At 35.8% G+C, this 127,196-nt stretch overlaps 4 protein-coding genes across 4 annotated transcripts; 2 read left to right on the top strand and 2 right to left on the bottom strand.

Moving 5' to 3' along the window:
* Window positions 1–7,883: 7,883 nt before the first annotated feature.
* LOC121427356 (lipoma-preferred partner homolog) lies at window positions 7,884–63,776 on the bottom strand. The gene is made up of 10 exons (XM_041623707.1): window positions 63,601–63,776; window positions 56,796–57,050; window positions 42,062–42,124; window positions 39,959–40,021; window positions 23,099–23,300; window positions 15,951–16,135; window positions 12,772–12,992; window positions 11,856–11,986; window positions 9,397–9,517; window positions 7,884–8,705 (listed from the first exon to the last, which is right to left on the bottom strand). Exons 2-10 carry the CDS (start codon window positions 57,007–57,009, stop codon window positions 8,598–8,600), a joined length of 1,308 nt encoding a protein of 435 aa, XP_041479641.1. The 5' UTR covers window positions 57,010–57,050; window positions 63,601–63,776; the 3' UTR covers window positions 7,884–8,597.
* A 4,942-nt stretch (window positions 63,777–68,718) lies between these two features.
* LOC121428075 (dnaJ homolog subfamily C member 11-like) lies at window positions 68,719–91,021 on the top strand. The gene is made up of 15 exons (XM_041624653.1): window positions 68,719–68,812; window positions 73,696–73,825; window positions 75,264–75,436; window positions 75,990–76,060; window positions 76,864–77,038; window positions 78,060–78,127; window positions 80,142–80,209; window positions 82,733–82,857; window positions 83,564–83,646; window positions 85,165–85,281; window positions 85,726–85,881; window positions 86,960–87,029; window positions 88,887–89,096; window positions 89,748–89,877; window positions 90,800–91,021. The coding sequence occupies exons 1-15, from the start codon at window positions 68,738–68,740 to the stop codon at window positions 90,820–90,822; spliced, it is 1,674 nt and encodes a 557-aa protein (XP_041480587.1). The 5' UTR covers window positions 68,719–68,737; the 3' UTR covers window positions 90,823–91,021.
* Window positions 91,022–94,537: 3,516 nt separating this feature from the next.
* LOC121428074 (39S ribosomal protein L51, mitochondrial-like) lies at window positions 94,538–98,194 on the bottom strand. The gene is made up of 2 exons (XM_041624652.1): window positions 98,038–98,194; window positions 94,538–95,730 (listed from the first exon to the last, which is right to left on the bottom strand). The coding sequence occupies exons 1-2, from the start codon at window positions 98,120–98,122 to the stop codon at window positions 95,372–95,374; spliced, it is 444 nt and encodes a 147-aa protein (XP_041480586.1). The 5' UTR covers window positions 98,123–98,194; the 3' UTR covers window positions 94,538–95,371.
* Window positions 98,195–98,230: 36 nt separating this feature from the next.
* Window positions 98,231–123,387, top strand: LOC121428073 (WD repeat-containing protein WRAP73-like). Its single transcript, XM_041624651.1, has 13 exons — window positions 98,231–98,350; window positions 108,117–108,212; window positions 108,745–108,801; window positions 110,796–110,985; window positions 111,673–111,776; window positions 114,095–114,181; window positions 115,584–115,718; window positions 116,201–116,278; window positions 117,725–117,821; window positions 118,483–118,608; window positions 119,871–119,954; window positions 121,563–121,670; window positions 122,688–123,387. Exons 1-13 carry the CDS (start codon window positions 98,282–98,284, stop codon window positions 122,810–122,812), a joined length of 1,356 nt encoding a protein of 451 aa, XP_041480585.1. The 5' UTR covers window positions 98,231–98,281; the 3' UTR covers window positions 122,813–123,387.
* Window positions 123,388–127,196: the final 3,809 nt, after the last annotated feature.

Raw genomic sequence — 127,196 nt, 5'->3', positions numbered from 1 at the left:
CCAAATGAGCTATTTTGTTAAAAATGTCATAACTTATTTGACATCCGATTTTGAGGAATTTTTCAGCATAATGCTTGTGTGATTTTTCTCTATGGATTCAAATCAACATTTTTCTGAGGTGGACTTGACCTTTAAAGAATTAGGAAAGAGCACAGTAAACATAAGAAACTTACCATTTGAACAAAGTTTGACATGTTTTGGCTTCCCATAATTTTAGCACAGTTTTATGCCATGGTCTAAGTTAAACCCTAGTTAATAATACGGGCCATTGGGTTTCTGGCTTTCCATAGTTGTGATTTGTCGGATCAATGGCAACTCTTTGTAAGACTCGGCCCTGGAGCTAATCTTACTCAGTCATCAATCTCAAATTGTGACAATACTGGCTTCATGTGTTTGTATTCGCTTTTTTTTCAAAGAAACGGTGAACTTTTGTAATACGCTCATTACTGTTGCATGTACTGTCATTTCAATGTACACTGTATCTGTAGGACTTCGATTCATAATCATCAATTTTTTCGAAGTTGGCCAGTTTAGAAAAGATGGTGCCAGATTTATTTATTTCAAATGTTTTCTCTAAAGCAAAAAGTCTATGCCAAATTGCCTGAATGTTTCTATGTTTGTATTTGAACAATGTAAGATTTTTTCTTTTTAGATGTACTGTACAACTTAGATCTTGTAATTGATGTATATGTTATGTTTTTTTTGTACAACTTAGACCTTGTAATTGATTTATATGTTATGGAAACATGAAGAATTGAGAAATTATCAGTTAAAATGGAAGATGAATTCTAAAGATTTATATAGATTTATATGATAAAGACTTTGGATTGTATTTTGTTACATATATAAGTAAAAATTCCTTTTTAGTCCTGAAGTCATTCAATATTATTTTTCATATTTTTTATATGTACCCATTTAGTAAACATAGCTATTATATAGATAGAAATTAATATGACGTATGATGTCTTCCCCTGTAATATTAGCAACATGGCTTTTTATTTCAGTGCCCATTACATGATTGTTTTTCTTTTTGTTACTTCAGTTTTACCGTGATCCCTGGTTTATGTTGAACCATATGACCAAACCAATCCCTCTGGGAAAGGTGTCATGAATCATCTTGTGAAAATTTTCACTGAACGTTTTCATTACAACCAATCAGATGCAGGGATTTCAGTAACTTAAAACTGTTTCTTGTGAAAACTCATTGCGATGGTTATTGCTTTGTGTAACTCTCCCCCATTCCACCAATTGAATGCTCGTTTATGTGAATAACTGAATATTTGATGGAAATGATTTCCATATATGTATGTTGCTTGTACTACCAAGAATGCATGTCTACTTAGATTGGATATAGAAGAAAATAATGTGCAATATCTTTATACATTTATGTTTATGCTTTCAGAAAAAGTAATATTAAAGTTCATTTAAAAGAAAAATATTGTCTTAATTTTGTATTTATATGGACTGGTAGATGTAACACATATCTACATAATTCCCATGCTTGTGAAATTCAGAAAAAAGGTGTAAATCATACAAGATGAGGAATGGGAGAGAGAGAGAGCAAGCATTTAGATAGGGAAAAAATTGAAAAAGACTGATAAAAAGAGGAAAGGGAAAGCATTATTTCTTGAAAATGGTTGAAATCCTGGAAGTACTGTAACCCAGGTGGTTGTTTCATAAAGATGAAGAGCGACTTTATGAATGACTGATGATCCTTTCTTATGCACTACATAATCACGACATTTTGTTTGACTTTTAAAAAAATTGAGCTAGGTCACACTTGTCACCTGTATCTGTGATATGTTACAAAAATGAAGCCCAGAAAAAATTGTGTTCGAAAATATTTATTTAGTGCTTCAAAAAATGAAGTATAAAGTGACCGGAAACACCATCTCAAGTTCATCCCATACACTTATGTGTACTATTTAGGCGTCTATAAGATGCCTATTTACAAAATCAAGGTTTGCCTTGTAGTTTTAGCTTTTCATTCTCAATAATGGTTGTTTTCAGGGTTTATTAGTTCTAATACATGCACTTGTACACATGTTTCATCTTGGTTTGAGAATTTTATAAATCTGCTGCTCACAAAGTTAAACAATACCTTTAATGGTGAATATCATTGACCACAAGAAAGAATCACCAATCCGTTTCTCTCTCTCACTCTTTCTTTTTTTCTCTCTTGCTCTAACTTTCTAATGTCCATCTATTTCTTTATCTTTCCATCTGTTGCTGTTCGTCCACCTCTCTCTCTTTCTCTCCCTCACTCACTTTTAGACATCAAACTATCATGTGAAACATTCACCCACAAACCACAAACTGCTGATGTATAAAGTAATTGAAAAATGCTTTTAATGACAAAGCAATATCTTAAATATAAAATCATCTTTAATGTGAGATACATCCAAGCAAAAAGAAATGGCGATACATGTCGAGCAATTCATTTTAGTCATCAACAAGATATTTAACATAAAAGAAATGAATAGAAACAAAACGCTCAGTATAATATTGATACAACTTCGCACTCTACACTCTAATGTAACATTAGACTATATTGTCATAAAAGGCTACTTCTTTGTTATTGATTGATACATATACATGTACATTTAGAATAGAAAAACAAATCAACATGTAGATATTTTGTATTGCTATCTCATAGTATAATACACTGTGAGTGTTTCTGCAAATATAGCAGCGGCCCTACATGTATGTTTACAGGTAAGGTATTAAAAATATAATGTAATTGCTTGCTTAAGGCATGGTCACACCACTCGAGTGTTGTTGGAGTGTTCGTGGAGCGGAGAGAAAAAACCACCACTGCTCGCTACCATTCACCATTTTCAATTTTGATTGGTTTTTTTTGTTTTCGATTTTTATTTGCGATTTCCCCCCCCCCCCAATTTTGTGAGAGAAATTCGACCCCCTCTCCCTACCGCTCCAACAACGCTGGGGTGGTGTGACCAGGCCTTTATGATTAAAGAACAAACAAATACTGGCTGTATACTGTACAAAAAAGGAAACTCAACTTTCATATTTTTCTACAATATCAAATCAGAGACAATATTATATCACTCAAAGAAAACCCACTGCGATTTTGAACAGGTGTTATTAAAGTGATCCAAGGTCTAAAGTACATCATCAATGTATTATTCAAATGATATTTCATACTTTCAAGTAATATCTTTTTTTCTTACTGACTTAATGCTTTCCTGTATAAAGGTTCGAAAATTGGATTTACTCCTGTTTTTTCAATACTCTGTATAACTTCTGAAAGGAGTAACTTTACACTTAATGGCAGATATGTGTGATGTTTTGAAAAGCATCCTATAAGAATACAGTATTACTTTACCCATCTATGATGCACATTACAGAGGGTATACAGTCCACTAAATAAGAAATTGATGATCATAGAAACAGATATATCTCTGAAATAATACATTACATTGGTGCATCATATGAAGAAAAAATTATATCTACATCTTAGAGAAGACATAATACATGTAGATATGAAATAAGAATATCAAAATGCCAATGACAATGAAGCATAATGATTTGTTTTGTCATTTTTTTTTTCAATGAATGGTTAACTGAACTATGTAGATGGCATTGAATTCCCACGTCCAATATGGCAAATTGTTAAATATTCTTCATTCTATAAAATTGTTAGTTATTGTATTATCCTGTTATGATAACCTACTTTGTCAGCCAAAATAAATGAATGCTTCACAAGTAATGGGAAATACCTAACATTAAAATCACGAAGTTCAATGCCTTATGACAAGTTTTGTCTATCTGTGCTGTAAACCAAAGAAACTTGAGAGGTTTGGAAAGTTTGAGGAATCAACAGAACTACAGACCCTCTCAACATAATATTCAATGGCCCGTATTCTGAAGTCGGGTTTAACATAGACCATGGTCTACATGTAACTCTGTTAAAATTATGGGAAGTCTTAAATTTTTATTAAGTTGTATGTTTCTTATGTTTACTGTGCTCATTCCTGATTCATCGATGGTGAGGACAATCATCTATTTATACTTCCTACACAATTATGAATGATTTGAGAGCCAAAATAGGTGAAATATCATATCTCTACTGTTAGTGATTTATGCAACAATTGGCTATCCATACTTAAACCACAACTTTAAAGGAGAATGAAACTATTGGAACAAGATAGCTTGTGTGAAAACAGAAAAATCAAAGAAACAGATCAACAAAAGTTTGAGAAAAATCTGACAAATAATGAGAAAGTTATGAGCATTTGAATATTGCGATCACTAATGCTATGGAGATAGCAAATTGGCAATGCGACAAAGATGTGTGATGTCACTTATGAACAACTCTCCCCATTACTTTAGTATATATTTCACTTGAATTGCCTCTTTTATCACATCTATCCATAAATCATGTGTTCTTTCTACATGAGGGCATGTAATACATATTTTTTAAGAATACATCATGGATAAAGAGTTTGTATCATCATAAGAAAAAGCAAAAAGAGACATTTTGAGGGTATTTTATAGTCCACCAAAGGGAAAGTTGTTCATCAGTGACATCACACATCCTTGTCGCATTGCCAATGGGAGGATCTCCATAGTATTAGTGATTGAAATATTCAAATGCTCATAACTTTCTCACTATTTGTCCGATTTTTCTCAAACTTTCTTTATTCTTATTCTTTGATTTTTTTGTTTCTACACAAGCCTATTAGTTCCAAAGGTTTCATTCCCCTTCAAACCCAAGTTTAAGTTAAACCCGACTTCAGAATACGGGCCAATGGGTTAAATAACAGTCAATGCAACAACAGGATCCTGTAGCACAAACCTTGTGATTGATCACAAAATAGATTTTTACGATCAATTGTAAATTGTGGTCGATGCGATCAATAGCAAAAATGTGTGCTACGATCATTGCTAAGCTCTGCGCTACAGGGCCCCTGGACTATGAAATAAATACTAATGTACAATTGCATTGTCAAATACGTAACTTTAAGAATATATGTATACAACCAATAATTACATGTATACATACAGCTACATGTATTATCATTATTACCAATCAGAAGCCTATCTTACAGAGAGTTGTGATTGATCTGATCAATCGCAACTATGGAAAGCCAGCCACATCAACATCTGAAAAACATGTTTGTTCAAAATATTTTTATATGAATGACCATAATTCATATATTGACTGTTTTCTTGACAGTTCAGTACGCTTCTCTTTGTTTTCAAAGGACATTGTGCAAGTTTCCTAAAGAAAAAAATATGACATTGATGGATTTCCATAAACTTGAGATGATTGGATCAATTGTAACTCTTTGTAAGACAGGGACCTGATATACTCAGTGTTTGTAATAAGCTTTATTCATGATTTGGTTCTCACACGAATTCATCAATCGCATTAAAAAAATCCACATTGTTGCGATGGTCAACTCGCAAAAATAAAACCTCAGTGAAAATTCAGCTGAAGAATATACAGTATTCATAGAGGCATGGAAGCACGTAATAGGACAATATAGAGTGAAGGGAAAAATATACAGTCATCATATCTAATACCACAAAGTCATGTTGATTTGAAAAATAATTCAATCAAAAAAATCAAAATAAAAAGAAAAAAATGGGGAAGGGTGTAATAAGAACAAAATATCATAAAGTACATACCTGTAACCTTTTAATCAATTTACACAATTGGATGATTCTATTTTTCGAGTTGATTTCATATATGGTATAGTTTATGGTATGAAGAACCTTATAACATTCTTATTCCTCCAATTCACAAACTTATCATCTCACGAAACATCGACAAGCACAAAAATATGGCAACCATATCACTAAATCAATATAATAAATTATTATAATCAATATATGCTACCCTCTACCTAGAATTTATATTATGAAGCCCTTTATTTATTTCATTCAAATGTTAGATATGAATTAGATATGAAATAAATAAACCTGTGTAGCTTATATGAGACAATTATTTTAGATTTAAATGCAGTACTATAATGCATATTGTAGTACCCATTTCTTCCATATTAAATCTAGTACCACCTCAAGAATAAGGAATAATTATTAATTTCTCACATAACAATCTCTGGGCAAGTCCAATGTATTTTGTCCATTATTTTCTAAAATCTTACCTGACTCTTTAATACAACCCTTCTACATGTGTTGCATTTACATGTATATTCACATATTTACCTTAACGAGATATCAAAATTGCCAGTGTTTTTTATTAATGCATTTTACAACATAGCGCCTATCATTATGTTAATGGGGAAGGACTCGGATATGTATTCTAGTTACAATAAGATATATATTATTTCAACAGACAGTGCGATACCAGAAGTGTTTGCATGCATAAAAAGGAAAGAAATGTGTGCCAACTCATTTTTTCTGGTAGGAAATAAGTAATAACTGAGAGAGTAAAGCAAAATAAGACTGGTAGTTTGTAAAGTAGGCAGATCTTCTTCTTTTTTTAAAGTAATAAGGCATAGAGTCCATACCCACATAGGCATAACTGTGTCAGTGACTTTGAGAATGCTCATTTAGATTGCATTACTTGACAGTTTTTGGTTATGCCAGAACTTCATGGCCTGAATTGAAGATGTAATTACAATGCATTAGAGTGCAATTAAAAAGTAGAATACCATTCTCATGATTCAAATAAATCCCTTTGTGAGGCAAATGACATATTAACAAATGCTTACTTTCGAGCATCTCTCAATAAAGCAATAAATATCAAGGTTAATAAACGCACCCTGGCAGTGTTGCCTGCATTGTGCAACTTGTTGTGGCAGCATTACAGCGATTGACAACAAATTAATGCTTATCTTGATTTTGTGACGTGAAATAGTATCACATCATTAGAAAATACATTTCAATCACCATGAACAAGTTTCATGAATTTTAACTTAACCTGCAGTACATATTTCAAATGACAACACCATCGTTACCGTTCGAAAAATGGTGCTTGTGTTTCCCATGTGCCGTGCAATTGAGATAGAAATGGGATTTATTTGAGCAATTCATATGTTATAATTTATTTACATTTGTACTAGAGGTAAATCTTCTTGGCAGCAACTTACTTCTTTAAATTGGCAATGATTTGGGTATTTGACTAAGCTAGTTTTTAATGATTTAAACGTTATAAGCCATACTCAAAGATTTATAATATTCTGAAATATCATCCCAGATATGCCAATACATAATGCTTGGATGTTATGCATGTTTAGGCACACTCTTGTTAGACTGTGCCCATTCAGGTTGGAAATTTAAGAAACTTGATGAACAAAGTCATAACTATACTTGAAGCTAGCCACATCCCTCCTTGGTTACTCTTTTGACAAGACCAAACATGAATCTTCTTAAGCTTGTACCTAGGAACAGAGGCCCGTATTCTGAAGTCGGGTTTAACTTAAACTTAGGTTGAAAGTTGTGGTTTAAGTATGGGAAGCCAAAAGTATCAATTTTATTAAGTTATATGGTTATGTTTACTGTGCTCTTTCTTTATTCATCGATGGTGAAGACAATCATCTATTTATACTTCCCAGACAATTATGAATGATTTGAGAGCAAAATGAGCTGAAATATATCTCTACCGTTAGTGATTTATGTAACAATTGGTTATCCATACTTAACCACAACTTAAAAACCTGAGGTTAAAGTTAAACCTGCTATCAGAATATGGCCCACAGTGGCTGAACACACTAAAGGGTTGATAACATTGAAGAAATGAACTGGACATAGTATCTCCTGTACTTTGGTATGTAAGTTAAGAATTAATAGAGTGCTTCTGCTTTTGGAAAATAACTGTGCTTACTGTGTATTAACATGCCTATGAGTAAATATGCTCCCAGTGTCTTGAAATGCATTTTTTTTCATGAGTACTTGTCAAAGAGACTTGGCACATCTCCTTTTGTTTAGTTATTATGCTGGGTGTCTTGACAGGCCAAGTTTGGACGATTACTGCTCTTATGGTGGTTTCAGACTGCCTCAACATTTGTTAGTTCCAGGTATTTTCTGATCGGGATATTTGCCCTACCTGCCCCGATCAGAAAGTACAAGGTCATTTTGGTAGTGTGAAAGCAAGAACGCATAATATTCCCCATAAGAAAATACCCGCTGAATAGTAGGTACCTGCCAAACTTACGAGAATTTTTGCAGGGATTGTTCCAAGGTCGTCTGAACTAGCAAAATCCATGCAGTTAACCCCTCTGAAGGTTGAAACCTTATACTAATGCGGCGCAGGGTGGGTTATGTCTGTGGCAAGTAAATAGTTCAGACCGACTACACACCACCTTGTTGGGTTGGTAAGAAAAATTTGACATGCCTCTCCAGGATGGCTACTATGCTTACAGTGACCAGACAAATATCTTTTGGGTCAGTGGCTTTTCTTTGATTGACCGGACATGCCCCGTTGTTGTGGTAAATATTCTTTAGTGATTAGTAACACCTCCTTCGGACTGGTAAATATTCTTAGAGCAATTGGACACGCCTCCTTCAGACAGCTAGTATGCTTTAGAGTAATTGGACATGCCTCCTGAAGATGGTTACGATGCTTAGAGCGATTAGACATGCCTCCTGAAGAAGGTTACGATGCTTTAGAGCGATTGGACACGCTTTCCGTTGCATTCTCTACAGAGGATATGGTCATCTAGAGGATAGCAGCCTCTTCCATCGGCTTCAGATGACAGCAACACTCCACAATCCTGCCAAGACAATAAAATAGGTTGGATTTATCAAACATGCAGAAATAATCATAGAGTCAACTAATCCTATGCCTATTCTCTTGTTTCTATGGGAATCTCGTCAGCTTGGGAAATTAAATGATGCAAGACTGATGTAATCATGAAAAAAAACACAAAATGGATCCTTGACTGCATGTTACTTGCTGCCTAAGTTCACTTGCAAGCTAAAGGTGATGTCACAAAGGAAACAAAACTAGTCATTTTGAACACAGGCTAAATTCTCAAGTGGAAACTGATTACCGGTAAGCAGCAATATTCAATGTTGTGTTTGTGGCCATGCAATGGCACATTCTAGAGGATAAATGTCTGATGGTACAAATGTTGACGGAATTTGCAGTGTCAGTGCAAGTACGCCCTATGTAAAACAAATTTCCGCATCGCTGCAGAAATGCCCTTATGCAATACACTCAAAGAACTCCTTGAAAAAATCCAAATAAATTCAGTACACATCCGACTTCATGCACTGTTGCCAAAAATGTATGGGATAGCCACACCAGGCGTTTGTACATCAGCCATCCAGATCCACTTTATACTAAGGTTTTTTTTTGCAAATGTGTGGAATTAAGGGCATTCTTGCACTGACACAACAAATGTATCTCCCATGTAGGCTCCCATACAACAAACTGAGTAGGCGTTGTTCGGTGATACTAACCTCGCACTTGTAACAGTGGACGTGGAAGCTGCGGTCCATGGCTACAATACGAACCGTCTCCTCCTGCCCATCCTCGGGCATGATGGGGTTAAGGCACACTGAGCAACGAGGAGCAAATTTCCTGTTTAAAAAAAACAAACAATGCAGATTAAAGACTTGTATTAGCAACACAATAATGATAACGCAGTTCTTGTATAGCGCATATTGCATTATCTCATAACGTCCCTATGCCCTTCCCAAGGACTTGGATATTATTACCCTGGCCTTAGCCCCGCAGCCTTTTACAGCGCGGTGGCATTACGAGGAATAAATTCCTGCCAGGTACCCATTCACCTCACCTGGGTTGAGTAAAGCACAATGTGGATGAATTTTCTTGCTGAAGGAAATTACGCAATGGCTGGGATTCAAACTCGCGACCCTCTGTTTCAAAGTCAGAAGACTAATCCACTGGGCCCCAATGCTCCACACTCCAATGCAAACAGTAGCATCTCTAGAAACACTAATAAGTAGAACTACAAGTGCAGTGTGACCTCCTTAATCTGGCTATTTCAGAGAAGGGGGACAGGCTAAAATTTAAATTTTCAGTTTTGGGTGGCTACCTGTCATAACCTACTGCCTACATGTATCTGCAACATTGAATATACTTTAAAGGGGAATGAAACCTTTGGAACAAATAGGCTTGTGTAGAAACAGAAAAATCAAAGAATAAGAATAAAAAAGTTTGAGAATAATCGGACAAATAATGAGAAAGTTGTGAGCATTTCATTGCAATCACTAATGCTATGGAGATCCTCCCATTGGCAATGCGACAAGGATGTGTGATGTCACTGATGAACAACTTTCCCTTTGGTGGACTATAAAATACCCTTAAAATGTCTCTTTTTGCTTTTTCTTATGATGATGCAAACTCTTTATCCATGATGTATTCTTAAAAAAATATGTATTACATGCCCTCATGTAGAAAGAACACATGATCTATGGATATAGATGTGATAAAAGAGGCAATTCAAGTGAAATAAATACTAAAGTAATGGGGAGAGTTGTTCACCAGTGACATCACACATCTTTGTCGCATTGCCAATTTGCTATCTCCATAGCAATAGTGATCGCAATATTCAAATGCTCATAACTTTCTCATTATTTGTCCGATTTTTCTCAAACTTTTGTTGATCTGTTTCTTTGATTTTTCTGTTTTCACACAAGCTATCTTGTTCCAATGGTTTCATTCTCCTTTAAACATTACAGTGAATGGGGATTTTCTGGGGTTTCTTGTATTATTTTCCAGGGGGGGGGGTTGAGTAATTTTAATCCCAGACAGGAGTCTATCGAAATAACTGATACGTCCATATACATGTATTAGAATAATCTGGAAAGCTGGGTCACCCATTTCTTTAGGGTAGAACTTGGTAAAATATATATTTCTTTGGCGGTGTTAAAAAGATAAGACTGTTTTTAGGAGTTGAAAATATATTGAAAGCAAACAAATATTTCCCCACAATGAGGATTTGGTTGAATTGCATGAACCAGTGCCGCAGGTTGAAGGATTGCCCATTTTCAATTACAGTATCTATACCAATATCAAAAGTACTGTATGAATGACTCTGTATATTATTTTCGGTATCTTAAAACATGTTCCATTAATGAAAATGACAGTAGAGATATAATATTTCACCTCATTTAGCTCTCAAATCATTCATAATTGTGTAGGAAGTATAAATAGATGATTGTCTTCACCATCGATGAATCAGGAAAGATCACAGTAAACATAACAAAATACAACTTAATAAAAATTGTGACACTTTTGGCTTCCCATAATTTTACCACAGAGTTAGACCATGGTCTAAGATAAACCTGACTTCAGAATACGGGCCTCCGATTACTTTTTAAGTGTTTCCGGTGGTATATAAAAGAAGGGTGTTGGTGCTTTATCCAGGTTTCTTTATATCAATGGTTCGATCCCCTATATACAAGGTATGGGCCCTTGATCCCTACAGTGATTTTCCTATTGTCTAGCTCTTTTCAAAATTTGTTATGATCTCAAATTATCACAGATTTATCAATTCACCAGGTAAAGTGAAAAATAGAGGGGTGTATGGGTACAAAGGACTGATAATTTTATGAAATTGCTAGGAAGAGACTGGTAAATAATAATAATCATATGCAATTTATATAGCGCTTAATACAAATGTTTCTAAGCGCTGCATACCATTTCCCTGGCTAAAGCCAGGGAAATAGTATGCAACGCTATCCCGATCGGACGCTAAAGCATTCAGGGCATTTCTTCCTACCGGGTACCAATTTTTTACACCTTGGAGGAGAGTGGCAAATGAGTTAAATGCCTTGCCCAAGGACGTGAATGCTGCGGGTGGAATTTGAACCCCGGACATTGTGGTGCAAAGTCATGAGACTTATCTACTGAGCCACAACACCTCAACATAATGAATAATGATATCTTTTACCTGTGGAAGTCCTCTATGCAGTGAATTTGGTTGGTAGCATCGACAGTAAAAGGGACCCCATCCAAGCTCTTGCCACACACAACACACGTAAAGCAATCGGGGTGATAGGGCTTACCGGTGGCTCGCAAAATCTGTGAAAATGAAATAAAAGATGAATAGAAGCCAATGAAAATAATAAGTGCTTGAAATATTCAATATTCAAATTGAATAATCCTGCAATAGGAGATTTTAAGATTAATTTAATCATTCAAACTTATTTTCCTACAGTACTAAATGGTGGTCTGGGTTACAAATGGGCATTGCAATGGAATATATAGGTCTGAACTCCTATATAGGACGTTCCCCAAACTATTTATTCAAATGAAAAAAAATTGCTCGGAAATTAACATTTGGGCAGTTCATGAAGTAAAAGTAAGAATAGAGAATAATCGTGATCAGGCATACAAAAAGGTAAATTATTTTATGGAATCGCCCACATGCAGATTTACAATATAAGTGTCAGTGATGAGAGCTTTCCCTTAAAGAAAATATCATAATTTTGTTATTTAGAACACAAAGTATTATGAAACAAGATCTACATGTACATACTCAAATCAGCTTCAGAGATGCATTTGACATAGAAACAAAGTTGCAACATTAATACATGAGAATTCAAAATAGGAATGATTTCCATTGGTGATGATTTAATCCAGATTGGATGTTGAGGTTTGGAAGCTCTCTTTCTTGAAACTAACCAAGAGAACCTCCAGACTAAAAATCCCTAACCCAATGCCATCCCGCTCATCTCCCATCTGCATCAGATGAGGGAGTTGGCACTGGAATTAGGAGTCTGGATCAGGCCCTCTATGCTAGTTTTAGGGAAAAGAGCTTCCAAAGATCAACGTCCAATCTGGACCAGTAATGATGAGGCTCTTACTCTGTCCGTGATGTGTTTTGAGCAGGTTGAGCATCTTTCCAGCGTGTTGAAATAACAGTGCTCACAGAAGGCCTTGCCTTCCAAGGCATAGAAGGGTTGCCCGCGCAGCTTGATACCGCAGTTGTTCTCGCACGTGAAGCAGTCGACGTGGTAAACCTGTTCCATGGCAGTGCAACCGTTGTTCTCGCCCTCGACGTTGGTACCGCAACGTGCACAGATACCTGGTCAGGCAAAAAAAAAAACTATATTTTGGGGGACTACTTTTAACAACCTACTGCATAAATTTGCAACTTTGGATAAGTTTTAGCATCGCAGTGAATTGAGATTTTCCAGGGCTCTTTTAAGCATTTCAGAGGTAAAATTGCTGTAATAATAAATATAATTACTTAATGAATTTCTATTTTCCAATTCAACAATAAAAAAACATGATAAACATAAACAGGAACTGATTGAAGTTGGTTAATGAATTAAACAAAACTTAAAATACAAAAAAATCAAACTAGATTAACAATCAAAGAAAGCAAACATAGGAGAATTGGAGGGATAATCAACGGCCAAAGATAAGTGCAATCTGAGGATATAATCATTAGCTCATAGAAGATGAGATAGAGAGACAGACAATGAGATAGACAGATACATGTAGATAGTTCAATAGAGAGACAGACAGACAAATAGACAGACAGACAGAAACAGAGAGATGTGATAATAGTAACTAGAAATACAGTAAAGACAATGAATAACCCCCAACACAAGCCCTGTGAGTGCCCTATAGAACATTGCTCGGAATCCGAAGACCTACCTAACTTCTCCTTTACAATTGTTACAAGGTGCAGGTTAACAAAATTTATAACATGTCTTGCACATCTTTATCCCCAGGATAATATGTTAGCAAAATTTTGTCAATTATCAAGAACTGCATACGAAAGTGAAGTGGCTGCAAGGCTTCTCATGCATAATATACTCAACCAACCAAATTTGGATTCTAGAATATCCCTCTAAACTTTTTTTGGGGGGAAGAGGGGTGGGGAGATTTATTTTTTCAAATGGGTGTGTATGAAACCTTTCCTTTATCACATGAAGGAATCATATTACCCATCAGCCCTCAGCAATTTGCTGCCATGCCCAATAACTGGCCAGAACTTCCCTCTCAAATTCAAGCCAATTAGTGGCGTAGTGCCCCGCATGCATATTTTCCAAGATCATTCCAGAAAGGGATCATTAAATATGATCTTTGAAATATAAACCTTTAAAAAAACAAAACCGCAACTGATAGCGAGGACTCACTCGGCTCCACAACATGAAAGAGGTAGCTAGCAAAGATCGAGGCAGGACATCGTCACACACCCAGTCTCTTTGCCGCGCAGGCTCACGCAGTGCGAGGAACTTCTCTGGCAGACACCACAGCACAGCCAAGCGCCCGCATATCCACAAACTAATGGCAGAAGAAGTCTTCTTTCGAATTTATTCCATAGACGATCACGAGTGATTAAACAAACAAAGCAATTAAAATAAATTATATCTGATATCTGGAGTCTCTTTGTCGGCCTCTATTTTAACAAAGGAGCTAGCTTTACAAAATATATTTAACTGGTATAAATCACAGCAATATCCTAATAAATAACATAGAGCGTATGAGTGATTGTAATATTTCAATTCCAAGCTACACTGTACCCCGTCCCCATACGTATTCTGCCAGGAAATTCCGTTTACAGATAAACCCGTATTGATTCAAGCTTTATCTGGTTGAACCCTACCCCAAAGCAAACAAAGGTGAGATAGTGAAAAAAGAAAAGTAAAGAACCCTTAGGAAGAACAGAATGAGGTTAGAGGAATCAAGTAACTTTGACTTAAAGGTCAAGTCCACCTCAGAAAAATGTTGACTTGAATCAATAGAGAAAAATCAGACAAGCACAATGCTGAAAAATCAAAATCGAATGTAAAATAAGAAAGTTATGACAATTCAAAGTTTCGCTTATTTTTAACAAAATAGTTATATGAACGAGCCAGTTACATCCAAATGAGAGAGTCGATGATGTCACTCACTCACTATTTCTTTTGTTTTTTGTTTGAATTATACAATATTTCAATTTTTACGAATTTGATGATTAGGACCTCCTTGCCTGATGCACAAAATGTTAAAATAATGGAATTCCATGTGTTCAGGGAGGAATGAAACTTCATTTCACATGACAATGACGAGAAAATCAAAATATTTCATATTTCAAACAATAAAAAACAAAAGAAATAGTGATTGAGTGACATCATCAACTCTCTCATTTGGATGTAACTGGCTCGTTCATATAACTGTTTTGTTAAAAATAAGCGAAACTTTAAAATGTCATAACTTTCTTATTTTACATCCGATTTTGATGAAATTTTGAGTGTTATGCTCGTTGAATTTTTCTCTTTTTATTCAAATCAAGTTTTTGTTGGGGTGGACTTGTCCTTTAAATGTCAGAGCTTCCGTGCTTCACACAGGAGGGAAGGGAATCCACCCAAAGTGAGTGAACTTCGCATATTAAACACACTTTTTACTATAGTATTGTGTTAACCATTCATGTGGTCTTTGCAGATTTCACTTCGACTTCAGTGCCACTTTCAGTAGATTTTGTGCCCCCCTCAAAAAAGTGGCCTGGACCCCAAATTTATGAAGTTCAAGGCCTGACACAGATTCTTGGATGGTATTCTGTTCCAAGCTTGATTCAAGATTGTTACCACAGCTGAAACTTAAATAAAAAGGTAGGCTATTACATGTTTTCACTGGGAATACGACACTGTTTGGGTATGAATCACCTAAGGTAGAATAAGAATTATATCTATGAGCAAACGTTATGTAATGTCACTGGACATTGATTGCCTAAGGTAAAGCCATCATCTCACTTTCCCCGGGCTCTCAGCAGCCCGAGGCGAAGAAGGCTTGGCCGAAGAAGTTCTCCCTAGGTGGTTTCAGACCTCCTCAAAGTTTGTAAGTTCTAGGTATTATGGCAGTGTGAAAGCAAATAACGCGAAATATCCCTGAAAGAAAACACCAGCTAAATAGTAGGTGCTTGTCAAAATCACAAGAACTGTTGCAGGGATTTTTCCAAGGTCCCAGGTATTTTGGCAGAGTGAAAGCTACATGTACATGTAATTACGGGAACTTAGCCCTATTTCCGATCCCGTAGAGCATTCATTCTTACCAAAGAACTCTCCCTTAGGCTCCGAAGACGTCCCCATGTTGGCCACCAAGAGGTTTGTGAGTGCATCGATCTCCGCCTCAGCGCCGGACTTGGCTGGTGCACTGATAGGCTGGTCGGTAGGCTGTGGAACATGGTAGGATGGCTTCGCTGCTGGGGTAGGCCCAGGGGTAGGAGCGGCTGGCTGCCTGCAGATAGCAAGAAAAAGAACAGAGAATTCAACACATCATTACAATGCTCATAATGAGGAACATGGTAGGAAGGCTTCGTTGCTGGGGTAGGCCCAGGGGTAGGAGCGGCTGGCTGTCTGCAGATTGCATGGAAAAGAAGAACAGAGAATTCAACACATTTTTGATGAGGAGGGAAATGGTAGGATGGCTTCGCTGCTGGGGTAGGCCCAGGGGTAGGAGCGGCTGGTTGCCTGCAGATTGCATGGAAAAGAAGAACAGAGAATTCAACGCATTATAATACTGATGAGGAGGAACGTGATAGGATGGCTTCGCTGCTGAGGTAGGCCTGGGGGATCTACAGGCTTGCTGCCTGTAGATTGCATGAAAAAGCACAAAGAATTTAATACATTAAAATAATGCTGATAAGTGGTAGGATGGCTTTGATGCTGGGGTAGGACTGGCTGGCTGCATAAAGTTGTAAGAGTAAAATTAAGAACAAAACGGGCTCATGATTAGGAACAAGATGGAATACATGTAGAATGCTGGGGTAGGCTCATGGGTGGGACTGGCTGGCTGCCTGAATGTTGCCTGAATAAAATTGAGAATGAGACCCTTAGAATAGTTGAATTCATATAAAAGAGGGAAAAAAATCAAAGAAACAGGCCAATGAAAGTGTGAGGATTGAATGAATAACAAGAATGTTTATAATAAAACATTAATCTTTAAAAAGACAGTTTGTACTTTGTAAAAATAATTTTGTGTCTCAGTCTATAGAATGTTGTGGCAAATCACTGTTTATAATAATTTTGTTTCGAGTTGCATATATTTGTACGTTTATTGTCTCAATGCAAAAATGTTTCGAAATCAAATTCTATTCGAAGAAAATACCATCATGGAGAAAGATTTACATCACTGTTGCAATTTTACTCTCTTTTTTATAGTCTGGCAAATTTAGCTCTCATATAGTGGCATTTCTGCACAAGTTCAACGTTCTATGCCAGGATGTATAGGAACTCACACAGGAACAATTAATCAACTCAGAATTAAGTTTTGACACTATGACTTCTCAAGCAGCAATGACAGAGTAGATTACTGCCAGAGATCAACGACTACCCTGGGTCCTCCTCCAGCTCCGTAGCAATAAAAGAATTCAAGATGGAGCAGATAGCACATCATTTGAATCACACAGACGGCACAGCAGTATACTTGTGTCCAGCAAAGCAAGAACTTATATTGTGGATTATCTTATTTTATTTTGATATTGAGATGATACTCTACATGTATGTAAGAAATGAAAGAAATTCACAAAACATATAAATATTGTACACACAACAAACTAGGTCATGACACATGAATCATATAGGGTAGCAGTATTCCATGACATTTGCTCTGGCGACGATTGCTCTGATGTAAAATCTCCACGTTAGGCCAAACACAGACCTAACCTCTAAAACTAAATAAACCATAAGACTTGTCTTTACATGATTCTGAACTAAAAACTCTTTTACATTCCCAACTCTAACTCTACAGTATGCCCTTTTAGATATTAAGACCAGAGCAATTTTTGCAGGAGCAAATTTTGTGTCACTAGTCATGGGGACCGTAACATGAAGCTTCTGCAGTCATCATAGAACATTACTTTACAATTGATTGTACAGAGTACAATGTACAATTCATCGTGAAAATCAAGGGCATGATTAATCGCTATTACCCTTGTGTTACGGGACCCAGCACATTATTGATGAAAGTGTCAAGTGAAAGGAGCACAATTTAAGATTCATTAACTTGTTCTAAAGAAAATGCTACTACCAGAGATAACTCCAGGGTCCTCCTAGAGCTCCGTAGGAATTAAGGAATTCAAGATGGAGAAGATTACACATCCTTTGAATCACAGACAGACATTTTAATTGCCCGAAATTGACAAAAGTTAGCAAGTGACATTGAAAAATTAAGTTCTTAATATAAATGCACTTATACATTGATTGCTTGACAATGTTTCCCTCTTCCAGGGAAAATTTCAAAGGAAAACACTGATGCTGCTATGTATGGCTGGTATGCACTTTCTTTTAAAAATTAATGGATGCATCCATCATTATGATTTATGCTCTATTTCAAAGTTAAAATGCTAAATATTTTTTCTTTATCACTAAAAAGGAATTACTCCTCACTTCCTCAGATTATTTGATGAAACTTAGAATAGTGTAATGTATGCTATCAAAGTTACATTATGACAAAGACATAAAATGCCTCCTACATCACACCGACCACTAGTACACGTAGAATTCACTCTCCTAACTTTCAAAAAATTTTGCCCATTAAGTAACACTTGAGGTAACGATCACATTACTTGCACGGAAGTTCCTCATGCACTTGAATGATTTATTGCTTAATTATGACTAAAGCTTTTCAAACCCACTTCAACAACTTTCTATTGCGATCAGTCAATGATCACTTCATATACTAAATGGCTTCTTGTATTGCATTGACTATCAAACTTGCTGAACTACATTGTTTCCAATTTTCCTATAGTATCTTATATGTGAATCCACCCTACAGTGAATTTTTACAAAAGAAAGGGGAAATAAGTATTAGCAAGGAAAACTTCTGATACAACTCAATAAAAACATACATGTATCTACAGAAAGAGACCAATGCCTACAAGCTGTTCCAAAAATAGAAATCTTCAGCTCTCCACCGACAACAAAATCTTTCTTTCATTCTGTAAAATAATTCCTGCTTCACAAATACACTAGGTGGTTTCAAACCGCCTCGATCACAAGAATCCCCGTTAAATTATGGGAATTGTTTTCGGCTAAAAAATACCCATTAATTATTCCTGCATTCACACCGCCCAGAAACATACCCTTCGGGATTTATAAGTTCCTGAAGTTACGAGCATGCGCATAGTATGGTCTGATAAGCAGACAAGGCGCGAGATTCAAAATCACTAGCCCAGCAGCCACCCACAGCTCCCACACCCAACGACACGCTGGGGTAAAAGTTCCCGTAATTTGCTTTCACATCGCCAAAATACCTGCGACCTTGGAAAAATCCCCGCGAAAGTTCTCGTAATTTCGCCAAGTACCTACTATTTAGCGGGTATTTTCTTTCGGGGAGATTACGCGTAGTTTGCTTTCACATTAACAAAATCCCAGGTATTTTCTGATCGGGGTAAATTTCCCGATCAGAGAATACCTGGAACTGACGAACTTCGAGGCAGTCTGAGCTGACATCAATGGATCAAAAAACAGTTCATCCAAATGATTGGCTACCAATACCATCCTACCACATGGCTGAGAACCCCTAAACTTATGGATCTTGTCACAAAAGGGTTTCGGATCAATAGAAATTTTGAACTTTGATCTGTATTGGCTGATATTAGGGAATTTCTACAGGAAATTTGCATAATCTCCTTTAAAGTATACATATAGAATCACACTGAATCTTCAAGAGAATGATGAATTTGTGAATAAAATCAATGAATATCATATTAAGAAAATATTCTGAACACATTTGAATTTTAGATGACGTTGCTGGCTGTCCATAGTTGTGATTGATCGGATCAATCACAACTCTTTGCAAGACAGGGCCCTGGTTTAACAAAACCACTTTTGGAGTACTTCAAGGCAGTGACAACTTACCTAACAATAAGCTTCTCCATCTTTGTGTAATAATATCCTTAAAAATCCTTCCAATTTAAAGAAAAAAATCACTCTGGTTCACAGCTTTATATCGCACTTCCCATCGAGCAAAAACAGTTATATCCAGGATGGTGCACACTATCTGTGGCCGGACAAATTTATAACCAAGACAGTATCTGGCCAAGAACTTGCTTCAAACTGAGTCTATTACGACTGTCAAGTGTATATATCTGTCCTATATTACGGGGACAGGATGTGAGTAATACTAGAAGATATCTTCAAAATCCACTTTCGGAATCAAACAGGTCCGTCTAATTCAGCATCTAGTCGTTGAGAAAATTGAATTATAATTGATGTGTGATGTGAAAAGATAATTATAGATCTAAACTGCCACTTGAAAAATGCTTGGAGTGTTCTCAAAAGAGAAAAATCAATGACAAGGTCCTTAACATGATTACAATTGGCCTACAGTGTATTTTAAAAAGGACATTTTTTATGATCCTTTTTAGGAAAAATCACACTTTTTACAATTTTGTATTTTTGACTAAATCCTTTGCAAATATGAAATGAGATTTGCCTTGATAAGCTGGGTTAATATTCCCTTGAGTACCTAATTGGTTGCTTCCTATATAAATTCAATATTATCAATGAACTTATCATTGTAATTGTCATGATCATCACTATCCTTATCATCATCATCCGCATCCTCTCCATCCTCATGGTCTTTGTCATCATCTCCATCACCATCACAATCATCATTATTATCATCATCATCACCACCATCATCATCATCATCACCACCACCACCATCACAATCATCATCTTCATGATCATCATCATCATCATCACCACCATCACAATCACAATCATCATCACCATCATCATCAAAATCATCATCATCAAAATCATCATCATCACCATCATCATCACCACCATCACCATCACAATCATCAAAATCATCATCATCATCATCACCATCATCATCATCATCATCACCACCACCATCACAATCTTCATCATCACCATCATCACCACAATCATCATCATCTAAATCATCATCATCACCATCATCATCACCATCATCACAATCATCAAAATCATCATCATCATTATCATCGTCATCATCATCTTCATCATTATCATCATCATCATCACAATCATCATCATCAAAATCATCATCAAAATCATCATCATCATTATCATCATCATTATCACCACTATCACCATCACAATCATCATCATCATCATCATCAACATAATCATCATTGCCGCCGTTGTCATCTTCATCACCACCACCATTGTTGTCATCGTCATCCTCTCATTTATAGATTGATGATATAATAAAAATTTATAGTCCGATATTAACATCTCCTTTTATGTAAATTAGTTGAATCTCAAAGACACAGACCACCCAAGACCTACAATTACCCTTCCTCATCGCAATTCGTGTATGACTCAGATAAAATTCCTTTTCATCAAATTTTTGGCAGTTTCTTCTGTACAGCAGAAGGGGGAAAGATGATATGGATTAGTTTGTAATTTGATCATGATCTGTTTGATATCAAGAACAGGTGCAAACCTACACAACATACTGTACATAAGGGTGGGGTCTTGAGAATATTACGCCTTGTTATGATGACAAGCTTTGACAAGATTTAAATGTTTCCATGGGATTTACACAAACTATAAACAAAGATTAATGATGATGATTGGATATGGAATGGCTATCATTATAGGCCTAACATTCAACATACTGTATATGACAGTAAAGAGTGACCAAAATTTTCACTCAAATCTACTGAGGAAAACTAGAAAACCCGGGGGGGTCTCAAAAAGCACCCTAAACACGTATTTTCCATATTCTGAAAATGCACCCCTTAACAAGTATTGGCGTGTGAAACCCTACCCTTAACAAGTATTGGAAACAAAACGATACTTTTGGCAAATATTCCCTGAAATGAACCCCTAAACAAGTACAGGAATGTTTTGTTGTTTGGTCGTCGGCTTTACCCTATTTGGTTTAGTACGACCCCAACGTCTACACCTCGCGCAAATCGGACTAGGCCTAAACACGAAGTGTTGGGGCAAAAACGACATCCTTTATAAAACATTTTAATTTTGTTTTATCATCCCCGCAAATTCGACCCTAAACACGTAATTTTCCTAGCGAAATAGATACCCTTTTTTCATTATTTTTGTGTTTTTGACACCCTTATCACGTTACGTACGTAACGTGCCCTATCGTGAAAAAGACATCCTTTTTACGTGTTTTTTGGTCGCGCATGGTATCCACTCGTCAATGTAAGTGGCCCCCCGGGGTCCATGAACAAAGTGCTCAAAACCCTTGCATCTACATGAGAGCATTAACTAGGTCTTGACACAGGTCTATGATATGCATTCAGTACAGTTCAGATCTTTACGAAAGATGCTACCATCCATCCATGATTGAAATCTTCATCAGCTTTTACTGCTCATGAATAAGGAATGCACAGCATTAAAGGTAAATGCCAGTTGTGGTAACGATATCAAAATGAGTTCGTACAGAATCCAAGGAAATGACCACTAAAGTGTCTGTTTGTATGAATAAAACATACATGTATGTGCCAAAGGATTCTGGAAGAAATTGTGTAATTGCTGAGAAATCAGCAAATAAGCACAGGATTCAGGTCAAGCGTCGGGCCGACATTCAAAGCAACAATAATACACTGTCCCACGTGCGCTTATCTGTGTTGGTGATCTTCAGTGTGAACAATTTTTAGCGTAGATTTCAAGATTTCACAAAGTTTAGTTTATGTAACTGTACCAGATCTAGATCCTCGATGATATACTGACAATTAAGCCTGGTTGTACAGACTTTTTCATGAAATCAGTGTTTACTGCAACTACTGGCATTTCTCTTTAAGACAACTCACAGCTGTCTTAAAGTTACAGGGCTAAATTCTTAGCCATGTTGTATTTATGAAATACAGAATCTGCAGTTTTAAGAAAAGTTACTTAGCCATTCATCCTATATCTGTCTTAATTGCGCATAACCTCTGAGCCAAATTCTAAGACAAAATTCTTAGCCAATTCTTTATGGAATACGCGTTTTGGCTAAGAGTTTTATCTTAGACAGAAAAATAAGACAAAATGCTTAGATTTTTTACTTAAGCATGCTTATCTCGTTTAAGGAATACGGGCCCTGATCTTTACAAAGGATGCTATCATCCATCCATGATTGAAATCTTCATCAGCTTTTACTGCTCATGAATGAGGAATGCACAACATTAAACAAGAGTTGATTGCATGATTGTTCTGGTGCTCATTAATCATATCATTATTTTTCAAAGATATACTGTACCTGTAAGATGGTTGCCTGTATCCTGGTTGGACTGCTGGGTGAGGCTCGTTGTACGTCTGCATGGTAGGAGAAGGCTTGGCTGGGGGGCTGGATCCCATCAGCTCTGGGGGAGGGGGAGGGAGAGGGGCATCGTCCCTACCCCCATAGGCTTGGTCGGGGGATGGTGGAGGGGGTAGATCGACTGGAGCGTAAGATGGTAGTCCTGCAAAATACAATAGATGAATGATATTTAATTTCTGTATTGGTACATCCAAGGTGCAATACTGAACAACTACATGTAACATCCACTGCATTTACGTACATGTACATACTGAATATGAGGAAACTGAATGATATGATTATTCTGTATTTAAAAAAAGGAGATATATTTTGAAGAAATGGAGAATTATACATTTACCAAGGAAAGGAATATCATTGGACTTTGTGAGGTATCTGTGAGCTATCTATGTGGAATATATGAAAAGTATAGTGCAAAGTGCAAACCTTTATATATTATAACCATACATGTGCATATCCAATTCAGACCTCCCCCCTTCCCATCCCCACCTCCCCACTCCTCTCCACCTCCCCCCCCCCCCCTCTCTCTCTCTCTCTCACACACACATTATATATATATATCTCTCTATTTCTGCCTCCCATCCTTTTATTTTCAAGGATTTCTTGGCATTTTACTCTGCTGAAACATGTCTCGTGGGTGTCTCATGGTATTTTTTAATCTACATACTTGGCAATGTTGTACGGTATGGGGTAAGTCGATTACATTCTCTCGCACTCATCACCCGATCATGTTTCGTGTAAGGGCACGAGGTGAAGATGAAATATCTATCACATGATTTACTATGGGTGGGACTGTACATGAATTGCTGCAGGAAAATATACCAGTCCGCAGATAATAGAGAATGAACAGAGCCGCTTAAACAAACTGGTGTTGAAAAACAAGAATTGGTTATGTAAATACAATGCCACAACTACATTATTTTTCAATGGGTCGTGCTTTCATGTCCTTTTCTAAATTACCAATTTACTTGGCATAGGGGGTACAGCCATAAGTCAAAAGTGACCAATATATTTTGCTAATTTTTAGTAATTGATTCTGGAAGATTGGATGCATATTTATAAGTTTTAAATTAATATTCTGTGTTGATTACATAAACTGCATTTAAATTCTAAGTTGATATCTGGGGCTCCCACAAGATCTACTAACCCTGTAATTCATAATCAATAGAAAAAAGATGGGTTTACACGACAAGATATTCCAATTATTTGTGATATTGATACTGGATAAATATCTGCTGAAATGTTTATTTCTTTGGAACTATGGTACTCATGGTTAAGTTTACTTTCATTTTATTTCTATCACCATATTAAGACAGTGAATTGGAGTCTTTTTGGAGGATTGATAGTTCAGTGAGTCTCTCGAGATGACAAACAAGAAAAGAATCAGATACACCTACTTCTGTTTCTGTTTGTGGTATCTCCCGTAGGAACTTGGCAGAACAGTATTTTGCTGGTAAACGCCAAGCTGGTATATATCCAATTACTTATGAAACATTTTACGTCTAGGTTAATCAGTCATAGTGGCTGACGTTATAGACAACAGATATCACTCTCGGGCCTTTTTATCAAAGTGGAGACAATGGCAGAGTTGGGATTCGAACTCACAACCTTACGATTATGAGTCCAATGCTCTAACCACTGGACCAAACGACCCGTACTTAGTTCCCTTCTACCTCTCTCCCCTCCATTGTTGCCCATTCCTCTCCCTCCTCTTCCCTCCATCCTCAACCGCTCCCCTCCTCTTGCCTGAAGTTCCTCCCTCTCCATTCTTCCATTCCCTCCCCCTCCTTCTTGCTTCCCCTCTTCTTCCTCCTCTCACTCCCTCCCTCTCACCTCCCCTGCACTCCCTCCTCTATTCCCCCCCTTAATTCCTCCCTCCTTCTTACCCCCACCCCTCCCTCCCCTCCTTCCTGCTTCCCCTCCCCTCTTCTTCCTCCTCTCACTCCCTCCCCCTCATCTCCCCTACCCTTCATCTAGATCCCTCCCTCCTCTATTCTCAACCCTTACTTACTCACTCCTTCTTACTCCCCCCCCCCTCCATCTCCCATCCCTCCTCCCCCTCCTTGCTTCCCCTCCTTCTCACTCCCTCACCTCCCCTGCCCTCCCTCATCTCAATCCCTCCTTCATCTACCCCTCCTTAATTTCTCCCTCCCTCCCTCCCTCACACACAAAGTACAGCAGGCTTTTATTTTAAATGTGAAGACAAAGGCTATGTACACCTACATGATATTGTATCTTTACTGAAAAGAGACATGAGTTTTTTGGTAAAACTGCTAAAACTCATTTGCTGTTTCAAAAGCTTTAATACCGAGGGTTAGAAATCTAAGGACATCCAAGTCCATGGCAATGGGATGCTATCCTACCTGAACAAGATGCCCCACCCATTGGTCTGGGAGAATTACATGTTCTGTCTCCCCCCCCCTCATCATTTCTGCTGTAATATGGAAATTTTACCTTTGGAAATGTTACCAGGGGACCGTTTCATAAAGCTGTTCATAAGTTAAGAGCAACTTTAAGAACGACGGGTGATTGCTTTAGCAATCCTCAGATTGCTAGAGCTCCTGTGAGTTATGTACTGACTGGGTTTACCTCTTAAATTGTCAGTGAACAGGGCAGCTAGAGGGCACTGGGTTCCGCATGATGATGGGCTGATGGATGGGTTGGGGTGAATGAAGCAGATGTGAAATTATTATTCTTACATTGTACTTGTCCATGGTTCTTGTGTAGTATTTAAATAAATTTCTATAAAATCAAATTTTTACATTGTAAAAGAGAACTGTTGCTCGGTTAGCGCCATGAGCGTCTACTGATATACTAGTACACTATTATTATCCTTTCGTACGTGCTAAACCATCGCCAATAAATATACCATTTACAACACGACGGGATCACCAGTCTATGAACAGCTTTATGAAACACCCACCGGGTCCTAAGAATAAAAAACTAAACTAAAATAAAGTACATGTATGTAGCCCTACATTGTAAACCATGTCACAGTTTTGTAAATCTTAATTTCTTATTGTAAATACAATACTCTGCATTCCATATTTCAGTGAAAATAATTTTATCATTAAACATACTTGAAGGTTTGTGTCAACTCCTAAAGGAATTCACCTGGACTTCCCCTTTAAGGTCACTACATCTTGATATACCAAGTGCATCCTTCTATAAAATAACACACCTAATGCAATCATTGCCAGTGTCCTTACAAAGCACATTACAACCAAGTGCATCTCCAGGTCACAAACAAGCCCTCAAGGACAGGGATTAAGGGCATGTACTTGGTCGAACACTTGCGCTCATTGATGATGAATTTATCATCGTCCGCTTGGCTGCTAGTCACACCTCGCCGAGCAATGGATGTCTGATCCAATATAGAGCGAAGGAGCGGCACAGCCTTTATGCGCTACCGAACATACGCCCCGCGGGCGAGGGTGGACGTAATTGCATTGAAATGTCGGGGAGGATTTGTACTCGGATCTCCAGCGATAAACGGTAGTAAATTTTGCTTCAGGGGGGTGTAATAAAATTTGTGTACATGGATGGATGGAGGAATGCAGTAAAAATATGGACATATCATCTCTCCCCAGAGAACCTGACATTTATGGACATTGTGGTGATACCGCATATCATCACCACACAAAGGGATAGATGACATGATTAATTGGAAATGTTGATCTTATTTCAAATTGAAAAAGAGTTTGATGTTCAATTTTACTACAGAAAATTCCCTGATAACAAAATAATTGAAAATTCTAAGGAAATGTTTCCATACTATCCTAAATGAATCCCATCCTCATGGCGATACTACACATTATCATTATCATGAGACGCCACAAGAAGCTAGATGTTTTTTTTTTTCAATTTAAGTTTACACGGCTGGAATACTAAAATTTAAAAAACAGAAACATTTTGATGTGAAGGATAGGAATTTTCCTAACAAAATAACGATTGAAAAGTAAAACAAAAATATTCCAAACTATGATAGTTGTGAGACCCTTCATCTATTTCAACATCAAATATTGCCTAGTTAGTAGTCATACAGTAGTAGAAATGATGTGTAGGCCTACTGTTTTCCTAAAGTTTGATCATCCTTTTAAAACCTCCATGGTTCAACTGAATATTTCAAATACAAAACATTGAAATTTTGACGGAGGTGAGCATCAATGGTACGGAATTACAATAGCAGAGGTATATAAAGATAGGCATTAGCATGTATAGGCCTATATCATGTGCTGCAGTATCATATATTTTGTATGATCAGAATACTGAGGGAAGTATTTCATGAGGCAAACTTTCACCAACTAGCCTGTTCTCAGCCAATCAGGAGGAATTTCAGTAGCTTGTAACGGGTGTCAGTGAAAATCACCGATGATTTCAGTCTACCGTGACTTCATCTCATAGAGAATGCCAGGGATGTTGTGTGGGTGGAGATGGGTCGTATTTAGAAATGTCATCTCTGTTTAGTAGCGGATGGTTTAGTCTCTGAAATCACATTGCTTATTGTTAAGATTGCAGATCGGCAATGTCTTGAAGTGATTCGACTTGATGGCATGGCAGTAAACATCCATCAGGAGATGAAGGCATATCCCTCTACCCCCTCCCCCCCCCTGCACTCTATGAACTGAGTGTGCTATTGTTGTTGTTGTTGTTCTATAGGGAAACCTAATATCCAACATCAAAATTTCTTCATATGTTTTAAATATTGCACACACAAAAAAAATCATTTGAGGAGCAACATTTTTATACAGGACTCACGGGACACAGTTGAGAATTTTTCTCTTGTGACCATAAGAGCAAATCAAATTTGATAAAACAAAATATTCTGTTGTACCAAATATTGTACTAACCTATAGACCAATATTTTGAAAAACCTTTCAAAAACATTATCAATCACTTCTTCAAAGCATGGCTTGTTTTTCATATGTAAGGTTATGACGCAGAATGGGGATTGAAGACTGCTGATAATTAATGAGTTAGATGCTACTACATACTTGAATATCTACATTACAATTTTACAGTTGAGAGGAAAAGTATTTTAATATCTTGGAACAAACTTTCTTCAGCCATCTTGAATAAAAAATGGATTTAGAAGCCAAAGATATAATTCATTTAAATGTTGGACCAGCCCAACCACCATACTAAAAGCCAAGCTGTAAAGCTTTAGCAGGTTTCATTTCTGGCAGACGCTATAAATGCAACATGTACATTTTGGAACTCTTGCACTGTTATCATTATTATTCCCCCAAAATTCAAAGATTATGCATAATAACCAAATTGATATATTACTGAAATGAAATTGGAAAATAAAATCCTTGAAATGTGCCAGAATTCTAAAGTCCAATTACCACCCAACAGAGCAATCTAATGAGGCATACATTTTAAGAATAATTCATCATCCCTCATAATCAAAATCTGTGTTTTTATGGTTCAGGCTTTCAGATTACCAAATGCCTTTATGAACAGAAATATGGAAATGGTTTATTGAAAATTCATTCGCAGCCAAAGGCTGAATTGCAGGACCTTTACAATACAAGTACCAGAATATCAATTGCATAGTGACACAATACTTAATTAAAATATTCTACTAGTTTTGATGTGCTAAAGTATAAGCTTACCCAATTGGCTATACATTTCCAAAATGCTAAACTTTGTGGGACACAGTTTAATTGGAAATTTTATAGTGTACAGGCCTACAGGGATCTAATTTGTGGATGATTTCAAGTTATTGATACTGTCATTTTGTTTACACGACATGAAAATAAAATGAATTTAAGGAAATAATTGTTTGGGGCTCTTTTGTACATGTACATGGATACTATAGAGACAAAACCACGGTAATATGGCCAGTTAAAAAAGCGGGAAAAATAAGGCTGGAAAAACTAGGTCGGTATGTACAGTACATAAAAATTACCAATCCTATAATCACAGTAATCATATTAAGAGAGGGCATGTACAATGTACAGTCAGTCAGGTTTTAAATTTGGTTTAGTCCAAAACTAAGGGGGGGGGGGGGTCGGCCAGATTCACCTTGCACTCACAGAAATCACAGTCACCCCCTCCCTCCACTTCTCTGTATTCGGTGCATCCTCCTCTCTCAACCCAACCCTCCTACTCTCCTACACCACTTGCTTCTTCCATGTCTTCTTCGGTCACCCCTTCCGCTCTGACCATCCACCTCAAACTCAATCGTCCTTCTAAAACGTGATCAACATCTCTCCTCAACAAATGCCCATACATGTACATGTACCTCCATACTCCATTTGCCTTACAAATATTATGTAATTGATACAAACTTCATTTACCAACCCTACAACCACAGTCAGTCAGTCCTCCAAGTTTTAAATCTGGTTTAGTCCCCAACTGTTTTCTTTTAAAAAGGAAGGATGCTCGTCTGTAAAATTGTATCTGATTTATATTACTTTGTATTGTTTTGAATGGAAATAGAATAAAGAATTGAGTGGAACTATGGAGAGGGGGGGAGGGGTGGGTCACCCGAATTCACCTTGCGCTCACAGAGATCATCCTCACCCACTCCCTCCAACATACTCTATTTGTACTATCTCCTCCTTACAAATATTATGTAAGTTGATACAGACTTCATCCTTTAAAGGTATCGTTTAAGTTTGTGAGCAGCCGATTTAAAAAATTCTCAAACCAAGATGAAACATGTGTACAAGTGCATGTATTAGAACTAATAAACCCTGAAAACAACCATTATTGAGAATGAAAAGCTAAAACTACAAGGCAAACCCTGATTTTGTATAGGCGTCTTCGAGACGCCTAAATAGTACACATAAGTGTATGGGATGAAATTAAGATGGTGTTTCCGGTCACTTTATGTTTCAATTTTTGAAGCACTGAATAATTATTTTTGAACGCAATTTTTTCTGGGCTTCATTTTTGTAACATATCACAGACACAGTTGACAAGTGTGACCTTCTAGCTCAGATTTTTAAAAGTCAAACCAATGTTAACCAATCACTTTAAACCAGAGCCCAGCAATAGGTAGTCAACCTGAAAATGTCACCGAGTGTTGATGGTGTAATAAATGAGAGAGGAGTTCAGGACCAGACCTTCTAAACATCCCAAGTATTCTGGCACAGAAGGCCGACCTAGCTACACAAGGGTATCCAATCATTACAGAAGGGGAATCGGCTCATTATACTTGAAACAGACATTACAAGGGGCATCAGCTCATTATATTTTATGACAGAAATTTAGAAGGGGCATCACCTTCTACACTTAAAAACAGACATTAAAAGGGTCACTAGCTCATTATCTTTTATGACGGATATCAAGAAGTGGCATCAACTTGTTATACTTCAAAACAGACATTACAAGGGGCATCTGCTCATTATACTCTATAACTGCAATTTAGAAAGACATCAACAGAATTTACAAGGGGCACCCAGTCACATTTTTTAAACATTCACGAGAAATGGAATCAGCTCAAAATAAGATTACTGGGTTCACATATATCGTTGCCGAATCGACAAAGTGGCACGAGCAACCGCTGATCTATGAAATCACTTTTTGAGTTAAACACGAATGAAGATTTTCACAATTTCAACTGCCCGTTGCTATATGATTATGAAGTTTAATAGAATGAAGAAGGCACATACCAAGAGCCAGGTATCTACTTCTGCCTTCTATGTTAGTAATTTATCAAATGAACATCAAATCTTGACATAGCAGTGATTCAAACACAAGCATGACAAGTGTCGTTTTGTGGAAAATCTTACTGCAGCGTGCATAGAAATGGGGTGCACCTGCCTGCCTTTTCATGGATTATTTTACAAAGGGTTTTGAGGCTGGTGTCGTTTTTTTATACTTCAATTATCTCATTAGTTAGTGCGTATTGGGTTCTGAATTTTGGTGAAATGATAGACCATATACATTGTAGCTAGAGAATACTGAAACTGGAAGAAACTCAAAATTGACTGCTAAAACTGAAAGATACTGTACTTAACATTGACTTTTCATGTGATTTTGGGACGTTGTGGAACTTCATGGATTCAGCGACCATATTATAATCAATCACATGGCAGAAGAATGTGAACGTTTCTCCATGAAATCTGTTTATGAGGTTTTAAGGAAAGTTTCCAAAACAATAGGAATAATAATGAGTAAACTTAAAGACATTTTACCACAAAATATTCTTCTTACATTGTATAATTCACTGATTTTACCTTACATATCTTATTGCAATATTGTTTGGGGATCCTGCAAGCAACACTTACTGAACCGCATCTTTCTTCTTCAAAAGAGAGCAGTTCGTATAATATGCCATAAACCCTTTCTAAGTCATAGCAGACCTCTTTTCTTGAATTTAAATATACTCCCAATTTCATTACTACATGATTTTCAATTATCTGTTTTTATGTATTCCTATTATAACAAGCTTTTGCCTAATAATTTTGAGAACATTTTCCAAACCAGTAGAGATATACATACATATAATACTAGAAACTCAGCTGATACTCGTGCAATATATGGCCATTATTCTTTCTCAAACAACATATTTTTATGTAGGGGTCCCATTATTTGGAATAAGATCCCTCAAAATATCAAGCAGTGCAAAACCCTTCAAAGCTTTAAAAGACATCTAAAAATACATTTCATGCAGAAAGTCTAAAACTAATAGTAATACTGATATAGATACAATTGTATACTTTTGTTATGTTTGTTGTTTTGTATTTCCTTACTGCATTTGTTTTTTAATTGTGTTGTTTTGTGTTAATTCCAGGATCATTAACTTATAAGTTCCTTGTAACTTTTTAGTGATCCTTCCACTATTCTTAAATATACTCACTTTTGTTATTATGTATTTTATTGAAATATTTATACTTTTTGATTTGTATGTTTTTTATGAAGATTGTGGTAAATAAAGTTTCAATTTCAATTTCAACTTTTTGTTGGGGTGGACTTGTCCTTTAAAACACACATTAAACAGACACAACATTTCAGAAGGGGATTCGGCTCATTATTAGAGAGGCACTGGCTTGTTATACCCTGGAACAGATGTTGTGGTTTAGCATAAATTTATTTAACATTATTACATGGCAAAAATGTGTGAGACATGAATGGTCTCAGTAGCGGAGCATATCAAGTCCTTTTACGTCTTTTGGACCCCTTGTGCGCGCCAATGCTCAGCGGCGCACGCAAAGTCACACAAGCGCAGCCCGGCTAGCGCTAGGGCTATACCGGGCTATACGCTAGGGCACGGCGGCCGTGGCCCCTGCCTGCTGCACTGCATATTAGGTACAGTACGCGCCCGGCCCGAATATGACAACTTTTGCCATTGGCTTGTGGTCTGACACATGTTTATTTAAAGCTAAAACGCGAACGCGAAGTTTGACCAATGAACATCATTCTTACATCATCGTAAAGCTTAGAGAAAACTGCACAATGACTCATGGGAACTAAGCTGTAAGATACCATCAAGCGAAATTGGATCGAGTGGGAAATCGTTTGTGGTGACATAAAGTAGAATTTTACGTTGAGTTTCATCCTATTTTTGATATGAAAGGGATGTTTTTGACCCCAAAACGCGAATGTAATTAACATCTTTGCAAAAATTTCAATTATTTAATGGAAATAATATGATATCATCAGCATTATATCATTGGAACTACGGATAAAAGTGGGAACTTTTTTCAGGAATGACAAAATTGTTAACAAAACATGAAATTTCCAATGGTATTTCCATAGAGTGGTAGACACGCGCGGAAAGCACGTGCAGTTAGTGTCCCATAGGATTCGATATGTTACGAAGTTGCAATCAATCTCAAGTCAATTTGAGTGAACTAATTGTGCTTCTTGCAAATTAATAAGTATAAATTGGTTTGCTTTAGATAAAATTGATATATCTTCTGTAAATTTGCAATCGCAAATTTTTTCTCGCAACATTCTTTAAGTCTGAGAGGAGAGGTTTACTTTACAGTGTGAATGAAGCTTCATGAACACTGGTTAAAAGGAAATGTTTGTTACATAATTTATAAACAATAAATAAACACCAATGTTAAACTGTACTAGATTAACTGTGTTGCACAAATCAAGTTTGTTGTGAAGGCCAACATTGTAGATATTTAAGGCTGGCCTAGCAAGCCTACATACTCAACATCATTTGAAGGTTAATGTATACCAAGGTTTTTTACCTGACTGCTATGAAAGCACGAATGCCTATGAGCAAGCAACCAGGGGACCAACAGCTTAAGGTCCTCTTTGAGGGACCTGGTAATGAGGATAAATGCCTTACCAAAGGACAATAGCGCACCACTTGGGAATCGAACCCGGGTCACCGGAATCCGAAACCCCCGCTCTACCCACTGATTAATGTGAACGGGGCTATACTTTACACTGAACAGGTTTACTGCCATGATAGGCATGCTCACAATTTGCTCTGTAATCCCAATGGTTCATTCCTCCAGATTTAACTGGATGAAAAAATATGTCAGGCAAGACATCAGAGCATACCACAGCCAGTGACATATGTTCAGGGATTACAGGAGATATTGCTTTGATATACAGTATGTCTAGGAATGTTATTTGCGATATGTTTATGAACATGACCATTCAAAGCTTCCCCCATCCTTTCTTTCTTCAGAGAACATTAGTTGGTAATGAAAGCTATCCGCACATTGTAAAAATGTGCCACGTTAATTTTTTGTCTCTCAAAGCATACAGGGATATTTTTTCTATATTATTATTGTATTTTACTATATTTTTCATATTTCATCATAGCTCAAATAAACTGTGAATATATTCTAATGCAATAATTCAAAATTGTATTATGGACTCAATTTCATTCCAGCCACCAGTATACATAAACCAAAGCACCATACCATGTAGTACTATACACAATTTCCTCTTTTACAATGTTGAAATATTTTCCTAAGGTACTTCGGTCTGATTTTGGTATAAAAAGTACTTCCAATGGAGAAATATAATGAGGTGCTTGCCAAAAATGACTTATTTTGGTATTCATCAAAGTTGACCTCAATTTCAAAGGCATCCTCACCTCCACAACAAACCTGGTGGTCTAAGCCTGAATTCTACTGGTAGTATTGAAAAACTTTCCTCCAAGGCATGCTTCTATCATAATAAAACAAAGTAGATGATCATATATATTTTAGATTCCATATATTTCAGACTCACATCATTGGGGAGGCGTGGATAAGATCCCCCATCCCCACCCCCTGGTTTAAATAAATCTAGAGCTGTGTTTTGTGATTTACCCTTTTTTCCTTGTTATTCATTTTCTTGAAGTGCCCCCCCCCCCGCCAGTAAATCCTGGATTTTCAACTATTTTCATATGCCCCATTAAGGCACTCCCATGACAGCCCCCCCCCCCCCCCCCCCCGGTAATCCTATCTTTGTGCTTTTCTGAATTCATCTTCCTTTCTCAATATCTTCTAAGTATGCTCTAGGTGTACATATATATGAATGCCAGATTACTCAAATCACGATCCACAAATTGGATTTCAAATTAAGTAGAGGCCCAGAGGAAAGAGACAATTCACACATGACCGACTTTTATTTGTCATTCCCACACTTCTTTATCAAGTCAATAGATTCCAGTTAAATTAACCTACAAGTTAATGGGCATGTCTTTGCATGACTCATCTCCTGGCGCCCCCACCAACGTAAGGCTACCATTCTAAACATGGATGTCTCCGAGAAGTCCTAATGATGCTTCATCGATTGTGATCCTATTAGCATCTCGGTCTGTCCCTGATGACGATTGATGACATCATCACCTCTATCTATAGGAATGCCCCCATTTCCCATGAAAGCTATGATATGTCGGCGTGCCAGAAGAATAGAGGACATACATATGGGACTCTTTATTCAACCATAAGATGTTATTAAATTATATTCCTGATTTATAATACCCTTTATTAAAATCTTCTCACATCCAATTTTACCTTCTAAGGCAACTCTTCAAATTATTGAGGTGCACTTGTTGTCTGAATCATTTCTCATGACTACAGATAAATCTTCCCAGCTACATGTATGCCCAATTCATTAAACCTGCCAATTCTTTAATTCCCTTTCATTCTTTTTTGTTGCATCTTGTATTTATCTTACTGGGCAAGGTGGCTCAGTGGTAGAGCGCCCGCCTCATGAACAGAAGGTCATGGGTTCAATCCCCAGCCAAGTCATACCAAGGACTAGATTCTGCTTTCTTGTCAGGCAGTCAATATTTAACAATGGTGCAGGGCAATATGTGATACGGGGTCCAGTGGGAGAATAGGTTCAACATGTATAACTGGGCCCTGCTGCATAAAAGAATACCATTGCGGCAACTTTGCCACCCAGTGGTAACTTCCCTGAAATCCTTGATTCTGATTGGCTGTTGATCATCGTTACCATGGAAGTTACCATTGGATGGCAAAGTTACCATAATGGTAACTTTTATGCAACAAGCCCCTGGAGAGGCTACCCGGATATAAAAAAAAGTTATTATAATTATTTAGTCCTCTCTATTCATATTGACAGCGGGGGGGGGTCTACTCTTGTTTTTCTCCTTGTCTCATACAGATAGTACAATGGGGGTCAAAAATTTTCCAAATTGGTGACGCCTCAAAATTGCTGATGAGCACCTTTCTTGGTCGACATGACCCCATTCTGGTTTCAAACAGACAAAGTTTGTTCCTTTGTTTGCGGGTGTCATCATCCTTCGTCATCATCACGATATCGCTATCAGGGGTGACAACTGATGACATCATCGTCCTTGCGGGATATACCAATTCATGGCAAGGAATATCTTTGGAGCCAACGATGGAGTTTACAGAGAAATTAAATATTACATCGTGGGATTCCCTTGTATATCATTTAAAAGGAGATATATGCAATGGGTGATAATGGTGATAATGATTGCATGGGAGATGCCTAGTAAGTATACCTGCATACTGATGATTACAAAATAAGTTCTAATTCAGAGGTTTAAAAGATGACCACAAAATTATCATTTATCAATTGATTATCTCCTATAATTAATAAATTTACAGTAAATATGAAAATAAGCAAGCCATTTGGAATCAGCAGAATATGAACCTATATGTACCCTAATACTTGACAAGCAGTGGCTCTATTAGCAAGACATTTCTTCATATCACTGCGGAATGATTTTGTAAACAAATACATCAGCCTTATTTCATTCCCCACAGGTACCTCTGCTATAGAATGTATATCAGACTATAATGAATATGTATGTAGACCTGTATTATAATTGCCCACTTTTCAAAATGAAAACTCTTGCTTGAAACAAAAACAAAATATAATTTGGGGAAAATTACATGTACACAATACTGCACATACTTTTAAAAAGCTCCCTTTTCCATTTATTTTGCCATTTTGAACCCCCCCAAAAAAAATCTAACTAATAACCTGATAAAATCTTACTGGTTGGCTGGTATGCTATGCATATCGACCTTTATGAAATTCAGATGTTTAAATTATTCCTTACATATGTAATACGATCCCAACTGCTTAAAATGGAGCTTTCCATCTATTTGAAGTTGTTCATTATTATGCGGTTGAATGGTTTTGCTGATTAGTCATACTGCTGTGGTGTGAAATGACACATCAATGTTTCTGGTCTATTGGTATGACAGTATGTCTGTTAAATTGAGCATCTTTCTCATCCGAACAAGCTTTCCAGCCCCATTCACACTGGACTTAATATCTGACTCACTCAAAAACACCATTTTATGTTAATAAAGTTAACATTTTTAAACAACACATTTTTACTATAAAGTTTGTGAATGGAAACAAAGTATCCTTATGTACATTACCAGGCTTGAAAACACACATTGCCTATTTACAGGCTTACATTAAAGTAGAAGTATACTTTGATAAACATTCCTGTCAAATCAAGGTTTACATTGTCTCGTGTGAATTTAATCTACAATCCTATATCTAATTAGCTGTACTTATACTAGTCAACATTATTCTGGGGCCCACTTCAGAAAGACAATGTCTTTCGTGGAATCCTTGCTTTTGACAGGCTGTCGAGCACTCTTATCATGACACACTGTACATGGCTAAGTTATCATAATCAGAATACGGAATGGGACCCGCATCAAATTATACAAGGATCATAGTTATACATTCACATCCAGCATGAATCTAGCTCTACACTCAAGCTTTGCTCGCCTATATTTATTCATGGGTGCATGTGTTTGATATAGACACATTCTCCTTCTGTTTGAATTATAAGTGCGAGGGTTTTCTCCCGGATGAATGGGGCCCCAACAAACCCAACTGTGCCAGACTAATTATACCACTCCATTTTACACTCATTGAGATACAAGTATAAGGGTAGAATGATGCCTGCTCTGATGAAGCCAGGTGTTGGAATGTACTATAATAGGTGTAGATTTCAAAGAGGATAAAATATACAAGAACATTACTCCTGCCCCCATTTGCTATGCTCCCAATTCTATGTGAATATGATGACAAGTATATGTAATGCAGAGCCCGCAGTGATAGAATTTTATCACCTCAAGTAGCTGCCCTTTTGAATTTAAAATGAAATGAAAAGATAAATAAATGAATAAATAAATAAATGAATGAATGAATAAATAAATTAATTAAATAAATAGATAAATAAATAAAAATATATAAATATATACTAATAAGTAAATAAAACAATAAATAGATAATCATTCAATATATGAATTGAAAAAAACAAAAATATCCAATCTGTTAACATCGCCAGGATTGAGCATTCCAACAATTCACAGGGGTGCACCAAGTACACTCACTCCATATGGGGGAAGAGGTCGGATATAAAGCTACATGTATGGATATATGTAAAACCTATATGATAGGTCAATAAATAGCTCTTGTAATGATGAATATTAAAAAGTTTCAGGTGTTTGAAAGAAACGTTATAGACGTGGTGAGGATGGGGAAATATGCTGTACATGTGCAGTATGTAGCCATAAAATAATGTACATGTATGTTCATATGAATAAAAAAGGCAGAATAATTATGGAGTAATGTACTTGTTCTGTACATGACATGAAAGCAATAACTATTCAGAATATATACGCATGGCCGATACATGCTGTACATGTAGTATCTATATAGACCATTATCACGACCTACCTTGTTTTAAACGTGCTGAAATATAGAATCATTATAAAAATAATGTAACTTTAATAAGACTCATGCAAGTTATACAAGAACCAATGGCAATTCTGTCAAAACCATAAAAGCCAACTATTACTTTAGTACCTTGGCATTAAATGCTAACATTAAACAAATATAATTATGTGTTAGAAAAAAAATGAAAGTTTCATGCAAAACTTCATACAAATTCACTATGAAGTCTGCAATGTACCACAAAATAATTATTCAAAATAAAATATCATGAAATGAAAATCACATGCATACAATAAATACAATAAATTAATGTCAAATCAGCAGTACAGGAAATGTATGCAAAGAGTGCTTTAAATACCGTACATGAATTATGGATAACAACATGCAGAATATTGTATGAACACAGTGTTAAGAAAGCAAATTGAAATTAGAAGAAAGCAAAATGTTGAAAAAATGTAAATAATGACAGAAGAAATTAATGGTCTTCAGTTCTAAGATTTTTTATTTTTGACTGTACATGTAAATGGGGCTTTGCAAGAAACTTTATACATATACATTCAATTCCAAAACAACCCAAAGTCAAATAATCTCTTTCAATAAATGCAAATATTTAGTTGATTTACATTCAATTGCAAAATACAATGTCCCTTTACGTTCGATTTTGGAACTCGCAATTAATTAACAATTTAACGGAAGTTTCTTGCATTGCCTTGTAAGACAAATTAACACTCAACTACATAAAGTATCAACAGAAAGTGTATACATGTACTGTTTGCAAATGAAGAAGTCCTCCCTTTTTTGTTCGTAAACTATGTATTGAATTTGAGTGATATATAAAAGAAATATAAAGAAATTTAAAACTGAGGGTATACATTCACATAAAAGACAAAAACACATGTCTCTATAGACCTAATCAAAAGCTCTAAAAAGTAACATTTCACATCAGAAGCTGTAGTATGTTCATTTGACTGTTTTCATTTTTAAAAATGCTGTGAATTATACCAGGTCCAGGAAAAGAGGTTTTACAAAAAAAAAATCTTTTTAACAATCAATATAGACACTTTTTTATTTCAATGTTAAGATATAACTAATTTGAAATTTGCAATGTGACACTGTAATGGATTTTTTTTTAATGAGGAATATGATTTCGATATTTTACCACTTTATAGACTCATAATCTTCTTCCAAATTGATCATTAAAGTACCTATTAGATCTCAGTCAGTTTTTGCAGATTAGATCAATTCTTGAGTATCCCCAACCTGATAAAAAGGTTCTAAAAATTCAATGAGAATTATGAATTGGAACATTAGAAAACAAAACAGAAAATTACTATGTTTAATAGAATGCTATTCATGGACATACTATCCTAAAGAATATTAAATTAACTAATAGTAATAGAGGTATACTGTATACATTTTACACCACATGAGCATGTTCTACATGTAACTAGTACAAAAATATATCCTTTTCGATACAAAATATAAAAACAAGAACTATGTCAATGACTACATGTAAAAATAGGAGATTTAGAAGTTTATCTCTGAAAAAAATCTAAGTGCACTCAGAAATAAAATATGAAAGAGTGAAGCGAAAATTAGCCCACAAAATACAGATACCAGCAAGAAAAAAAAACCAACACAAGTTTTAGTAGACATAGAAAAGCATTATTAAAAAGCGCGCTCTACCTCTAACATAGCTGAGCTCGTGGTGGCGCTGTGATGTTTTAGGTGGCGGCATGGGCGGCGGGCCTATCATAGGGTCAAAAGGTCACCAAGCCAAATAACCCAGTTAAGGCAGATGCAGGAAAAGATAAATAGAAATTGAAAAAAAAAACAATTGAATAAAAATACAAAGTAGAATCCATAACGGCAAATCACACAATTCAACAGATTTATTTTGCAATATAAGGGGTAAAACCATTTTTTATACAAAATAAATGTAAATTACTCTACATGTACATCTGAACTGCTTTAAATGAGTTTTTGATTATTACATAATAGATCTTCCTACTCTATGTATTATGAAGGAAATGTGGAATATGAAGCATTATCTATTCTTCATTCTAATAATAAAATAAAATTTACACTTTTACACACATAGAGAATATCCAAAGAGACACAAGAATTAAATTCCCTATTTCCGAGAAATAAAAACACAATTTCTTTAACAGCAATTCAAGATAGGTTAGTATGGAAGCAAGCAAAAGAAAAAACATTAACTTGTGCATGAAACTAAAGCCATCACAGAAAAGAAAAGAACATTCTAAAAATGCTTGGGAAAAAATCATATTAGTGAGTATGTCCATGTTCACCTTTTAAACAGATATTGGAAATAGCATGGAAGATACTTATGTACAGTGTATACATAAAGGTGGATTCATGCCTGATAAGATTTAAGAAATTTCTTCATGATACCCATCCAACGTGAAAGAGCTACAGTTAATTGTTTTACTACTAAAAAAAATTCCAATAAATGCATAACTTACAATTACATGTCCTTATTTTGACGGAAGGCTCAAATTTATTTGCATTCATTGCGTAAAGAACGTACAAGCTCTGTAATTTGACATTTCTTTTTCATTACTATATTTAAAAAGGACTTTTGTATAATGAATCTTAAGTCAACATATGCATATGATAAAAGCCAACAAAAGAACAGAATTAAAAAAAACTTGTGAATTAAATTTGCTTGGTACATTAAATGTGTCTAATACCCCTTTCATAAACCCAAGTATGCGGCTAATAGCAGCATAATTTGGTTGTAAAATCAGAGGAGGACCAGAGTTATCCACATTATTTTGATGCTTCTATTATCCGCATAATAGCAGCATCGGGACCAGATTTTGACTTTATGAACGCATTTCCAAATAATGCGGATAATTGCCATGGTGCGGTCACAAGGTCACCCTTTCCCCAACACCACCACATCGGAGGGGGTGTGTCCAGTTGTCATGACGATTATCCGCCTTTTTCAGGACTGGCGCTCGTAAAAATAGTGCGGATTATTTTCGGAGTTTCTGAACGCAATTTTTATTTAATTATCCGCATTACTCTTAGGCGGCTAATTGGAGGATGGGTTTATGAAAAGGGTATAAAAGACCCAGTTGTGAGATTTGTTTTATCTCCTTGAGGGAGATACTGAAGCAAGGGAATTTCTTCTCAGTTTGCTTCTCACAAACAATGAAGCAAAAGCAAATTAACAGTCTGATAATACACAGTGAGTGGATACAGGACAATAACAGGTACTTTTAAGCAAATTGGAAATGCAAATTTAAACGTTTGTCCACACTGAACAAACTAATCCAGGTTTATAATTGTTGTTTATGCCGTAACACCCATCATGGTCTATTTCCTTGATCTCAACCAATCCATGGTGATTTGTCGGGAATCGTAATATTACTGTCAGAGTCTTTTGTTAGTTTTGATATAAGAAAGCAACTTAATGTGTGCATGCAGCTTTTTTATGAAGTTTTTTTTTCCTTTTAATAATATCATTCATTTGGCATTTTTGACACATACACATGCACATCAACTTTTGCGGTAATAAATCCTTCCTTTCCAACCAAATCTACCTAAATATTCATATTTGGGGAGGGGGTGCTTTTTCTCAATGGTGTTATTATTGTTAAACTTGAATAATTTTATTTTGAAAGCAACTTTGATACATGCAAAAGATAATTTTATAAAATAAGGCATAAAATACACTTCGAATTTATGATGTACAATGGCCTATGTGATAAACAAATATATTTTCCTTAGACATGATTAGTCTTCATGCATCAGACTCACCTTTGGAAGAAGCTGTTGGTCTGTAATAACCCGAAGGTTTGGGCAACGTTGGGGGTGGTGCGCCTATGTGACGAGCAGGGTTCGGTGAAGGGGATTTATTAGTAGAGAATTTTATAGGAAGCAGGCAGACAAGAAGATGCAGGGAAACAGAGAGACAAAGAAAACAATTTCAGTGGTTAAAAATACTAAATCTACATCAAAATTCTATATCTACTTCAAATATATTTATCCACATGTGCGAGCAAGGTCTCATCCCTTCATTTAGTATGACTCTGGCTTTATAAAATCTGATACAATCCAAGAAGAAAATTGTCATAATTGGCAAACAGTAAAAATGCTGTTTAATTTATATAGCTGTTTTATACTCTAAACCAGTTTTATAATAAGTTTAACATTTGAGCATTAAACATCTTAAAAAACAAAGATTATTTTTCAATAGTTTAAATCAAGCATGTTTGCTTCACTTTACTACCGTAAAGTTCATAACACTTTTTTTTTTCTGTGTACTATCAAAGTATAAAGGAATGAGACCTTTGCATTCATTCTACATGTACACGTAGTGCAAGGGAAAATGCAAACAAAATGCATGAATCATTCAAAACTTGCAAAAAAAAACTAAAAGATTCTTAGATTATGAAACCAAAACTTTGTTTCTAAAAACAAAAAAACTATGTTTTTGCGATTAAAGAGTGCAAACAATTGATTTTGCATGATGCCTTCGATTGCAAATGTGACTTTATTTGTGCTGCATTTCAAAGCTCTACCTACATGTACTGTATGGCTGAATAATGCCTATTATGTCTGAAATTGTATTTGTATATGATTCGAGTAATAAACATCTACAGTAAAAGGGCCACACAAGTTTAGATGATAAAAAAGGTTTGAGCCCATTTGAAAGTTCTACAGGAATCATCCATTCAAATTCAAAAGTTTGTTAAAAGTGATATAGAAATATGTATTTGCTATACTCCCAAATGCAGTTCAATAATGTTTTCTAATTATTGGTCAAGCACACAATAATTGAAAAGAAAAAAAATTATTTTCCTCACAGTAAAACTGAATGCAAGAACTGTTAAAACACTTGCTCTTCCAAACTGCTTTATGTATTATGATACTCACGTTTTCCCCTCATTTCAAGCTCAAATTGAAATACTAGTAGGTGAAAGTGCAGAAATAATATAAAAGTGTATGTACATGTATATATCCAAATCAGCCAGCACACTATACCAGTAGGCCTACACAATCTTTATGTTATTCCTCTCTCACAAGAATATCCATAGCTCGGAAGACATTAAAACCATGTCCTAAAACTTCTAGACATTGATGTAAAGTGGTTCCAACCTAGAACTTGACTTCAAAACAAGTCAATTTTGTGCTAAAAATGCTCATTTTTGACATTCCATTCATATCTCGTTTCACCTCTTCAGGGCTCCCAACCAATCCCATATGAAATCACTTTTCCATGTTTGAGGCAACTAGGCAACTGGAGATTTATGAGATATGAAAGAACAATTTCTGATGAACTAATTTGACCTCAGGCCTGCAACTGTATGGTCGCTACCCGCTAGTCTAATCATTCACAGACTCTATCCATTATTTGTTGAGGAAAGACAACTATACTGCAATTTAATTAACTATCAAAAAACAATTTCTGATGAACTAAATTTGACTTTAGAATTGCAAAAGAATCACTACTAGAGTAAAATATAGACTTTGTCAATTCTATATCACAGACAAAAAACAAGAATAAAGTTTACTTCTTTGTAAGTCTTGGAAATTTATGAGATAGACTATCTGCAGAATAATTTCTAATCAATTTTTCAACCTCAGACTCAGCTTTGCAAAAACTGTGATTGCTACTAGTCTTGAAATACAGGCTTCATCAATCATTTAATACTGCAAGAAACAATTCAACTTCTAAGATGAGTCTAATTATACATGTACATGTACATGTACTCATCTTTTGTCATATCCTCAGAAGATGATAGGTCTATTCTGGTCTGAAATCAAAATTAATTACCGGTAATTGAATAAAGTGAAGTATATGTAATATTCAATCGCCATTGGAAAATGATAAATTCACTCAAACTTGGATCATGGATGACAAATATAAGAAAGTCATAACACCTTTCAGCTTTGAGTAAATATTTTGGAAATATCCCTATGAAAGTTGCCATGATTTCAAAAGTACCAGTGTGGATCAATTTCTTCCTGAAGCAAATTACTGCATGACTGGGATTTGAGACCATGACTTACATGTACTCTTTCAAAGTGTGGAGACTAATCTACTAGGCCAAAATGCCAGACCACAATGCTCCTTGACCAAAGGATACCTGGGCCCCGTCTTACAAAGAGTTGTGATTAATCCGATCAATCGCAACGATGGAAGGCCAACAACGTCAACATGTATACCGGGTATGCATGTTTTTTCAAAATATTTTCTAGCTACATGTATGTATATTCATGCATCAATTTTTTTTTCTTAAAAATTCACCGTGCTTCTTTTTGTTTACAACTTAGGACATTGTGAAAATTTCCTGTAGAAAAATTTATGACACTGATGGATTTCCATAGAGTTATGATTGACTGGATCGATTGTAACAGGCCCCTGGGGTCTGTTTCATAAACATCTATCATCTGACAACAAGTTATCAGTTCTGACAACTTTCCTTGATTTTGATTGGCTAAAAAGCACCATTACTACGGTAACAATTGGATAAATCAGGACTTGACAGATACCATTCCTCTCATGAAACGCTGTACTTTGATAGTTTTTATTATTTTCGTGTTGGTCTGAAATAGGGCTGTTTTGGATAACGTCCTTATCGCTAGTCCTGTCGATAATCGCTTGTATTCGCCACTTATAACCTTTCTCTCGTTGTCAATAATACCAGCTACTATGTAGGGACAGAATTCACGCAAACGACCCTTGAAAGTGGCTTTTCAAACAGAAAATCACAGAAAACATATTTTTCCTCAAACAAATTTTAAAGCGTTCTTGGTACAGTGGAAGAAACAAATTTTGGCCAACACGAGTATGTGACATCACTATAATGCATAAACATGCGCATTGATAATATTCTTTTAAGTCGATAATTATCGATATCGTTAAGATATTCTTAGCATGATGTCAACATTTTTAGTATTTTCTTAATGACAACAGCCCTAGTCTGAAAGCATCTGGAGATCAGAATCTGGCATGCCATCCATACCAGGACAAAATGTTGTCAAAATACAGGATGACAGGTTGTCATATGGGGAGAAAATTATGGAAGGAATTATGATACCCCTCCAGTTTAGAATTGTGTTTCCTTGGCAATAAGAATAGGCTCATGGAAAAACTGATTTTTTTTTCCACAGAAAATATGAAAAAGTACTACCAGTAATTCCATAATGATTTGGTTTATTACACCAGGAGGGTGTTTCACAAAGATTTAAGTATGACTTAGTTTCGCACTTAAATGTCTTGTTGCGCGCAGTATACATGTAAAAGGCATGACAGCCTTGATCAGATCATGCCAAGAGGACGCGCACTACTGCGTAGTAAAGATTACGCGTTGCATATAATGTACGCGTCGACATTTAAGTGCGACCTAAGTCATACTTAATTCTTTGTGAAACACCCCCCTGACCTGATGAGACAAAACAGGTGTACAGGTGCACAATGATTACATATATATAAATAAGCAAAACAGATGGCTTTATCATGCATGACTTTGCACTATGTACAAGTAGGGCCTACATGATGTAGTATATAATAGGCCTATATACTATAATATCCTCTCTCGAAAAGAATATCAGTGTGCACATAAAAAAATAAAAACTCCAAAATGTCTGAAGTTGGAAGAATTATCTTTCACATTCTACTTTATTAAGATTTTCAATATTTTGCTTGTTTAATTGTCCTCCAGTGATTGATTTATTCATTTACATGTATCAAAGCTCATACTTTTGGTCCTGTTTTTTGGTCTTTGAGTATCACCATTGGGTTTACATTAAAGATGTACATACATGTGCAGCACTGCAGGTCAACCAGTCCAGAACCAGTGATCCAGCAAACACTTTCTGATCCAAATATGAAAGGGGTTACATGTACATGTACACATTCATTACAAATTGAAAGTGAAAATATAAAGGCCTACATAGTCATTCTCCTTGAGAGTCCGAACTCCCAAGAATTTGTTTCTTTTCTTTTCACAATGTTTGACAAGGGATGTTATAGCTTTCGGCCATGTGCATTGTGCATGTACGCTCACTGTGATTCAATTCAACACAACAACTATTCATTGTATTTACTTCTCACAGGGAATAAAAAATGTGATCTGTTTTGAGGGCTTTGCGACTTTTGAGAAAAGAGAACCCCTTTACATTTCAAGGTAAAAGAGGGAGTATAAAGACAAATAATTGCCCCTAAATGTACATGTATGTAAAAGTACACTTATGCTTGAGTACCAAGGATGAGGCTGAAAATGTACATGTAGATACATGTACATGTATCTGTATTCTGTGTACGGAATCAAGGTTTACACAGTAATAACTTTGTTTAAAATTTGTCAGTTACTATATAAATGTTTCAGTAGTTGTTTTTGAACAGTTTAAAGGGGGTTTGAACTGTGTGTGGTCTCTCATTGACTGTGTGTTACAAATGTATAGTATTAAAATATGTTTTCAGATTACTACAGAGAATAAATTGTCCTATAATTGTATTTGTTTCTATAGAGAAACTGAAATGTTCTGAGAGGAAAAGTAATTGTTTTGTTTACTTGGTATGATAATTGCAGTATAAATGTATTGAGTAGTTAATTAGCATGTTATCATTTAAGTGGGTCTATCTTACTAGACTAAACTAGCAATATGGGTCAGGAAACTGGCCAGGTATGAGTAGTCGAGGACTCAATATGGCACTATTGGTTCGTATCTGCTTTAATTCAACAAAATGCATTTAAAATGTTACACAAAATGTGCACTGTACACATGTTTTTTGCATTTAATCTTCAATAACAATGAAGTACGTTTGATAAAACTGTAAAACAACTACATGTACTATAGACGTTACAAAAAACAGCTTTGAATCAAATTTCAAGCAGTGTTTTTACAACGTACATATGGATTGTATAGGTACAATAGAATACATGTGTAACTCCTTGGTATAACTAGTAATATATACATGTATGCAAGTATTAAATGTTTAATTGTGCCACCACAAATGGCTTTCCATAGATGCGTGACTCAGCCATGACCAATAAATGTATCAACACCTCAATAGCCCAACTGTCTGTATTTTGCCCTTGTTGTTGGCATGTACTTGTGTGGTGGCAGCGGTGGGATTTGAACCCATGCCATTGAGTTTGAAATGACTGGTGGCTTAAACCAAAATCATTCATATCATAGGCTGCCGCTGCAAATGCTGTAAATAAAGGGATCACACTGGATCACTTTTATTTGGAATAATAGTCACTTTTTATGAATAATAGTAATAATTATAGTCAAGTTTTATAAAGTGCTTTTCCCAGAATGGCTCAAAGCGCATTTCAGCATATTACCTCGGTCATTGGATTCATTTAAACCCTGCACAAAAAGTGCACAATTTCCACTCTCTGGGGAGCATTCCTTGCATTCATCGCAGCCTCATTATGGCGCTGGCAATATCGAACATGCAATATCTTTCGCATCCTACCAGGTACCCAATAGCACCTTGGTCGAGAGCGGCAAAGTGTGGATTAACGCCTTGCCAAAGGACGCTAGACCGTGGTGGGGTTCAAATACACGAGTGACAGGACCATCTGTTTACAAGGCGAGAGTCAGAACCACTGCACCACGGCTCTTCCACAAATGTTGTACAAAGTTTGTATTAAAAGACAGTCTACATGTAGCATGAATTTTCCATGCCTTGCCTTTATTTTTAAGGCCTTTAAAGCCTGTGTATAGCTTTGGTAAAGGGTCAATAATGTGATTGATAATCGAATATCATCTAATATGACAGTCTTACTGAAGCGTAGAGACCATTAGATATTTTTCCAACTGCACTTCTCTGAGAAAATTTCAAATATTCAAATCTTGGATAAAACATGTATAGTGCCCTCTCTCAGCGATGCTTGATTTGAATTTTAAAAATGGGCATTCAAGCACTTATCTTATAAATTTAGTGATTAGATATCCAAAAGTTACAGACAAAGAACATATCTTGAAAGTTTCAGCCCATTCCATGATTTGGAATAGGATTTAATTGAAAGACAAAAACACACAGATATTTTAATTTGATCGGGTGACCCGATCAAGTTAAATTTCCATGTAAAATCGCAAAATTTATCCTGTAAAACACATTTTCATTTCATATCCTCCACATCATAACTGTTATAGGGCATATCCATTCATATTAGCTAGCAATGACTTGGAATAGTGATAGGTGCATTTTGGTGGATTTACCAAAACTATACACAAGCTTTAAAGCCTACATGTATATCGATGAATTTTATATTGGTGTGGTTCATCCTTGTGTCATTATGACTGATCAAAAGGAACAGTATGTGTTCTAAAATTAACCTCTAGACTGATGTACATTGTGTAATTTGTGTTCCTGGGTGATATAAACAGGAAGAGATAATATAGCCTAATTTATGGTGCTCACATCCATTGTGCTGTAATGACTCCAGTGATTAGCCTTTACCTTATAGACATACTGTACAACCCCTCTAATAGCCAAGATGCAAGATGCTTTTTATCTAGCAATCAGCATACTCAATCATATCAGATAGAAACCTGGGTTGAGGGTGGGGAAGTTAAAGTCGTGCGAAAGGGATATTAAATTCAATATTAGCACCATGATAAAATTTGAACTAGAACCCTAGACCTTCATGTACAGTGGTGGTTCAAAGTCTTAATATGTATCAACTGATCAACAGCACCATCCAAACCTTTAAGACTGCACTTTAACGTACCTGTTGAACAATTGATTAATTGTATTTCTTAATTGTATAAGTTGAGATATTTAATTCTTGTATAAAATTATGTGAAGCACATAGAGACCTTATGTATTATGCGCTATAAAAATGTAATTTATTATTTTTATCATTATTTGGTGCTTTTCAGGCTATGCATTATAATGCTGAATATGACAACAAGGAAAAATATATGATTTTTACTGGTATCAGCTCATCCTCACTTCCCGGATATGGGTCAACCAAGCCTATCACATGACATTCTATGATTTCCCTACATGTACGTGTACTGACAGAAACAGTAGTCCGTATCGAGTTGAATCTGGGTCATCAAATTGAAATGTGCAGACTTCAATAACTTCCAGTATAAACACAAATATTATAGTAACAGACCATAAAACTGTGTACACATACATGTACATGCAGGCCTACACATAGATACCATTCTGAATAATGACAATATCTATGATGAAAGTTATTATCTTTTTGTGTGTACATGTACATAGGCCTAAATCCAGTCCTTCGGAAGCACATACATGTACTATAGTACCTACATTTTAGAGACGTTTATACATGTAGCCCTATTGCAGTTTGAACTGAGAATCTTGGAATTCTCTGAATACAACAAAGCACACAAACCAAACAGAGGATGTACTACAGTACATGTACATGTACGTACCAATATCACGGAACAATATGTACATCAAACCAACTTGACCTCCAGCTAGACCAGATACCAATCCATATTTGGAGTGTTTGAATACCAGAATGATGACACAATACAGATTTATCATCAAATAGAAATTGTTTCAACAAGATGATGTAGGCCTACATGTACATTATGTAAGGAACCGGAACAGGGGTTGGGCGTGAGGTATGTAGACCTCATTCCCCCCCCCCTTGTCCCTGCCAATTATTTGGTCTTTAAAAATACACAAGTTTATTTGAATATTTGTTTCAATAAATGACAAAAGGAAAAACAAGAAAAATCATCGGCAAGCAGAAAATATACTTCTGAAATGTACCCATTTAGCATTCATGGATCTTTTCATTTATCAACTTTATGCTTTTTAATTTTATACCATGAAACCAACAAAAAATTGCTTGAATTGAATGCAAGTATGCAACTGTGCTTTGAACTAAATGTACAAGTATTAAACTTTGAACGACATGTTATGATTTGGGAATGAAAAAAAGTGTAGCATGAACACAGCTTTAGTCCCAATAGACACATGAGGGGTCATAGGTCATGTTCCTCACATCAACAGAGACTGTGACTGCCAAAAGCATTTATACAATGTCTGCCACATGAAGGGAACAAGAATGTGCTGGAGCAAACCAAGTTCACTGACTCATGTTCTAAATTCAATCTCTCTACATAAAGGCTCACATGGTTTTGATTAAAGGGTAAGTTCACCCTGATGAGAACTTTGTTGTAAAAATCCGAGAAAAAATAATAAAAAAACATCGGTGAAGGTTTAAGGAAAATTCATTAAAGATTTATTAAAGAAAGTTATTTATAGAATTTCAAGCTTTTGACATTGTGACATCATAAACGAGCAACTGCCCATATGTAAAATGCATGAATTTCATTTTTTAATGGTTTGTGAAGGCTGTGGGCACATCGTGGTCTAGTGGTTCTGACTCTCGCCTTTCAAACATAGGGTCGTGGGTTCGAATCCTAGCCATGGCGTGTTTTTTCCTTCAGCAGGAAATTTATCCACAATATGCTGCACTCGACCCAGGTGAGGTGAATGGGTACCCGTTAGGATTACTTCCTTGAATGCACTGAGCGCCGGTGATAGCTCAAGCTAAAGTCAGGGTAATAGTAGCAGCGCTTTGTATCGTCAAGCAAAAAGCACTTTATAAATCCAGCTATTATTATTGTTATTTCTTATTTTCTTTTTAGAAGCGGATGTGAAATAATTTGTGAAAAGTGATAAACTGAAGGTACATGTACTGTATACTGAAGGTACGATCAAAACCATTCATTTTTTTGAGAAAATGACATTCTATTGATTTTGGGGTTTTTTTATACCTGGTATATAGTGTACATGTAGGTCTGTAGGAAAGCTGATCGAATATCCATATGATGTCACACATCAAAAAATTAAACATCTAATGACCTTTTTTAATCCTTTGATGGATTTTCTCAAACATTCACCAATATTTTTTTTCTGCTATCTTTACATGAATTTGTTGGCAGGGTGAACTTCCCATTTAACATGAATGTACAAAACTACAAACAGTATTACATGTAGACTTCAATACCACATTACTTGCACTCAAGCTCATTGGTGATCTTATCATAATAGTTTATTGATTTTGGAAATATTATTTATTCTGAGACCCCTGCATCAAAATGATAGTGATTCAGTTCCATTTCAAATGTTTGCTGAATTTGTCTGCACTACATGTACACTGTAGGTGCTGTAATAATTTGATTCAAAGTATGTACATTACGACTACAACTACCCAGATGTTTTCAATCTACAGATGTACATGTACATGTACATGTATGAGGCTCAAACTTCTCTGAATATTCAATTCTTCCCATGTTCTGCACTCTTGACATCATAATCATGCAAATCATATAAGTTTAGTGCCAATAAAACAAGAAGAGATGTATTTCCTTTTTGTTAATCTACATGTAATGGTTTTTACAAATTACAGGCTCAAAACTTTTAATATCCACTTTTTCTGGGTTTCATACTGACCTGTTCTATCATTAATCAAGCAAATCATGTACTGTACTGTTGTACATGTATGTAAGGCCTACTGTATAAAACAATTTTTTTGTGTGTTGTGTTGATCTAGTGTTCTTATGAGGCTCAAACTTTTCTGGATATAAATTTTACATGTTTCATACTTAACTCTTCATATAAAACATACACTGTAAGGCCTATAAAAAGAAAAGAATTGATTTTTTTTAATCATTGCTATCAGGCTCAAACTTTTTAACATAAAATTTTGTTCTGTGTTTCAACTCTTCTTTTTCTTCATAATGCTATATACATCATATACATGGACATGTAGGGTCTATAAAAAAAATCCATATGAAGGAACAACATGCTTGATAGATCATGCTTCATATCATTACACATAAACAAACTTTCAGCACTGTCAACCATGCTCTCAAAGTAATTCATGACTTTCAAAAATACCTGTATTCACTGAAATTAGGGTGCGTTTATTCGACACTTTTTTACCCTAGAATCATGATTAGAATCATGATTCAAATCACGATTCTGCAGAATCACGATTGCGTTTAGTCGAAATTGAATATAATCATGATTAGAATCACAAACATGAAACACGAAAAAAGGGGCGTTTGGAAAGACGTTTCTGTAGAATCACGAACGAAAAAGGTCGTATAAACGATATCGTGATTTGAATCATGATTCTATGACGTCATTGTGTCGTGCTTCTTCCGGGTTCGACTCAAAGGCGCGCGCTGTGTTTCGTGCAGGTTAATTTTCGTGTAGCAGATTGCCAGTGTACTAGTACCGGTATATGCCAATTGTCATGTGCATTTAGGAATTATCATTCTGTGTATTGTACCCCGGGGTTGTACTGTAGCGTCATTTGTATATTTCACTCAGGGTGACCAGATTTCACAAAATGAAATACGGGACAATTGACAAACGAAGATCAACAAAGAAGCCCACACAAAGTGTGGGCTTCTGAGAATCCATAGTATAATAATAAGACTTTTGAAAAAAATATAAAGAATAAGAAGGGAAGGTGAACGAAAGAATGAAGGAGAGAAAGAAAAGAGATGATTGGGAAGGAAAGAAAATAAAGGAAAACAGAAAAAATAACAGAAAGTTAGAATAAAAGGATGAAAGAAATAATAAAAGAGATAAAAAAGGTTTCCGTCATTCTTTGAAATGAATATAGAAAGAAAGAAAGAAAGGAAGGAAGGGAAGATTAATAAATGTCTCGCAAAATAAAGGAGACAATTAAAGGGGGAAAGGTGAGAAAAAGAAGGAGGAAAGAAAGAATGAAGGAAATAAACATGTTTCCTTCATTCTTTGAAAGAAAGAAACAAAAGAAAGAAAATAAAAATAAGGGAAAAGAATAAGAAGGGAAAAATGAAGAAAGGAATAAAGAATGGAAGGGAAGAATGAAGGGGAAGAGAACGAAAAAATAGAAAATAATGGAAGGAGAGAAAGAACGAAAAGAAACAGGAGACGAAGAGAGAAGGAAGCCAAGGTAATTATAAGGAAAGAAAGAATGAAGGAAATAAAAAAGTATATTGGATAAAGAAGGAAAGAAAGAAAAATGAACAGAGAGAGAGAGAAAAGAAAATGTCGAGGAAAGAAAGATAGGAAATAAAGATAGATGGAACAAAAAAGGGCAAGCAGAAAGGATAGGGTATATATAAAATAAAGAAAAGGGAAAAGTTCAAACTTCAAGTAAACAAAAAATCCAATCATCTAATAAAAATCATAACTTTATTAGGTGTTTTTTTAAATGTATTTTTAAAATTTTAAACATAAAATGTTTTAGAAATGAATAAAATTTCAAAGTGAAACATATTGTCAAACTTAAAAATTAGATGAAACATCGCGGCATCGTGCACACCAAGACTCAAAACGAAAGCTGAAACAACTAGATCTATGAAAAGTCAATAACATTTTCCTCCGATTACATCTCCAAATCATTAAACTGAGAATCCATAGTATAATTATAAGAATTTCCCGCCGATTTTGTGATTATTTTGGTGGAAAAACTGTTTATCATGTGAGGTGTTTGCACCATTGAGAATTTGCTTCGATCCTCCATGCCTAGCTAGTAGCCTGCCACACACAGGCAGGAGGCCAGTTCGTTTGCAATGTATTAGCAAGAAATCATCGCAGAACTTGCAAAAGTTTACAGTTATCGATTTAATTGTTGTCCCTGTTTCGTCAGCTGTTGGTTATTTAATGAAAATTCGTCACTTTTAAATGTATTAACTGCATTTTGTTCAATATTCAGAAATACGGGACAATCTCGGGAAATACGGGACGTCTGGTCACCCTGATTTCACTGTTTTCATCAATCATGTCTTCAAGTTCCAAAGGCACAAATTGGACTGACGACGAACTCAGGGGCCGATTGCACGAAATGGTCTTTCCAAGGACCGTCTCTCGTGTCGCCCATCTTTATGATACGCTATAAGCGGGGTGTTTCTGAAATTCATGATAAAGAATTAGATTCGTTAGCTTGCTTCTAAATCAAATTTTATACAATTTCATGATATATCACATCATTTTCTTAACAAATATTTTGTTTATTTTAATGGACGAATGAAATATGTTTGCAGATGATTTTTTTAAAATGCGTTTCACATGGCGCATCATAAAAGATGGGCGACACGAAAGACGGTCCTTGCAAAGACCCTTTCGTGCAATCGGCCCCAGGGCTCTGCTTGTGCTTTGGGCTCAGCCTGAAGCACAAGCATCCCTTACCGGGATTCACAGAAATATAGGACGATCTAGTCCCTTTCAGCGGCGCTTGCAAGGGAGGGATTTCAACGGAGATGTGGCACCGCCTGTCGAGACAAAATTAACAGAATTCGTGCCCAGTACTACGGCTACCGAACACCATTTTTGATGAACCGACAAGATTGAATACAAGTAAAGAAAAACAATACGAGGTACAATACACGGAATTCTGGAAGTAAAAAGAATTATTTTTCGGAAGCCGAGTTGCACTTGCACAAACGATCGCGCGTTAGCTCCGGTGGCAGCAAAAAATCTAGCAGCCGACGTGAAGTTAGCAACACGCGCGAAAATGTTGACCTATACTTCCTGGGTCAAACTGCGCACTGTGATGCGCACTGGATCGGCCCGAATTCAGGGAGAAACAGCGTTAGAAAGATGGTCGTATAAACGCTGATTCTGTCGGATCGTGATTCATGTTGCTGTTTTGAATCATGATTCAAATCGTGATTCCAATCATGATTCTGGGTTGAGGTCGCATAAACGCAGCCTTAGACAGAGGAATATTAACATTAGGTGGTTTCAGACCGCCTCGAAGTTCGCCAGTTCCAGGTATTCTCTGATCGGGAAATTTACCCCGATCAGAAAATACCAGGTATTTTGGTAATGTGAAAGCAAACTACGAGTAATTTCCCTGAAAGAAAATACCCGCTAAATAGTAGGTACTTGGCGAAATTACGAGAACTTTCGTGGGGATTTTTCCAAGGTCGCAGGTATTTTGGCAATGTGAAAGCAAATTACGGGAACTTTTAGCCCAGCGTGTCGTTGGGCGCGGTGGCGTGGGTGGCTGCTGGGCTAGTGATTTTGAATCTCGCGCCTTGCCTGCTTATCAGACCATACTGCGCATGCTCGTAACTTCGGGAACTTATCCCGAAGGATGTGTTTCGGGGCGGTGTGAATGCAGGTATAATTAACGGGTATTTTTTAGCCTTAAAAAGTTCTCCTAATTTAACGGGGATTCTTGTGATCGAGGAGGTTTGAAACCACCTAATATACATGTATATGCAGCATTGATAAAACCTTCACTCATCAATATCATGCCAATGTTATTGCATGCTTCCAGTCCAACCAAGTAATTAAATTATTAAACAAATATTCATCTCATCTAATATTGACTTTTTTTATTGACCTATGGAAAAAAAATGTCTTGGGGCTATCTTAATGAGCTTTTTCCAAGGCCAGAATCCCTTGATATTTGTACAGTGGTAGCTTTTAGCTGGTATCAAACCTTTTTTAATCATCAGTTTCAATTCACTAGTTTAAAAAGTATGGTTTTGAGGTAAAAGCCCATTGGAGAATGACTACATAAGAAATTTTATGAAGAAGGAATAAAATGATAAAAATTTAAAAAAGATACATCATGTATGTGTAAACACCCATTTCAATACAATTATTAGAATTTTAATTGTATTATTCCAATTTTTGTTTGAATAAATTGTATTCATAATCTAATTCATGACATCCAAATGACGATTATTTCTTTCTTGATTTATCTGTTTTAAAGTCCAAAAATGAACAATTAAAAACCGACCTCTTTCAGAATGTCTAAATCAGTTTAAGGTTCAATCCATGTTTTAATTTCAGAATGACTATATTTGACATGTCTAATTGTTAAATCTACAATTCTAACCACATTTCCCGCTTTCCTCACGCATAAAAAACCTGTGTTATGCGTATTGAGAACTGTACTATCATTATCATTACATGTATGTGCATAAAATTATGAAGGTGCTCATGCTGTATTGTGCAAACTTTCTACACTATAAAACAGATTGACAAGTAAGACATAGGATTTGCAGAGTTGGAAAGATGGAGTGCAGCCTTTCTAGTGCAAAACTTGTACCACTAACTAGTCTAGATTTTAAAAAATCTGTCTACAGGTAAAACAAACTCGTATGATCTGAAATATAAATTAAATTTACAAAATTATCCAAATAGAATTAATCTTAGAGTTCACGAGGGTAGTATTTTCCACATAATAAATACATGTAATTGGAAATTTGCTTCATACAAAATCACTTTCCCCAAAAAATTCTCTATCAAACTTTGACTTTGAAAACACATGATTGAGGTCCATGATAAATACTAACCCAATTCAAGGAAACTCCATTTTCTGGTACCAGCACTTCGTAGTTGTATTGTTTAAAATATATAAACCATTTTTTTTTACATTTCAATATTTCAGATCATCTTCAGTTTGCCAGGTGAATGTGTAAAGTGCATAAAAAAGGACAATCCGTGAATATGGCCACCACTAAAAAGAGATGCATCACATTTTGCAGTACCGGAATTCTCCCAAATAGGACTCACCTTTGGATCCCGATGGGGGCAGGGCATTCCGGGGTTTTGGACCCACGACAGGGGCATACTTCTTTGGTTGAGTCCCATAGAACGTTTGGGTGGTGGTGACCTTCTGTGTGTAGAGGGACCCTGGCTTGTACTGTCCGTTCTGGGGCAAGTTCCCACCGGCCCGGAGACTGTCCAACTGGTCCAGATCCTGGTTCAACCGCTGCATTGTCGTCATGGTAACAGGTCAAGGATTATCTCTCCTTCAGTGGTCAATCTCTGGAAAGATATGCAAGGCATGCAAGGATTACAGGTGTATATTACCTACATGTACTACTATTACACATGGTATTGGCTGGTGCTACAATTTAAAATGCTGTACAAACATTGACTGTATATTTGGAATCAGAATTTGTAGGAATGGAATATCCCAGATGGTCTGTGGCAGAGTCATGGGGCCGATTGCACGAAAGGGTCTTTATAAGGGCCGTCTTTCGTGTCGCCCATCATTTATGATATGCTATAAGCGGGGTGTTTCTGAAATTTATGATAAAGAATAAGATTTGTTAGCTTGCTTTTAAATCAAATTTTATACAATTTGATGATATATCACATCATTTTATAAACAAATATTTTGTTAATTTTAACGGACGAATGAAATACATGTATGTTTGCAGGTAATTTATTTAAAATGTGTTTCACATTGCGCATCATAAAAGATGGGCGACACGAAAGACAGTCCTTGCAAAGACCCTTTCGTGCAATCGGCCCCTGGTTCTCTGTCTTTGACATCAAGCATCACTGGACTTTGATTTGATTTAGGCATGGGTATTACAAAATTATAGTTCTGTATGTACATCATTTTCCCAAAAGCAGACCATACACCTGTAGGCCCTCGCGAGGTACAGGGCCTTTAAGGTTGACCATGTTGACAGTCAGATCAGATCATGGAATACATGTAATCGAAATCTGCATCAAACTGAAACTTTCAAATATTCAGGCTGATAAGGAACTTACATACTCTGAGCCTGGAATCAAAGTGGATCACTGTCTTGTAATTAACACAACTTAAGTTTGGGAATACCAAAAGCTTAGCTGGTACATGTGAATTACGATGTTATCGCTTTACGATCCAGAGCTCTAAGACTGAAAGTTTCCACTACATGTATATCATTACACCTGTACATATAGCTACAGTGGACGGCAGGGGTCGGGTCCAACCGGCACACAAGATTTCTGACCATCACACACCATGAAAAACACCGCTTCCACCCACCACTAATAAAAGAAATTTCAAATGAAAAGATCTTCAAAGCTACTTCTTGAAAAGAGGAATTGCACTTGCATGCATTTCCAACTTGAATCTGGTTTTATTTGCATAATTTACAAGAAACATTCTTATATTTGATAAATATTTGTTTATTTTCAAAGATTTGCTAGATGTAACATTGATGTTCATTCACTTTTGGCTTTAGGGCAATTAGGGCATTAAAAAACTTCTTATTGCAATGCCGTGAAATAGCGAACATCACTATGGGTCTAGCTGAACACTGTTCCTGCACTCTGCTTGGAATCAGACAGGCGATCACTGTCCTGTATATAAAGAAACTAATCAGCACTGACTAAAAATTGTCAATGCTGACAATTTCAGTGCAATCCTTAGTTTTGATTGGCTATAGAAGCACTGGCCTCTGACTGTTTAATTGTTGGGAGAGAATGCTTTTCAGTGCTGACAACTTTTGTGCAATGTTCCCTAGCACTCTGCAGGTCCTACAGTGTCATCAGAGAGGCTGGTCAATGTCCTGTATAAAAATAAAACTCAAGGTTGGGAATACTGAAGGTCAGTTGACGTGGTCCTTGAATGCTAAGACATCTATCTATCCTAAAGATTATGTTAACAGCTGATCTCTTCTAAACTGAGAGTAACCCAATACAGTCACAGGGATGGTGTGTATATCAGGTTCATATGATCTGTTTACCATTCCACAAATTTTCTCTGATCACTCTACAGTATTGGTCATTAAAGTGCATGGAGCTATTAGACAGAAAAGCTCCATGACCATGGTCAGCGAGTATACATGTATCTGGGCAGATGTCTGTTCAGAGCACATTATACTAAACGTGCAAACATATACATGTACTTAATGTACACTGTAGATGGAACAAGAAAATTTGCTCACACAGTGATCCAGTAAATTATCATTTACGATATATATATCACTAATTATTACCATCAATAAATCATTCAATTACAGTATGTATTATCATGTTTGTCTTACACTTTGTAGGCCTCTACTTCTGCTTTGTTCTTTAAAACAAGGCAAAAGCAATTTTGTGTCTCGCCCACTTATGAAAATAATCAGAAATATTGTGATTTGCGAGGGCACGCAAGAGAATTATATCGAAACTTCATTGTAAAATGACTGGAATGGAATAACACTTGTCAGCCTTGCACAAAAACTTTAATGTTGACCTGAAAATGACCTTTGGCCTTACCATGTGACCTCCGACTGCAGCATAACATGTACGTCCCCAAGTCCATCTACCATCCAAGTTTGGTTGAAAAGCGACCTACGGTTGCGGAGTTAGGTGTCATACATGTAAGAGAGTCTTGCATGTTAACTTTAACGTTGACCTGAAAATGACCTTTGGCCTTATTATGTGACCTCCGACTGCAGCATAACATACAGGTCCCCCAAGTCCATCTACCATCCAAGTTTGGTTGAAAAGCAACTTACGGTTGCGGAGTTAGGTGTCAGAAGAGAGGCTTGCATGTAAACTTTAACGTTGACCTGAAAAAGGCTTTGACCTTATCATGTGACCTCCGACTGCAGCATAACATGCAGGTCCCCCATTTTCAATAAGACAGTTATTCAAATTTTAGATTTTTTATTTGTGACATCATAAACGAGCAGCTGCCCCATATGTTACTGTTATGTAAGTTAAAATGCAAAAAATCCAATTTTGACTTATGAACACATGTGAAATGATTTGTCTATTGATAGAAAGACGTAAAAAAACATTTTGATTTTCTGAGAAAAATGACAATTCATTGATTATTTCACTTATGATATATAGGAAAACTGCTCACATAGGATGTCAAAAATCAAATAATTAAAATTCTAATATTAAATTTTTTTATTCTTTCATGGATTTTTTTCAATTATTTGGCAATGTTTTTCATAATTTTTTCTGATATTTGTACGATAATTTTTTGTCAGGGTGAACTTCCCATTTAATATACTACATTAAATGGAAAACGGAACTACTGCGCTGTTGACTGGAAAAAAAATCAGAACTAAATGCCCTTTAAATTGTACTCTTTCAATTCACGAGATTGGGAATAAAATATAAAAAAAGGAGAAGTATAAAAAAAACAGGTCTAACAAAGGCTATGTGTGCATACACATGTGTATACACCACTGTATGTATGCATGATGCAACCCATTATTTACCAAATGCCATTAAAGTTCAATCTAAAGCCCTTGATACTATGCTACGCTAAATTGCACACAGGTACAGTGTACATGTATGAACAGCAGGTCGTACAGCAAGCTTTGTTTACAAACTGATTCTGGAGGTTCAACCAGTGGAAGGACAGTGTGTGGGACATCATCATTTGGATTCCAATGAAGTTTCATGAATCAAATCAACATTTTTTTTTATTGTTACACATGTGTACCTGTACATGAACAATGTATGATGAAGAATACATACTGTAACATAAATTTAATAAACAATATATAGGCAAAAGCAAATAATCTATCAAATCAACAGGTAAACATCTTCAGAATTTCACCAATCATTTAAAAAATGTCATTGATTGTTGTAAATTGTTGTAAACTCATCAAGTGACCTTTGACCTTCATTCCAACTGATGCCCTTCTCACTCAGTATTACTCTCTGATGCTCTGATCTGCATCTGGTGCTTCTCTGAAATTAGCCTACACTGCATTTTGGGCTCAACACAATTTAGTAGTTCAAAAATTCACAACTTGACATGGACCTGCAATAAAATACTGAAAGCCAAAAGGGACTTTAGTTAGAAGGCCTAACAACCATTTCCTTTTTTTAATTAAATGAAAATAATTATAACTTGAACAAAGAAAAAAGTCCTTGGACCTAATCTCATTCTGATTGCCAGCCGATAAACACATTGACAATTTGACATCCTTGAGTATTTGTAGAATATAGCTAGGAGTGAAGGGTGTGTGTACAATCAATTGACAACAAATCAGACATTTATTTTCATACAAGCCATTTGCATATAATGCAAGTCTACATGTATGTGCAGTTGTCGTGACAGTATAATTTTAAAACATTCTTTGAGCTAGGCCCAATATCAATGTTTCTGCTTTTAGATATACATGTACATGTACATGTACATGTATGTACCGGTACTGTATATAAAGTTTTATTTTCTTTGAATGTAATATGTTTGATTGAATCCATTTTTCATGAATACAGGGAATAATTTTCATCGCAATTTGCTCCAAATTTTTGAAGAATGCTATGCAAGAATTTTCTCTTATGACCGAAAATGCTATTCATTTCAAATTTGTAAAGCAAAATTATTGCCTGGAATATCCTTTAATGTACGTATTTATTCAAAATTCACATGTGTACATGTTTTTGGCCTAAGTTTGTAGATTTATTTACATGTATTTTTAGACAGGATCACTCTATCCAAAGGCAAAGCATATCACTAATCCAGAGATGCCAACCTGATCAAGAACATATCAGTATTTTAAAGGCTGAAAAATGAGTGTTTTGGTAAGAAAATCAGTACAGGCCTATTTTCACAAAAATATCAGAGGACAACATATAAACTGAAACTTTTAGAAATAAGTCATTTGCATGAATCCACCAGTATTATTTCTCATTTTCCAGTAAAACCAGTACTACTTGGCAGCTCTGCTAATCACTTGTACAGTATATACAGTAATTTTTAAGCATTCCTTCAAGATCTCTAGTGAGTGTAGAAGTACAGTGTAAAGCTGTTTGTCTGAACATTACAAATGACTTTTAGACACGACTGTGATCCTTTCTCATACGACATGGTATATCCCAATGTAGCTGCCTTTTCTCCTAGAATAACATGTTCCTGTCTGTCGCAAAGTTGATTGAGCGCAACTTTGCATCAGCCTTTATGACACACCCACATCTACATGTAATGGGTTTATCTTCAATTTGTCTATTCAATTGCCAACTTGTCTATTCATTTGGTCTACCATCAGTTCATTCACTGTCTAAGCGGTCAACATGTAATTGCCAATTCATTTACTCTCCATTTTGGCTAATAACCAGTTGATCCAATAGCCATTTAGTCCATTTACCATTTGGTCTAGTTGGACGAAGTGTTGTGCAAAACAAATAAAAATAAAATGGATATTTGTATTAAAGACAACATGGAATACATGTAGATGAAATGGTGATCAGGCGAAGTGATGATTGGACCAAATGATTAATGGACGAAATGGTTGATAGACGAAATGTTTATGGACGAAATGGCATTAGACTAAATGAAAGCAGACCATGTGGCGAGTGGATGAGTTGGCAGTAGACGTATTGGCAATTTACCATGTATACTCAATAATTGAACCACACACACAGGTACACATCTTCAAGAGCTTGAATAGGCAATGCTTTTTCAAAGTCTCTCACCTATTAAGAAACTCAGTAACTGCTACAATTTCCTTTTCCAATTTCCTCCTGGACATTATGACATAAACTTGATAAAGATACAGGATTATGTTTTCGCAAATCCTGACTCATTCATTTCCGAACTACCCATCCCAACCGGACTTCGGTACTTCACACCCCGCGTCACTCTCAAGTACTTCTACATTGACAGGAAGGAAAGCATAATTTTCTTGCTGTTTACACATTTCCGCAATCTGATCTGAAATACAGGAAGCATGGACTACTTATCTCTCCCCCTATTATGATCTTTTATTCTTTTTATTCTAATAATTTGAAGTAAATATATACTTCAGGCTTTACATGTACGTGTTGAATCATGAACATGTAAATTCTTCATGGAAAAACATTATTGATACTGGAGGAAGCAAGTAGTAAGGATAATTTAAAAGAATAACAACAAAGACCTATTGCATCCCGCTGAAATCAAGTTTGGTACACTGTACATGATAATCTGAAAATGGTGAGGCTGTGAAAAGGGAGTTGGTATAACCAGGTAGATGACAATTTAAGATCACCTTGTTTTGGTCATATATCTGATTGATACACGTCTGACTAAACTCAAATGTACACACACACACACACACAGTCATGTTGGTAAAGAATGTATAAATATTTAAAATAAACAAGTTACATGTATGCATTGCCATTTCCATGAGCAGACCATGCCCAAAGCGTTTCACAACAAAACAGAAGTTATACAGTAGCTATTCTAGATTAACATCAAAATAATGAGATTTTTTTTTTTTTTTGCTCTCAATCTTTGGTCGTTGCAAAGCGAAAGAGCCAAAGTTCAAATTAATGTTTTGTGTCAAAACCTGCAATGATGCTGCATCATGTACATGCTGTATTTGATAATTCCCTTGAATCGATACGCATATTCACATTGAATACATCTACATGAATTGAATGAAACTAGCAGAAGTTTATTCTACCAGAAGTGCCACCAGTCATGCCAGTAGTGGTAGTGGCACTGGCGACCCACCGCAGCCGCTTCTCGCCCATCGATCATATTCTACGCCGAATCGTCCCATCGTTTGCACCCGGGCCAAGCGCAAGGCCCATTTCAACATGAATGGCGACTGTTTGAACCCCCTAAAAATACGGATAAAATGCACAGAAATCTTACCGTTCACTTGGCTCTGTCGGTCGAAGTTGGGTTTGATGATTTCAGAAAAATAATGCCAATACCGATCATCAAAAAATTCTCACAAATTTCTGAAATTCCGTTTGTTTGTGGGAGTTTTCTCGAAGTCACGATAGCTGGCAGGTAAGGTAAATGAATACAACTGAAACAGGATCTCGATACTGTACTGCGCGCATGACGTCGTGTTTGGGTCACTTCACATAGCTATATAGCTCTTCATTTACTCATTGCCTATTGTTGACTCCATAAACTAAAAGCTACGAGCTGAATGGGAAGTGAAAACGAAACAATAAACAGTTTGCTTTCCTATTCTCTGAAATCCATTGGACTGTTAACAAACGTATCTATAGGCTAAACAAATATGGAAATGGAAGTGTGCTAAGGGGGGTAAGTTAGTTCTATCTCAGAAAGAAATGTATAAGCAGGGATATGGAGAGGCAAAGCGTAAATGGGTGATGTAGACACGTACACTTGCAAGATAAGGGGGGGGGGTAAGAGCCGCACCCATGCCACACCCCTTCGGGTGCAAGTGATAACATTTGGCAGTACTTATACTAGCTATCTTATGAATGTGCTCGGGAAATTCTGACAAGAAACATATGGATAGAATTTTGTGCCATCTGAAAACTTTATTAGTCAATCATAATTTTTTTTAAGGAGATATAAATCCAACTTCTGAGTAAATATTCTGATAATGTTTGATCAGGTTTCTTTTCTTTCCCCCTTATCGCTGTATATCTATTTATTTTTGGGTCATTTTCATATAATTTGCATTTCCCCCTTTTTATGCCCAATAAAAGTGGTATACAGTATTTAATATATTTCGCAATGTCAGACATTCAATTTCCAGTTTTGTATACTAGTAGATGGCACAGCTTGATCTAGTGAGGTTTTGCCTTGAGTTGCTTCCTCATTCATTCATAATGTACTCTTTTTCAAATATTTTATAAATTTTGATCAATAGTTACGATTTTCCATGTGATGTATGTTAACTTTGAATTATTGACCTATAGTATGGAAGTGCCACCGAGATGTTAAGATAATTATCTTGGGAAGTCGACATCATGATAGATCAGACGAGAATCGGATCTCATCATGTCCACATCTTTCAGAAGACATCTCAGATGACAAGATCCCGGATCTTATCATGTCGACATCTAGATGATCAGATGACAAGATCCATGATCTCGTCATGTCGACATCTTGTAGAAGAGATGATCAGATGACAAGATCCCGGATCTCGTCATGTGTACATCCTTTAGAAGACATGATCAGATGCCGATCTTCGATCCATGATCATGTCATCTAATCATCTCTTCTAAAAGATGTAGACATGACGAATTACGAGATCATGACATCTGGGAAGCGTTTCATGAAAGGACTTGTCGGACGTTTTATCCGACAAGTTCCCTTTTATCCGACAGTTACCATGGAAACAGTGCCTCTCAGCCAATCAAAATTAAGGAAAGATGTCAGATCTGACAACTTGTCAGACAAAAATGTTGATGAAACACTCCCCAGATCATCTCTTCCACTGGATGTAGACAGGACGAGATGGAAGATCTTGTCATCATTCTGATTCATCTCTTCTGCAAGATGTCGACATGATGAGATCCGGGATCTTGTCATCTCAGTGATCATCTCTTCTGAAAGATGCATGTGGACATGATGAGATCCAGGATCTCGTCATCTGATCTTTTGCTATCATGATGTCGACTTCCTAAGATAATTATCTCAACATCTCGTTGGCACTTTTAAGCTTCCATACTATATCTCCTTTTGTTCTGTTTTTTTAATACTATGAATGGAATAAATACTATCAGTCTAATCTATTTCACAACCAGCAAGCCTATAACCCCAAATGGCGCAATCTTATCATTATTTTTTCTCCACTCTACTCAAATTTCATGAAACAATCACATGTGGGATAAGGGGCGGTGGAACGTAATTTCGATTTTTTTTGGGGGGGATATCAAAGTAAAAAAAAGGCACTCATATTTTAGCGTCCTTTAGGAAAGCGTTGATGCCACTTTCAACAAAGGTACTAAATGGGTCGGGAGATGCAAATGTGCAAATGATATTGTATGATTGAATTTGCCAGTGTCATTATGAGACTGCGAATAATGCAATGAATACTCCCCAGCACTGGTGGATCGAGGGGGAGGGGCAAGGCCGATTAGTGCCCCCCCCCCCCTTGAGAGGCACAATAATTATTTTATGTGAAAATGCCGTTAAAATAGAATTATGCTCCCCCGGCCCCCTTGAAAGTGAAGACCTTTTTTTTTTGCTTGTCAAATTTTTCCTCGGAAAATGTTTCCCCTCTTTGGGAAAATCCTGGATCCGCCCCGACTCCCCAGGGAATGAAAATTTGCACCTTTTGTGTGGGATAGAAATGAATCCAATGACCGGGGTAGCAGCCGATATATAGGAATAGCGCTTTATGAAAACTAATTATATGAATTGGATGCAAATATGTTTTAGTTTCATCATCGGATTACGTTTCTGCTTGAAGCAGCTGGGTGTTTTGTAATAATATGAATTGACAATTTAGGGAATTTCTTATTACAAATATAACATCATTCACACATGTAGGCCCTAAACTCAAAAAAATGAAACTTTAGTCATAATTCTGTTTTATGGTCTGTTCTGCATGGAACTAATACCTGTTCTTATTTTTATACTTTTTATAAGATTCTCCTATAAAACAACAATTATTTGTTGAAGGGGATGGATCGTGAGAAATTCTCTCCGAGGGGCGAGTATAAAAAGAGAAAGTGATCAGAAAAAACGAATACATCAACTTCAGGATAAAAAAATGAGCCGATTAGCGTTACTCCACTGTCGATTTCAGTTTTGAAAAAAAAGGATTTTTCTTGGAGAAATTTGAGAGAGAAGTGCCCCCCCCCCACATGGAAAAGACACTGTTTGTAATTACCTTATACATTAACAGACTGGACATTTTGAAAAACTAAAAAAGAAGGGTTATCTCAAACCGTAAACAGATGCATGTTCAAACGATGCGTTAATCAGAAAGAAAACATATAAAGGAATTTCATTATGAACAAAAAGAGCTGCGAATTATAGGTAACGGTCAATTAATGCAATTATAAACAGATTTTGAAAGGTGTTATTGAATTAAAAGATGCATGATCGGGCATGAAAAGGGAGTGTTTGAATTTGAAGTCAAATCATTTCTTTTCATATCATTTATTGGTTTTTGCAACATTTTTCATAACAAAATTCTGGACACGAAAATACATATCTGAAACTTGACATCAAGATAATGAACAATAGTTTTGTACATAAATCCTCATACCTTACATAAATGAAAATCATTAAGTGGTATTTTCTGTTACAATAAATAGGATGGTTGCAAGGGTCGTCACAAAAGCAAAGCTAGAAAACGTAACAACCCTGGAAAATAGCCAAAATAATTAATGTCTACTGTCATTAAACGTGCAGGTGCAAAAGGGGTTGGGAGGGGGGACAGGGGAGATGCTTGGTCCTTCGCATGGAATTTTAGAAAATAACACGTTTTGTTGTTTGATTTTTAATTTATACATGTTCTAGATAAAAGTCAATGTCTAATTAAAATAATGATAACAATGGTAATTTTTTCCAATTTGTTAGGTATTGGTTTAATTGCAATTCTATTGCAAATCCACCCCAAAAAATGTTGCTTGCAATGAATATCGAAAAATAAAACAAGCACAACATTTTTTTTTATTTATCAAAATCGAATGTAAGATAGCAGAAATATGATATTTAATTCAAAATTTTCACTTACTTTGCAGAAAACAGTTTATGCACAACTATTGATGTGTAAATGAGAGAGTCAATGATGTATCCCACTCACCATTCTTCTTGTTATTTATTGTCTGAATTATACAATATTTCATTTTCATCGATGTGACAATGAGGACCAACTTGACTGAACCATAAGATGTTAAACAATGGTAATTCTTCATGTTCAGGGAGGAATAAACATGTTTTTTTCCAGGACAGTGATATAACAGAATAAAAAAAAAAACCTAAAACGATGAGTGGGTGACGGCATCAGTCACCTCATTTGCACACCAACCAGGAAGTGCATAACTGTCTTGTGAAATTTCGCGAAACTATCACTATACTTTCTTATTTTACATCCACCCGATTTCGATGAATTTTTCTTTGTTATACTTATTAGCTTTCCCTCTTTTATTCAAATCAACTTTTTGTTGGGGTGGACTTGTCCTTTAATTGTAATGACACGAGAATGTGCATTTTAAAAAGCAAATTGGCACTCGTTAAAAAATAAAGCATGAAATGAAAGGGGCACAGAAAAGTGACATTTTCTTGTAATAGGGGCACTTTATGTGCCACAAAAAGTGGGTGACATTCTTTCTCCTACCCCTGACATTTCCATGGCCTGAGTGAAATGGATTCATTACCGATTTTGTTTTAATTATTATTTAAACATTCTTTGTTTCTTCTAGGATCAATGGTCAACGAATGTATAATTTAATATTCATTTAAATATGTCACTAAAGTTCAAACTTCAAATTTACAGAGCTTTTTTCTTAATGAGACCCCATATAGAAAGCGTTTCATGAAAGCAGTTGTCGGAAAATGTACCCTTGGGGGCCTTGACCCCCCAGGCCCCCCCCCACACACAATAAAAAAACAAATCACGTCCAGGAAATAAAGAAGGAAAAATAAAAGATTATTTTTCTGAATATTGATATGTCAAAATTAATCATTAAATTTGATTTTTCTTATAAAACTTGTCCATTTTTTTTTTGAAGAAGATGTTTATTTAGTTATACAAACATTTACTTTAAAGTAGGCAAAATGATTTTAATAGTTTATGAAAGGGCCGCGGAATGGTTGTGCAAGTGATGGACTGACCATGCGAAAAATCATAATTGGATGGTAATTTTTATGCGGGGCTGTGGCGGCCCCTGTATAACATATTGTTGAAATGCTTCTCATACAGCGCTTTATAATAAATGGGCGACACAAAAAATGGTCCCCTTTCATGCAACTATTTTTCAAGAAGTTATATAGATATAACCGCTAGATGGCGCTAAAGCTAAATAAATTTTTGATCACCAGGAAAAACGCAAATGGAAGTTGAAACATGGCAGCGCCCATCGAAGCTAGAGAGCAGTCATCGTCTGACGATTATTACGCTATTCTAAACGTCAGGAGAGAGGTGAGTCTTGTAGAAAGTCGTCAGTGTGAAACTTTGATTTTTTGTGATGATAAATTTCGGCAATTAATCATAGTGACTGACAAAAAGGAGAGTCAAATAATGAATTAAAAGAGTCCAAATGTGATCGTGCCCAGTCCCTGGATATTGTGTGTAATTTTCCGTACATGCGAGTGAAGGGATGGAATCACGATTCCGTGAAATATGTATGTGATTAGCACATTAGATAAATAGCTTATGATGTGCACGTTTATTGTATTTGTGAAGCAATGGGGGTTTGTATTCTTCTCTTTAAGTTGTAATCAGGCTTTTTGATGATGAATGAATATCTCTTGGGAAGACTTCCTTTGTTTGGCGACAGCCACCCAAAATTGAAATTAAAAATAAGATAGCGATGTCACAATACGCATAGCGGGCGGAAATCATATCTGCCAATGTAGTAATTGATGCTTTTAAATCCGCTTCAATTGAAGCGATACGAACTGTAAAATATTTTTAAAATACATATTTAGCATGAATACATACCCTATTTTCATATTATCCCTATTATTTTGCAGTTTAATGATTTTACTTTGACGAATTTTCGACTTTTTCGACATCGTTTCGATCATTCGACGATGTTTGCCGATCCGCCATTTTGGATTTGAGGATTATGGGGTAGCTATGGATATAGGTAAATTTGGGTATTTTCCATGTTTTTGATGGAATTATGGGTACCGGAAATAGAAAGAGGAAGATTTTTTGCATCGGAAATCATAGATTCCTGTTTGCTCAACGCCGGGGAAACCTTCCGAAATCCGACGTAATCTTGAGTTTCAAGGCAAAAATCCAGAAAAAAGTGGGTTTTTATGCAAATATCTCTGATATATAGACCCTCAGAAGAAAAACAAAGACAATGTGTTGTTCATAAAGTTATATTTAATGCTAAAATGTTGAAGTTTTTTCACCAAGTTACTGCGCCTTCCTGCGCAAAGCAATTTTGTAAGGGTATCACATAAGCCTATTTATAGGAAAACGATCGACGAAAATAGAATTGGCCCTGCATTCAAGGGCTCTTTTCATGTTTTTGTAGTCATTACCATTGAAATGCAAACTTATTTTGATAATTATGAGACATTTCTAGCAAACAGAAATTTATCTAAATATTGAATTTAGGAAACAATTTTTTTTGCAAAAAATACATTTTGTTTTAAATTATGTTACCTATATTTTAATGGTACAGGCAAACCCGCCGTATTTTTTTACATTGTGCACATGCGCACTAACTTTTGGACCGTATTATTTTGGTTATAGGGGGGAGATTTCAAGTTAAAGCAGAGGTAGTGGTAATATCAATAAATTTGTTTTGTACTTTATTAAACCATTTGGGGAGCTTCCAGAAATAATGTCCAGAATTTTTTTTTTTCTTGTGAGTCATTACAGGAACAAGTACAATAAGAAATACCAAGTCCAGTATTCATTTAAGATATTTAATGGATAGATTTTTCTAGAATCTAGATCGCCTGACTAGGGCTAGTTCTTTTTCTCTAACATATTGAGGTGATATTGATAAGAGGATAAAAGTATATTTGTTGTGGAATTGTAGTTTTAGTAGTTTATGATTAAAACAATACTATTTGGTACCGAATGATAATTTTCCAAAAACTGAACATTCTTTTATATTCTTATTATAGATCTAAATACCTTTGTTTTTACTTATGGCCATTATACTTATAACATCACAAACACTTTCTTTTACTTTTTTTTCATTTTTTAACACCACCTAAGGCTAATGCTAATGCTCAATAATTCTTTTCTTCATATTCTTTCTCTCTCAACCACTGGCAAATCATTCGCATTCCTCATTCTCACTTCATCCTTGGCAATGCATGGTAACTTGATTCCTGCACTATCACTTGACACTTTCCTTGGCATGCTTTGAAATCATCCTTCACATCTTGCACCACATACTCATTTCATCTTGCTAAATTTAAATCCTTTATGGATCTTTCCTTGGCATGCTTACAAATGCACATCACATCTTGCTCAATTATCATCCCTCCATATTTTAATACATGTAACCAGTGGAGCCCCCCAGGAATCAAATCAATCCAATATCCAACTGTTAGAGTTGTCTAAAGGTCAAGTACTTGAGTATAGAAGGGAAAATGGCAATGATGAGTGTGCAAAATGGTTGCAATCAACTTATTTGAGCAAATGGGGGTTGAATCTTGTGCAACATTGTCAGCCTTCAAAGAAAGTGTTAAAGCCCTCTTTCGTGCATTCCAAAAAGAAAATAAAAATAAATCCCGCAAAACAGATGGGCACGAAAGCTTCCTCTCATCTCCTTACGAGTTTCCTGGGAAACCAGCTGTGACAAGAAAACGTAAACGTAAATGTTGACCACGATATGGATGTTGAAGCTGGTCCAACAGTGGCATCAGTTCTGCATGTACATCAATGGAAGAAAAGTATAATAAAATAGGTCAATTAAATACATCTCTTGAAGAGAAGACAAATGAGCTTGATGCTGCAAGGAATAAAATTGAACACCTCTCCTCCCAGCTGCAAAACTTAAAAATTCAAGAAACTTGTCATTCTTTATCCAATTTCAATATTCTTTTTTCACATTTATTGTCTGATTTTTTGTCTATTTATTCACACCATAATTGTTTCGGCCTTGAGTACCCCTTTAAGGAAAAAAGTGTCTAGATCTACAGCTTATGTACAAGCATTTTATATACCTTATGATAAATTGATGATCACTATGTTGGATTTGCATAATTGCTTATTCAGAACCTTTTTTTCCCTGACCGTAGTTGTACATGTACATGTATTTTCATAAAACTAAGAGAAATGAATATTCATTATGCATGATCTACTCATTTGCATACTAACTTCACATCATACTGATTAATACCATCATAGTTGACCCTTGCCTTGCAATCTATTTCTAGATCATATTTTTAAAACTTTTGATCACTCTTGAGAATTTCAGGTAATATTTTCTCAATGAATAATCGTTGACAGGTGCTTTTTTTAATATGCGCATAATTAATGAGCCATAATTTGCATAATGTATGTAACTGTTAAAAAATCGTAACCTTAAATTGTAGAGGAGGTCATACTGATCAATATGAGGTGCAGCTTGATATGGTTTGCCTGTTTTTTTATTTTTCATGTGACATCCCTAAATAAGACGACGGTTCAAAATAATCTAGGGTCTAACTTAATTTAGGAGTCTAGTCTCTAGACGTCTAGACTAAAAAAACGTGTGCGCGTGCGGCGGGGGCTGGTGTGCGTAGCCTGGAGGCGTCTGGGGATTAAATTATTTCTACCCTGTAGGCTTACTCTCCATGACGCCTGGCATGGCAATGCATTGGGCCACACGTCACACGAAGGAGAGTTTTTGGAGAAAACAATGTTGCTCCAAAATACTTGATTTGTTTAACATGCTTATCACAGTTAAGGATGCAATGATGATGTTTTTTATATACTGTCATATACTTCTTCATCATTGACGTCTTGAATCCCTTTCCATAGAGCCTTACGAGAACCAAGTAAATGAAATTCATTTAAAAAAAAAAAATCCTGTAATTGGTCGTGATTTAATTTATCTCTACACCTAATGCGTAGGAAGGTTTAAAAAAAGGAAAAAAAGTGAGAAATAAAGGTTTCTTACCAGACCGATGTCGCGTAGACCCCTCGATCCACATGTATTACTGATGTAAACAACGCAAATACATAACCCTTGAACCGCTTATGTATTACATACTTCCGGTTAGCGTTGCCGTTCTAAAGATTAATTTATAGATAAAAATTATTATTTTACAAATAATAAAATATATTACCTGATTATAAATAATTGACATAATACTGCTAATTATTCGTAATCACATAATGTATTTTATTATTTGTAAAATAATATTTTTATCTATAAATTGTTCTTCAAAAAGGCATTGCGCACCGGAAGTACATAATACATAAGCGGTACAAGGGTCGAAGCCATTGTATTTGCATTGGTCTGAAAACTGAGAATTCACTGAAACTACATGCCATAGTTTACTTTTATCCTTTTCAAAATGGCTATGGAGTATGGATAAGGTGAACTGAAATTGAAATGATTTAATTGAAATTCATGCAGAGATGCCAAGTTCAAAGACCAGCTATTCGTGAGATTTTCTGTGAATCTGAGTGAGATCACAGACTATGTGTACAATGTATATGGGGATAGGCTGTGATAGTTGCGTGAGACAGAGATTTGACGGGATGAACAAGAGTCCAAAATGCTTGAGTCTCACGCATAATGCGTGAGACTTGGTAGCTCTGTTCATGCATTTCATATCTCTTTCTCTAAAAAGAAAAATATAGCATACATTGAGTTTAAATCAAATTATTCCATAACAAATAAAACAAAACAACATATTGACAAATTGTAAAGTTTAAAACAACAAAATAGACAAGGTATTGAATGGGATGGAGTAAAGAGCCATTGGCCTTTCATTGCTACTCCCAGAGTTTTTACTAACCATTACTGAAAATCTTCCAATCAATCTTATGACATATGAAACAATGGTTTGCTGGAATTTGTTATTTTAAGTACCAGTAGAAGTGGACTATAAAACCTAAATTATAGCCTTGCAGAATTGAAAGTTTATTGGCAATGGGTGGTTATTTAGAGTGCATCAATATCAGATCTACATGTAGAGCCCAATTCATAAAATTGGTTACAATAACAAATTATGAATAACAATTACAATCTACTGAAATCATCCAATTTGATTGGCTGCTAGTGAACTTGTTACAGAAATTTTGCATTTGTTATTATAAAAAGTCTTGATGAAATAGGTCCGCAAACAGACAACTGAGTACATGACAATGTATCCTTGTTATTATTGTTCATGAAGGCTGACCAGGATGAACTGAAGGCTGCCTATAGACGCATGTGTATGCTGTATCACCCTGATAAACATAGTTTGGATGCAGACAAGGAAACGGCAGAGGCCATCTTTAACAACGTTCAAGAAGCGTATACAGGTACAGTGTAAACAAAGTATTTTAAGTGATAGAGAGTGTCACATTTGATGTTGTATTACAGTAAAACATAAGGTCCGTATTCTGAAGTCAGGTTTAACTTAAACTCAGGTTTAAAGTTGTAGTTCAAGTATGGATAGCCAATTGTTGCATAAATCACTAATGGTAGAGATATCATATTTCAGCTCATTTGGCTCAGAAATCATTGATAATTGTCTAGTAAGTACAAATAGATGATTGTCTTGACCATCGCTGGACCAGGAAGAGCACAGTAAACATAAAAAACATACAACTTAAAAACTTTTTGATACTTTTGGCTTCCCATACTTAAACCACAACTTTAAACCTGAGATTAAGTTAAACTTGACTTCAGAATACGGGCCAAAAAGTATGCATGACTTTAGAAGATAAAAGAACAATAAGCAATTTGTTTTGATGTTGATGAGGGCTGCAGCTCATATGGGGAAAATAAGATTTTGAATTAATAATATCAATAATATTGATAAAAAATAGTCAGTTTTTATATAGTGTATAACACATGCATGTATTAAATAGGTCTCTATGCACTTCAGAAAATAAAGGAAAGAGAAAGATGTGTTGGTGAGTTCACTTACATGTACGCCATTGAATTGAGGTACAGTCTGAATAAGTAGGTTTGAAGGGAATGTTATTCAGGTATAAAGAATGTAAGACTTCAATTTTATCCAAAATTGATTGAAACAAGCATGTCCCAATTTTGTTCATGCTTTTGTCTGTCAATTTGTTTCCAAACCTGTAAAGGAAATAGTTCAATGTTGCAGCCTAATTTTGATATTCACCATCTTCTGTTCTGTAATTAAGTGTGTCCATATGCCAATCACTGGACTGTATGGGGAAGCACATATTACCAATGTGTGTGAATCTTCATTTCATATGATATGCAACCTCAGACGTATACAAAAATACTTTGACGATGAAAGCATGAAAACAATTGTCCATGCATGCATTATTAGTAAGGAAGATTATTGTAGTGGTTTGCTGAATGGGCTCCCCTCGTCTCAAACCGGGCGTCTTCAGCGAGTACAGAATGCATGTGCACGGCTGATTTGGGGTCGATCTAGATTTTCAAGGATCACCCCTGTCTTAAAAGGTCTGCACTGGCTTCCAGTTCACCAACAAATATCTTTCAAAATTTTGTTAATTGTATACAAGGCACTAATATATCCAACTCCATCCCACATAATATATGTAGGATCAGTCTCCAGTGGGTTAAATATGTGACATAGACTATTACTGCACATACAGTTAAATATGCTTTCTGTGACAACATAAGGTAGTATTTTGCACAAACATATTTTCACAGTACTTTACTTTTTTTATTTTGAATATGTATTTGATGATGCTCAATATTTTTATATGTGTATTATTATGAGTATGTATTTTATTTCATGTCACATTTCAGTTCTTAATGACCCAACAAAGAGGGCCATCTATGATGTATATGGCAAGAAGGGACTTGAAGCAGACTGGGACCTGGTCCCAAGAACCAGGAGTCCTCGGGAGATCAGAGAAGAGTTTGAGAGGCTTGAAAAACTGCGGGAAGAAAGGCGGCTTCAACAAAGCACAAATCCAAGGGTAAAAACTTTTGCAACACCAAAGAGAAAATCTGTTCCCAGACAATTTCGTTTAGGAGAAAATAAAAGCAAGCACAATGCTGAATATTTCATCTAAATCAAGTGCAGAATGAGAAAGTTGTGACATTTAAAACATCTCATTTATAATTTTTCACAAAACATTTGTATGCACAATATGGATGATATGCAAATGTGTGTCACAGTTTTACTACTTTCTTGTTTTATTACCTGTATCTGATATATTGAAGAGAAACTCAAGCATTAAGCTGAAAATTTCATCAAAATTGTAGGAAAAATAAGCAAGCTGTGACATTTTAAACTTTTGCTTGTTTTCACAAAACAGTCATTATTGTTTTTTTTATTATTAACTAGTATCAGATTCTGAACCATTTTGATTCTAATCTGCTAAGTGATCTTTGTAGACTCCCATTCGATTGCAAAGTTTATGATATAGGATAATGGAAATATTGAGAGTAACAAATGAAAAGGATGATCAAACTTTGCTCCAATCTATGAAAGGATGATTCTAACACATGAATATTTGTTTTTCACAGGGAGTTATCCTGGTAGGAATCGATGCTACTGATGTCTTTGATCATTATGAAGGATACGATGAAGAGCATAGGTGAGTGAAAACCTTGAATTGAGGTCTATCTGCTTGAAGAGGTGTGTCTCGGTGGTTGGGTAAAGATGGATAGATTTCTTCTTCATACAGTAAAAAAAACAAATTTAATTAACTACCCGGAGAGACATTTGCTGAACACCTGTCTGAAGAATACTTCAGGCAGCATCTGCATTTCACTTTCAGCTCTGATCTGGGTCTTTAAGTACTTCCCAACAATTACATTTTTTTTCCTGCTAGATTTTCCACCTGGATGGGAAGTTCCTAAATTTCCTGGGAAAATGCCAACCCTGGAAAATGTAGCACTGACAAATTGACAGTTGTGGTCTGAAGAAGCCTCCCAAAATGTAGAAGGTGAAAATCTCATGAAGGATTTTATCTTTGAGGCTACCTGACTGCTTTCATATTGTAATTGTGTAACCCTGACTGCTTTTTGGCATGTGTCTGTAGTCCAAGCTACACGAGGGAAGTTACAAATTGATGCAGAGGTCTGAGGTTCGATCCCCGGTCACGTCTTTCGGATGGTGACATTAAAGATCAGTCTCAGATGTAAATAATCATATCTGAATGATACAGGTCTGAAAAAAAACTTATACACACCTGTGATCAAAGGAATCGAGAGACATATACCTGATATTTGTACTTATTGTTCCTTTATACCTACAGTGTATCCCTGGTTATTGCATTGAGTAGTTTTATAACTAAAAAAGCCATCATAGGTGAATAGAATAATACAATGATTATGGTTACCTCTTTATTTTGTCATTTTTCATTCTTTCTCTCCATGATCACACCTAACCCTTTAGCGGTGTACCTTCGATAGAGATCAAGAGTATGTCTATATCACAGTCCCTGGACGCTCCTTTGAATACCTCCGACACCGCAAGCTTCTCTGGTAACCTCGTCACTCAGAACGGCAATGGTCAGGGCAGTATCACTGGCTCTATCAGGAGAGTGACATCCCCACAGTCGTGGGGAGAGGTGGGTATAAAAGATGAATCCTGCCTACCAATATTTGATCGACTGCAATACTGCGTTTGGAAATGAATTGCAACAGATCTGTCGTTACCTTAAATAGATGTACTGACTGGGTTTACCCCTTAAATTGTCAGTGAACGGGGCAGCTAGAGGGCACTGGGTTCCGCATGATGATTGGCTGATGGATGGGTTGGGGTGAATGAACCAGATGTGAAATTATTATTATTATTATTATTCTTACATTGTACTTGTTCATGGTTCTTGTGTAGTACTTATATAAATTTCTATAAAATATAATTTTTACATTGTAAAAGAGAACTGTTGCTCAGCTAGCGCCATGAGCGTCTACTGATATACAAATATACACTATTATTATTATTATTATTATTATTCCAAATGTATGCTTGATTAGATGAATATGAATAGTCAAATAGTGAGATTGAAATAAATGTTACATCATCATTTACCTTTTTGTTTAATAGAGAAAAGACCCAATTGATTTCAGATTGTCATTATATCAGATCAGTTTTGCTTTCATCTACCATCTGAATTAATTTGGATTACATTCTCATCATGACTACCAGTAATCTGTTACAAATGTATATGTAGTGCATTTTGTGACTTAGGCCCGTATTCTGAGGTCAGGTTTAACTTAGACCATGGTCTAACTCAGCGCTAAAAATATGGGAAGCTAAAAGTGTCAACATTTTTAATTAAGTTGTATGTTTCTTATGTTTACTATGCTCTTTCCTGATTCATAGATGGTGAAGACAATCATCTATTTATATTTCCTAGAAAATTATTCATTTGAGAGCCAAATGAGCTGAAATATGATAACTCAACCGTCAAGGATTTATGTAAAAATCGGCTGTCCATACTTAAACTACAAACCCGACTTCAGAATATGGGCCTTACTGTTTAAAACCTGAGTCAAATATTTTTAATCAATCTTTGTACCCTGTTTGCACCTGTGATAGTAGAAAAAAAATTGATATTAATGTTTTATTTTTTTTTCATTTACTAGTTACAAGTATCTGGTGGGTCAGGTCCATCATTTGCATTGAAATACTTCAGGCATATAACAAAGAGAAGGTAAGTTAGACAATTACCACATGGGCACTAGTATTCAACCTGGCATAATTCAAAGATTTTGACATATTCCCCCAAATATTTAGAAATAGGGAATGTATCTTAATTTCTTACCTTTGTTATTTCCAAGGTAATCTGTTGTCTGTATTTTCTTTATCAATCTGTCGACTGTAATGCGCGGAGGATCGAATTATGTGGCAATGGCCTTTTGCACTGAATGACACTAGTATTCAACCTAGTGAGGATAGATAGCAAATCTCAAAAGGGTTTAGATTGCTAAATTAGATCTAGATATATGTAAGACTCTGGCTTTGATTAATTCCCTGTTTGGCCTCATCTCAAATTGCCTAGTCCATAGTCGGATGGGACAAGGGCAGATTGAGAGACGGCCATCTTTCATCGCTAGGTTGAATACTAGTGCCTAGGGATTGAATACTAGTGCCAAACCCATCGCTGTATAACTCGATCGCCCGCGCACACAGTCGACTGGTTGAAGAAAAAAGTAACGGAAAAAGAATTACCAGCATTTGCTCTTGGAAATAAGACCGGTCTAAAATTCAGGTAAATTCTATATTTCTAAATATTTGAGGAAACTCTCCAAACGGGTTGAATACTAGTGCCTTTACGGTAGATCATATACAGCCTGACTTTGACAAAAGGAACCAAGTGACTGAGAAGAATGTGTTTATATTCTACATATTGATTTCTTCTTCCAAGAGAAATTAAAAAAAAACCCCACTGACCCTGCAATTAGATACTGCAGGTTCATTGTCTTGAAAATACAGTGCCATCATATGGAAGCGCCGTGGTGCAGTGGTTCCGACTCTCGCCTCGTAAACAGGGTCGTGTGTTTGAATCCCACAGCGGTCTAGCGTCCTTTGGCAAGGCGTTAATCCACATTGCACTCTCGACCCAGGTGCTAAATGGGTACCCGGTAGGATGCGAAAGATATTGTATGTTTGAATTTGCCAGCGCCATAATGAGGCTGCGATGAATGCCACGAATGCTCCCCAGGGAGTGGAAATAGTGCACTTTTTGTGCGGGATTGAAATGAATCTAATGACCGGGGTAATAATATGCTGTAAAATACTTTGAGCTGATCTGGGATAAGCACTATATAAAAATTGGCTATTATTATTATCTGTGAAAATGGCAGACGCCAGGCAGAAAACTAATTTTTCTCTTTTTTGGGCTACTTTTCACAATCGACTACCTAACACTGCAACATTGGATAAGCTTTAACATTTTAGTGAATGGGGGATTTCGTTTGCTCTTTTTGAGCGTTTTGGTTCACCCCGAGCACCGTGTAACTTTTTCCCTGACAGACACATTTTACTGTTTTACCCGATATAACACTTTGTTTTTAGCTCCATTCAGTCAAAGTTAACCAGTATAAGTTTGATATAAAGATTAATAAGCAGACAAGTCCTTTGCTTCCACTGCTAGATGACCAATAAGCCGTTGACGAACAGAAACCTTGTTTTTCAAAATGTACAAATTTTCAGAATAGCTCCTAAAAAATGTATTCTCGATTTTTTTTAAATTTTGTCCACTTTGATATTTTCTGTTTTAATGTAACAATGTTTAACAGTTCACTTTTGATAGTTCCCTTTATATGTTTATATTGCATAAGAGAAAAGCTCTGGCAATTTTTTTTGCCAGAGTTTTTCAGTGTGTAAAGTGTCAATGGGATAATTTTGTTTGCCAGAGTTTTTTCTGGCAAAAGATCTCTACAACAGGCTCCAGAGTCCTGTAGCACAAAGGTTGGCGATTAATAGCACGCTTGATTTCCACGATTGATTGTACATTGTGTTCGCCGAAATCAATCGTAGAAAAATGTCCGACGATGATTGCTAAGCTTTGTGTTACGGCCCCTGATCTTTTGAATAAATCCGTTCTTGAGGAAGATCTTATTAAAATATTGAAAATTGGTCACTCAATCATGACTCTATTCAGAGTTATATTTGGTACTTTATATATGGGAATAATGGATTGATGATTATTGTTTCGATTTCAGCTTTGCAACTTGCTCAGGTTTATTCCAAGTAACACGCACAGGAGCTGTGGCGCCTGGACTTGTGTTAGGTAAGTAGTTTATATACCAGGTACCCTCTTGTACACTTTGGATGAATCCAAGTTAATTTAAGCTATGGAAAGCCAGTGGCATTATAATTTTGTCATCTGGAGGACATCCACTCTTGCATATGGCTATAACCAATTACATATGTTCGAGCATATTTCATCACTCAAGCTATGACTGCACAAACATCTTCTTTATTAAAAATCATTTGAGTCTCTGACTATCCATAGCCGAGTATTGTTTTGAATAATTGCAAAGATACAAGGGGAAGATCGGACGCTTCAGCAATTTTTTTAAATGCTCTATAAATGCTTATAGGGAAGGGCGCCCAACAGCGTTGAGTAAGTAAACCTTTGCCATATCGGCACGCGACTGTGTATAAAACATATGGGGGAAAATGAGAGAGTGGAGTTTGGAGACAGCTCAAGGGTCGCTCGTGAAAATATTTCCATATTTTATTACCAAGAAACATCTGAAATATATTCATCTCAAATCTAAGGGGGAAAAATTGAAGAAAAAAAATTGAAATGTAAAAATAGTCTATCCCTTCAACCCTTCACCATTTCTCTCATATGTTTTGTACACAACCATCTCGCGATACGCAAAGATAAAAAAAGGTTGTTACTTACTCAACGCTGTGGGGCGCTCTTCCCAAGCGTTTCATTACGCGGTCTATGTACTGTCCGATCTTCCCTTGTAGTATCTTTGATCATTGACACCCATGGGTATGTGGTAGGGTCTGATGTGTTCTGGTAGTATTATGTCTCCACCCACTGTTTTCATTCTTGTGGTAACTCCAGAACCGTTCGATGGTTCAACTCCAAACTTGGTCCTAGTATGCAGATGGGAGTGAGTGTGTTCAGATCAGTTTTGGTTGTCTTGAGGTCATTAGGTCACAGAGTTCATTAGATTCCTGAAAATCTAGTTCTTTTTGTGAGAAATCAAGAACCATGATTTGTAGCTATCAATTTCAAACATGGCTCATGTAGGTACATGGGAGTGATAGTGATCTTGGGATTATTTCATGAAAGGACTTGCAAGACGTTTTGGGACAGTGATTTTCCGTTTCAAAAAATTTCCTTTTCCGTTTCAGAAAATCTTTAATTCCTTTTACGGCATGTCAGAAAACGGAAATTCCGTTTCCCCATAGACTTTGTACACACGGAAAAGTGACAATTCCGTTTACCCATCCAGTAGCAATAACACAAGTTAACGCTCGCGCTGGTCAAAATTTGGATCTGTCACTGTACCAACAACGCAGTAGAATCCGCTGTAATCGGATCTATGCGGGCACAAAAAATATTTTGATACATATATCTAACATGAATACATCCTCACCTTTCACATTTCTAGCATTATTTCACTGTTGAATGAACTTTTATAGATAATTTTGGGGGGTTTTGGACATCGTTTCGAGCAGTCAACGATTTCATTCTATCCGCCATTTTGGATTTCAAGATCATGCTATACATTTTCAAATGTAGAGGGCAGCAAAACACGACCTGCATGTGAATGTTTTGGATACGGCCGATCGACCGTAACCTGCCAGAGCGGCCGGGAAGGACCGGGGCGAGGGGTACGATCGGGTGTGAAGGAGTGAAGAGCAGTCACGATGTGTTGATTTTGTTGTGATTGTGGTGAAGTGAGATCGTGTTTTGTGAGGTTTTGTGGCCATTTAATATTCATATTTTGTTGAGATTTTGGAGTAATTTATGTTGCTGTTCTGTGTATTTTGAGGAAAAATATGTTTTCCGTGATTTTCCGTTTGAAATGCCACTTTCCGTTTCAAAAGGCCATTTCCGTGAATTCCTTCCGTTAGACGTTTTATCTGACAAGTCTTGTTTTTTCTGACAGTTACTATAGTAACAGTGCCTCTCAGCCAATCAGAATCAGTAAAAGTTGTCAGATGTGATAACTTGTCAGACGAAAATGTTGATGAAACTTTCCCCAGATTTAATTTTTGGGATTCACAAAGTCAAAGATGACAGAGGTCATTAAACTAATTTAGAAGCTGGATGTGTAATATTTTCTTGATCTGGCAGTGGCGGGGGCATACATGTAAATCCTGACTTTGTGCAGCCGAAAAGTCCAGTAATATCTCGTTTTAGGCATCCCACAGATTGATCCACTGCACATTCACTTTCAGATAAATGATGCTTGTAAATAACGATAATAATAATGTCAAACTTTACCCAGGGTAGCCACTGCAGTTCCAAAAACTGTACTCCCAGTGGGGCCTGCTTAACATGATGTTATTATTACCCCGGCTTAAGCATGTCTACCTTGATCGGGTGCTCGAGCATTCAAGGAATTTCTTCCTACCGGGTACCCATTCACCTCACCTGGGTCGAGTGCAGCACAATGTGGGTAAATTTCTTGCTGAAGAAAAACATGCCATGGCTTGGAATCAAACCCACGTCCCTCAGATTAAAAGGAGAGAGTCATAAGCACTAGACCACGGCGCCACCCGCAATGATGAAGAAGACGTTCCAACTCTCCTTACTCCTCCATATTTTGTGTCTTTATAGTTGGTGCTAGGCAGTTAGATCGAAATACCATGGGCTACCTTACGTGGAAGGCCGGTCTACAATCTTCCATGAATTCAATGGTAGTAAGAGATACCAAAGAAAGCAACATCTCCTGCCAACTTCAGGTAACTTTCACCTCTTCATCATAAAATACTTCTTAGTAGATCCCCAAATACCTGTATTATAATGTTGGTATTTAACTGCTCTTTGACAAGTTCTGATGAAAAGACAAATAGGAATAATAGGCATTGTATTGTGCCATCCATCAAGAAACAATCTATTCTGAGCAGCATTGTTATTATTATTAGTACCTCGGCTTCAGCTCGAGCTGCCTTTCAGCGCTCGTGCATTCAAGGAATTAATCCTGCTGGGTACCCATTCACCTCACCTGGATGGAGTGCAGCACAGTGTGGATAAATTTCTTGCTGAAGGAAACCATGCCATGGCTAGGATTCGAACCCACTGCCCTCTGAAAGGCAAGAGTCAGAACCACTAGGCCAGGATATGCTCACCAATATTACACTTAGTCACCATGTTAAGAAATATCTATTATTTCTATTAGCTTACTTTTCAATTTATTGCTGGGTGCCAGAGCTTTAAGACTCTTTATCTTCTATTCGGCTCTCTCGATGATAAAACATATCTTTGTTTGATGTTTAAATCTGACTCTGTTCATAATTTCTTTTACATTTTTTTAAAGGTATTTTTTGTAATATTGTATATTGTTGTGGAAATAAATTATTTGATTATAAGGATAAAACACAAAGAGAGTCTGTTCCATCATATTCATTTATAAACATCAGAATTGTTTTATATTCTATTTTTTAACAGCTTGGAATTCCTAATACATTTGCCAGTCTTTCCTATACCAAGAAGTTTGTTGAAAGTGAAGGCAGAATGACAGCTTCTATCAAGTAAGTGAAAGTACCACAATTATTTGTTTAGCTTTCTGAGTCAGCCTCCCCCCCCCTGTAATGCAATCATCCAACAGGGTGGAAGGGTAGATAATACTCCCTCTGTCATCTATAATAACAATTGCTAATAGCCCAGTTAATTGACTTGAAGCCCTATATTTTAACCCAGGGGGTTGGAAGTGTTTAAAGATCAAGTCCACCCCAGAAAAATGTTGATTTGATTATATAGAGAACAATCAAACTAGCATCAAAATGGGATGTTAATAAGAAGTTATGAAATTTTAAAGTTTCTCTTGATTTTCACAAAACAGTGATATGCACAAATCAGTGACATGCACATGAGGCAGTCGATGATGTCCTTCACTCACTATTTCTTTTGTTTTTTATTGTTTGAATTATACACCATTTCATTTTTTCAGATATTAAATGAAGGACCAACCTGATCGAACAATATAGTATTAAACAATGCTAATTCCATATGTTCTGGGAGGAATTAATCATTGTTTCATTTGACAATAAGGAGAAAATTAGAATATTTCATAATTAAGATAATAAAATACAAAAGAAATAGTGAGTTGATGACATCATCAGTCTCCTCATTTGCATATCAATCAGGATGTGCATATAGCTGTTTTGCGAAATTAAGCAAAACTTTAAAATGTCATAACTTTCTTTTTTTACAACTGATTTTGATGAAATTTTCAGTGTTATTCTTGTTGGATTTTTCTCTTTTTATTCAAATCAACTTTTAATTGGGGTAGACTTGTCATTTAATTAAAGTTGCCAGTACAGGCCAGGTTATCAGCACTGACAATTTCAGTGAAACCCTTAGTTATGATTGGCTCAGAAGCACTGGCCTCGGACTGTTACTATGGTAACTGTCGGAGAAAGACATCTTGTCCGTGCTGAAAACTTTCATGAAATAGTTCCCAGATTACAAAAAAAGAGGATGTTTTTTCAAATATACTAATTTGCTATGCTATAACAAAATACTACAGCCTTGACACTTCAAATGCTTCTTTCAAAATCAGATAAGAATATGGAGCTTTAGATTTCTCATCCATAACAACGTGTTAATGATATGCCAGACCCAGACTGCTTTAAAGTTTCATTGAAATAATTCAGACTTGCTTGAAATTATATTCATTATCATTACCCCATCTTTTCCTGGTGTAGCTAACACAGAAGGCAACATGTGGGACCACACTATATAAGGACAGGCATTTTATTTAGTAATTATTTTGATCTTCATTTGCTCATTACTCTGTTATTGTACATTTTCCTGAAAAAAATTGTTTGGCAGATATAATTAATAGTTTTATAATTCTATGCATATTTTGTAAAATTTTAAAAACTTTTTATTTTATGTTGTGATCAGTACAAGAGTCTATCTTTAAGGGAGAGAAAATTTGATATCATGGGCTTCATTGTGAAATCTTATGGTCCCTAATATTGCTTTCAGGAAGCATTATTCTGCTTTGCTGATGTGCTTCTGTGGTTTTGTGTTTTCATTTGTAGAGCTGGAGCATTTGGTGTTCTGCTAGAGTACGGTGGCGAGAGGAAAGTTTCAAAGAATAATCGTCTTGGAGCTAAGATGAGCGTAGGTTATCCCACCGGTGTCTTTCTTAGACTACGGTAAGTCCTTAAGCATATCAAGGAATGAATTCCTGCCGGATGCCCATCAACCTCACCTGGGTTGATTTGATTGTGGCAGATGTAGATCAATGCCTTGCCAAAGGATGATTTTTAAATGTCCTTCATTTTGCCATGAAGTTCAAAATATTCTGTGAATAATTTGATTCTTTCATATGTATACATCACTTTGGTTTAGGTGCTATTATCTTTTGGTAATTTCTAACAGAGGACCTCAAGTATGCATAAAAAGAAATGTGCTAACATAGCAACTCATCTGGCTTGTCGCATAAGTCATTGCAACTGCTTTTATTCTTATTTTCAAGCCCTCCTCCCCTGATATGGCTACTGTAAGATACAGTGCTCTGGAATTTGGATTCATCTATATTTCAGAATACATATCTTCTGGGAATGAGAACTTAAAATGTTATCCTTTTTTTTCTTCAGAGCAAGCAGAGCGAATCAGACAATTGTATTCCCGATCCACCTCTCTCAAGAAATAAGCCCCCAAGCAATTTTCTACGGCACTGTAGCACCTTTAGCTGTCTACTGGATCATCAAGGTTCTTGTGGTTAATCCATATCTACAGAAACAGAAAGAGAAGTATGTCATGCATTGAAGACAATTGAGAATGTCTTCTATTAAACAGGGATGTAGTCAGGGTGGCTGGAGAAAACTTTCTCCCATAGACTTTATACACCTGACTTGGGTTGAGGCCAAAGCCATGGCTGGCAAAATGTCACCTCAAGGCCTGGGCCCCATCTTACAAAGAGTTATGATTGATCCGATCAATCGTAACTCTATGGAAATCCATCAGTGTCATAATTTTTTCTACGAAAAATATCCACTGTGACCTTTGTTTAAAGAAAACAATGAATGGATGAATATACATCATAGTTAGAAAATATTTTGAACAAACATGCATAATAGATGTTGACATTGCTGGTGGTCCACAGTTGCGATTGATCAGATCAATTGTAACTCTCTCGCCTGCATAGCAGATCGAGGCTATAGGCACTGGTTTTCTGACGGCATCGGCATTGAAATCTTAAACAATGTTCAGTTTTTTAAATGTAATCTTAACTTAGATACACCTGGACTCTTTGTAAGACAGGGCTCTGGTTTGACTACATCCCTATCTGTTTTTTGTCTTTTGTTTCCGTAGATGAATCAATGGGTGTAACAAGGAATGGGATAAATTCTATAAGTAGTTCATCTTATATGTTTATTACTGAAATGCAAATATTAGATGAAAATGTGCAAAGATGGAGCAATTTAACTAAAGCAAATACTTTTTTGTCTCGCCTGCATAGCAGATCGAGGCTATAGGCACTGGTTTTCTGACGGCATCGGCATTGAAATCTTAAACAATGTTCAGTTTTTTAAATGTAATCTTAACTTAGATACACCTGGACCTATTACATAAAACTTGGACATAAGGGTAATCATGTATCACAAATCATATTGCTTGCATATAGTTTCAGGTCAAATGATATATTTTTTAGTTAATAATGGTGAGTCAAGAACTAATTTATTATTTTTTTTTACATCGATAAATTTTCTTGTTTTAGTGTTTCAAACAAGTTCAGTAATTTGTTTGAAGTTTCATGAAAAAAATTACTTATTTCTGTAAAACTAACTTTGACCGAGTCTTTTTATTTGCTTATTCCATATATCTCAGTGATGTTGAGGAGGAGAGAGCTAGGAATAAAGATGTAATTGAAACAAAGAAAAGAGAAGCTGAAGCCTCTGTAAGTAAAACAACCATTTTATTTATCATTTAAATGAACATGTTAACCCTATATAGTCAGGGGGGGGGTTTATTAACCCCCCTATTCATTTTTTGTGAAAAATATGTAATGCAGAAAGATGTTCTTTTCTTTCAAGTCTCACGCAATATTACACCATATTCATGATGTCCGTATACCTGTACATGGTTCTAAAGTTGCACATTTTGTTAGTGCATGTCAGACTCCAAATTACTCAAAAACATTTAATTTGCAGATATTGTCAAATCTGTATGTAGCCATATTTCATAAATGTTACTTTTACCTGAAATTGTTTCCATGTTATGTATGATTGAAATAATTTCATCAATGATTTCCATTTAAAACAATAAAAAACATCAAGTAAAAAACAAGGAAATACATGAGAAATATATAAAGTACTTTAGAATTAATTTTGGTACTACAATTTTTGTCTCACCTGCATAGCAGAGTGAGACTATAGGCGCCGCTTTTCCGACGGCGGCGGCGGCGTCAACATCAAATCTTAACCTGAGGTTAAGTTTTTGAAATGACATCATAACTTAGAAAGTATATGGACCTAGTTCATGAAACTTGGCCGTAAGGTTAATCAAGTATTACTGAACATCCTATTAGAGTTTCATGTCACATGACCAAGGTCAAAGGTCATTTAGGGTCAATGAACTTAGACCATGTTGGAGGAATCAACATCGAAATCTTAATCTGAGGTTAAGTTTTTGAAATGTCATCATAACTTAGAAAATATATGGACCTAGTTCATGAAACTTGGACATAATAACCAGATGCCAAAATATATCTTAAGATAGCCTTGCTTCCCATAGACCAACTCACCCTAATCTCCGTTCATCTAAAGACCCATATTTGCTTGCCATACCCAAAACTCATACAAAATCAGGTGATCGCACATTTAGTGTTACTGCTTCTAAAGAATGGAACAACATACCCACTTTCATTAAATCATCAAACTCTTCAGATCAATTCAAGAAACTTCTAAAAACATACCTCTTTTCCGATTAATTTCTTTTGAATGTATTTTTATTGGAATTATTATGTATTCTTGTTTTAAACTTGTTTGTAAACGCTGTGATATAGTTAACTATGGAGAGCATACTAAATGCTAGTTATTATTATTACATAAGGTTAATCAATTATCACTGAACATCCTGTGTGAGTTTTATGTCACATGACCAAGGTCAAAGGTCATTTAGGGTCAATGAACTTTGGCCGAATTGGGGGTATCTGTTGAATTCCCATCATAACTTTGAAAGTTTATGGATCTGATTCATGAAACATGGACATAATAGTAATCAAGCATCACTGAACATTTTGTGCAAGTTTCAGGTCTCATGATTAAGGTCAAAGGTCATTTAGGGTCAATGAACTTTGGCCGATTTGGGTGTATCTGTTGAATTACCATCATAACTTTGAAAGTTTATGGATCTGATTTATGAATCTTGGACATAAGAGTAATCAAGTATCACTGAACATCCTGTGCGAGTTTCAAGTCACATGATCAAGGTCAAAGGTCATGTAAGGCCAATGAACTTTGGCCATGTTGGGTTTTTTTGTTGAATAACCATCATATCTCTGTAAGTTTATTGGTCTAGTTCATAAAAAGTGAACATAAGAGTAACCATGTATCACTGAACATCTTGTGCGAGTTAGAGTAGTTTTCAAAGTCAGCACTGCTGCTATATTGAACCGCGTGATGCAGGTGAGACGGCCAGAGGCATTCCACTTGTTTAAAGCCCGCCTTTCTTTTTAATACAGTTATTAACTTACAAAATTTGGCATTTTTTATTAATGGACTGCTTCTCTCTCTCTCTCTAAACCTGTTTATAGGTGAGACTGATGGCAGAGATGGTAAGGCGGATCATAGAGTTTGAAACAAGTCGTCAAGGTCTCATCATCGTCCAAGCTTGGTACGGGAAGCTGATCACGACCAACAGCTCTGGTGATGATCAGCAGATGAATGGTTTAGTGATTGATGTCAAGATACCTCTGCAGTGCCAGGTTAAGGATTCAAAACTCATCTTGACAGATGTATCCAAGGTAGGAATGTTGGTAGAATCATCTCTGGATGATGAAAATGTGCAGATCTTCATCACTGCCATGGTATTCATCATCATCATCTCACCATCACTACAATTCTACAATTACTACCGCTAACATCACCACCACTAGCATTAAACCTCCATCATCATCATCATCATCACCACCATCATCATCATCATCATCATCACCATCATCACCATCATCATCATCACCATCACCATCATCATCATCATCCTTTTCATTATCATCATCATCATAATCATCATCACCATCATCATCACCATCATCATCATCATCATCATCATAATCATCCTTTTCATCATCATCATCATCATAATCATCCTTTATCATCATCATCATCACCATTGTCATCATCATCATCTCACAACCAAGAGTACTACAATTGCTAATATGCATTGTACTTAATATCACACTATTGTCAGTTGAATATTGTGGAGAAAAGAAAAAGTGAAAACACAAATTTTCCTGTAAGAGGCACCTTCCAATTTTCCATAGAAAGGTGATGCAGGATGAATATACAATGTCAGATGCAAATTATGGGTTTTATATATTTCAGTAACACCCAATCCTACATGCATTTCACTTTCCAAACTTATCATGTATTCACTCTTCCTTTATTCTTTGTAGTCGAGTCTTCCCGGTTTCTATGACCCATGTCCGGGCGAGGATAAACAGCTGAAAGTCCGTTATGAATTCCGTCAAACCCTCCATGAATGTACCATTGATGATCCAGAACAACTTAGGATACCAAGGCAATGTAAGTATCTCACTGTCTAATGCTATTTAAAAGTAAAAAAAAAAAAACACATTTCACATCTTTACATTCATGAAATGACCGTCTATTTGATATATTTCCTTGAAACTATTTAGGTTTAACATGAATGTGCACATGTGGGACTAAAATGAACGAGAATTCTAGTTTATTGTAGACATTCATATTAGTAGATCTTGTGTTCCATCAACTGAAAAACAATCTTTCAAAGTCAAGAAAGAATGGAATATTCTTCATTTTCATGATAGGTTTTCAACTAAATCAAAATAATTTCAAGTAGATATAGAAAGATAGATGGCCATTTCATGGATGTAAACTAAAGGTATGAAATGTGAAATTCAAGCAAGTTTGGGGGGTTCTTTTTTTTTCTTCATCCATTCAAACGGTTGTCAAATAGTAAAATGTTTATGCTTTTAACGGTCATTTTGAACAGTGTTTATGATGCTTTGACTCAACCCTAGTTCAAATTTTACACACAAATCCTCCGCTTCACACTTCTGAACTCCGATTACATGCTTTAACTCTTGAATAGAAGAGTTTTGTTTTGAATATTAATTGTTATCATACAATTTAGAATTTGTTTAGTCTGTAGTTTTTGCTAGCAAAAAAATGACAAAGCAAAAAAAAATTGCTTATGTGCAAATTTCTCAGCAATCATTTGGTACACATAGATATACAAAGATTTGATTTGATTGGATTGGATTCCACATGAACTTATTTTGTGGATAGAAACTACAATGTATCTTTGTATCATTTTTCGGACTAAGCAACATAATTCAGTGGTCACGAACAATAAGTGGTTGACTAATAAAAAAGTGATTTTAGAGAAGAGAAGAACATTGAAGCAGGAGTCCTATCTGAGACATTCAATTTTCTCAACTCTATTTTTCTCTCCATATCTTTCCAGCACACAAGATGGACCCAAGTTGAGGAAGGCTGATTTCTCTACCCAGTAAATACCATGTAGAAAGAGGCATTTTTACCTTTCAACAAGCCTTGCTCTGGGTTTTTATACCATCCCCTATTTCATTCAATGTGTTCAACCTGTTTGCAATGTGTCCCCAAACCAGAATTTGATTCCTTGAGAAATGCTCAATTTTTAAAGAAAATACCATTTTAGAGGAAGAAATTCATGAATCTCTCAAATTGGATATCTCAGTGATTTCATTTTATATTTTCTCCACCTAATTCATACTACCATCAAGGTTGGTAGCATGAAATGTTCTCAAACCTGCAATGCTAACATAATCTGTAAACATCTGTCACCGTTATTGAGCTTCTGACAGATGTGCGCTTAAAAGAATCCATTGCAGTATTATCATTTTGCCAGCTAATTCAATTTTAACGATAGACTCTTAAATGAATGAAGTTAGAAATGGCTTTGGCTGGTACATGTAGATTTTATGGTCTGAAAAATAATTTGGCATTATCCAACTATTGAATTGTTGATTACAGAGAAGAGTAAAGCACACAAATATAAGTACAGTTAGTATTGTACAACGCCTACTTAGCTAGTTTTACGCGAGCAAAAGGGAGACTGAATGTAAAACATTTGTACCGTTGCATATATGATGTACCATACAAAATGTACCATTGCACGGCTTTAGGAGGTGACGTCACAATACGATTCAATTCATTGCGCTCAGTAAAAAATGAAGGTGAAGTACGTGTATGGCTTGCTGGTTACATGCGCAATGCTGCCCGACGTCATGTGCACTTGTGAGATTTTCACTTTCAATATTTTTCAAATTTTAAAAAAAATTTTCAATATTTTTGCTCCCTTTTCATAGATTACTGCAGGGAAAAACTCCTTTTTTCCCATGGTATTTTCGCTAAACTCTAAGGCGTTGTACAACACAAATAGCGAATATTTTTATTCGCGCAATGGTGCGAGATTTCGCATTCAGTGAAAGAAACGCTCTATTCAACTCTGCTAACACCTCGTTGAATAGAGCATCTTTCACCTCATGCAGAATCACACTCATGCCTTTTCGCTATTTGTACAATAGCAACCACTGATATTGGTAATGCAGCAATCTTATTGTGATATCACATGGCTGTACAATGGTATATTTTGGATGGTACATGTATGTGTGCAATATTAGAAATATTGCCTCTTCAGTTTATGCATCATAAACTTTTGTTTGCATTGTATTACATAATGGATGTAACATGCTTCAGAAGTTCTTACACTGATCTTCCAATTTACCATCAACTAAACCGTATTCCTGGACATGGCTCTTTTATTTATTTGTTGCACCTGGCTCTATAACAAAAATGTTTGCAACTTTGCGGCTATGGCAGTCACATGCAATCCATTGTAAACCTTTTAGTTACAAGCATGTTTCTGTGAGATTCATTTAAAATGTGATGGTAAAGTCCAGGTGCCCATTTCATAAAACTGGTTATAATAACAAATTTGCAATATCAGTTAAAAGCTACTGAAATCCTCCAACCTGATAGTACATTTGTTATAGAAATTGTGCATTTGGTATCATACACATGTAACAAGTTACAAGATTCTGTGAAATGGGACTTAGTTTGGATACTTGCAAGAGTGAAGCTCCCAACTCAATTCATTTCTGCTACTTTAATTGGGGCAGGGGGGGGGATAACTTTAGTGAGTCTTCATCTATATTTGGATTTAAGGAAAGCAGTTTCCCCCTCACGAGGGTCCAAATTGTACTAATGTGATGATCTCAAGGAATTTCTTAAAGCCTTCCATTGTACTTTGAGAGTTCGAGAAGAGCAACCAGGACCACTTTTAGACAATAGACAATTGAGCCTTAAACTCAAGCCATTCAAGGGTTTTTTCTTGCAAGAATCCAGGGGCCGATTGCACGAAAGGGTCTTTCCAAGGACCGTCAGCCCATCTTTTATGATGCGCTGTATGTGGGATATTTCTGAAATTCATGATAAAAAAATGAAATTTGTTCGCTAGCTTTAAAATTTATTTTCATACAATTTCACGAGATATCACATTCTTTCATAAAAATTATTTTGTTTACCTCAACAGACGAGTAAATATGTTTGCAGGTAATTTATTGAAAATGTGTTTCACGTGGTGCATCATAATAAATGGGCGACATGAAAGACGGTTCTTGCAAGGACCCTTTTGTGCAATCGGCCCGTTATTAATGAGCCTCTTCCACAGGGACTTTCTTGCATTCCTCATTGTTTGTTTATGATGGAATGTTAGGATTAGTGATGATGCAGGATTCCCAAGGAAATGACATAATAATAATATAGGGTATTTATATTGTGCACATATCCACCTTGTTAGGTGCTCAAGGCGCTCCTATATTACCCGGCTTAGCTAGGCGTTCATAGCGCACACAGCTTTTAAAGGAATTACTTCCTACCGGTACCCATTTACCTCACCTGGGTTGAGTGCAGCACATTGTGGATCAGTTTCTTGCTGAAGAAAATTACGCCATGGCTAGGATTCGAACCCACGACCCACTGTTTCAAAGTCCAAAGACTAATCCACTGGGCCACAATGCTCCACATGGCTCTGATCTTTGGTTAGGTGTCTAATTGGTAATATGCTTCAGACCAAATTATTGTTTACATGTATTTCAGACGAGATAGCCTTGCAAACCATCCCTTATAGCTATTGCATGGAACAGGGAAGCAATGCCCATTGTTGTTAAACAACTTCAAATAGTAACTTTGCCAGTAATCGCCCATGATATATTTGTTGTTTGGCTGTTAAGCCCATTTCTTCCTATGGTTCTTTAATAGCATTAATGGCAAAGTTAACATCAATGACAAGTTCTATGCAATAGGGATCTTTGTGCTTGTGTGATCCAGCTTCTTGCTCCTATTGAGCTCAAATCGTTATTCATAGACAAAGTCTTCTTTATTTAAGAGCATTATATGGTCAATGAATACTGAATATATTATTCTCATGATGTGAAATAAATGTACATTTTTTGAGAAAATGCTGTTTGTTTTTGTTGTGCCGCGGAGTATGGGAAACTAGATTTCCCAACCTAGTCCCTGATGACGCAGAGTCTTCTCTCCCTCAATACTGTGTTCTTTGAGTTATCCATGCCCATAAAGGCTCTCATTTCCCCTGAATCAGAATATTTTGCTTCACGGATGAGAAGACTCCCTGATATATATAATATAATGCAAGATGGAGGGGGGGGCATGACCACTTGACTGTAATGAAGAAATTGGGTAGTATAGTCAACTTAAAAATGATATGACACCCAATTCCTAATACTTTATCTTCAGAAAAAAAAGGGTGGCATGAGTGATCGTTGCTGGAAAGATTTTGGTCCAGCAGATGAAAGGGTGTGGAAAGATCGGAAAAAATAGTTATACAGAGGTCGTTAGGGGGTGGTCGGTGGAAGAAAGAAGTATGGAGAGTAATGGGAAATGTGCTAAAATGAGAAAGGAGTGAAGAAATAACAGATGGAGACTTGGAAGAGAAAGAGAATGTGAGGGATGAGATAGAGAGGGGAAGGGGAGAAAGAGGGGAAGGGGAGAAAGATGGGATGGAAAAGGGTGGAAATTAACGAGGTCAGAGCAAAAACAAATTGGATTACAACATGCAGAGTTTGATTGTAAAAAAAAATGTACTATTACATAAAAACAGGCTTGCAGAAAAGAGTATTTGAACAGTTTTTTTCTTGTTTGATTAAACTAGTTTTAATTTCAAATTAGTGTCAAGTCAATGTTAATTTTGTTACTTCTGCTGACAGATTAAAACTTCTGTCCATAATTGACACAATATCTGACATCATGCAAATATCAGCAATTAAAGATGAACCTGCTGCTGAAATTCAAAGTGCAGTTTTCTTTTCCACTTTAATTTGAAGGAATCGTGGCCAGCCTGGCACAATAAAAGGTGTTCAACTGATGACAGAATACAGACCATTACAACTATTGACAGGTGGAATACAGTCCGACCATTCTTTTTTAGTTGTAGTGCAATTTGAATCTTTTCTTTGCATATGGGTGTATAGAGGGGACTCAAGCTCAATGATTCAATTTTAAATAAAAAAGATGCTAAAAAGAATTCAAATTATAAAGTGGAAGAATAAAACACTTGGCTGAAATATTCACTTATTCTGGCCAATACCCATAAATTCCTTGTGTTGTGACTCACAACATGAATTCTGATCATTTTGGCAATTCCAAAATCTTATTCATAAATCATTTCCATAATACTTTTCTTCACATTCATGACCAGACCTATAGGTCGGGGGCTTGTAACAGGATGAGTTTTATCAAATGCAACTCTAAAAATCATACACAATCTAATTTTCAACCAACTATGAGCACACATTTAGGACTTCTGCTCATTAATGATTTTTTTTGTTAAGGTTGCGTTTAAACTCTACTCCTCTTTCTGAACTGTTTCCCTCTCACGTCCCTGGTCATAGCTGACCCATGAAGTGATGTGTAATATGAAAATCCATAGTTCATGATATCCAAGTCCCAATTATCTTTGCTAGACCAATATTGATCAGCGATCTCCGTAGTAATACCACTTGCCCTTGTTCCTGTTCATGAATTTAAAGAGATACTTGATCCTTTTGTTCATGTTGTGTCTAGATTCTGGTCCACTCTGGTACCCAACCAGCTTTCTCTTTCGGATCAACATCTGGAGCTCATTACCCTTCCATCCTCGCATCCACCACGGTCCCACCTTAATGTTCTTGCGCAGGGAGTACGTGCCGTCCCCGAGAATGTCCTTGTAGTCGTTCTCGCCGAACAGCGCTCTTTTCTCCGACCAGAAATCCTTTTCGGGCTTTTTTGGGGCAGGGAGCTTCTTCCAGTTGATAAGAGATTCGTTTGATGGCCGTTCTTTGTAAAGTGAAGCACCTGTAGTAACATGGATAATGGAATATGATTCGGGTTAGACAAAACTTGTACTCCCCTTCCCAACAGGAACCAAAGAAGATCAGAGATCCATAATTAGATCCATGGCCATTTGCAGAATTTTTTTTTTTTTTGGGGGGGGGCAAAAGGCATAAAAATTTATGAAAGAAGAAACATGAAAGCGAGGGAGCAAAGTGACCAGGAATGTCATGGGGAGGGGCACTACAGTTTGACACGTCGTATCATAGACTAATACAAGGAGATGGCTACAAATTTTGACGCTTAGAATTAGACTTCCATATGTCCCCTCCACTAATTTTAAAAATACTTCTCCAAAACCTCCTTCTATTGTTCTCTTTTTCTTCTTACTTCTGGTTGTTGGGTCTTGGATTCAAACCTCTCGCTGCTGATTGAGGCATCTTCTGTCGCCTTACTGAGCTGAGCTAGCAGGAAATGTTGAAAGCCATGGGTTTCATAATGGTTATCAAAAAATATTACGACTACTGACTACACTAATCTCCAAGAGTATTGGGTATTTATTTTTCTGACTAAATAAACTGATCGATGCCATTGGAAATTACACACACTCAAATTTTTGACGGAATAATATTTTGGTTATTTGGTATGTATCCAACTTTTCCTTCTTAAATCTCTTATAGGGGTCTATGTTATGTTAGATGATTCTTGATAAACCTGCATATTTTTTTTCAATTTTAGTGGAGGGGACATAGGGAAGTCTTGCTGACGCTTATAATAAGCGTTGAAGATCACTATATTTCCATATTTAACACCGAACTGTATCTGTGTGAGAATTTTTTGTTTGACTTGACTCATACATGTAGCTCATTTGAGTTTGATATTTGGAAATTACTCAATCATCAGTAGAGGTGCACGGCCAATATGGGAGACTCTCTCCAATAAGGGAGACAATCTCCCATATTAGAGACTTGCTTTGCAAAAGAACAAAAGAAACAACACCAACAAAAGCATGATTTTTTCCACCCAAACTTTTGTCCCACTGAGGTCAGAAGCCCATTTGTTTTGTGTGTGGATGACAACAAAAATCCTAATAAAAACAAAAGTAGACGGTGAATTTTTAAAGTAGACGGTGAAAAGGGGTAATATTTCATGAGGAATCTGCTTATCACATTTTTATCTGCCGCCAAGGTAATCCTTTTTAAGCAAATGTAAACAAAGAAAATTGGTCTCCCAAACTGGAGACTGTCTCTGAAATTGGATACCCAAATTCTTTATAAAAGTCTCTGATATTGGAGATAATCTCTCTCATGGGAGACAGTCTCCAATATTGGCCGTGCGCCACTTGTTCACTGCTACCATCTGGCCTGTGGAGAATCTACAGGTAGGACTATGGTATGCCAATGCTGTATAGAGCACACACTTTAACAAATCATTAAAATATCACTTTTGAGTTTTGTGACCAAAATTACTAATTTCCATATAGTTTTACTTTATTTATCATTAGTAATGTGGGAATAATTTTTGTATTCACCAGAGCGCTCAAAAACTTGAATTTTGGGCATATTTTTGTGTACGCCCTCTATTGGTGGAAAGTAATATGGCAAGAAAATTTTCATTTTTTGATCTCTATTTTTAATTAAGAAAAAATGATATAAAGAATCAAATTTAAATAAGAGCCAAGCGGTATGAATTAACAGGTCTAATGGAAACTGTCAGTGTAAAAAAATCAAGCATTTGCCCCAAAGAGAAAATAAGCCAAACATTGCCACCCTTATTTTGTCACACATGGAGATATAACTTATAAGTTATAACTGAGAACAAGGTTTATAACCTTGTTCATTGAATGAGTGCCGTGCGCCTCTACTGATCATCAATGTAATGTGCAAATTATGGTCACCACATCAATACTAAAATTTAGTCTGTTACAATTGAAATTTGTCTTATTCAGGGTTGAATACAAAAGCCGGCATTATCGTGATATAGGTAACCACCATTCACTTCATACAGCAGCGCTTTATTCAGTCGCACGCACGGTTCCCTATTTCCACCTCCATTCACTTTGTACACAAATGCGCGTAGGCCTACACAAATCTATGAGTGGTATCCAAAACCACGATTTGGCCCAAAAGCCTAATAAGTGCAAGCAGATCTAATTCTGAAACAGTGAAAATAAAAATGATAAAAAACGTCGGTCGACCGTCGGCGCGGTAGGCCCAATTTGACTGAGAAACACCAAATGAAACGAATGGGACTACATACTGTACCGAATGCACATCGAAGTTATGCACGTTTTTGAAGGACAGAGAAGTTGATAAATCCTGAGTTACTCACCGGAATAAATCATTCTTGTGCATTTCAATCTTGTCTTCTGATACAGAATGTTAAATTGAAGAATTCTTCTTAAACAAGATGACATTTTATTTACCCTTTAATTGGCTTTGATTTCAAAACGTTGAACCTTGAATTATTAATTCACGAATCGAGCGCGAGTGTGGCAATCTGCATCTCCTGCACGCCCTCTGTCTCTTCGAAATTATTTATTATTTGAGAGGCATTTGCCTTTTCCATATAAATCATGAACTTTTCGGAGTTGTTTAAACAGAATGGTCATCTTTCGAAATTTTCACCTGATGGACAGTGCTTGGTAAGACAAATATTTCCCGGAAATATTTAGCCTATGATGTTTATTTTGTCCCATGTATTGAAATTCATGTCTGTAAAATAGTTAAAAAGTTCATCAGGGGCCCGTTTCTCAACACATGGACAAGTTAGTCATATCTTTATCCACCAACCACGGAGTTAGTTCCAATCTTACTAAACCTGTTTCTCGGAAGGCTTCCTAACTAGAATACCTTGATATCGATACTATCGGTAAAAAGAGCAGACGAGACGTAGCCTTAGTAACAAAATATCATAATTTTCAAAATTAAAAATTATGACAAAATTGCAAATATTGTGATAAATTGGGAAATAAATCTTTTCAAAATAATAGCACACGTGAATTATGCATCATACATACCTAGACCATGAATACTGGAGCATTCAATTGCAGAGAAAATTAAATCATGAATAATTCATTTCATGACTATAAAATCACTTGTGGACGTTGAGATGGGTACCCCCGGGATATCCAATTTCAATAGTTTACGAAAGTAAACCATAATGTTTTTTTCTTTGTAAAATGATGATAATTATACGGTCTTTTATGATTCTAAACGTCATCAAAATATAATTTAACGAAACATTTTTAATTATTGATACTGAAACATACGATATTTGACAAATTATATGCATAAATTAGAGATAGAATTTATCCAACTGTTAATAGGGGTCTGAAAACAACAAATACGAGTTCAGTTATGGATGGCCTGACGTGGTAGAATCTTTATCGATTAAATCATTTTACTATTTCAAAATGAATGGTTTTGTGGCGTTTAACAACAGTTTTTCTAGTTTATTTGTATTACAATTATCATTGAATGCATTATCCCACTTGTTTTGTGATGTAATTTCAACCTCTATGATTGATTACGTAAGATTATAATTTTAAAATTTCTAAGCACTTTTGCATGTCATAGTCTACCCACGTGATGCCACTACGTCATTAAGAAAGAAGTTAGGACAGGTTCGGAGGTGTCATAAATATTTAGTGAGGTTGTTGTACCCGATCTTGGTAAAGAGGGCTTCGTGAAACGGTTAGCGGACAAGTAGCTCACTATCTCCGATTTAGTCAAGAAGTTAGACTTATGACGGTGTTGAGAAACGGGCCCCAGGAAGCGCCGGCATTTCCTTTCCCAATCCTAAATGTATTTGATTAGCACATCACCAGATATACGCCACATCAGTTGTACAAGTTTACAGTATAATGGTGGGCCCCAATTCTGCGCACCTAACAATTTGAGTTAAGATTTAACATGAATTTCGTCCTATTTCATGAAATCTTTTGGTTAATAGTGTTCCTTATATTGTTAAGATTAACCCCCTACCAAAATAAATTTCTCGTTAAAAAATGAAAGGAAATATAGGATTTTCTTGAAAAAACCTCGGGCAGTCACTTTCAGATTGAAAAAAAATGGTTCCCCATGTCTGCGCACTCATTCACTTTGCACACGATTCAGGGATTTTGATGACAAAGGCTACATGTACATTTTGAGGCCGTCACATGAAATGCCCTGAATTCATTATTTTTCCACCATTTTGAGTCGGATTTTTTTTATGAATGCCTGTCTATGTAGTGCATGTGTAAAATTCGTGCTCGTTGCGTATCTTCTGTAACAAGAATCGCGCAGATACGCGGGTGCGCAGACTTGGGAGACCGCGCAGACATGGGGGAACTGACCATACTGTACTGTAAATAACTCAGAACAATAGGCATTATCTGATCCAAGTCGCTGACTCGGATCCACGGACAATTTTTCACAACGTAAAACGTGTCTCTTTTCAGTCTCAACCAAAGATTGTAGAGCGCCACGTACGCGGCGTTCTACAATCTTTGGTCTTTACTTTATTGGCGTAATAAATCAGAATTGCATCTGCTTCTTTTCAATCTCTATTGCTTTAGTTCGTAAATTAGTACTTTTGGCCAAATCGTGGTTTTGGGAACCACTCGTAGATTTGTGTACGCGCACTTGTGTACAAAGTGAATGGAGGTGGAAATAGGGAACCGTGCGTGTGACTGAATAAAGCGCTGCTGTATGAAGTGAACGGTGGTTCACTATATCACGATAATGCCATACTTTTCATATAAATAAATCATGATTATATTCATCTTTTTATGTTTCTCACTATGAAATTTGCTTTATTTCGTTTACATTTTTACTCAATAAATCGGCCCCGAGTATATCCCTCTTCAGTCTCAATTGCTTTATTTCGTTGATTCCTAATTTACTAAATAAATCAGAATTGAATCCTCTTTTCAATCTCTATTGCTTTGTTTCGTAAACTAGCACTTTTCATATAAATAAATCATGATTATATTCATCTTTTTTTATGTTTCTCACTAAAAAAAATTGCTTTATTTCGTCTGTGTTTTTACTAAATAAATCAATAGTCCCTATCCCTCTTCAGTCTCCATTGGTTTATTTCGTCTATTCATGATTTACTAAATAAATCAGAATTGCATCTTTTTCTTTAAATTTCCATTGCTTTATTTCGTAACTAGTACTTTTCATATACATAAATCAAGATTATATTCATCTTTTTATGTTTCTCACACTATCAAATTTGCTTTATCTCGTTTACATTTCTATCTACTTAATAAATCGGCCCCGAGTATATCCCTCTTCAGGCATTGCTTTATTTCGTTTATCCCTAATTTACTAAATAAATCAGAATTGCATCAACTTCTTTTCAGTATATAGCTTCATTTCGTCGTACTTTTTAATTATGCTATATAAATAAATCTCAATATATGTTTGTCATTGTTTTGTTGTGAATCTCCCAATTTTTCCTTTTCCTTTTTACGAGACACCATTGGAAATTTTACGGCTACCATGAAGTCGTTCGGAATTTATGCTAATTTGTTCTGTAGAAAACGTGTTCGCAGAAGCCATGTTATGTTCAAGCTGAAGGGATGTTTGAAAGATGAAAGTCATCTTATGATGAAATTTAGTTGCCGAGAAATGCCGCCCAAGAAGTGAGTGTAAAGATAAATTATCATTTAATAATTATGTATAAACCAGAAATGTATATTTTGGTTGGATATAGAAGAAAACTGGAATTTACTTGACCTATGTGTGCGTAGTACGATACGGTAATTCGCTGTGCATACACAATGAAGCGATACGTGACCGATATTGGTACTCGTACACGTAGGTCGAGTTGAAATTATAACATGTATCAATTTGGTATAAAACAGACATGACATGGAGATAAATGTCGCTCATTTTATGATAAAAGATATTGAATTTCATAAGGTCAATTTAGAAATGGTTCAGAATTCTGTTTGATAGAACGATTATTTATTTTACAAACATAGAGTGGTTAGAAGACTACATTCTCAGATAAACAAACATGAAACAATGAATGAGTCGTTTCATATAAAAAGATACCGATAGTTTTCATATTGACTGAAGGTTTCGATTAATTTGTGGAAACAGATAGAAAAGGAAGTTTGAATTTTACGTTGATATGAACGATGAAGTGTCATATTGATATTCTGAGGCTTATAATTTATCAATGAAAGCCTACTTGTTTAGGGATAGGTTTTTGATAATAGGCCATTAACTTTTTTATTAGCTTTGATACAAAGGATAAAAGCCAAGCAATTGTGAGTTATTTATCAAAAAGATAGAAACAATAGTTTGTGTATTGTTTTGTATAAAATCTATAACAAGCATAGAAATGATGCGTTGCAGATACGTCTACTTTTTATATACATTTACATAAGTCACACTTAGATTATCCTTCAAGGAAGTGTGAAGGTTAGCTCAAGGTCAAATGTTTCTTTTGGAGGTTAAATGCTATTTGAGCTTAAGGAAATAGGCTCATGTAATTAGAAATTGCCAAGCCATATTTTTTTTAGCTTTAAATGATCAAATGGAATGCGTGTAACGCAGGTTTTATTTGATTAGTCTTATTCAAGACTGGTGTGTTTATTTATGAATGTGTCTTTGGATGCAAGACTTAAATTTAAAGTGACACACAAAAAGTCAGTCATATTAAAATGACAGGCAAGTTAAGCATAATTAACGAGATGAAGCACTTGTGATTCTCGTAATTTAGAATAATATGTGTGAGCTTCAATAAGGATGAAGTTCTTTAATTTATGCAAAAAGCATACCCATAAAAGTTAGTGTTTTGTTATACACCAAACGTTTGCTTTTCCACATTTGAAAAGTACATGCAAATTATGACATGGCTAAGACTAGAGGCCTCATATCTATTCGTATTGAGGTGAAAGCCTTTGACTTACAATTTATTGTTCATTTTCTATATAAATGACAAAATGACTCGAGATATTTGATATGTAAAATCAAAGTCAACATTTATTTGTGCAAATATTGAACAAATACTTATGATGCATTCATTTCTGTTTTTTCTATACAGATTGAATAAAATTGCAGACTAATGCAGCCTATGCAATTCCAAAGCGGTTTTTCTTGGTCGATTGTTCTTCCGATCTCAGTGATCCAGTCATGATTATGCTTTATTTCATCTATCATGTTTTTACTAAATAAATCAAATTGCATATCTCCCTCTGAACTGTCTCCATTGCTTTATGTCGTCAGGTAAAAAGAATATCTGTATAATTACTCCTCGTGATTCAAGTCCCCCTTCATCCGAATTAAACTACTAAGTCACTTGATTTTCGATGATGAATTATTAAGATCGATAGAATTGAATTAAAACAGTATATACTACTCCTCGTGATCCAAGTCCCCTCTCCTAATACAAAACGGCAATTAACCCGTTGATTCATCTACCCCTCATTTCCCTCCTCTTCAAAACCACTCTGCCACTTTTAGACAGTTTCCTAGAGATGATTATTGAATAATAAATTGGTGTTATTAGGTGATTTCAATGTCCATTGGGAAGACATGAATAAAAATGATGTGCTTCAGATGAGGAACACCATCTCTTCAGCTGGGTTCACTCAGCATGTCCAAGGCCCAACCCACAATCTTGGTCATACTTTAGATCTAGTTTTTACCAGAGATGATTCAGTTATCTTACAATGTCACACATTTGACACTTGTATTTCTGATCATTATATGATTCATTTTTTACTGGCTCATCAGAAATCAGACCCAGTCTCTGTTACTTCTTCCTTACGTAATTACCGCAAGATTGATAAAGCTCAATTCAGTAATGCTTTACTTGACTTAGTTTCATCTCAACCAGAAGATTTAGATAATGTGTCTCTTTTTGACTGGTATGTTTCTGGCGTCACTAAGGTATTGGATACCTGTGCACCATCCTCAACCAAGTCCCGCCCTCTGAAGCGACGTAGACCCTGGTTTAATCAGTCTGTACTTGTTGCTCGCCAGCACCGACGTAAAGCAGAACGTATATGGCGTAAAACACGACTAGACTCAGATCGCACATTGTTCATAGAAGCTAATAGGAATGTATGCCAAATCATTGATACCGCTAAAGAAGATTTTTTGAAAGATAAGTTAGGCTCGTGTTCTGTCAAGGAGGTATATCAGATCATTCATTCACTTTTGAACAAGAAGTCGAATCAACTTCCCTTATATGAATCTGCAGCCAGATTAGCTCATCAATTCTCTTCGTTTTTTGTTAACAAGATAAGGAGAATAAGAGCTGAACTTGATGCATGTACTGTACCTGTTAACATTCATTTTACTGATATTGAAAACCAAACTATTCCACTTTTCACAGAATTTCAGGTGCTTTCTCAGTCAAATGTATCCAGAATCATGTCTTCTGCTACTAAATCCTCTCGTCTTGACCCCATTCCTACATGGATTTTGAAAGAAAACATCGTTCATTTATTACCATTGCTCACAAATGTAATCAATCAATCTCTTTCCACAGGTATTTTCCCTGATCAAGCACATTCAGCAATCATCAAACCTTTTTTGAAGAAATCAGGGTTGGACGTAAATGATATCAGTAATTATAGACCGGTCTCAAACTTATCATTTCTAGGTAAACTCATCGAGAAGGCGGCATGTACTCAACTAGCTGATCATATTGAATCTAATAATATTCTTGATCCTCTCCAATCTGCCTATAGGCCAGGTCACAGCACCGAGTCTGCTCTGATCAAAGTAAAAAATGACATGTTTTCTCTCGACTCTAATAATGTAGTTTTCATGGTGCTGTTAGATTTATCTGCCGCGTTTGATACAATAGATCATAACATTTTCATATCCCGGTTATTCAATAGAATAGGCATTAGGTCCACAGTCTTATCCTGGTTTCAATCATACCTGTCTGGATGGACTTCGCAAGTTGATATTGATGGCACATTGTCAAATCCCATAACTCTAGAATTTGGACTCCCTCAGGGGTCAATAGTCGGACCCATAGGCTACTCAATATATACTCTTCCAGTTGGTGATATCATTCGAAATCACTGTATCAATTATCATTTTTACGCTGATGACATACAATTATATGTTTCTTTTGATCCGAAGACTCCTGGAGCTCTCAATAATGCACTGGTTAAACTCCAGAATTGTATATCAGATATAAGACAGTGGATGATAGTGAATAAACTAAAACTAAATGACAATAAAACTGAATTTTTTGTTGCGGCCTCTACTTATAACTTGCGCAATCTTCCAAATGTTCAACTTGATGTTGATGGTACACTCATTAGACCATCAGAAAAAATACGAAACCTTGGTGTCATATTTGATTCCCGCATGTCAATGTCGTACCATATCTCTCATATCTGTAGCACAGTCACTTTTTATCTAAGGAACATTTCTAGAATCAGAAGGTTTATTGACCAGTCTGCCTGTCACAATGCTGTTCGTTCATTGGTTCTGTCTCGTATTGATTATTGCAATGGGCTCCTTTCTACAATTCCCTCTAATCAATTAGTCCGTGTTCAACGACTACAAAATTGGGCAGCACGATTAATTTTACAGGTTTCCCGTGATCATCCTTCCCAACCACTCTTTAACTCTCTTCACTGGCTTCCTTTCAAACAGAGAAATTACGTTCAAATTACTCTTGATTGTCTACAAAACACTGAATAAACAGGCTCCACAGTATTTAAGTAACTGCTTGAATCTGTATACACCAACTAGAGCTCTTAGATCGGCCAGTGATCACCTTCGCCTCACATATTCATTAACTCGTACATTAGCCGGTGACAGAACTTTTACGGTGTCGGCTTCAAAATCCTGGAACAACCTGCCACTAATAATTAGACAGTCTCCATCATTAGCAATCTTCAAAAAGTCATTAAAAACTTATCTGTTTAATACTTTGTAGTTTTTGAAATATTACATCTTACATTGTAAGTGCTTTGGGCCTAATGGGAAAAGCGCAGTACAAATGATAAGTAATAATAATAATAATAATAATATTTTTTATCATAAGAATCATTAAAATCAATGAAAATCACATTAAAAACACTATTTAACTGTCTAAATACTCCTCGTGATCCAAGTCCCCTCTCCTAAAAATACAAAACGGCAATTAACCCGTTGATATTCATCTACCCCTCATTTCCCTCCTCTTCAAAACCACTCTGCCACTTTTAGACAGTTTAATAGACATGATTAATGAGTATTTTCGATAATAAGAATCATTAAAATCAATGAAAATCACATTAAAACACTATTTAACTGTCTAAATACTCCTCGTGATCCAAGTCCCCTCTCCTAAAAATACAAAACGGCAATTAACCCGTTGATATTCATCTACCCCTCATTTCCCTCCTCTTCAAAACCACTCTGCCACTTTTAGACAGTTTAATAGACATGATTAATGAATATTTTCGATAATAAGAATCATTAAAATCAATGAAAATCACATTAAAAACACTATTTAACTGTCTAAATACTCCTCGTGATCCGAGTCCCCTTCCCGTGTTGAGTTTGTCCAATTTCCCATACATGTAGGAGGGGACTTGGATAACGAGGAGTACTATTACTCGTGATCCAAGTCCCCTCTCCTAAAAATACAAAACAGCAATTAACCCGTTGATATTCATCTACCCCTCATTTCCCTCTTCAAAACCACTCTGCCACTTTTAGACAGTTTAATAGACATGATTAATGAATATTTTCGATAATAAGAATCATTAAAATCAATGAAAATCACATTAAAAACACTATTTAACTGTCTAAATACTCCTCGTGATCCGAGTCCCCTTCCCGTGTTGAGTTCGTCCAATTTCCCATAGGAGGGGACTTGGATAACAAGGAGTACTATTACTCGTGATCCAAGTCCCCTCTCCTAAAAATACAAAACGGCAATTAACCCGTTGATATTCATCTACCCCTCATTTCCCTCCTCTTCAAAACCACTCTGCCACTTTTAGACAGTTTAATAGACATGATTAATGAATATTTTGGATAATAAGAATCATTAAAGTCAATGAAAATCACATTAAAAAACACTATTTACCGGTAACTGTCTAAATACTCCTCGTGATCTGAGTCCCCTTCCCGTGTTGAGTTCTATTTCCCATAGGAGGGGACTTGGATAACGACTAATACATGTAGTACTCCTCGTTATCCAAGTCCCCTCCTATGGGAAATTAGACGAACTCAACATGGGAAGGGGACTCGGATCACGAGGAGTATTTAGACAGTTAAATAGTGTTTTTAGTGTTATTATTTTGTCTTATTTAGTGTTTTGATCATTGTTTCATCAACTTTGAAGAATATACCGCCACAGGAGTGAAAAGAAAAAAACTATTTTTGTCGTTTGAAAAAGTGTCCGAGTCAGTTGTTATTGTGTCAATGGGAAAACGTATGGTGGAAGGAAGTCCCTGCTCAGTGAGAAGCTTCGCACTGTTCGCATCGCAAACAATAGATATTTTTTGAAAATCTTCCAACCATGGATTCTATTGAAAGATTGCTGATATTTTAGGTGTGTCTCAAGTTTGTCCCCAGTGACTTGGATGACGATAAGGCCGAACAATAAAATAAAGACTGAAGAAGTTAGGAAAGTTTTTTTCACAAATGAAAATCGTAAAACCTAACGTTCGTACATAGGCCTAAATCTGCAAAATTTACAAATGCAAGCAAGTCAAGGAAGGTTAGTCGTCAGAAAAAAGCAAAAAAGATATAAAGAAAAAGTGCAGAGAAAGTAAAAAAAGAGATGAAGAACAATGTCAATGATAAGGATTCAAGGAATGAATGAAAATAATTAGAAGAAACTGGAAAGGAAAAACTCAAACTTTATAAAATAAGATGAAAAGAAGGGCCATTTAGTGAAATTAGTCTTGGCTCTCTTTTCATACACGTTTGTGTGTGCACTCATGTACAAAGTCAATGGGAGTGGAAGTGCTGACGTAATATTAATAAACGGCAGTGAATGGACTGGTGACAAACCTAGTCTTGAGGATGCAATGAGGATGTTTTTATATACTGTCATATACTTCTTCATCATTGACGTCTTGACACTTTAGCCATAGTGTCTTAAGCGAAGATTATATAAAGACTTAAAGATGGATTTCTCTAGGAAATCCATCATTTCATAACATGATCGCTCGAAATACGTTAATTTCATTAATTCCTACACCTAATGCGTAGGAAGGTTTTAAAAAATTTTAAATAAAAATGTAAAAAAATAATGATTTCTTACCTAACCGATGCCGCATAGACCCCTCGATCCACATGTAAACAATGGAAATACAATAGCGTCGACCCTTGAACTGCCTATGTATGACGTACTTCCATCATTTATAGATAAAAATTCTTATTTTACAAATATTAGAATTTATTACGTTATTATAAATAATTTGTTGTATTTAACAGGCGAGTTGTGTCCAGTATCGGCTGATTGTACGAGATGTGCATACTCTACAGATTCTTCAGCTTTACACATGTCTTGATGCAATCCAGTGTTTGGAGGTTAGTTACTTGATATTTTTTTAATCAGATCTCCTTTGAAGGTTTGTTATTGTGATACTCAGAAAGTAGGGGAGGTTTATAATTCACCATTTTTGAATGAAATAGAGTACAAATGACTCCAGTCCATGGCAGATCATTATTATTTCTAGATTTTATTTTATTCTTGTATATAAATGAGACACAAGCTGGACTCGTGTAAATTCATAAGCAACATTTTCCCCATTTGACCAGGAATATTCAATGAATATTGATTAGTCAATATACATGTATATCAGTTGATGAAAATGAAAGAGGTGGAGTAGCTTTCATGAGGTTTTTGCCTTGGTGGGTTTTGGGTTAACTGAATTGAGTACTTGCGAGGTCTGGACGCGAACTGTGTCAGATTGAGACCGAGGAAGTTGGCTGACACAAGGTTCAAACTTATGGATGAATTCTTTCAAGGTTTTTTCATTTGGTACACATTATTACTGCAGTATCTGTTTATGACAGGGCTGATAAAAAATAACTTCTTGGTATTGTTTTCTTTTTACAGTGGTCTTCAGATTCCAAATTTATTTTATGTGGGATGTTCAAGAGAGGGATAGTGCAGGTAAGAGTAGATTAAAAGCAACTTATCCACAATGTGCTGCACTCAACCCAGGTGAGGTAAATGTGTACCGGTAGGAAGTAATTCCTTCAGAAGCTGTGTGCGCTCTGAACGCCTAGCTTATAGGTAATATAGGAGCGCCTTGAGCACCTAACAAGGTGGATATGTGCGCACTATGAATACCCAATACCCTATATTATTAAAAAAATATATAATTATTATCCTTACCATTATCAGCAGCATCATCTTGATTATGATAATGATTATGGTGATGATGTTTTGCAAAGATAGAAAATATTTTCATCATGATAATGAAGATGATAAAAATGACAATGATAATTATCATCATCATCATCATTTTTAAATTCATTTTTTTAGCATTCAGAGTTGCTAATTTTCCGGATTTTTCCGGAATTCCGGATTTTTTCCTTTGCTGAAAAATATTCCGGAAAAAAAAATCGATTGTCAAAGTGAAATCCGTAAAATTTTCCCCTCCTAATCTTGTCACGGAGTTCGCTACGGAGAGCGCAATTTCAATTTTGGATGGCCAATTTGCGCAGACGGAAAATTATTAGCGTTGTGCGCAGCATGAAGTTTAGCTGGTACTGTACTTGCACGGTACGCGCGAGCAATACATTGTAGCAGTTGCAAACGCCGCCCTATACCCTGCAGGGATACGGGTGTCAGCGCTATCCCAGTCGGGCGATCGCCCGGTAGAACCGCTCGAAGCACGGCCCGGTATGGCTGCAATTGCCTGCTGCTGCGTGAGTGATCGGTTGTCTGCCGCGGGATTTCAGCTGAAAACCTATTTGCTACCATGAAATATGTGTTCTCTGGTGCGTATTCATCAATTCATATGTGTGAACTATCCATCATTTTGATAGAAATTGTGATTTATGGATTTTCAATAGTATAGGATTGTCTTGTTGATGAGTACAGTGAGTGAAAAAGGGCACCCCAGCTGCTACATACACCCGTCCCGAGTCGCACCCATTGGCCGCAGCATATTAACCCGCAGCAGGTTAACCCGTACCGTAATGAGTACGGGTTACATGATTTTTTTTTTTGAGCACCTTTCTTGCCTATGATATGAAGTTTATTATGTCATTAATTATTTGTTATGTACTACTGTAGATTAATGATTTCAGCCCTCTAAAGAATAAGAAAACGTTCCAGCTTCAGGGGGCTTCGCCCTTGACCCCGCCAGGGGCCCTGGGCCTGGGCGGGCCCCTGGACCCCCGGCCTGGGTTTTCAGGATTTTTTTGAGCTATCAGTTAGCATCTCTGAGCATTAAATTAATGCATCTCTTTTGAATTGTTTACAGACATTTGCATTCTTGATTACACATTCTCTTTCTTGTTCTATACTGTTCTCAGTTTATTAAAAGCAACCTCTGTGTATTTTTTTCTTATATCTCTCAATGAATTTTTTGGCTTTCTGCTTTCTTCCTACAACACACTATGAAATTTGCTGTTTATATGTTTAAAATGAAATAACAATACTGCTTGTTGTCTCAAGATTGTTTACTTGGTTCAGGTATAGCTGCCAAGTACTTGTAATACCGGTACTGGATTCCAGTAGTCATTACTGAAAAATGAGAAAGAATTCTGGTGGCTTCATGCAAATGACTGATTTCTAAAGTCTCAGTTTATGTGTTGTCTTATGTTACTTCTGTGAAAATACTGATTTTCTTACCAAAATACCGATTTTCAGCCTTCAAAATACTGGAATGTTCTTGATCAGGGGCCCATTACAGAAAGATTTGCAATCCATCGCAACTCTAAAAATCGTGCGCAACTTGATTTTCAACCAATCAACATCTCTCTTCAGGGGAGCATTTCATCAACATTTTTGTCTGACAAGTTGTGAGATCTGACAATTTTTTCAAATTGTTTTAATGTCGGATAAAACAACTTGTCAGACAAAACGTCTGACATGACCATTCATGAAACGCCCCCCCCCCCCCCCCGATGTATTCTGTCATTTGTATATTGTAGGTATGGTCATTGGAGCAGCCTGAATGGACATGCAAGATAGATGAAGGGTCAGCCGGACTGGTCAGTGTGAGATGGAGTGCTGATGGACGTCATATCTTGACCACAGCCGAGTTCAACCTGAGGATCACGGTCTGGTCATTGGTCAATCGGTCAGTGTCCTATATCAAGTATCCTAAAGAGGCAAAGCAAGGTCAGTATTCAATTTCCGGTCATTTGATTTTGCCCAGATAAATGTAAGTTCTAAATATATTTTTTTTCCTTCATGTTATAGATGATAATAGATGTTATAGATGAAAATGAAAGCAGTCTTAAGATTTCAGTAACCAAATACATGTCTGTAGATTGATCAAAGTTTTGTAATTGTTCAGTTTAGGGAAAAAATTGATTATTTTTCTTCGGGGGCTCCATTTCCAATTTTTTGTAAAATTTTTGGGGCTCCATTTCCACCTTTGGGGGCTACTTTTTGCATTTTGGGGGCTCTTTTCAAATGCTACATTTTTGTATTTTGTGGAATACTTCACTTATAAATGAATTATTACTTATTGTTAATATTGTATGAATTTTGTAAAATTATTTTGAAGAACTTCAGTTGTGAAAAAATTGTATATTCTTTGATACACGCAAGTTCATGGATGCAGATATTAGTGATAATTGGATAAACTAGGAATTTCATATCATTTTATTTGCTATATTAAAGCTGGAGAACGGTTTTATACTGTACATACATGTATTTACTAAAAGTTGCATAATGAATTATGACGTGGTGTTGAATTATGGTGTTGTGTTGCTTTATGTGTAACTAACAAATTTGTTTATTATGTGATTCTTTTTTTTGTATGAGGATCTTATCTATGTTAAATCAATCTATTTATCCCAGGAATGCATTTCACTAAAGATGGCAAGTACATGGCGCTAGCTGAGAGAAGGGACTGCAAGGATTTCATCAGTGTATTTGCTTGTAATACATGGCAACTTGTTAAAGTGAGTAATTTCATTTGATCTATTGATTTGGTTCTGAACTTGAACAACTATACAAGAAATATAAAAAGATACTGAAAAAAAAATTTCAAATATGAGCATGTGAGCCCTGGAAGTCAATAAAATGAATACAGTAAAAAAAAATGTTAGGCCTGTATTTTGAGTAAATCAAGTTTATTTGATATTTTTTTCTCCAAAAAAGTAACCACTTTATTTATTTATTCATTCATTCATTTATTTATTTATTTTATTTTTTTTATTTTATTTCATTTCATTTCATTTCATTTCATTTCATTTCATTTCATTTCATTTCATTTCATTTCATTTCATTTCAATTCAATTCAATTCATTTATTTATTTATTTATTTATTTATTTATTTATTTATTTATTTATTTATTTATTTATTTATTTATTTATTTATTTATTTATTTATTTATTTATTTATTTATTTATTTATTTATTTATTTATTTATTTATTTATTTATTTATTTATTCATTCATTTATTATTTATTTATTCATTTATTCATTTGTTTGTTTATTTATTTATTTTCATTTATGTATTTACTTGTTACTTATAATATTACAGGGTGAATCTGTTATAAAGATCTAGAGTATAAACTCACAACAGCAACAAAGAATAAAAATATCTATAAATATACAAAGTATGTATGCAAAGCATTTGTTATCCCTGTAATGAATGTTTTGTTTATTTTGTTTTTCTTTTTTATGACTTTTTTGTTGAATTCAAGAAATTTAGTAATACATAAATCACAGTGCAGTACTCTTGCTTCATGGGCTTGCATATCGTCGCACGCACCACGAACCGTCCTCTCTGTGCACTTCTATGCGAAAGTTACTTTTGCAGAAAACGCATTTAAAGAAAAGGTTTTTTTTAAACCAGCAATAAGTGCACCTACTAGGAGAGCAAATTATTTACCAGTGTCTTTGTTAAAAAGTTCCGGTTCCAAAGTTTCATCCCGTATCTTTATATTTTCTTGAAGTTAATTATTTACCCCACAGTGGGCAACGTAACAGAGAGGACGGTTCGTGGAATAGATACAGTGCGCTTAACTTTCGCAGTGCGCAGAGAGGACGGTTCGTGGTGCGTGTGACGATATATTTCTTGTTGATGTATCTGGCAGGCTTTCAATTTGTCATGAACAACCTTTGATTACAAAAGTAATTGTAACATTTAAAATTCTACTCTTCAGTTATTCAGCTATTATTGCTTGTATAGTATAATAGTATAATGAGTTATTGGCCAACTCTGTATTGAAGACACTTTGCAAGCCAAAAGTAAGTTTTTATTATAATGGTGTGCACAGTCACAAAAAAAAACTAATGTTCATCCTGGACTTTCTGGCCCGTATTCTCAAGTGGTTTCAATCGTACCACGGTACAAAACCATGGATTACGCTTATTTCATCTCGTACAAAAAGTTAAATCCAATTAAATGCGCGCTTTCGGCAAAGTGCGCTTAAAGGACAAGTCCACCCCAAGAAAAACTTGATTTGAATAAAAAGAGAAATATTCAACAAGCATAACACTGAAAATTTCATCAAAAATCGGATGTAAAATAAGAAAGTTATGGCATTTTAAAGTTTCGCTTATTTTCAACAAACTAGTTAGATGAACGAGCCAGTTACATCCAAATGAGTGAGTTGATGACATCACTCACTCACTATTTCTTTTGTATTTTATTATATAAAATATGAAATATTTTTATTTTCTCGTCATTGTCATGTGAAATGAAGTTTCATTCCTCCCTGAACACGTGGAATTCCATTATTGTAACATTTTGTGCTTCAGGCAATGAGGTCCTAATCATCAAATTCGTAAAAATTGAAATATTGTATAATTTAAACAATAAAAAACAAAAGAAATAGTGAGTGACGTCATCGACTCTCTCATTTGGATGTAACTGTAACTATTTTGTTGAAAATGAGCGAAACTTTGAAATGTCATAACTTTCTTATTTTACATCCGATTTTGGTGAAATTTTCAGCATTGTTCTTGTCTGATTTTTCTCTATTGATTCAAACCAACATTTTTCTGAGGTGGACTTGACCTTTAAAATGAAGAGTTAATGAAATAAATCTGCATAGTCCATTGTTTTCTACCATGGTACAATTGAAATTGAATTTTGAGGATACGAGCCTCTGTGGCCAAAGTGCACAATGGCAATTTGGGTGTCCAATACAACACCTAGCTGAAGTTGTGAACCCAAAACATACAGCCCAAAACACGATCCTATGCTCCAAAGGCCAGTCATTATTGATGTTCCACAAGCTCATTTACTTTTTCTTCTTTCGTTTCTAGCATTTTGAGACGGATACCAGAGATTTAGCTGGATTAGAATGGTCACCTGACGGGAGGGTACTTTGTGTATGGGATTCATTATTAGAGGTAAGGGGCTTGCCCAAAAATAATTTTTCTTTAAGCAGTTTATGAACCTATGCATAGTAAATAATGCATGGTGTTGCCAGTGCATACACAAAACCAAACGCAAGATTTCTATGCGTTAAGTGGATGTGCGCACCATGCATGATGCGCGACTGCAAGGTAACAATTTACGTCACAATTGCTTAGCAAGGGTTTCTTCGCTAAGTTTGTGAATAACCTAAAATCAGAAGGAGTGATAAGCAAACAGGCATATAAATTGTTCCAAATAATAGCTTGAATGACACATTGTACAGCCTTAGGTAATAATAATAATATTGACTGGCTCTTCTTTAGGGAAACATCAAATATGTTGCCCTTTGAAGGACCACATTGCCATCGTCTAAAGAGTGGGGCCAGTATGAATTTGTTGCGGGCGACACATTTGATTTTCCCCTCAAGGCCAGTAAAGATTTAACATTGAAGTAAATGGGGATTTTCAAGGGCGCTTTTGAACATTTCAGGGGGCAAAATCGCCCCAAGCGCCTATATATATTATTTCCTCTAGTAACGAGCTCAGATAAAGGTCAAGTCCATCTCAGAAAAATGTTGATTTGAATCAATAGAGAAAAATCAGACAAGCATTATGTTGAAAATTTCATCAAAATCGGATGTAAAATAAGAAAGTTATGACATTTCAAAGTTTCGCTTATTTTTAACAAAATAGTTATATGAACGAGCCAGTTACATCCAACTGAGAGAGTCGATGATGTCACTCATTCACTATTTCTTTTGTTTTTTATTGTTTTAACTATACAATATTTCAATTTTTACGAATTTGATGATTAGGACCTCCTTGCCTGAAGCAAAAAAATGTTAAAATAATGGAATTCCACGTGTTCAGGGAGGAATGAAACTTTATTTCACATGACAATGACGAGAAAATAAAAATATTTCATATAAAAGAATACAAAAGTAATAGTGAGTGAGTGATGTCATCAGTTCCCTAATTTGCATACCGACCGAGATGTGCATATAACTGTTTTGTGAAATGAGCGAAATTTAAAATGTCATATTTTTCTTATTTTACATTTTACAGTTGAATTTTTCTCTTTTTATTCAAATCAAGTTTTTGTTGGAATGGACTTGTCCTTTAAGACCAAACCAATCTCATATCATATTGATTTGAAAGCAGATAGTAAGATTAAATGACAGTGAATATATTATCTCTGGCAAATTCCATGTAAAAGTATTGTTACAATATTGTTTTGTGGTTGTTAAACCATTGCTGTTCAATTTGCACTTGAATAAAAAAAATTATTTTGTCTTTTCAGTACATTCTTCTCTACTCGGTCGATGCTCTATGCATGGCAACATCAAAGCCTATGAATATTTTTTTATCATACATGTTCATTTTTGTCTTTTTCAGTACAATCTTCTCCTCTACTCAGTCGATGGTCGATGCATGGCAACATTCAAAGCCTATGAATATGCCCTGGGCATTAAGTCTGTTTGCTGGTCCCCAAGTAGTCAGTTTCTTGCCATTGGTAGCTATGATCAGAAGGTAAGTAAGGGAGGAGCAGCAGTGAGATTGAGCCTGAAATGCTGACTGTACCAAACCTGAGAAAGAGATAGGATGATTTAGATTACAAATGAAAACATTAATAAATAGTTGGGATATAGAAAGATCATTTCATTACTCTTAAAATGATTTGAAAAAAGGATTTCACCAACGTATAAGGGAAATATTGTTGTCAGAGAGAATGTATATACAAATCATATTGGTGGAGCTAACATTTTCATAAGTTGAATAATTTCATGTATCTTGTACTTGTATTCAACTAAGTATGAGACAACCTGTCTTCATTTATATCATGTATGTCCTATAAGTTTGTGTAAAAGGACCTTTTTTCACTCTTTGTTTCAAATGGCACATATTTCTTGTAGGTTGTAGGTGCATGTCTTCATATTCATCATGTATTTCTTGTATTGTTATGTGAAATAAATTATTTACTGAATTTTTGAAATTGCTTTTCCCCCTTGTAGGTTCGTGTTTTGAATCACATAACTTGGAAGACGGTCGTCGAACACAGCCATCCCCTTGCAGTAGATACCCAAGCAGTGGTGAGTTCAGTATAAAGTTTAAGGGAAACCAAGACATAGCAGAAAATTACTTTGTAATGAAGTAGAAAATCAGAGAGACCGACAGCTCAAATGTTTGAAGTGATTGGATTAGAAAATAAGTGAATGAATAGATTTGAAAATGTATAACATTACGTCAAACCCCCGTTTGCAGAAATACCGCAGTTCAGACTGCAAAGTGCGGTCCCATACCCCATTTTTCATTTGAAAAATCTCAACAACATTTCCAACCCCGATAAACCCATCTTGGCCAGGTAATCCCCTTGACTCAGTGACGAAATGATAAACAACAGCTGTGCTATTACGTAAGACTTCTCTGCCTGTAGTAGGACCTTCGGAATGAAATTATTGTATTCGATATTTAATCAGGTTTTCAAAGGCATATTGTATTCAGAAATTCAATGTTAGTCCATTTTCAATATCGAACGAAGAAAGTCTACCTCGAAATAAGGAAAGTAAGTGAATAAAAAATGGCGGGTTGCTTTGCCAGGACCAGGCTCGGGCTGTTATGTTATCTTCGGACCGAGGTCAAGAAACAGGTGTTTTTGATACTTACATAGGGCAGTAGGGTTTATCGTACTGGAGAAGAGCATTGATTGAGAAAAACCATGGAGTAGGTCCATGGAAAAAATGGGGTATAGCTTTTCTCAAAAGGAGGTTTTCGTCATGATATCATATCAATTCAGATAAGTATTGTATCAGTTATTCCTTTCAGTGGATTGACACAGTATCATGCTATCTCAGATTACATTTTGATTAAAAAAAATCATGTAGACCAATCAAGTGAAGGGAAAAAATGTATAGTAGATCCATTAATATAGGCAATGATGAAGTAAAACATTTTATATTAATCATTTAATTTAAATTAATTTAATTTAAATTTAAATTGGATAAAAAGCAACACACAAATACAATATACAATTACAGATTAACAATAGACTTAAAGAGAAATTCCAGTAGTTGCAGTAAACACTGAGTTCATGAGAAAGTCTGTAAAACAAGGCTTAATTGTCAGTATATCATCGAGGATCTAGATCTGGTACAGTTACATGAACTGAACTTTGTGAAATCTTGAAATCTACACTGAAAAATGTTCAGACTGAAGATCCCCAACACAGATAAGCGCACTTGGGACAGTCTGTAATTATTGCTTTGAATGTCAGGCTCGACGCTCTACACGAATCCTGTGTTTATTTGCTGATTTCTCAACAATTCAATACACAATTTCTTCCAGAATCCTTTGGCACATACGTTTTATTTATACAAACAGACACTTTGGTGGTCATTTCATTGGATTCTGTACAAACTCATTTTTATATCGTTACCAAAACTAGCATTTACCTTCAAGCATTCAATTCATGACGTTAATGATGTATCCAGTACGAATTTCACGATATTTGAAGTCAGTGACTGTATTATCTTTGATAGGTGGTGTACAAGGAGGTTGAACAGAGACCTCAAGTGTTAGACGGTGGAGCTCAGAAGTGGCCCTCAGACGGAGGAATGTTCAGTGTACAAAGCAAATGTAAGGACTTCATTGTTTTGGGCCAGATTCCAGGTTTGTCTTGGCCTTGGACTGGTGAAGAATCATATCTGCAGGAAATACGGTAGTCTTTTTCATGGCCTCATAAGTGCATGAAAGATAAAACGTTATGTATTTTGGAACAAAAGGAATGTTCGTTTTTGAGAGGAATTGAATCTATTCATTCCAAAATATGTATTGTTGTGTTATTCTTAGGACAAAAATGTTGTTCTTAGAGGCAACTTTGTAATTGCCAGAGGTTATCCAATCATACTCAATTCCAATGCAGTGTAGATAGATTTACATTGTAGGTAGCTAGGACAGAAACATCCATAAAGCCAGAAATGTTTAACTGAATTGCTACTTTGATATTTTTTTAAAATTCTGATGTCCTTATTACAGTTGATTGATAATGATTATTAATTTTTGTTTTTCTATGGATTATAGACCACATATTTGATTTTCTAACATTGATTTTACTTTTTTTTAAATTCATGTACATCAGGCTTAAGCGTGAGCTACATGTACTTGTAAATTGCAATCAAAATAAAGCTTGTGCTAATGACAAATAAATCACATATCTCGGCTGAGTTTAGTCCATAGTTTGATATTGCAAAATACTGGGATTTTCCCCTCAAGATTCTTTTCTATCACATTTGTACAGATGAAGTTCAGCAAGGTTCAGTAACAGTTCCAAGTATCAAACCTGATCCAGATAAGGCTAATCCCAAGATTGGGATTAGTCTCTTATCCTTCAGCCCTGATAACAGGTTTATGCTGTCCAAGAATGGTGAGTTGATCAATTTAATCCACATAAAGCTAATCCTAAAATTGGGATTAGTCTCTTATCCCTCAGCCCTGATAACAAATTTATGCTGTCCAAGAATGGTGAGTTGATCAATTTAATCCAGATGAAGCTAATCTTAAAATTGGGATTAGTCTCTTATCCTTCAGCCCTGATAACAGGTTTATGCTCTCCAAGAATGGTGAGTTGATCAATTTAATCCAGATAAAGCTAATCTTCAAATTGGGATTAGTCTCTTATCCTTCAGCCCTGATAACAGGTTTATGCTGTCCATGAATGGTATGTTGATCAATTTAATCTGGATAAAGCTAATCATAAAACTCAGATTATGTATTTTTTATGATGCACTTCACCCAGGTAAGGTGAATGGCTACACCCAACAGGATTAACTCCTTGAAAGTAACAAGCACCTTTCTCAGCTGGAGCTATAGCTGGGGTAATATATACAATGTAGTCCGCCATTGATTAGACAACTTGATAATTGGTGCCTCATAAATGCCATATATTGTTATTATGATTATTGAGTATATTGTAATACATGATTTCAGAATATTAGTTTGATATTCGTATTTCTGTATTTTCTCATTGCCCCAATTCCAGACTGATGAGTTGAATCATCTTTCTCTAGAAATAATAATCTTAGATTGGGTTTCAAGTTGTCTCCTTAAATTTTGTGTTTACATATTTTTGCTATCTGAAGATGTTGATTTTATTCATTTTAATCCAGGATAAAGAGTAACAAAATGATATCAGAATCATGTTATCTGAGTATTAATTTCTATAATGGATAAAGTTATCAAGTTATCCCCAGGTAACAACAAGAGGTCTGTATTCAGTCAGTATAGGTGCAAGGGTTATTTCATTTAATAAATAATGAGGTTTTTTTCAATATTAATTCAGATAAAGTTGAATGTAATCCTAACTAATGCTCTCATTAATAAATCTGCTAATGGGATCATCCTATCTTATGGCGAGCTTATTAAGATTCAGATTTTCTTTTATTCACCAGCTTTGATAATGATCTCATAATTGATTTTTTTGTACACGTTTTTGAGGCCATTTAATTATGTTCTGAATATACAATGTATAACCAAGAGTGTACATGATCTCTAATTCCTTGCATGCACTGAGCGCCGGTGATGGCAGCTCGAGCTAAAGCCGGGGTAATAATAGCAGCGCTTTGTATCCTCTGGCAAAAAGCGCTTTATAAATCCAGCTATTATTATTATTATTAATTCTCCATTCAGATAACATGCCCAATGCATTGTGGATATGGGATGTGCAGAAGCTCTCTCAGGCAGCAATGTTGCTTCAAGTTGGAAGTGTGAGAGGTAAAAGAAAACAAAAAAGTATCTTCAAGGAAGAAAATCAGTCTAGTGAAATTTATCAAATTCTGGGGACCATTCCATAAAAATGCGTATAATAACAAATTTGCAATAACAGTTTAAAGCTACTGAAATTATTCAATTTGATTTGGTTATAGCGAACTTGGTATAGAAAGTTAACATGTGTTATTATAACAGGTATTTATGAAACAGGATCCAGATATATCAATTGAAAACTGCGTATTTTGTAACATCGATTGAAACAATGTTCTACCGATCGTAATAAATGAATTGAAAGTTCATAATGTTCAGTTTATTCTTTATTATTTTTTTATTATTATTTTATTTATTTATTTCCGTTCAACAATTTTTTCAAAATACAATCAAAGTAACAATACATATTCAATATAATAGATATTACAGACAAATCAATGACATTTCGTAACAAATGTTGAATATAAATTAATCAAAACTACAATTTGTTGCAGCAATTTTATCAATGAAAAGAAACAAGAAATGAACGGAGGGACGTGCCAACTTTAAGTTGGAGGAAAACAAGCTATATAATTGTATTCACGTATTTTACATTTTCTGGATGTGAAAGAGCAGGGCCCCATCTTACAAAAAGTTATGATTGATCCGATTAATCGTAACTTTATGGAAATCCATCAGCGTCATATTTTTTTCTATAGGAAATTTGCACAATGTCCTTTGTAAACAAAGAGAAGCACAGTGAATTTTCAAGAAAACAATGAATGCATGAATATGCATCATAGCTAGAAAATATTTCGAACAAACCTGAATAATACAAGTTGACGTTGCTGGCCGCCCATACTTGCGATTGATCGGATCAATCGTAACTTTTAGTAAGACAGGGGCCAGGTATTCCCAGGCACCCCCTTCTCATCCTCCTAATTCTCCTTTTCTTTTTCTCTCCCTTCTCCTTTTTCTACCTCTTCTTATTCTCTTCAATATCCACATCATTTTAATTCTCAATTTTTTGTTGTAAATTCTGTTTGCATCTTCACATTCATATGTCGTTTTGATTGTCCCATTTGTCTTCCTCCCCCTTCTCCTTCATTCTCCATCTCTTCTTATCATTATTATCATCATTTTTATTCTCAATTTGTATTTTTTAAAGTTCTATTTGGATTTTCATATCGGGGTTCCCAGTCCATCAGGGAAAATTATTTAACTTTTTTCCAGTCAGGCAAAAAAATCAGGGAATTTGATAGAAAATGCCTCAAATCAGGGGAAAATGCCTCAAATGAGGGAAAAATCAGGGAATTTTGATCAGTCCAAAAGTCGAAAGCACAGCAGTCAGTCAGACTCTGTTATATTTTGTTGCATATCAAAATAACATCCATTGAATGATTGGTTATGGTGGTAATAATTAGTTTAACATTATTGTTTTTGTACTGAAAATACATGTAATTCACTGCAACAACTAAAAAAGCATGCGAAATTGGGAATGTGTTTGAATAATTATCAGTGAAAGATCTGGGTATTTTGTTTTCTTGAAAAGCTTGGAACCCTGCATATTCCAAATATGTCAGTTTTCATTGTCCCATATATTGGGATTGATGTGTGTTATTCGATCCATTTCATTCTCAGCTGCTAAGTGGGATCCATGCAGAGCTCGTCTGGCTGTGTGCACAGGAAGCAATAAGCTTTATCTGTGGTCACCCGATGGCTGCGTGGCAGTAGAGGTTCCAGCGGAAGGTGAGACAAACATTTGACAGTGGCGGGTGTAGTGGTGGGTTGGTCGTTGGATTTGCTTGGATGAATGGTGGTGGATGTCCCTACTGGGAAGATCTTCACACTATGTTGTAGCAGAGATGCCAAGTTAAAAAAATGCGATGCGTGAGATTTTCATGACTCGACGTCTCTGTGCGCGCGCGGCCAGTACTTACACTCGTACGTTGCGAAAAGGCGCATGAGATATGGGCTTCAAAACCTTGCGATGCACGCACGCGATTCATTGTATCACGTACTAGCTTTGCGCTGACTGCACTCTCGATTCGTCTCGCGTGCCGGGCTAGACGCAAAGGCGGTCAGCCATTCGTATTATCTGGCGAATAATGCTACTTTTTCTCTTTTATTTATGTCGGGTCCCGATGCGTGAGAAAAATGGGTGCCATGCGTGAGATCGTGAGACGGACCCTGAATGCGTGAGTCTCACGCACAATGCGTGAGACTTGGTAGCTCTGTTGTAGGAGTGTGAATCTTATCATCTCACTGCTTGACGTAATTGGCTTTGTTACATAGGATGTAGTATAGAGGTGATAAGGAGTACGAGGAGGAAAAAATATTTTTTTATCTTATTCCTGATATGTGTCACTTTGCATGATCTTCTATTCCTCAAGAAATTTTCCCTGAATAGTGAATTCAAAGATTTTGAATTCTTGATTCTAAAGCATAGAGAACGATTTTGAACTATCACAGAGTATGAAGTAATTGAATTTCATAAAATGATCAACCATTTTGTATGTTTGACCCCCATTTTCACTTCTTTTCATGAACTACTCAAGCCATGTTAAGTTGAGAGCATTGCAACTTTTCAAGCAAAAAATGAAGACAAATAATTTTAGGAATGTGCAACATACACGCATCTGATTCACAGTGAATTTGAAAGTTGCTAGTTCTATTACGTCAGTAGCCTCAATCCTTTGTGTAAACAAAATGTATGAGAGTTACAAATTAAAATGTTGCATTCTTCTCTTCCGTTAAATTTTCCAGCATCTTTCCAGGTGACATCGTTGACATGGCACCCCGAAGGCAAGGCCATTCTCCTGTCTGGGAAGGATCATATGTGTGTCTGTTACCTGGCTGAGGAGGGTGACGAAGAAGAGGAAGCGACGTGATACGCCGTTACCTCATCCAAAGAACTCTGAAGATACAGAGCATGAAGCGTCTCTGCCAATGGGCACGATCTGGGAATTCCCAAAGCACAGTGTACATGTAGGTGTTGAGAGCATTATCCGTGCTGTAACACCAGTTCTAACACCAGGAAGTGTTTCATCAGAGTTCATCTTCTGACAACCGCCAACGTTGACTAAATTTGAGATTGATGATCGGCTTATAGAAGCACTGGCCTCTGACCGTTACTATGGTAACTGTCGGGAATGACTGTTTGTTAGCACCGACACCTTCGTATGTGTTATTGATAATTCAGCACGGACTCCAACCCCAATATAAGTTTGATGTCGCACCTGGTGAAAATTCTGCCCAAATGCCAACACCAGCTCTAAGCACTACACCTTTAATGTTTGCATATTACTATATTGGACATCCAAAAAGCGAGGCCAGAAATACCACAAGAAGGTCCAATCTTATTGGCGCTTACCATTTTTCATCCAGACCTGACATAGATCAAATAAAGTGTGTTGTTCCAACTATGACCCTCGTCCCTCAAATGGTAGGAACTGTTGAGTTATCTAGAATCATGCTTGTATTTTTTTGTCAGTAGGGTCATCATACATGTTCTAAAGACAAAGACACAAATTGTAAAGTAGATGTATTTAATTACACGGGCTAACAAGTGTGCATGTGTATATAACTTCAGAGAAATGTGTGTGCCTTATAGGCCCGAATTCACAAAGGGGGTTTTGAAACAGTGGACTCATGAATAAAATAGCATATCTAACCATGGTGACAGGCGTCAATTTGGCGAACTGTGACAAATGCGCGCATCAGCATTGGACATGTTTTATACACGCGCCCGATACGCGCTAAATTAAGCCTAATTTATACAGGAAATCTGCATAAACCATGGACTCAACCGTGGGTTTTCAAAACCACCTTTGTGAATTCGGGCCATAGTGTTTCAAATTATAAACTCACTGAGCAATATGTTTAACAGAAATATTATTATTTATCAAATTTCAGAAAAGAAGGCTAGAAATAGAAACTAATATTACAGTACACCCACCCAAGTTTTGAATCATTTGGTTAATTGATATCAAGCAGTACGGGTAGAGGCTAGCATAAGCTGTTACCGTATATTAGGAACAAAGTATTAGGCTTGTTATGAAAATGATTTATTATTCATTTTATTATTTGGCCAAATCAAACAAAGAAAATATTTTAATGCCAGGTAAATGTCTCCTTGATACTTAACTTGTAGAAATGATGTAATATCATGTTTTTGCCATTTCTTTAATTTGCATATTTGTTGTGTTTATTTTATGTACCTATATCTATATGTAGAAGGGGTAGAAGTATTGTGGTCTAGTGGATAAATTGATTGTAGGTCACAAATTTAGAGGTTTAAACCTAGCCTTGACCCTAGCATCCTTTAGCAACGCTTTGATCTATATTTGCCAGTGCCACTCTATATCCGGTGAGGTAAAATGGGTATCAAGTAGGAATTTATGCCTTGAAATGCTATTGGCAGCTATGTACTAAAGCTGATTAATAAAGCATACAGTTCCAAATTTGAGAGCTGCTTCAGATTTAGAACCTATTATTATTATTACTGATATATATATATATATATATATCTATATATAATAATAGACAGTTCTTGTATAGCGCATAACACATTATAAATAACGTCTCTATGCGCTTCCAAAGGACTTGGATATTATTACCCTGGCTTTAGCCCCACAGCCTTTTATATATATAAATCATCTTTATTTCATAATCAAATAGAGAATTCACCCAGGTCCTTTACCAGTGATAATAGGACAAACTATCCACTCGACCACTTTACATAATTATAGATATATAATTATTGGTGAAATATATTGATTTTTGTTATTTTCTCTTAATTCTAGTTCTTGTACTAATTTAGTCTTGCCAAAAACAGTATTTAAGGGTACTTTTTGTTCATCAATGTGTCAGGAAATTGATTAATTCAGACCAAATGAACGTTTATTCAACTATTATGACCAGGGTACCGTAACACAAAGGTTAGCGATTAATTGTACACTCGATTTTCACGATTGATTGTGCATTGTAGTGAATGGAATCAATCGTAGCAAAATGTGTCTACGATCATTGCTAAGATTTGTGTTACTGCTTCCAGGGTCCGTTTGCTCAAATCTTGGCAATCGATCTATGCTTGATTTTAATGATTGATTGTGCATTGTAGTCTATGTGATCAATCATAAAAAAATTGTATTATGATCATTGCTAAGCTTTGTGTTATGGGGCGGAGAATAGCCTGTGAACTGCCATTGTAACATTGAAATGAACTCATCACAAATTCTGCTTTTAAAACCCTTAGTGGGTTTTTCAGTGTGAATGACTTACTACATGTAGTTTGGGTATCAATATGGATAGCCATAAATAGAACCAGTTCATTTTTCCCTCTCACATTTTCATATTTGTTGAACTTTTAGTTTAATTATTTAAATTTTTAATAAAACTATTGTTCCTAATCTACATGTACAGTGTACATGTATCAGTCCTAAACACAATTTTATTGAATAAGAAACAAAAATTCTTACAAATCTAAATATCGTATTTAGGCCTATATTTTGGTGATTTGGTCAAACATGAACAAAAATAATTAAACCTTTGATAATCTATGACCTGTATTCTGGATGCCTGCATTGTTAAACTGAGTTCAAATGTAATTATGTAATCCCAACATTTGTACTGATGCCATACTTGGAGCAGGCCTGACCACAAATTTATGTAGTACAAACTACAAATACTTTCATTTTAAAAGAAAAAGTGGTGTTTTGTTTGCTCAGTAAAAAGTACAAAAATTTGGGGTGTGAAAGTACAATTCTTGTTTCTGTGAAGCTTCTATGAAGAAAATTGATTTTATTTGTGGAAAGCATACTCTCTATGGAAATATGAGATGGAGCTTGGAGTCTTCCATAGTACATGTACTTAGGCATGTTTAGCTAACTTCTTTTATATGAATTGTTTGTTTCATGTGTTAAAATTTCCACTGTTTTACAATTTCCAAAAGAGTGGCATTTTATCACTAAAAATAAAGTGCAAGGTCCTGTACATGTATGCACATCTGGGGAGTGTTCCAATTACATTGTTGTCTGACAAGTTTGCCAGATCTGACGACTTTCCTTGATTTTGATTGGCTGACAGCCACTGTTACTATGGTAACCATTCGATAAAATGGGACATCTCAAATAAAACCTCTGACAAGTCCTTTCATAAAACGCTTTCCTGATTACTAGAAAATCATGTTGAATATGACTTTGGGAGTTTTGTTTAATTTGCTATCCTTTTTGCAATGGAGCTTAGTATAGTAATTGTTGTGTTTATAGCTGAAAACTATGTATACATGTATATCATGTCTCCATGTGAATGATAAAGAGAGAGAAGCAGAATGTCAGAGAGAGAAAGGGGGGGGGGTGCGAGAATAGGAGAGAGAGAGAGTGTGGGAGGAGAGGAGAGAGAGGGAGACAAATTATTACACATGTTTTGTCTTGTTTCAAATAGAAAATGTACAGTCTTTCTTTGATAATGTTGAGAAATAAACAGATCTGAAATTTACTGAGAGGCATTGACCTAAATTGAATGAATGTCTTTTGTAATGAAGTATGAGAGATCAAATGTTAGAGAATCTTTTGTAAAGACAAATATTTACATTTGGAATAAGAGAGGGGGGGGGGGGGCAAGGGTCTGTGCAGAGGGAGAGAGCAGGGACATAATCATGGGTGGGGAGGGGTTAAAATCTAATCATCATAAAGAAAAAAGGTCTGGGTACTGACCTTAAAGGGAATTCAGGTCAGAAAGTTCAACAATCAGCCCTTTGGCAAAGCATAACATTTTCTTAAAGGTATTGTTTAACTTTGTGAGCAGCCGATATATAAAAAATTCTCAAACCAAGATGAAACATGTGTACAAATGCATGTATTAGAACTAATAAACCCTGAAAACAACCATTATTGAGAATGAAAAGCTAAAACTACAAGGCAAGCCCCAATTTTGTAAATAGGCGTTTTATAGATGCCTAAATAGTACACATAAGTGTATGGGATGAAATTAAGATGGTGTTTCTGGTCACTTTATATTTCAGTTTTTGAAGCACTAATTATGTTCGAATGCAATTTTTCTGGGCTTCATTTTTGTAACATATCACAGACACATGCAGGTGGCAAGTGTGACCTACTAGCTCAGATTTTTTAAAAGTCAAACCAATGTTAACTAATCACTTTAAGGACAGAGACACTTGATTCTTCTTTCTTTTTAGACCCCCCCCCCAACATCAATCATGTGTATGTAGCCTCTTTATGGTTTTATGCATGTTACAGAGAAGAGGCAGAGAGA

This window comes from Lytechinus variegatus, chromosome 14, assembly GCF_018143015.1.
Source record: "Lytechinus variegatus isolate NC3 chromosome 14, Lvar_3.0, whole genome shotgun sequence".
Classification (NCBI taxonomy): domain Eukaryota; kingdom Metazoa; phylum Echinodermata; class Echinoidea; order Temnopleuroida; family Toxopneustidae; genus Lytechinus; species Lytechinus variegatus.
The sequence above is the reverse complement of the archived record's forward strand: the minus strand, read 5'-3'. Positions and strand labels throughout refer to the sequence as shown.

Excerpts from the sequence above, each read along its gene's own strand:
- LOC121428074 (XM_041624652.1), bottom strand. The coding sequence starts at position 98,122 with ATGTCATCTTGTTTAAGAAGAATTCTTCAATTTAACATTCTGTATCAG. Across the intron at positions 95,731-98,037 it reads CACAAGAATGATTTATTCCG|GTGCTTCACTTTACAAAGAA; the intron begins GTGAGTAACTCA and ends ATGTTACTACAG.
- LOC121427356 (XM_041623707.1), bottom strand. The coding sequence starts at position 57,009 with ATGACGACAATGCAGCGGTTGAACCAGGATCTGGACCAGTTGGACAGT. Across the intron at positions 16,136-23,098 it reads TACAGGCAACCATCTTACAG|GCAGCCAGCCGCTCCTACCC; the intron begins GTACAGTATATC and ends TGCTATCTGCAG. Across the intron at positions 11,987-12,771 it reads CAAAACACATCACGGACAGA|ATTTTGCGAGCCACCGGTAA; the intron begins GTAAGAGCCTCA and ends TCATTTTCACAG.
- LOC121428075 (XM_041624653.1), top strand. The coding sequence starts at position 68,738 with ATGGCAGCGCCCATCGAAGCTAGAGAGCAGTCATCGTCTGACGATTAT. Across the intron at positions 76,061-76,863 it reads GGATACGATGAAGAGCATAG|CGGTGTACCTTCGATAGAGA; the intron begins GTGAGTGAAAAC and ends CTAACCCTTTAG. Across the intron at positions 87,030-88,886 it reads AAAGAGAAGCTGAAGCCTCT|GTGAGACTGATGGCAGAGAT; the intron begins GTAAGTAAAACA and ends ACCTGTTTATAG.
- LOC121428073 (XM_041624651.1), top strand. The coding sequence starts at position 98,282 with ATGAACTTTTCGGAGTTGTTTAAACAGAATGGTCATCTTTCGAAATTT. Across the intron at positions 108,802-110,795 it reads TCAAGAGAGGGATAGTGCAG|GTATGGTCATTGGAGCAGCC; the intron begins GTAAGAGTAGAT and ends TGTATATTGTAG. Across the intron at positions 121,671-122,687 it reads AGTAGAGGTTCCAGCGGAAG|CATCTTTCCAGGTGACATCG; the intron begins GTGAGACAAACA and ends TAAATTTTCCAG.